This window comes from Silene latifolia, chromosome 1 (assembly GCF_048544455.1).
Source record: "Silene latifolia isolate original U9 population chromosome 1, ASM4854445v1, whole genome shotgun sequence".
Lineage (NCBI taxonomy): Eukaryota > Viridiplantae > Streptophyta > Magnoliopsida > Caryophyllales > Caryophyllaceae > Silene > Silene latifolia.
In genome coordinates this window covers 101,280,624-101,424,802 of record NC_133526.1, presented here as the reverse complement: position 1 = coordinate 101,424,802, position 144,179 = coordinate 101,280,624, and the positions used below count along the sequence as shown (strand labels likewise).

Here is a 144,179-nt window from a genome sequence, read left to right as displayed (position 1 = left end):
ATCAACTGATTAAATATACGAAGTATACCCTTGTGAACCTGTAAGAGATTTACAAATGTTATCACACTAATTTGTGGAGGACACCAGCTCCAACAGCTACAGCGGAAGACTTCTATCATCATATCGTGGCAATCCCAGCTATCCCAGTACTCATCTCATACCTGCTCAATATCTGCTCACCATCCCCGAATGGATCACCGCAGGTTTACAAAATAACAGCCGGGGTTAGTACTAATCACACAACTCAATATATATCAACAATAAGATAAACAGACAGCTTAACTGTCACACACAACCACACCAATTCCAACAATCTCAATCACCGACTGCCCACTGGACCAGTCCTGCCAGTGGGGGACCGCAGCCGTACCCACCAAATCCCCGCTCCTCATAACGAGCGATCACCCTGTCCATTAATGTGCACATCCCTTCTGTGGCGGGTTCCACAGAAGGAGAAACTAGGGCGTGAAGCCACTCCCGCAAGTGACCCCACTCAGCCGAGGACACGCCTCGAGAAACATAGACAACCAATCACAATCACAATCACAGCCGTCACAATACAATTACTATAGCAAACAATCAATCTCAACACATCAACAATCATCCCATTATGGGACTAATACTGAGTAGGAAATCCTACCTGGAAAGCACACTATCAGACGGTCTCTACAGCTGTATCAAAAAGCTTCCTCTACGAAACCTCCTCCTATCATACAACATACAAATGCTACCAAATCACATACTACTCAAAACCCCAAATTCCCTATATTAGGGTTTAACCAAAACAAAGGAAAGACAACAAAAAGGGTACATAGATCTTACCCTCGACGCAAGGATCTCAACGGTATAACCAACGATGAAAACCGACCTTCCAAACTCCGGGATTTGCTAACGATGCGATTAGGATTAAGAACGTACTTGCTTTCTCTCTTTAACAGTAAATTAGGTTTTGCAAAAGTGTTTAGAATAATGACGACGAAGGTTATATATCTTAATCGCATAATTAACAAAACCCGAGAAAAACTCCCCGTAAACCGGCTACTCGATCGAGTACCCAAGGTACTCGATCGAGTACCCCCTTACTCGATCAAGTATCCTAGTTACCCAATCGAGTACCTAACAGGTCATAAACTATTTTAAAACGTAACTTACCCTTACTCGACAGAGTAAGGCCTACTCGATAGAGTACCCGAAGACTCATAAATACGGAGTATTACAGGAGTGTCAGGTTCGGTGGTGATGAGGTTCATCGTGGGAGTGTTAGTGGTAATGGTATTGGTGTTGGACTGGTTGTAGTTGTGTGGAGTGTGGTGGTGGTAATATGGTAGTGTAATTGGTGGTAGTAGTGGTCTTGACGGCAGAAGTGGTGATGGTGATGACACCAACAGTGATAGTGAATGGTGGTGGGCTCGGTGGATCATAGTGGAGCGATAGATACACAAAATACTAGCCCGGATACATTTGGTATTAGTACGGGATACACATTTATCCCGTAGTAATACCAAATGTATCGTCGGCTTCAAGTGACGTTTCGGCAGTTGGCCTGGGGTTGTGTGTGGTAGGTTTGGGATATTTTGTGGGACAGTTGGTTGTGCTGGTGCGCACAAGAATATGGGACCTTCTCGATTATAACAGTTACTGTATGATGCTATTGATAACATTCAGGGATTACTCGATCAAAAGTGATACCCATTGAGGTGATGTTAGTCAAAAGGGTTCGCGAATTTGAGGGTACATTGAGGTGTATAGAAGAACTAATTGACCCGAACAAGGACGGGCAGTATGACTTAAAACAGTTTGTTAGACTGGTAATGCTGGGACTGGCTTGTACACATTCTGACCCTTTGTTAAGACCAAGTATGAGACAGATTGCCAGCATTTTAGACGGAAACAGTTTGCGCCTTGTAGAAAGCAGTAAAGAAGGGGTAGAAGAATGGAAGCAAAGAAATGCTCTTTCTTTGTCGTATATTCGAAGAATTCGGGCATTAGGACTTAAGTAACTCTTGTACTTTTATTCCTTCTGTTGAATTTTTTGTCATTATCATATGTGATGGGGCATCTTCTGCACCCGCTGACCGAGTCAACATATTGAGCAAGGTCAAAGATATCCACAGCAAGTCAACACCTTGGACAGCCTAACCGACGCAGCCAGTCGGCCTGTCACTTGGGTCTCGGCTAGGCAACTAGCCAGCCGGGATACACATCCGCGTACTCACATCCAAGACCCCTCGGCATGGAGTCAACAGGGCCCGCCGGCCTGCCATCGGTCCCCCGGCCGAGGGTAGAACAGTCTTTCCACCTGCTAGCCACTTGGCCACTTGGCCACTACGTGACAAAAGGTGAAAGTCTATAAATACTCCTCAACCCTCATTGAGGAAAGGATCCGAAAATAATCAGTAAAACACACTAATCTGGTATAAACTACCTTATCTCTCTACAATATACTTAGTACCAAGTAACACACAACTTAATCCTTTTAAGTTTACTGACTTGAGCGTCGGAGTGAGTTCGCTCGGTGCCAAGCCGAGCCCTCAGTTTGTTCATTGTTTCAGGAGAGGCCGAGAGGAAGAGTCAAGCAAAGCCATCATTCTACAAGCTTACGTGGTAACAAATCTGCTCTGAAATTACACCCGGAACAATTGGCGCCGTCTGTGGGGACTCTTACTAGAAGCTAGTCAAACCCTTACAAAAAAAAAACACAAAACAAAACCCACCCAACAAGCTAAGAAAATGTTAAAACAGCCAGAACTTATAAGTGTAGAAACTGAATTCTACCAGGACGACACAGTCCATAATTCTGAAATTGGGTAGTCCCCAACCGGCCGAGTAATTCAACCGGCATACGGGATGCCTATAATACCAGAGACACCGCTGCCTGCCGGCCACGTCACTGTCATGGGACATGTGGTCGATGCAGCCAAACTGAAACTATTCCTGGACCTGATGGGTAATACGCCGATCACCCCCGCCGCAACGACGGTGATACAGCAGCACACCCGCAGGTGACCAGGGCCCATAAAGTGACTCCGATCAACTTGACCGGAGCAATACAAGGAGCTGGACATGCGAAGACGCCGGCGGTGCCCGTGGTGTCAGTGGCAGACCAAAGTCTTTCCCCACCTCGCGGGAGGACAACGTCGCCGCGGCGCCAACGAGGCCACCCCCGGAGAAGTGAAGAAAGAAGCCCGACTCTCCAAAGTCGGGCAACAAGAAGCCCTTTCCGCCACGGGGAGAGAAGCTTGACTAGGAATGCGAGGAGCCGATCGCCACGTGTCATTCGGCACGTGGTCAGACAGCCCCTCAGTGCCTACGTCCTCGGAGTCTCCGTGCCAACCAAACTGAAGCTGCCGTCCCTATCATACAAAGGGGATAGTGACCCAACCGACCACGCCGAGGCTTTCGAGTCTTACATGTCGGTATGGGAGCAGCCTGACGAGGTATGGTGCCGAGTCTTCCCAAAGAACCCGCATGGGATGGCCCGAGTTGGTACAAGGGGCGCCTAATGGTTCGGTATATCGCTACGCCGACCTAAGGGATAACTTCATAGCCCGAGACGCCGCAAGAGGAGAAGGGCCGTGGAGACATCGGATCTCCTCACTATCCGACGGGGGAGGACGAGTCTCTACGAAGCTATGTGAAGAGGTTCGACGCAAAAGCTCGGCAGACTCGTGAGTGAACACCGAACCGGCGGCCTTCGCAGCGATGAAAGGCCTCCCGAAAGGCGACCTCAAAAATGAGCTGATCAAGTGCGAGGTCCTCAACCTGGAATCCGCCAGAAGGATGGCGGACTAAGCCGTAAAGGTGGAGGATTACCACAAGACCTGGGTAGGCCACAGTGAAGCTGGGCACCAAGAAAGGAGGAGCCGCCGGGAGAATACGGATGAAGGTCGCCGTGACGATGTCGGTCACGGTCACGCCTGAAAAATCTAACAGAAACGAGCTCGGCGGGTGCGGGGAGTTCGGGACCATACACCCGAAGCGGTACCACGGTCTCACCCCCCTGGTCAAATCACCGGCCGAGGTCTTTGCCCTGAGCAAGGGTGAAGGGCAGAAATGGCCAAGACCCCCCAAGACGAGGGCGGAGGGCGACGCAAGCCAATTCTGCGATTACCACGGCCAGCCCGGCCATAAGACCGACGACCGTCGGCATCTGAAGAACGCCATCGAGGAGCTGATCCGGAAGGGAGCCCTCAACAAGTACGTGGCTGGGAACCCAGAATCCAGCTCCGACGGGGCGAACAGGAAATCAGTATTCCAGAGAATGGGAGTGATCCAGGTGGTTATCGGAGGAAACGAGAACGGAGGGTCGGCTAATGGGCACAAACGGCACCTAAATGAGCTTTACCAAGCCATCAACTTTGTGCCCACCACAGCGATCCCCGCTTCCACCGTCCCCGATTTAACCATCGGAAAGAAGGACTACGAAGGAGTCGTAGCCCCACACAGCGACCCGTTGGTGGTCCACCTGGACATATCCAACCACTTGGTTAAGAGGTACCTAATTGATACAGGCGCCTACACAAACATCATGTTCAGGGAATGCTTCCTCAATCTCGGTCTGAAGATTGAGGACCTGAGCCCCTGCACTAACCCGCTATACAGCTTCTCTGGAGCCGGCCTAGTCCCCCTGGGGTCAATCAAACTGCCGGTGATGTTTGGCCAAGCCGATGCGGCCAAGAAGGTTTGGTCCGAGTTCGTGGTCATTGATGGTACGTCTGCCTACAATGTTCTAATAGGCCGGGTTACTTTGAGCGAGGCCGATGCTGTAATGTCCATCCGGGCCTTGACATTGATGTATGTCTTGGACCGGGGGGAGACACAAAAGCTCGTCTCAAAGGACGAGAGGGACGAAATTGTCAACGTCCAAATATCTGCCAGAGGGTGTAACATGCAATCCCTCAAAGTGGCGAAGAAATCAGAGAAGGGGAAGAGCCCATCCTTACGACAGGAGGGTGAGCCGGTGAGCACCAACAACGTCAGCATGGTCGAGGGGGTCGAGACAGAACAAATAGAAATTGACCCAGGATGCACCGTAACTGTCGGTGTCGGCCTGGAGCCAAAGTTCAGAGCCGACCTCTTGGACCTGCTGAGAAAGAACAAAGACGTCTTCGCGTACTCAGCCGCCGAGATGCCAGGCGTGAGCCGAGAGGTGATCGTTCACAAGCTGAACGTACTCTCCAACGCTTGCCCTGTCAAGCAGAAGATGAGGAACTCCTCGACCGAGAAAGATGAGGCCATCAAGGCCGAGGTAGACAAACTATTAGAGGCGGGTTTTATCATGCCTTGTACTTACCCTGAGTGGCTAGCAAATGTTGTAATGGTAAAGAAGTCATCAGGGGGGTGGAGGATGTGTGTTGATTTTACAAATATTAATAAAGCATGCCCTAAAGATTTCTATCTCTTGCCTCGAATAGATAGCTTAATAGACGCAACGGCAGGCTACACTATCTTGAGCCGAGCCTTTCGACGCCTTTTCAGGGTACCATCGGTATTCATGGTCGAAGAAGACATGCCTAAGTGCGCATTCATCACCATACACGGCACATACATGTATAAAATGATGCCGTTCGGTTTGAAAAACGCTGGCGCAACTTACACTAGGCTGGTGGACAAAGTGTTTCAAGATCAAAAAGGGCGAAACATCGAGGCTTACCTCGACGATGCTATTGTAAAAAGCAAGTATGACAGCGAGCACTTGGCCGACTTGAGCGAAACATTTTGTTCACTAAGGAAATACAAGATGAAACTTAACCCAATGAAATGCAACTTCGGTGTCCGGGCAGGTAAGTTCCTCGGCGTGCTTGTCAGTGCCAGGGGAATTGATGCCAATCCAGAGAAAGTCCAAGCAATCTGGACCTACGGAGCCGAGGAATCGAAAAGAGGTTATGATCGACCGGGAGGATGGCGGCTCTTGCCCGTTTTATTTCTCGGTCAGCCGACAAAAGCACCTCATTCTTCAAAGTATTGAAGGGGAATAAAGACTTCAGCTGGGGGAGGAACAGAGCACGCCTTTCAGCAATCGAAAGCTCATCTTCAAACTCTCCCAACCCCTGTCCAGGCCGATCTTTGGGGAGACGCTATATCTATACATAGCGATTACCTCGGCCACGGTCGGCCCGTAATCGTCGAGAAGAAGACAAAGCAACACCCAATCTACTTTGTCGACCCATACATTGTTGCCCGCCGAAAGAAATTACCCACCGATTGAAAAAGCAGCCTTTTGCCGTCGTTGCCGCAAGGAAAGCGAAACCTTACTTCGACGCACATCCCGTGACGGTCTTAACCGACCAACCATTGGAGAAAGCATTGGAAAAATTTGAACAATCCGGCAGGCTCATCAAATGGGCAATAGAGCTATCCGCTTCGCATTCAATACAAGCCGAGGCCCTCGATAAAGGGGGGGCACTTGCGGACTTCCCGGCCGAGTGCACATATCAAGAAGAACCAAACCCCGGAGTTTGGGAAGTATACACTGACGGGTCCTCCACGGCGAACAGCTCTCAGAGCCGGCATCCTTATCATCAGCCCAAACGGGGACGAGTTTGAGTACGCGTTGAAATTTACCTTCTCGGCCTCAAACAACGAATCCGAATACGAGGCGGTGATAAGCGGAGTCGAGCTAGCTAGAGTGCCGGAGCGAGAACACATTGTGTTGAAGACGGACTCACTATTGGTTACTAACCAAATCAGAGGAGAGTATGAGGCTCGGGACGACGGGATGGTAAGATACCCGAAAAAGAGTAAAAGCGACACAAAGAAAATTGAAATCTTTCCAAATCCAATGCATCCCCAGGTCTGAGAACAACCGAGCCGACGCTCTCTCAAAACTTGCCAGTTCAAGCATCAAGAATGTCAGCCGGACCGTGCTAGTGGATATCAGGAATGCTAAAAGCATCACTGAGACCGTCGGCATGGTGGGCGACATAGAAGCCAAGACGACGTGGATGACTCCGATAATGAAATTCAAACTCACAAATGAGTTACCGGAGGACCGCTGTCTCTCCCAGAAGATAAGAAGGATTGCCGCAAGGTACTTGGTGTTTGAAGGAGAATTGTATAGAAGGTCCGTAATAAGGCCACTTCTAAAATGTGTCGGCCCAGCCGACGCAGAGCTCATACTGACAGAGATTCACGAAGGCATCTGTGGACATCACATGGGGGCAAGAACACTAGCCCACAAAGCTCTCCGAGCCGGTTACTTCTGGCCTACCATGCTTGAGGATTCCAGAGCTAAGACCAAGAAGTGCAAGAATTGTCAGATGCATGCTCCGGTGATACATGCACCTTCCCGAGACTTGCAGCCAGTACTTAGCCCCCTACCATTTGCACAGTGGGGGATGGATTTATTAGGGCCATTTCCGACGGCCTCCGGAGGAAGGAAGTACCTGATCGTCGCCGTTGATTACTTCACCAAATGGGTCGAAGTTGTCGCAGTACCTGGCAAAACCACGGCGGCCGTAAGAAAAGTGATTTGGGAGAACATCATAACTCGTTTTGGGTTACCCCAAGTCATGGTATTTGACCACGGCCGAGAGTTTTGGAGCGATATGATAATGAACTGGCTAGAAGAGCTCGGTATCAAGTTTGCATACTCCTCCGTCTGCCACCCTCAGAGCAATGGCCAGGCGGAGGCAGCTAATAAAACAATCCTAAACGGGCTAAAAAAGAAGGTTGAAGATCTAAAGGGAAGGTGGGCTGATGAACTACCCGGCGTCCTGTGGTCCCTTAGAACCACGGAGAAAGAAGCAACGGGGTACAGTCCATTCCACCTTGTCTATGGGTCTGAAGCCGTCCTACCAATTGAAGCATCGGTGCCGACATTCAGAAGGCAAACCTTTGAACCAGTCGAGAATGAGGAAGGCCTGAGAGTCTCCCTAGACTTGGTCGAAGAAAGCCGAGACACGGCACGGCTCAACTTAGCCGTTTACCAAAACAGAATGAGAAGAGCCTACAACCGAAGGGTCCACAAAAGGGACCTAAGAGTGGGAGATCTAGTCCTAAGAAAGTTGGCCGCCACCAACAAAGGAAACATCCATGGCAAAATGACGGCCAACTGGGAAGGACCCTACAAAGTGGTTGAAGAAATGAGGCCGGGTACATACCGGCTGACAGACATGGAGGGAGTGCCTCTAATGAGCCACTGGAACACCGACAATCTTAGAAAATACTTCGTATAGCGGCAGAGGTGTCCGAGACCGTTGTGGGCACCCCAACGCTTGATTATATCTAATGAAGAATGTTCCAAGTTTTCTATCAAAATGAAGTGTCCCTCCAATGGTCATACCAAGATATTTACAACAGCAGTCAAAACGTAAACTCGATCACCTCGGCCAAAGCCGGGGGTGACGAGGGAAACGCGACTTACCCCACAGCAGTTGATCCAACATGCTTAGGAACGTATAAGTACGGTTGAGAAACGCAAATCGGACGCCTCGGCATGGCCGGGAGTGAAAGAGGAAGCGATCAACACGTCTACAGATACGAACGCTGTCGCGCCGTAACCCCGATTGCCTCGGCCAGACCGAGAGTGACGGGGACACAACGACCGATACGCTAACATGTTCACAACCGCGGTTGGGAAACGCAAATCTGACCGCCTCGGGCGGTGGAGGAAGCGACCGACACGCCAACATGTTTAAAAACGTTAAGTACAGTTGAGATACGCACTCTAACTGCCTCGGCCAAGCCGAAGGCAGAAACGGGAAAAAGCGCTCAATTAATAACGAAAGAAGACAGCTCAGACAAAAATGACAAAAAGACCTCGGCCAAGCCAGAGGCAAAATAAACAAACTCTTATTAAAAATGTTTACAGGTAATACAAGAAAGAAGTCGACGGCCGTTCCCATAGGGATAGCCTAAACACTACCTACCAAAGTTTACAAAAAAGAAGGAACAGCAAAAGGGTACGGACATAAAGACATGAAGTGCCAAAAGATGGCAGGGAGGAAAGGCTTAATAATTGGCCCCCAAACAGCTGAAGCTATCCGAGATGCCGGGTGAACCTGGTGACGACCGCCCGTCTCCCTATGCCTGTTGCTGCTCGCCACCGGCGACATCAGCAGCATCATCTTGGTTGGGCGACCCAGAATCCGACTTGGCAGCTTCAACTTCAGCTGCCTTTGCCCTCTCAGCCTCCTCCCTGGCCGCCTTTGCAATTTCAGCACGGGCCGCCTTCTCCGCAGCCTCCTCAGTGGCCCTCTTCGCCTCTATCTCCTCCGCCATCTTAGCTTCCGCAGCAGCCACCTTATCATCAAACAGCTGATCAAATTTTTGCCACGGGAAAGAGCCGTCAGGAAAGAGCTCTCTGATCACATCCCTGGCAGCTTCTTTGGCCTGGTCCCGGTATTGGGCGCACATGTTAGGGATAACATCAGTTTGAAGCGTCTCAATGTCCTCCTCCCTCTGGGCGAGGATAGCCTTTGTATTCCTGTGTGACTTCGACTGAAGCCGATACAGAGACTTTCATTCTTCCCTCTTCTTAACAGCAAAGTCGAAAGCAGGCTGAATCTTGGCCAGCACCTCCCGCAGCTTAGCGGCGTCCGCCTCTGCAGCCTCAACCTTGGCCCTCTCGGCTAGGACCGCCTTTTCAGCATCCTCCCTGAGCTTTCGCTCGTCGAGGAAATCCTTTTCGGCGGCCTGGAAGTTCTTCTTCGCCTTCTCGGCCTCTTGCCTAAGCCGTTCAAGCGCAGGAGCCGCCTCAGCCATGACCTTCTCTTGCTCCATAATGTGAGCACCGCCACGTCACCCACTTCGCCAAACATCTTCCTAATCGGGCGGGGAAGGCTTCGGGGAGGAGGAGACGACACGGCAAAGATTCTTATCACCCGTCTTATCGGCCGCTTCTCTAATAGCCATTCGAGAGGGACCGGTAGACGGCGGCGGTTGATCTACAAAAATGCGGACAAAGCATCCATGTCAACATTTACCGACATACTGAGAGCTGTCATCGTAAACGCCTAATGAACCGGCTAAATCTGAGCCACAGGTTAGATCTGTACCAGGCTTGGCCTTCTTGGCTGGAGGATCCATTTCTTTGCCGGCCTCGGTAGCAGTAGCAGCGGCAGCAGCAGTAGCTGTCGCTTTTCTCTTACGTAAGAGAGGAGATTCCTCTGCCACGGTGACCTCCTCGTCGGTAATATCGACGACCACCACCGTCTCCTTTTGGACTGCAGGGATTGAAGGTCGAACTGAAGTTGACGCCGTCGCCGCCGAAGACGTCGCTTTTCGCTTTCGGCGCGGCACGTTACCGGCAATCTTCCTCTGAGCCGCCCCCGCGTCCAAAACCTTCAACTGCTGATCCATCAGGTCGTTTGGGGCCGGTCTGCGATCACGTGTCTCGACCTTAGGATGCAACTCAACAACTTTATTGTCCTTGTCAAGTCCCATCCTCTTGAGGATATCCCACGGCATCAGGGCCAAAACGGTGCCGTAAAAAGAAACGAGGCAAAAGTTAAACGAAAGAAAATCAAAGTTCAAAAACAGAAACATTAAAAGCAGAGATGGGCCTCACACCAACCCCACTCACCCTGTTCGAGGGCCGGTATGAGGCCGACGTGGCAGAGCAGCTCATCCTGAAGAATGATCTGCGTCGGGGGCATCCATCCCTTCGGCGTCCCATCCTTCTCAACCTCAAACAGCTGCATTGCCCGCTTCTCATCCTCATTAAGATGGACCCTGCTAGCGTCCATCTTAAGCTTACTCCGGGAGACGTATTTCTCACGCTCCCCCCGACTCTCACACCGCAAATTAACGCGGCTTTGGAAGGACCGGGGCAGTGGATAATCCCCTGGAACCTCAACGTATACCCACCGCGCCTTCCGGTCCTTGCAGGAAGTAAGCTTAGAAACGGTGATATAGCCCGGCTCGGTCTGTATGCTATACCACCCCTTGCCACCTTGGACATTCAGTCGAAGGTGATGAAGCCGGCGGAAGAGGTTCACCGTTGGGGCCTCCTTCTTAAAGAGACAGAGCCACACGAAGCCAACCATAGTCCTAATGGCCAACGGATGCAGTTGAGCCACGGCGACATTCATGGCTTTAATGATGGCCATAACGTATGCATTCAGAGGAAACCGGAGCCCATACTCCAGGTGTCTGATGTATACGTCGATACAACCCGGGGGAGGGCAACAGATGGCCTGACCCTCTTTAGGAATAACAATCCTATACTCCCTGCCGAAGGAGAAATGATGTTCGAAAAATTCAGAACCAGAACAACTAACGAACTTGTTGGTCCAAGCACGATCAGGGCCGATCTTACAGGCGTCGCCGTGATCCAAGAGATGCGGCCTCTCCTCATCGGAATGAGTCCTTTCCTCATCATCACCATCATCATCAACATCATCACCGTCATCATCACCATCATCATCATCCGAGAAATCCTCCAAATACTGATCGTCAACCTCGGGAGAAGGAGACCTAGGGCCCCCGGACCTTATCGGGATGGCGCGCGTGCCTCCTCTTCATCAAGGCGCGACGGGGAACCCCCCGGCGCAGGATTACTAGGTCCGGCATCAGCAGAAGACATGATAACGAATTTTTAACAAGAAAAAGATTGAAGAATTTGTTTGATTACCTTGGAAGGAAATGTTACACCGAGTAAACGCTTCGAGAAATTAGAAAAAGAAAGGAACTCTGCGAAAGAAAAGCGAAACGAGAGGAAATTTTTGAGAAAATGAAATTTGGAAGGCCAAAATGAGGGGGTAACTGCCCTATTTATAGAGCAAAGCCCACTCAATCCGACCAATCAGGGCAAAGCCCATGAAGCGTCAACCAATCAACGCCGAGCCACGTGTCAAGCATGCAGCCATGGAATGTCAATCGACGAACAGTTACTAAACTTCTTCAATACGCTCCTTGACAGAATGCCAATCGACGTATCTTCTTCAACACGATCCTTGGTATCTACTTTCCAAACGGGCCGCTGTTCAACCAAGCTAGGCAGCACCGGCTGGGGGCAATCAAAAGCACACGGCACTCACAACCTCGGTCCCGGCCAGCGCCATTTTCTTTTCCACATTTGATGCCCTATACACATCCATGTGGAGGGGGGATACGGTACGGCCAGAGCAGAACCAAGCCGAGGAGGAAGAAGCCGGGGAAGAAATTTCAACTTGCGCAGAATACGCTCAACACTCATCGAAGGTCCATACCACGGCATAGACTACGCTGGGGGCAAATTGATGGGGCATATTCTGCACCCGCTGACCGAGTCAACATATTGAGCAAGGTCAAAGATATCCACAGCAAGTCAACACCTTGGACAGCCTAACCGACGCAGCCAGTCGGCCTGTCACTTGGGTCTCGGCTAGGCAACTAGCCAGCCGGGATACACATCCGCGTACTCACATCCAAGACCCCTCGGCATGGAGTCAACAGGGCCCGCCGGCCTGCCATCGGTCCCCCGGCCGAGGGTAGAACAGTCTTTCCACCTGCTAGCCACTTGGCCACTACGTGACAAAAGGTGAAAGTCTATAAATACTCCTCAACCCTCATTGAGGAAAGGATCCGAAAATAATCAGTAAAACACACTAATCTGGTATAAACTCCCTTATCTCTCTACAATATACTTAGTGCCAAGTAACACACAACTTAATCCTTTTAAGTTTACTGACTTGAGCGTCGGAGTGAGTTCGCTCGGTGCCAAGCCGAGCCCTCAGTTTGTTCATTGTTTCAGGAGAGGCCGAGAGGAAGAGTCAAGCAAAGCCATCATTCTACAAGCTTACGTGGTAACAAATCTGCTCTGGAATTACACCCGGAACAATATGTATATACGAGTAATAATAAGAAGAATGGGTTGGATTAGTTTTGTTTGTTTGTTGATTATCCAAGAACAGCATGTTATTTCTGTGTTGTATGTTTCATTGAATTTTACGAGTTATACACCAGAAAATCCGAAAAAAGTGGAAAATCATACAGCTGTTTGTCCTGAAAATCATGAACATTCAAGTGTCAAACGCTCGGGCTCAGCTATTATCTGAAAATCTTCGTGTTTGGTTTAAAATGAAGTATTTTCTGGGAGTGAAGAACAAGAACAAGAGCAGATTGGAAAAGAAATTGTTCGCAGGTGCGAAAAATTTCCGTTGATTTTAAGACTGGCAGCAAATCAGTTCAGCCAGAACAACAATTGGCATCAGTTTAGAGATGAAAACTTGGACATCATGGACATGTTTACCCGTCATCAAAAGAGGCATCTTCTGAATGTGTTGAGGCCCAGCTACGATCAACTAAGCCCACATCTGAAACATTGTGTGCCTACTGTTCCTTGTTTCCAAGAGATTATGAATTCGATATCTTGAATTAGCTGAATATACACAATGTGTACGGATGCGATATCTTGAATTAATTGAATATACACAATATCTACGGATGTAAAATAAAGACCAATTCTAATTGAGTAAAATTCTCAATAATGAAACGCCCATTCATAGGATAGGTAAATAAATGTCCGAGATGGAGGGACTACTACTCAAAAGGGTTTTTTATGACTCGCCCGGAAATTACTCGATCAAAAGTGATACCCATCCGAAATAACCCAACCCAAAATAATCCGAATCCAAAAATGTGTCGACAATAGCACATCCGAAATTTACCCAAAACGAAATATATAACTTGCCCAAGATGGACCGATCTAGAATTGACCCAATTGTGAATTGACCATTTACCTTGCTAGATACACATCTTTGGCAAGCTAAATACACTTCTTTACCTTGACAAATACACTCCTTTACCTTACTAGATATTAGATACACATCTCTAACAAACTAGATACACTTCTTTATCAAACTATATACACTCCTTTACATTGCTAGATACACCCCTTTACCTTGCTAGATACACATCTCTACTAAGCTAAATACACTCTTTTACCTTACTAGATACACATCTCTATCATGTTACAAGTAAAAAATAAAGAATTATTGGCAAGTTTCTTTGCTGAAAATGCCAGTGTTGGTCAATTCATCCATCATGTTTCCTGCGCTAGAATTCTTGGCTACTCCAGGTAAGCACTTGGTCGCGTAATGCATAACTGAAGCACCAATTAAATCAAACCTCATCCCCTTTACTCTAATGGCAGTTATAACATGAACAAAATGATCAATCCTTAGGATCGATACATCTTCAAACAACCAATCAGGAGGCATGTGGACAGCTCTACTTGGGCTCATTTCCTTCATCTCATTCCATATGGGGCTCGCAACCTATGCATACAAAGACTTTATATTAGATAAATGCAATGCTTCATTAACCTGGTTTTTAGAATTTCAGTTCTCACTAACCTTTACAGGCCTGCCAGTATAATTCCACTTGATGCCTTTAGGATTCGCGCAGGCTTTCCAAGCAATGGACTCGCTACACCTCCGAACAATCTGGAGGTTTTTGGCCCATGGGGAAAGGTCCTCACAGCTCTTAAGCACGATAACTGAGTCTCTCCAAGATGAGAGGACAACATAGCTTACAAAAGCTTCAGTTTTGAATGAGGTTGCCTTATTCTAAGTCTTCTGTCATCTCTAGATACTCTGCTACACATCTTAGACCTGAGATGATTGCTGCTGTTAGATCGACAGTGATCCCATAGTAGAATTTCGATGCTAGCTCGAATGATTCGGCTCCACCAGGGAGATCATCGAAGGATATCTTGTTTAAATCCCCATCATAGGTGTCATCGATGATTCTGCTCAGTTTCCCACATCTAGAAATTAAAGGATACTGTGTTGTATGCATCAAAAGGAGTAAATTAGTCAAGACTCCCAAAAGAGATCCATAGATGATTGCAAATGATTCAAAAACTGATCTATATAAACCATTGACAACTCACATATTAAAAATAATACCTAGACAAATTAGATGCATAAATATCGAAAGAAACATATTCCCACAATCCAAATCATTTGCTTACCTTTAAATTAAAATATACCTCACACTCTCGCAGTCAATAAAGAAGGTAAACAAGTAATTAAGACGGAGGTAGTATAACTAAATCCATCAGCGTAATTCCCACATTAATCAAATGTCCAACAACAAAAACAGCAGAATGCCTCTAGGACGCATACAAATTGGAGGGTTAAAGGAAGTCAAATGATTGCTAGATACACAACTCAATTTGTGTATCTGACAATATTCATATGTGTACTCGGAGCCATATTTAGTGTATCCAGTTATCCACCCCAAAACCTGAAGCATTACACCACTCTAACCTCCTCCAACAACCGGTGAGGCTCAACGGTGCACCACCTTGTCAGCCCCACAATCGCTCTTATCTCTCCTTCCTCGCCCCACCAAACACTCCCCAATACCATTCTCAATCAGTACCTGCCTTCGCCATACCCACCGATCAGTGGGTAATATATATGCAATATCATTTTGAGACGTTCAACTCGCCAACAAACTCGCTACATCTTTTTCACTCGTCCCTTTCAAGGGAGCAACCCTTACTTCCCATAGGTAAAATAAAATAATTAAATCACAGTACAGAAACAAAACAAGGTTTCATCCTAATAAGAAAGCTTGTCCATAGAAAAAATCAGCAGGCAAAGTTTGTAGAAAAATGGGAGTTATTTGTATGGCCCTTCAGCTCAAACAAGGTTCCATCCGAAACTGTAAAGGCGAAGCCGATCCTTACTTAAACTTAGTCCCATTATGAAATATGGAGTACTTGTATGATCTCATTTAGTTGCTAGATATAAACTTTTAACTTGCTAGATACACTACTTCAAGTTGCTAGATACATACCTTTAACTAACTAGATAGATACACTCTTTTAAGTTGATAGATACATACCTTTAGCTAGCTAGATACACACCTTTAACTTGTTAGATCCATACCTCTACCTAGCTAGATACACTCATTTAAATTGCTAGCTTACTTTTAGATAGCTAGCTACACTTTTTTAAGTTGCTAGATACAAACCTTTAGTTAGTTAGATATACTTCTTTAAGTTGCTAGATACTTATATTTAGCTAGCTGGATACACTCCTTTAATTTCCTACCTACATACATTTAGCTAGTTAGATACACTTTTAAATTCCTAGATACATTTAATGCTTGCTTGCTACTTCATTTTAGCACCTAGTGATTATGACAGGTTTGTATTAGTGCATTTAAAAGATAACTAACAAACGAGAATTGCGATCCTAGAATGCCGTAATTCAACTAGTTCCTCAGAATTTTCAACTCGGGATATATCAGAATCATGTTATTGCTGTTGCAATAAGAGGGAGCAAAATGCAATGATTCAGCTGGAGGAGCTTGAGGCCAATTAATTTGTAGTGGCAGGGCAAGGGGAGCTTAGCTAGGGCTGTTGCCTCTTCTTCTGATCAAATTACGAGTTTATTCGTTACTAATCTGCACCCTAAAATTTCCCATCTAGTAACTACTCCCTATCGAGTCAGGGTCCGTCAGTGCTAATTTGGATGCGAAATTGCAACATATTTAACAAAAACGTAAGTGAAGTAGAAAAAAGAGGGAGTACCGAGCAATAAGAGCTTGTGAATATGCTTATCAGCATTAGATTCTTGTTGAAGCCGTCTATCAATTTCAGCAGCCTGGAATTAATAAATGGAGCGGGTTAATAATTCGAAACAATTCCAATTGAAATTGCGATTAAAAGAAGAGCGGACATGTGTATCATCGGCATCGGGTTTATGAGAATGTTGATACCTGCTGCATAGAACTCTCATCTTGCATCCAAACCAAAACAATATCTGTATTTGAATTGCAACAAAGTTGTTAAAGGAGACAGAGATGGAGTTAGTTACTTACCCCTTAAAAGTGGAGACTTAGTCGTCAAATCTCTGGCATGCTAGATACACTCCTATAGATTGTTAGATACACTCTTTTAAGTTGTTAGATACACATCTCTGCCAAGATAGATACACTCATTTACCTTACTAGATACACATCTATGGCATGCTAATACACTTCTTTAGATTTCTAGATACACTCTTTTACCTTACTAGATACACGTCTCTCGCATGCTAGATACACTTCATTACCTTACCAGATACACATCTTTGACATGTTATATACACATCTACAAAAGTTTAAATCCACAACTTAGCGACGTCTCTTGCAGGCACATACATGATAAACATCCATACTGGTTACATCCAATGAGTATCATTTTACCACTTTGGTTATCACTATCCATATACTTAGCGACGTGACACGCCTCAAAGCGCAACTGTCGGAATACACAAAACCAACCGGAAATACTTTTTTGCAAACTTCAATCAAAATGCGTCGGAAAATTTAGAGCCAAAAACTGCAGTTCATGGGAGTTGTCGGAAAATCAGTAACTTGTATGACCAATTTTTATAAACCCTAATTTTTAATTAGAATTCATACCTAAAGATCAAATTTTTTGATTATAATCTTATGTTTTCTCATAAAACTACTTGAATCTTTACATTTGAATAGATTCAAAATACTAAACAATTCAAAGATTAAAATAAGAATTGAAGCTAACCTTTTTCTCTATAATAGACTGAAATCCGTTCCGGGAAGGGTGGTAGAAGCGGCGGTGGAAGTGGTGGCCGGCGGTAAAAGAGGCGCCATCGATGGATGTGTGAGAGGTGATGGAGGTTGAGTGTTTATGGTGGGAGGGTGTCGAATTGTTTCATCAGTTGGGTAGAAAAATAAGAAGCGCGATTGAGAATGGCTTTACTTGGTTAGTTCGTACGGTTCGCACCGTACTTTAGTTCGCACCTGACCCCGACCATATATATATATATATATATATATATATATATATATATATATATATATATATATATATATATAGAGTTATTTGTCAGAAACTACCTTTTATTTAGGACCATTTGTGAACAACTACCTTTCATTTTATTTTTGGCTTTCAACTATCTTTTATTTCTTCATTTTGCGAAAGACTATCAAAAAACCACTTCCGAACACAAGTCAACTTTCCGGCGTTGACTTGCTCTTTTCTCCCTTTTTCACACATATAACCCATATTTCTCCCTTAGTTCACCCAACAAAATCCGAAAAAGCTCTTCTCCACGCATCAACCATCTCAATCTCCATCTCCGTCTCCGTCATCGCCTTTACTACCACTTTCACCTTCACCCTTACATTTCAACAACCTTATAGACTACTCACGATTCATCAACCTACTGTCCATCTAAGTTATATTAAAGTACCTTCTTTCTCTCTTCATAGTAAGATGGTGGGTATACGAAAACTAATGAGATAGTCGCACACAAGTGATCCTACTAGTGAATCCATGATTATTTTCAAATAATTAACACTAGGAGTTAATTTTGCCAATAAGGCCATAATAGATCATTATTATTGAAGAATTATTTAGCATGTTAAGATTAATATCAATGATGATTTTGTTTCGGTGATTAGGACTTTGATTCGGGTATGAGATAGACAAATTAAGGTGATTAATGTCGGGTTTAATCAATCTTTATCATCGATTATTAGGGTTATGAAGTAAAGAGTTAGATTCAACATGAAATGGTAAGTCAATGTCGGAAAGTTGACTTTTTTTTGTCGGAAGTAGATTTTTGGTAGTCTTTCGCAAAATGAAGAAATGAAAGGTAGTTGAAAGCCAAAAATAAAATCAAAGGTAGTTGTTCACAAACGACCCTAAATAAAAGGTAGTTTCTGACAAACAAACCCTATATATATATATATATATATATATATATATATATATATATATATATATATATATATATATATATATATATGTGTGTAGATTTAGGATCCGGTGAGAACGATCACTCGGTGAAAATGGTGAGAACGACCTTTAATTATAACTTTCACGCGCCCCTGCTACAACAAACTTCATTTCTCTCAAAGTCACGTGTGACAGCCATGTCACCTCAACATATTTATTATCAAAAAACACATACCAAACTCATGGTCGTCAACCATCACACATTTATTAACCACCACGATCAGCAGCCACCATCACCACCAAACAACGCCGACGAACACCACAACCACCACCAGACACCGATGACCTCTCATATCCCTGTCTCTATCGCTGCTATGAAGGTTATCGTCACTCTGCGATTGTTCTCACTGTCGCTCTGCCGCTGCTCCCACGTCAATATCCATATCCATTAGTACCATCTACCGGCGATGGTGATAAACTTATGTCGATAATCTAGATGACGCCGACGAACCACAGGCTACTTTAAGACTCCTCGTCGACGGTGCTCTTGTCTCGCCAATATTCCAGATGACGGCAATCACTGGTCGAATTGGTGAACAACAGTTGACAATTCGCCGGCGACACCTACCTCACCTCCTAGCCTTCATTGATTTCCCTCTATTTTCAATGCATCTACACTATTTTTTTATGTATCTAGCCATTGTTTTAATGTATCTAACATAGATACACAAAATTAATTACTAGGTACATAAAAAGTGGTTTGAGATACATCAATATAAAACCCAGATACATTAATTTTGTGTAGCACAAATTGATTTTTTTACTAATTCCAACTAACAAAAATGAATGATCGGTAGCACAAATTGATTTTTTGAGTTGTTCTTGGCAATGACACCATATATCAACATATGAGCGGTTTCACCGTTGCTGCCGCTGTGATGAATGTAATTAGAAGAGAGGTCGCAGTTGGAGCTCCGGTGATGCAAAAGAGTATCGGGATCTGAGGTTCACCAGTTCGACCAAAGATTCGACTGTGGGTGAAAATGAATACAAATAGAAATCGGTCGGACCTCAATCGACAGTAGATGCCGGCAGTGACTCGATTGATATCCTCTGGCCTCCTTTGAGTTGCTATTTTTGTTGGTGTGACGCGAATTCAGGCAGCGAGAGAAAGATTTGGAGATGTAAAATGGGACGATGATGGTTGTTTGGCACCTCGACGGCGTCGTGAGGTGGCTGGGGACGTCGGAGGTGGGATGGGATGACTGTCGGCGGTAGGAGGTGTTTGTCAGAGGTGGTGCGGTGGATGTACCTATGGTGTTGAATTGTTGATTCTGATTTATTGATGATAAGGTGATATGTTTGGGATTGGCAGTTACATGTGTGTTTTAGTTAAGTTTGTTTGTTTAATTCGTTCTCACCGGATGTGTGAGAGGTGATGGAGGTTGAGTGTTTATGGTGGGAGGGTGTCGAATTGTTTCATCAGTTGGGTAGAAAAATAAGAAGCGCGATTGCGAATGGCTTTACTTGGTTAGTTCGTACGGTTCGCACCGTACTTTAGTTCGCACCTGACCCCGACCCTCTCTCTCTCTCTCTCTCTCTCTCTCTCTCTATATATATATATATATATATATATATATATATATATATATATATATATATATATATATATATATATATATATATATATATATATATATATATATATATATATTAAATCCGAAACCAACGGACTTTAATGTAATTAAAGAAAGTTATTCAAATTAATTATACCATATAGTTTTAAATCACTAGCACCGTGTGATGGACCCGATTAAAGGATCTCAATGCAAATATTATATAGTTTAGGTTAAAATTAAATTATATAAAAGCTTGGTAGTTTTCCTAAACATTTATAATAGACTAAAACATGGTAAATTTCCTTCAAATAAAATAATTAATTAAGATGGTCAATTTTCTTAAAATCAATCATATATATTAATTCCAGAAACCAAGGGATTTCAATGTAATTAAAGAAATCTATACAAATTAATTATACTATATAGTTTTAAATCGATAGCACCGTGTGATGAACCTGATAAAGGGATCTCAATGTAAATATTATATAGTTTTGGTTAAAAGTATAATATAAAGATGCCTTGATGAAGAATATTTATGGAAATTACATTAAATTAAAGTAATTAAATTTAGAAAACACAAGAATATAGTGATTTTCCTTAAAATTAACATGCATCACTTATGGAATTAATTAGTATCATCATGGAGTTATACATTACATTAAATGTAGTAAAAGTAATAGTAGCAGCAACGAGATTAATAAAATTAACGGTATTAATGTGGGAGTAGTGACAGTTATAATAATGATAGTGGGAGTAGTGAAAGTAACTACGAATGTAGTGAAAGTAACAATGGTAACAATGAGAAAAAGTATGAACAATTAAATAACCAATCGACTCAAGGAAATATTTTATTTATTTAAATACAGGCCGGATAAAATTAACGAGAATAATGAATTTACCGGAAAAAAATTGAGGAATTAGTAAAAGAAACAATAGTAACCACGGGAGTAGTGAACGTAATAAGAAAAAATGTCGTGAAAGTAATAATATTAGGGTTTTTCTAACCTATGTCCACTAGGCATAGGATAAGAAAACAAAAACGGAAATAAATAAATGTATTTATTGTAAAGAAGAGTAAAAGTAATAGGATATTCCAATTTCCCATAAAAACATCAATTAATTCTTTCCATTTTGTTTTCTTATCCTATGCCTAGTGGGCATAGGTTAGAAAAACCGATAATATTAATAGCGAGGTAGTAAACATGTCTCATAATTTGAAAATAAATTTTACATTTCATCATAATTACAAGATATGCCGTAGAAAAATATATTACAAATAGTAAACGTGTGAGTTAGACAACTCCAACATATTTTATTTCATTGAAAATAAAATTTAACGGTAAATAGAGGTAGCCCAAGCGAAGCCGGGCACCAAACCTAGTACTATATATTAATTCCAGAAACCAAAGGACTTTAATGTAATTAAAGAAAGTTATACAAATTAATTATACTATATAATTTTAAATCATTAGCACCGTGTGATGGACCCGATTAAGGGATCTCAATGCAAATACTATATCGTTTGAGTTAAAATTAAATTATATGGAAGCTTGGTAATTTTCCTAAACATTAGTAAGAAACTAAAATATGGTCAATTTCTTTAAAATAAAATAACTAATTAACATGGTCAATTTCCTTAAAATAAAATAATTAATTAAGATGGACAATTTCTAAAAGAAAGAAGATGCTTGGTAATTTTCCTAAATATTTATAGAAGACTAAAAGATGGTCAATTTCCTTAAAATAAAATAATTAATTAGTATAAACATGCACACTTATGGTATTAATTATTATCATCATAAAATTATATATTAAATTTAAAATTTATGCAATTTTATTAAACTTTATAGATTATTAGATGTATAGAAATGTTAATTATTTAACATACACAAATATAATATAAGTAGGTTATAAATAATTCAAGTTAGATTTCATAATATATAATATTGCATAATTCTTTCGATTTGATTTAATGCATATATGAAATATATTTATATAAATATATAATTCTCTTAAAATTGCATGCCTAAGTAGTAAAAGTAATTTTATTAGTAAAGAAAAGAATTGTAGTAACATTGAATATAGTTATATGATAGTAATCACTCATTTGAATAGCAAAAGTAACAATATTATCAGCGAGATTAGTGAAAATGGTAGAAACAATAACGGGAGTAGTGAAATAATCAATATTAATACGGTAATAGTGAAAGTAACAATAATTACGACTGAAGTAGTGAAATTATCAATATTAATGCGGCAGTAGTGACAGTAACAATAATTACGGCGGGAGTAGTGAAAGTAACAATGATTACGGGTAAATAGTGAAATGTTATTACTATTGTTTCATTAGTAAGTGTAAAATATTAATGGCGGGAGTAGTGAAATGGTCTCAAAATTTATTTCATCGTAATTTTAGGATATGTCAAAGAAAAATATATTAATGATAAATTTATGGGTTATGCAATTTTAAATAATTTTATTTAATGAAAAAAAATTAATGGTAAGTAAAGGTAGCCCGGCCGAGACCGGGCACCAATACTAGTATATATATATATAGAGAGAGAGAGAGAGAGAGAGAGAGAGAGAGAGAGGCGGGATCTCGTGAGTTTGGTTCTTATGGTGAGTTGTGAGTTTGGAAATCTGGACCATTAGATCTTACCCAATCTACGGACAAGATTGCTACAAACACAAATAGATGACCCCACTCTGAGTCTCTAACTCTTATTTTTTAGTCGCTCCTATTCTCTACTCTTTCATTTTAATTTCTTCATCCTTTTTCTTACCATCTTCCAAATCAATTTATTTTCTTATCATCGATTCATCATTACACTCAATCCAAATCAATTATTTTTCACCTAGATTTTTCCCCAAATTTGAAACCCTAATTTCGCTAATAATCAAAATTTTATCCCCGTAAATTTGATTATTAAATCAACTCGAATGGATTGATCGTGCATTATTGTTTTCTCAGTATTTAGGCTTGATTTTGGTTCCGATGTCGGTGTGCTTGGTGGTGTTGGGGCTGGCTGTTCAATGGTGCTCGAAACCGACATCAAACGCGGCTGGAATGAGGAATCGAGATGAGTTATGTGGTCGTATTGGTTGTTGGTGCTAGTCAAAGAGGACTCAAAATCTCACATTCAGCTTCTAAACGCAAGATCAAACTCCTCTGATTCCGATGTGGTAGATAATTCTTCAGTGTTCGCATTACAGCTACCCTTGGATTTCCCTGAAAACAACGACACGAGCTTCCTGGAAAAGGACATCGATGATTACTTGGTCTATCCTTCTGATTTGAGCAATGGTGATGGGTTAATTGTCGGGTTTTGAGCGAAGAGCAGAATTTTAAATTTTAGGTTTTGAATTGGGGATTTGGGAATCGATGATGAAGAATTTGTGATTTGAGTAGTAAAATTGCGAGAAATTGAAATTGAAGAAGTTGTAATTTTGGATGATGAGATTAATTTGGCCGAGCCATGGCTGTGCTCGGTTCATGCTGTTGGTCTGAGGCTCGAATGTCGAGGTATGGAGGAAGGAATTGCTGCTGATGTATGTTTGTGGTTAATGGTGAAGGAGTTGGGGTTGGTGCGTGAATGGAGGACGAAATCAGGTGAAGAAGGTTGGTGGTTTAATGGAGGTGAGCAAAGTGATGGTGAAAGAGGAGAGGCAGGGATCGGTTTGTGGTGTTATTCTTTGGTCTTTGTGGTTGTCGATGATTGAGGTTGTTGATACTTGGCAGCGGCAGTGGAGGTGTCTGATGGGTTGCGGCAGGAGAAGCAATCAGATCAAGATGGTGTGAAGGGCATATACAGAGTGGATGTTGATACTCCTGCAAATGAATGGGTTCACCTTACCAAATTCTATGACGTCCTTCTCTTTAACACTGGCCATTGGTATTTTACTATACTTGTATAACAGTTAACTAGGTTTCACGCTAAATGATCTCATGTATTGATGGTGATTAAAAGAGGTTACTAGCTTTTTGATAAGAGAAAGAGGTTACTAACTAATATGGATCACTATCAGTGGTAAAATAATCACTGAGAATAGAAAGATCACTACCGCAGATGGTTATTGCTTTACTAGCGATACTAAAAGGGTCACTAATAATATGTTTTTTTTTTAAAATGATGTTTTTGAGTAAAGTGGTTTTACACACAGTAACGGCCTTACACAAGTGTTTGTTGTCTCAGTAATTTGAATTTCGATTTGCTTAGGTGGGGTCCTCACAAATTTCCAAAAGAGACGCCTCTTGTATTCTATCAGAAAGGACGACCCATTTCACCGGCCCTTGATTTTATGGACGACCTTAAAGTTGTATTAAAGAGTATGATCTCATACATTGATAAAGAAGTTCCTAGTAGCACACTCAAGCTATGGCGCCAATAAATTAGAATAACACCGCCAAAACAACACAATAACACCGGTGTAACAGTACAATAACACCAGAATAACATCGGAAAAACACCAGAATAACAGCACAATAACACGTGGTAAAAAAGAGTAAAAAAATCAAAGTCGTAAAAAATACTCAAAGTGGCACCGGAATAACATCACAATAACACCAGAATAATAGCACAATAACATGCGGTTAAAAAAAAGTAAAAAAATCAAAGTGACACCGGAATAACATCACAATAACAGCAGAATAACAGTAGAATAACGGCACAATAACACGTGGTAAAAAAAAAGAAAAAAAAATCAAAGACGTAAAAAAAATCAAAGCAGCGCCGGAATAACATCACAATAACATCAAAGTAGTAAAAAAAATCAAAGTAGTAAAAGAAGTGACAGCGGAATGACATCACAATAATAGCAGAATAACAGTAGAATAACAGCACAATAACACGTGGTAAAAAGAAAAAAGAAAAAAAATCAAAGTCGTAAAAAAATTCACAGTAACAGCAGAATAACATCACAATAACAACGGAATAACAATAACAGCACAATAACATATGGTAAAAAAAAGAGAAAAAAAAAAAACAAAATCGTAAAAAAATCAAAGTAACAGCAGAATAACATCACAATAACAGCGGAATAACAATAACAGCACAATAACATGTGGTAAAAAAACAAGAGAGAAAAAAATCAAAGTCGTAAAAAAAATCCAGGTAAAAAAAACACAATAATAGCATAATAACACGAGGTAAAAAAAATAAGAGTAAAAAAAATTTCAAGTAAAAAAAATCCGGTACAAAAAGAAAAAGAAAAAAGGTAACATAATGAGTAAATTAAAGAAAAACATAAGAGAAAACAAAAATCAAAGTGGTAAAAAAAAGCATAATAACACGAGGTCAAAAAAAGATAAAAAAATTAAAGTAAAAAAAAAAGTAACATTAGAAAAAAGAGAAAATAAGTAAATGACAATGGTTTTATATGACATGTAAGATTTGATCTTGGCCACTCATCTCTAATATAATCTAGTGGCTGAGATTCCCCCAACTCACAACTCACCATAAGAACCAAAATCACCAAATCCAATCTCTCTCTCTCTCTATATATATATAGTATAAGGATCAAGCAAGTCCTCCTATTCATATTGAGTCCATAAGTCCTCTTAGAGGCCCTTAGATCTTGAGAAATGAAGGGTTTAGATTGAAAGGCAAAATGATGATTATGAGGGGTGATTAAGACTCTCCCCCATCTACTCCCTAATTAAACACTAATCCCACTACATATATCCTCCCCTCTCTCTTTCTTACCTTATTCTTTTCAAGCTTACTTCTCTCTCATCCTAACAAAAAAATACTTTCCACTCTTCTCTCATTTCTCTACCATCCTAACAAAAACCCCTATAAATAAAAAACCCAAAAAATTCATCCACTTTTCTCTTCTTCATTCACCACCAACCACCACCACCACCTAAAAAATCAAAAACCCAAATAATTCATCTACTCTTCTCTTCTTCATTTACCACCAACCACCACCACCACCCAAAACAAAATCCAAAAAATCAAAACCCCAAATAATTCATATACTCTTCTCTTCTTCATTCACCACCAACCACCACCCACCCGACACCACCACCGCCGCCGCCAACTCAACCACCACAAAATTACCATGGTCTCTTTTTTTTTTGTGTTAACTTTGATATTTGGTGTCGTTTTTTTCTATTTGTTTATTTTTGTTGGTTTTAGTTTATTTATATATGTACTATACTTTTTTTCCCTCAAATATCGTCTTGTTATTCATTTTTATCTTTTTCAAATTTCGTGTTTTAAAATCTCACTATTGTTTTGTGAGATCCTTTTATTTTAATTTTAGATCTCATATAATTTGTTGATTTTAATGTTAGATCTACTAGATAAAAAATAAATTTATGAACAAAATAATCGCATTACCTCCTTGGTGGTGGTAATTGGTAGTGGTAGTTGGTGGTGATTGTTGTCGATGGTTAAGATTAAAGTTACACACATTCTCTATTAAAGTTACACACCGTCTATATTAAAGTTACACACACGATATATTATTATGGACTAAAGTTTTATTAAATTGCTCTAAAATTAAATAAATTTCAATTAATTAATCAAAATCAATTAAAGTTACACTATTATGGACTAAAGTTACACTGTCAGTGAACTAAAGTTACAATCAGAAAAAGCTAGATTTACATAAAATCAAAATAATGTATAAAACAGACTATACAGTTGAAGTTATAGTATCAAGGACTAAAGTTACACCCTTAAAGAATTAAAGTTACATGATTTTGAATATATAAATTCATACAATTTATATATTAATTTGAAATTAGACATCTTGTAAGAGACTAAAGTTACACTTTCAAGTTTTAATGGACTAAAGTTACACTTTAATAGACTAAAATTACACTTATAAGAGACTAAAGTTACACTTTCAAGTTTCAATGGACTAAAGTTATACTTTAATAGACTAAAATTACACTTATAAGAGACTAAAGTTACACTCATAAAAGACTTCTTGTAGACTAAACACTTATGAAATTTTGGTAATTTTAATCCAACTTATTGTAGATTAATTGACTTATAAGTGTAACTTTATTCTTTTAGAAATATAACTTTAATGTTTTGAGAGTGTAATTTTAGTCTTTTGAGAGTTAATTTTAGTCCACTGAAAGTGTAATCTTTAGTCCATATTAAGTGTAATCTTAGTCCATTAAGAGGAGACTATAACTTTTGTACATATTAAAATTATAGCTTTAGTCCATTGAGAGTATAACTTTAGCCATTGAGAGTGTAACTTTAATATAGATAAGTGTAACTTTAATAGAGAAAAGTATAACTTTAAGAAACTGTAACTTTAATAGAAATATTTGTAACTTTAATAGACAATATGTATAACTTTAGTCTCAACCAAGATCTAAAGTTAAAAAAAATAGATTTACAAAAAAAAACACAGATTTGAAAAATTAACCCAATAAAAAACAAGACCTAAAAGAAAAAAGTACCATAATAGAGCAAAATGTAATTTTAATAGAATAACGTGTATCCTTAATAGAAAATGAGTGTAACTTTAATACAATACGAGTGTAACTTTAAAAGAACTAAAAAAAACGAACTAAAAAAAACTTGATCTGAAACCAACAAATTTGAATACAAAATCTGAAAAAAAAAAAATATAACAAGACCATTTTCTACAATGCAAGATTTGAATACATATAAAACAAGATGATATTTTAAAAAAAGAAAAAAATTAAATTAAGAAATGCAGAAACGCACCACAGCAAAAGTTAGAACATTTGTTAAGAGTATTCAAAAAGATGTCAGACCATTAGATCTTTTACAAACACCAACATTCAAAAAATGTCGGACCATTTAAAAAGAAATTCAAAAATAAAAATAAAAATAAATGTAACCAACATTCAGATCTGAGACAATCAAGGCTTCTGAGACGGTCGTGCCATCAATTCATATCTGAGACGAGAGGAGGTAGGAACGCAAGGCGGCAGCAGCGTTGGGGTGTTGTGGTGCCGACGGAGGAGATGCGTGAGGTTGAGGAGGGAGAGGTTGTATGATGTTGTTGTGGGTGGTGGCAGGAGAGCGGAAGCCGGATAACGACGGGAAGGGGGGTGGCTGCTGTGGTGTGTCGAGGGCGGCCGGAGGAAGGATGGGCTGCGGTGATGAATTTGGTGCGGTGGTTTGGGGTCGTGGTGGGTGGTTGTTTGTATCGGGTTTTGAGAAATCTGGGTTTTGAGGCTTGTGGTTTTTTTTTATTGTGATTTAATTGGGTTTTGAGAAATCTGGGGGATGAATGTGGAAGAGTAATGAGATAGAGAGAGGGGTGAGAAATATAGAGAGATGATGAGGGTGTGATAATGAAAGGAGGGGATGATTAAGTGAAAGTGATTGAGTTAAGGAAATAATTAGAGGAAACTCATTTGTGACCCTCCATTTAGATCAAATCTCAGCCCTTTATCCACTCCATCCAAAGATCCTATGAGAACTCTCTTCCCATGAGAACCCGTGAGAACCTCTGGTTCAGATCCTTTATACTAAAGGTTCAGAACCTTTATATTAGAAGTTCAAAACCCTTGTACCAAAAGGGACTGTATTCAGGAAGAATTTTATGGTCATGTGTACAGCTATAATATTAATTTTGGTGATACATACACTAGTATTGCTTAATCAACTTATGCTAATCTTACGACACCAAGTTGGGTTATGAAGTTTAATGTTTTATCCTACCGTTAGATTGCATATTGCTGATGACTTTAGTGTAATCGCTATTGTCTTGTGCAGATAGTACTCGAGTAGTGTATTTACTGATTATGAGTTGTTCATTACTTATCCCCTTCTTCCACTGATAGTTTGCATTTTATTACTCAGAAAACGAATTTGGATGTGATTTTATTCCAAAAATTTAACGTGGCGGGAGTTAGTCGGGTGTAGATTCTGGGAAAAGGTGAAGACTTTCTCCTCATTTGGCTCTAATTGAGCTATTTAAACTTGATTAGTTTTTGACTTTCTTATTGCTTGATGTCAGTTTTTGGTTAGTTTGTCTGTGGGTGCTAAATCGGTTGGTTAGGGGTATTTCCCATTTGTACTACTCATTTTAATTTGTAAGAGGGACACTATCCGTCTATAGCTATAGACGGATAATGTCCGTCTATAATGAGACAGACTGATTAAAGTATTGGATATGGCTCTCCTTTTATTTTTTGAACATGGTTTCGTCTTCTGTTGTTTAATCACAAGATTCACACCTTGCTTGCTATTTTTGTTTCAGCCTCCCGTGTTTCATTTTGCCCTTCAACAAACATGTTATTTAAGTTCCATGTCATCTTTATGAGTGTTTATATTGTAGTTTATTTTAAGTCGGACGGTTGAAGGATAGGTCTGTGTGGAGCATTAAGTCTATAACATTACTTATTTGAGATTGTTTCATCAGATGTCCCGGGTTCCTTTAGTACAAAAGTTCTGAACTTTTGGTTTAATATTTTTGTACTTTTGGTACAAAGGTTTTGAACCCGAGGTTCTCACAATTCTTATAGGAAGGAGGTTCTCATAGGATCTCAACCTATATATATATATATATATATATATATATATATATATATATATATATATATATATATATATATATATATATATGAATGATAAACATATAAATATCAATTAATATCATGAAGTCAAGTTTACAACAAATCTCACCTTGATGAAAATTTAATCACCAATTTATGTTTCAAAACTTCATTAAAAATACAAATACTTTGACTTAAATGGCAAGACATTATTTATAAAATTGAATATTTTACATGAAATGTATTAGAAAATTAAAAACCAAGTTAAAAGAATAGGAAACCATAAAGTTATATTAAACCAAATGTGTTAGATTGGAAGTCATGAATAAGGGAATGAAAGTTACAAGAGCATAAACCACCAGTTCATAGACTATACATCTGAGGTAGTACCTCTTATTCACTACTACAAATCCAGGCAACTACAACGCCCCTTTAACAACGATTATTCACGAAAATCACAATAGACGTTGTAGAATGTATGTGTGGACAGCGGGCCGCCCACGGGGGCGCTTGGTGAGAAACGAAACAAGCGTTTGCAATTTGTATGGAGTCGCCACCAATTTTTATGGGAAATTGGAACCGTTCGAATACCTCGTGTCATGTCAAGACACAAAGTAGTGACATGAACACTAAGCAATCGTTACCCTTAGCATTCTATGTCTAGAATGACTCTCGTGGATGCCAATGAACACGGGTGCTCACGGAGATCTGGAGTAAGGGGTGAGGGTACGTATTAGGAAGCTCTTTTGATCGAACACCTAATCCCGCCCGCCTCGATAGCGGCCTCTACTAATGATTAGGGAAGTTATTCGTACTTGATATATCGTCGATTATATGCATGCAATGCAACATCCAACGTTTTAATCCTAGCATGTGAAGATTAATACTAAGTCGGTTGACACACGTAATTAGCATACAATTGGGTCGAAGCAGGATTTAATGTTGATTTACATGTGAGAACATACAAATGATAAAAGAAATACAATAATTATAAATTACAATAATGAAAATTACATTAATTACAATGGAATAGACGATTTATGTTGAAAATACCTTTAAAACGGATAATTTGGGAAAAAGAGACAAAAGAAAGAATCAAAATTAACGAACAGAATTAGCGTGATATTACGGTTAATAGTTAGTTAAAATGTAGTCTAAACAAACTAGGTCAAGGCAGAAACGGAGTTCAGGGACAGAACTCAGCCAGGAACAGGCGCAGCAGAGCTGCGTCTTTTGGAATAGGCGCAGCAGACGCTGCGTCTGTTCCTTGGCTCAGTTCTGGCTGTGAAGCCGTATTTGCAAGCCGTTAATGTCGATTGGTGATTTAAAGGATTAATTTAATTATTTACTCGGATGGAAGTGATTAATAGGTTATTACATATGAATGATGGTCATGAAAACAGTAAAACATGAATGAGACGGATGCAAACGGATTAATTACATGACGGAATAATGATACAAGTGATAAATATTAATGAGTCCTCTATTAAAATCAATTAACTAACATTAGATGCAACGGATTAATGACGAATATGCGATGAACATGACAAAAGACAGATTAAACTATGTCAAGGACGAATTCCAGAGACCCAATATGAATAAATTGAATCTCTACAATCCGGAATTGAATTCAATGACGAAAACCCGCAAATATGGATTAAAAGGGATTTAAGTCGGATTTATGACAATTAAAACATGTGAATGAATGATGATTATAACATATATGGAATTATTATGACATCATGACGAAGGATAGACAAACGAGCAAGCAAAAGAAAGATTTTGAATACGAATTACAGAGGACAAGCGAAGAAGAAAGGAAGCAGGAACTGCGGCAGCCTCACGAAGAGGTGCAGCAGGAACTGCGCTCCTTCGAAGAGGCGCAGCAGTTGCTGCGTCCTTTCTCGATGGTTATCTACTGGAAATCCGCAAAACAGGTTTTAACAAAGGGTTTTAGAAATCGATTTTAACGGTATTTTCGACGTAAACCTTACAATTGGTGATACGAAAAGATAAAATACAATAAATAAATAAGGATTATACACCTCAGACTTACATGTTGACGAAACGAGAAGAACTAAGATATCGATTAGTGATGCTCGACGCGAATGCAAGGAAAGTGCCCTCGTAAGAGGAAAACGATTGAAACAAATTGATTAATTAGATTGATTATTGTGTAGTTGGTCAAATTGGTCCGTCATGCAACGGAGAGGCTGGTACCCGGAAAGATCCGAGCTTACGTGGTCGAAAGTTCAAGCACGTAGGCGCCAATAAGTAAGAACAAAGTCTAGAATGCAAAGGGAGAAGAGAAGGGCGGACACTCGCGTGAGAAATATGAGGAGCGAAGGCTCCTATTTATACTAATCACACGACGGAATTATGGTAAGACTAGGACACGGAAAGAAAGATCCGGAAATAACCGACTTAGGTTAAACGCGGAAACTTGGACAAAAAGAAAGCCCTGAGGAAGAGGCGCAGCAGAGCTGCGTCCCTTGGAAGAGGCGCATCACCTGCTGCGTCCTTTCCTCAGCGGGTTCCTCCTGCGCAAGAAAGCGCGTTTAACAACCTGTCGTATTTTAGGCATAACTTTCTCTACAAGACTCGGATTAAGGTGATTTCGGTGGCGTTGGAAAGCTAAAAGAAAGATCTAGAACTTTATGTGGAATAGGCCTGACCCATAAAACTCGTTATGACCTCGTAAAATAGGCCTAAAGTTTGGGTTGTCATTTTAGCTAAATGAAATGCACATTTTGTAATGTAAACTTTTAGTTTAGCCTAATGAAGTGACATGAGACTCAAAATGAGATATAATCTCAACATTTTATGACATCCTAACCTTAGGTAGACAAGCCCATTACTTTGACTCGGGATTTGACGGTTTTAAGAAATGAAGACGGTTTTTGACCCGGACTCCAAATGTACTCTAATTACTGCCAAAACGACCATATCGGCACGTAGATGACAACTAAGAGGTCGACATTAATATTTGAGCAATCACTTGACGATAATCTTACGAACCATCACAAATCGTTCCGCGTACCAAACATGCGGCCCAATCATCACCGGGTGGTTTGCGGGAGGTGCAGAAATGAGGTATCTACAGAGCCCCCACTTTGACTGAGGCTTGGACAAGGCGAAAGTCAAAGTATTGCCATCAGGTCAATCGAAGATTACAACCTGACGACTATGGCGACGCGAGGCGGCTCAAGGGGTCTGAACCAAGGACCTGTCGTCGGGAACATTTTAGAGTCTGTCGACTATCGGGGAGGGTCGTTTAAAGTCCATTAGACTACGTAAGGAGGCTCGCCAGCCATAAGAAGAGACCATACCTGAGATACCCCTGGGTGAAACGGAACTGAAGACGCTTCGGCAAAACTCTTTGGTCTGAAGATAACTCGGTGTCTGAAGGCATTAGGGGGTCACAATGATCCTGAAGGAATCTCTTAACACTTCTGAAGGCTAACTCTGAAGGCTATCTCTCACTAAAGGGAAGGCTGAAGGACTGAAAGGGGACTTAACTGAAAAGGGGTTATTTGAAGGTTATTGAAAGGATAAATATATGAAGGATTATCTTGAAGGGATAAAGCTGAAGGAAGGACTATCATGAAAGGTTATCTAAGGAATTATCTGAAGGATTAAGGTAAGTTTCTGAAAGATCTGAAGGGTTTATCCTGAAAAGGGTTACCTAAAGAGTTGGGTGTATGAACCTGGGTATATGAAAGGCTTGTATGAGAACTTAAAGGATTGTGAACCTAAGAGGATTTGGGATCCTAGGGTTAAGTTTAGGAACTTACTGGGTTACTAATTCTTGTTTTGAATGCATGCACTTAAGCTTTCTGAGGCATGGGAACTCTAAAAGGATTTATGGGTTTATGAACCTAAGGACGTTGGGAATGGGAGCTTAAAGGTTTACGAACCTAAAGGAGGCGCTGGGAACTAAGAATCTAGGGGGTAAGAATCCTAACTTTGGGTTTACGAACCTAAGGAAGGAGGCGCTGGTTTGGGAACTTCTGGAGAACAACACCTTTGCCGAACTCCGTGAGGAAACAATAATATTGAGGGTAGCAGGACGTCGGTAGAAACTGCTGGAGAATCTGCTTGCGTCGGTCACAAGCAAACTCTGGCAAAAATTTGAGGTTGAATCTGCTTGCGTCGGTCTCAAGCGAACTCTTGTTGGGGAATATATTGACGATTAGGAACATCTTGATCGCCATGGAAGAAATCTTGAGTGAGCAATCGCAAAAATCTTTGCTTATTTGGGACGAATATTTTGACGACTAGGAACATCTTGATCGTCATGGAAGAAATCTTGAGTGAGCAATATCGCAAAATATCGCTTCTTATTTGGGAGAATGAAGACTTGGGTGAAGCCCCCAGTCGGAGCGAGCACTGCTTCTGATACTTACCTGCATGGATATTAGCCACACAAGAATGCAATCTAATATACAAATAGAACATAAACACATATGCACGTAAGCAATTATCACATGGACCTCGAATGAGGAAACACATAGGCTTTGCAAAAGGCGTTTCTTTATAAAAGTTGTTTAAAACTTGTGTAAAGGAAATTTGTCATTTGTAATACGTTATGCATATTCAATGGGCTTTAGACATAGGGCTTGTCATGACACAGACCTTATATGGACGCAAAATATAGACTTAGGTTTGACGCGACACAGGGATGACTTTGACAGACTTCGTTTAAGTATGCGCAACCCCTAGCCAAGTGTGGGTGACAATGCGTATCAGTTCCAAAGGTATAATAATTGCAAGAATGATGAAGGCATATAAAGGCAAGGCATGAGCCATAGATCATCTGTCTACTAGGACTTCTTTCACCACCATTTGCTGTAAAAGAGACCCCTCTTGAGGCACGATGACTTGGAGAATTGATCTAAGATCTTTGTCATTGTCCGGACCGAGCACTAGCTAGACTCAAAGGAATAAAGGAAGGGTGGCATCTTGGAAGAGAAGCCCCCAGGATGAGAAGATGACTCTGGACTTTGGTAAAAAGAGACTGGGCGACAATAAGGAGCCCCCGGCATAGAGGTGTTGTTTGTGGAAGGGATGTTAATTGAGGTCGGAAGGTTGAAAATTGTGATAGTTGAGAATTGAAAGTTGAACGTTGATGGTATGATAATTGAGATTGAAAGTTGGGATGGTTGTGTCCTTGAGGATTGCCTACGTATTCACGTGGAGTGAAATCAAACCAGATCGTAGTTCTGAGGTTTGGTTAATTTTGTTTGGGTGTTGTGGTTGTATCCTTCTTGTGTAAGAAAGGACTGCCTACGTATCCACCTGAAAAAGTGAAATCAAACCATGCTCGTAGTTCAAGTGTGTGCCTAAGCTTATGTTGTTAGGGCCTTAAAGTGCATGGGTCACAAGGGTATTTTCCTTTGGTGACTCGAAGAATCGATTTGAGATAACTCCCTCTGATCATAGACCAAAGAGGTATAATTAATTTTGTAAAAAATTTCCTTGTCGTGTGAGCACACTTAGAGTGGACCCTAAGGATGATATGGGTATGTCCTGTTCTAGGTAGCAAAGTATTTGAAGACTCCGTGTCTGGGTCAAGGTGAAACTGGATTGGATATTTGGAATGTGGAGCTCGGTAATAATAGGCTTTGATGAACAAATCTCTGGAGCTTGATTTTGTGGAGTTAAGGCTTGATGGGATTATGGCTTGTAATGTGGCTTGGAAATGGAGTCTCTTGGCTTGACGTAGCCTGAGCACATAAAGGTGGGTTAAAATGACGTGGGATCAAGCTTCCATGTCTTGGCCCTAAAGGATGGGTATGTTTGACGAGCTTGTGAGGATTCTCAAAATTCCTAACTATCTCCCTGGTAACGGTCTCGGAAAGGACTTAGGGTGTGCGATGCTAAGTGAGGGTGCTAGATAACCATCTTTATTGATGTCTTGATTCTATACTGTAACTTGATTCTATATAGACTTCAGGAGTATTCTGTATAACATTTGATTCCAGGCTTGTTCTTGATTCAGACTCGGATTCTCGGTCTGGAATATATCTCGGCTTTTGCTCAGATTCTTGATTCAAGTTTTTTTTTTTTTTGAAGATAACATTGACTTTGGATATTGACTTGACTTGCTTGATTGAGCCTTCTTCTTTTGACTCTTTTGTCTTGGGCTATAGGCATAACTACGGCCTTGAATATTGACCTCAGTTTCTCTTGATTGACCTTTTTGTCTTTCATCATGGCTCGTATCGTCTTGGATGGATTTGGGTCAGACTAGCACCTTTGGTGTGAAACGGGTTGGTCTTTTAGTAACACGGGTTGTTTATTGTGGGGAATGGGCTTGCCTTCCGTCATGGATCGTTAATAAGGGAGATGGTCTGGATTCGTCCTAGAATCTCTTGAGATATGCTCGTCCTAGACTAGGGTTATATTGTGGTTTCTATTGCCAGACATGGAATAGGTAAGAAAAGAACACGGAGTTTCAGGTCCTCTACAACTTAGAATGGAACATCATTTAAGTGTACTCACATCGACTTGGAACGTGTGGTTGTTGTCATTTTAAAAAATGTCTCAAACCAATTCTTGTTGTCACAGGAAAAGGGTAGAGGAAGAGATATGATAGAATATGTGGATTGAAAATTGTGCTTTTATTGAAATGAATATATTTAACATAGACTCGAGAAGACATGTGACTCGTGGGACAGCCCCCAGGTTGTCACTAGGAATGAAAATGGACACGAAGAAAGATACTAGAACAAAATTATGGGATAGAAAGCCTAAGACTCGGACTCGGACTCGGACTTTGACTCGATTTCAGATCTAGACTCGTAATCATCGGCCCCTGCTTGAACATTTTCTCTTCCAGCAGCTGGCTTTGACATCTGACTTTGAGCATTCACCCATTTGAACACCTTGTCCTCATCATTGGGAATACTAGAAGGGTAAAGACCCAAGAGACCTTCCTGTCTTTGAAGAGTAAGACACCCATGAGGGTCATTCTTTTCTCTTAACGGATCGAGGGTCGATAAAGATATCTTGCCGTGATCGAGCATATAGTGGATGGTATATTTGAGTTTGGAGCATTCTTCAGTGTCGTGTCCATTACCCCTATGGAATAAGCAATATTGAGAACCGTCCCAGAAGCGACCTCTCCTCTCGTATCTAGGGTCTGGGGTTGGACCGATTGGTTGGATCAGTCCTTTGGCAAAGAGTCTTTTAAAGGCTACCGTATAAGGCATGCCTAAATTGGAGTATGACCTTGAATGCCGAGTTCCTCTTTCTGGTGAAGGTTCTATAATCTTTACGTCGGTAATGTAGATTGTTTGATTGTTGGGTACCTGTGAGTCTGTTTTCCTTCTTTTCACCAAATGATTGGTGGATCGCTCATCTTCTTGATCATCTGCGATGTTGAACTCCCTATAAGACCGCTTAACTTCTGTACCCAAACATTTTAGGAGTGAGACAGGAATCCTACCATCCTCAATCTCATCTTTTATGACATTCTTGAGCTTATAGCAATCTTCGGTATCATGCCCCCTACCCCTATGGTATTGACAATACGAGTTGCCATCCCAAAACCTAGACCTCCTCTCCGGGTCTGGAGTAGGCCCTATTGGTTGAAGAAGACCTAGAGAGGATAATTTGTTTAAGGCTAGGGCATAAGGTATGCCTAGACTCGTGAATGACCCGGGGAGAGTTGTTAGATTTCTTTGTGAAGGCTCCATGAGGTTGCCTATTTTGACTCCTGGATGAGAAGAACTAGGAATAGATCGCTCACTTTTTGTTTTCTCCTCGAGCCCATGAGGTTGAGGGTTTGTCTGGACATTCTTCATCTTGAAAGATTGGGTCTCAAGCTTCTTATCCATTTCAGCAAATTGATTCCCCATGTTGGAAAGCCGGGAGTTTAGAGTATCAATGGCTCCCTCTATCTTGGAAAGCATGAGCATTCCACTTTGGACATCGTCCTGCTTTGGTGCTTTGACTTCTTTGTCATCACGAGGTTTGAGAAGATGAGAAATATCTAGGAACGATCCTTCATCGTATTTAGTGCTATTAGACCCAGGAGGGTCGGTCCCATCGAATTGCTCCACAAATGGTGGCATTGGAAGCTTGCCATCCTCGATCATATCCTGAATGGTGTGTTTCAAGAGAAAACACTCTTCAATACCATGGCCTCTACCTTGGTGATATAAGCGATTTGTTGCCCTTCCGAGGTTCACTTGTTTCTCTAAAGGTGGATCCGGAGTCGGACCTATCGGATGTAGCTTACCTTGGGCAGAAAGTCTCTTCAAAGCATCGGCATAAGACATGCCTAAATCGGTAAGCACCCTTTGATGCCTCCCAGGTTTCCTTTCAGCTGTTTTCGGCTTTCTAGGACGATGGTTATTGCAAGAGGTAAGCTTTGGATGACCTAGACTAGAGGTTTCTCCAGGTGGTGTGTTCTTTTCCACCATTCCGTTTTCAAGGGTGAGGACGCGAATGCTCAAATTTTCCACTGTAGCTTGAACTCGTAGGACCATGGCATAAATGTCTTGGAGAGACATGGTGATTGTGGCTTGAACCGCTTCGTGACCTTTGATTGATTGAGAACTTGATGGATTCCTACTCGACAGAAATGACACGCATCACAACTCGATTCGACATGGGATCACGCATACTAAGGCAACAAATAAAGGAAGGGATAAGATGACACATCTAGACTTGACTTGTGAACTCGTGAAATGTCGTGAGCGACTTCTCGTGTTTGAATTCATGGTGCTTGACTTTAATTTTAGACTCGAGTGTTGACTTTGATGGAGCGACATTTATATAGTTGACCTTATTGACGGGATTGAAGACACGTGTTGATTCTGGACTCGAGGTTTGCTTATAGGTGTTAAGAAGACTGTTGTAGTTTAGACTCAAATATGAGGCCCATTGAGACTCGTGTGTTGAGCGTGTGACTCGAGTGTTTAGATCCTAACTGAATTGGGGTAGGGGGTCCAAAATGACGGCGTGACGCCTTAGGACTTGACTCGAAGACCCAAAAATGTAAAGGAAAGCGGGTTTATGACTTGACAGAGTTCGGACTAGGACACAGTCCGTTTGAACTTTGACTCTAACTTAGCCCAATTGAATTTACACATTTACATTTACAAGGGTTGAAATTTTTTTGAATAAAACGTTTTTTGTTTTTTTTTTGGATTTTTTTTTTTTCAGACCTTTTTTTTTTTCGGACTTTTTTTTTTTTTTTCGTTTTTTTATTTTTTGGGTTTTTTTTGTTTTTGACGGGGTTTTTTTTTTTTTTTTGCACGGATTTTGAAATGGGTTTTAGGCCCGAAGTTTGACTCGACATACGGACAGAGTTTGGACTTTGTTTTGCCTTTTCTCGAAAATATTTACGTTTTAAAAAGAGGTTTTAATTTTACGGAAATCGTCATGGTTTCGTTTAGAAAATGGTGATCACATATGATACAAACATTATACAAGCATTATAACGGGATGCTGAGTGCATTTAAAAGGGTTTTGGTTTAAAGGGTGGGTTGCCATACCGAACAATCAAACCCGAAGTCTGTGGAGAGGCTCGTGCCAAACAAGAGTAAGGCCGATTCCTAGTCCATTTCCTCAAGTAGTGAAGGCCCTTGATACAAACAAGAGTAAGCATCATGGTATGGATGACGTCAATCGCTATCCATCCTTAGGCCCAAATAAAAATTAGGACCGTTTAGACGGGACGATTGGTCGAATGGGTTGGGTTGGGCCTAGGAAGGCCGAATAAAAACGGTCTAGGAAGACCGAGTTATGAAAACCGACAATTGTCTTGTACAAATTATTCCCTAACCTTGTTCAAGTTTCACCCTTGGCTACACGTAAGTGTATAATCCCCAGCAGAGTCGCCAAACTGTAGACAGCGGGCCGCCCACGGGGGCGCTTGGTGAGAAACGAAACAAGCGTTTGCATTTTGTATGGAGTCGCCACCAATTTTTATGGGAAATTGGAACCGTTCGAATACCTCGTGTCATGTCAAGACACAAAGTAGTGACATGAACACTAAGCAATCGTTACCCTTAGCATTCTATGTCTAGAATGACTCTCGTGGATGCCAATGAACACGGGTGCTCACGGAGATCTGGAGTAAGGGGTGAGGGTACGTATTAGGAAGCTCTTTTGATCGAACACCTAATCCCGCCCGCCTCGATAGCGGCCTCTACTAATGATTAGGGAAGTTATTCGTACTTGATATATCGTCGATTATATGCATGCAATGCAACATCCAACGTTTTAATCCTAGCATGTGAAGATTAATACTAAGTCGGTTGACACACATAATTAGCATACAATTGGGTCGAAGCAGGATTTAATGTTGATTTACATGTGAGAACATACAAATGATAAAAGAAATACAATAATTATAAATTACAATAATGAAAATTACATTAATTACAATGGAATAGACGATTTATGTTGAAAATACCTTTAAAACGGATAATTTGGGAAAAAGAGACAAAAGAAAGAATCAAAATTAACGAACAGAATTAGCGTGATATTACGGTTAATAGTTAGTTAAAATGTAGTCTAAACAAACTAGGTCAAGGCAGAAACGGAGTTCAGGGACAGAACTCAGCCAGGAACAGGCGCAGCAGAGCTGCGTCTTTTGGGAATAGGCGCAGCAGACGCTGCGTCTGTTCCTTGGCTCAGTTCTGGCTGTGAAGCCGTATTTGCAAGCCGTTAATGTCGATTGGTGATTTAAAGGATTAATTTAATTATTTACTCGGATGGAAGTGATTAATAGGTTATTACATATGAATGATGGTCATGAAAACAGTAAAACATGAATGAGACGGATGCAAACGGATTAATTACATGACGGAATAATGATACAAGTGATAAATATTAATGAGTCCTCTATTGAAATCAATTAACTAACATTAGATGCAACGGATTAATGACGAATATGCGATGAACATGACAAAAGGCAGATTAAACTATGTCAAGGACGAATTCCAGAGACCCAATATGAATAAATTGAATCTCTACAATCCGGAATTGAATTCAATGACGAAAACCCGCAAATATGGATTAAAAGGGATTTAAGTCGGATTTATGACAATTAAAACATGTGAATGAATGATGATTATAACATATATGGAATTATTATGACATCATGACGAAGGATAGACAAACGAGCAAGCAAAAGAAAGATTTTGAATACGAATTACAGAGGACAAGCGAAGAAGAAAGGAAGCAGGAACTGCGGCAGCCTCACGAAGAGGTGCGGCAGAATCGCGCTCCTTCGAAGAGCGCGAGCGATTGCTTTGCGTCCTTTCTCGATGGTTATCTACTGGAAATCCGCAAAACAGGTTTTAACAAAGGGTTTTAGAAATCGATTTTAACGGTATTTTCGACGTAAACCTTACAATTGATGATACGAAAAGATAAAATACAATAAATAAATAAGGATTATACACCCTCAGACTTACATGTTGACGAAACGAGAAGAACTAAGATATCGATTAGTGATGCTCGACGCGAATGCAAGGAAAGTGCCCTCGTAAGAGGAAAACGATTGAAACAAATTGATTAATTAGATTGATTATTGTGTAGTTGGTCAAATTGGTCGGTCATGCATCGGAGAGGCTGGTACCCGGAAAGATCCGAGCTTACGTGGTCGAAAGTTCAAGCACGTAGGCGCCAATAAGTAAGAACAAAGTCTAGAATGCAAAGGGAGAAGAGAAGGGCGGACACTCGCGTGAGAAATATGAGGAGCGAAGGCTCCTATTTATAGTAATCACACGACGGAATTATGGTAAGACTAGGACACGGAAAGAAAGATCCGGAAATAACCGACTTAGGTTAAACGCGGAAACTTGGACAAAAAGAAAGCCCTGAGGAAGAGGCGCAGCAGAGCTGCGTCCCTTGGAAGAGGCGCATCACCTGCTGCGTCCTTTCCTCAGCGGGTTCCTCCTGCGCAAAAAAGCGCGTTTAACAGCCTGTCGTATTTTAGGCATAACTTTCTCTACAAGACTCGGATTAAGGTGATTTCGGTGGCGTTGGAAAGCTAAAAGAAAGATCTAGAACTTTATGTGGAATAGGCCTGACCCATAAAACTCGTTATGACCTCGTAAAATAGGCCTAAAGTTTGGGTTGTCATTTTAGCTAAATGAAATGCACTTTTAGTTTAGCCTAATGAAGTGACATGAGACTCAAAATGAGATATAATCTCAACATTTTATGACATCCTAACCTTAGGTTGACAAGCCCATTACTTTGACTCGGGATTTGACGGTTTTAAGAAATGAAGACGGTTTTTGACCCGGACTCCAAATGTACTCTAATTACTGCCAAAACGGCCGCATCGGCACGTAGATGACAACTAAGAGGTCGACATTAATATTTGAGCAATCACTTGACGATAATATTACGAACTGTCACAAATCGTTCCGCGTACCAAACATGCGGCCCAATCATCACCGGGTGGTTTGCGGGAGGTGCAGAAATGAGGTATCTACAGTATGGCGCGAATTTTACTAAAATCAATTACAACGGGTATGGTTATAAAAACCGTTGTTATTCGTTTTAACAACGGGTCACACATGAACAACCGTTGTTAATAATTTGGCGCAAAATTGGCGCAAAGTTAGTGAAAAGTAATCACAACGGTTATTTTTGAAACCCGTTGTTAAAACTTATTTAACAACGGGTGTTTTTTACAACCGTTGTTAAAACATATTTCACAACGGTTGTTGTTTAATAACCGTTGTCAATACCTTCCATACTATAAACCACACAAACACAAGTCTGCTGCAGCCACAAAACACAAACCTTAATACACAAACACAAACCCAAAGAAAGGCCAAACACAAACACAAAAGACACACTTTCTCATCGTCTCTTTCTCTCTTTCTCATCGTCGCTTTATCTTCTCGCCGTCACTGTTGATTTCATCGTCTCTTTACGTACGTTCTGTAATTATCAGGTTTGTTTCATCGTCATTATTTTATTTTTCTAATTATTTCATTTCCATGTATGTGTTTTTATCGACCATTAGGTTCCGTTCAAAGATCTGCTATATCGTCATATATATTGCATTGCTGCTTTGTCTCCGTCAAGCCATCTTCTTTGGCGTCCTTCAGTACGGATCGAGCATAATAAGAGTCTTAAGGATGATATCATTCATTTTGTTGGAGTTTGGAGTTTGTTTTGAAAGATTAAGGAGAGGGTTAATTTATTTGGAGTTTGTTTTAGCAGTTAGGATTTGGAGAATATATTGAGATAATGGAAATGCATGTTAGTTGAGATAATGCAATGTATTTATACTAAGTAATGTGTGGGTTGAGTTGTTTTTTAATTAATATATATGTTAGGAAGTTGTGCCATAATCAGCATCATCATATCTCTCAATCTTCGCTTCAAATCTTATTACTAACTCTTCTCATTCCATATTGTCCGTTCATATGCACAAAGTGATGGCGTAATAATCTGGATCTTGATGATGATCGATCTATGGAGTTCAAAAAATGGAAGCAAATCAAACAAGCATAACTCAACACTTTCAAAATGATCATTTCATTTAATTTTAAACCAAATACATTACAAAGCAATTATCGAAATCAAAAGATGTATAATAAGTTTAGGAACAACCCCGGTTAAGCGTAAAAAGCGCTTCTCAACCCGCCACCAATCACGCCACTCTGGTATACCGCTAACTTCCGGGTCATTGGCTTCATATTTTGCAATAACAGATTGAATATATGCAAGGACACGACTTGCATGTGGAGATAAGGTTGGAAGAGTACAACTCAACATATCTCTCGGGTTTGCACCAAGTTAAAGTAACAGCCGATGACGGTATGAAGATGATGATGATGATGAGGCTTTGTTGACAAGCGGATCGCTTCACGCCTCTTAATCCAATAATTCCGTTGATGTTCAAGGGATGCTTTGATTAATGGGTGTTGATCGGCGGAAGCTTGGCGAGAACCTTCCCATCATCTTCAATCGTTTGTGTAAGCCATTCTTCGTTGTTGATAAAATTAGGGTTCATTGCCATGTTTTTTCAATTAATGAATGTTAGTAAAGGATGCTTTAATATTTATAGCTAGTCACATTTATAAGTTTTTTCAAAACCGTTGGTAATTAATTTAAGGGATATTCTGCATGCATCGGAATTCTAACGGGCCGTAATTATACATGCATCTAGTAATATTTAATTTAATTTTTTTTTATTTTTTAAGAACAAACAACAACGGTTATTTACAAACAACCCGGTTGTTATAACTTTCCCCCCAAAATTGAGTCACACTTTCCACAACGGGTTTTTATACTTAAAACCGTTGTTAATATTTTTCACAACGGTTTCCTTAAGAAAACCAACCGTTGTTAAAACCTTTTACAACGGACGCTTTAACAACGTCCGCTTTTTTATATAACAACGGTTTTTGACCGTTGTTATAGCCTGTATCTGTAGTAGTGATTGTTTATTTTCTGAGTTTTATTTTAAAGTTTTTGAGTTCTGCTTTAGTATAAAGTTTTTGAGCACATTTACTAAAACATTATACTAAAAAAATATAATATTGCTCAAAAACCATATTTATAAATATGGTAATATGCTCAGAAAAAATCTGTATATGCTCAAAAACTACAAGGTCTGAGGTACTACCTCAGATGCGTAATCCTTTTTCTCATAAACCATCACCTAAATTAATTTCTCACATATATAATAAGAAAATACCCTTAGTTGATGTAGTCATTTGTTATCATAGTTTGAGAATTGTTACACTTTCGCATTGTTACAATGGAATTTTAAGTAGAACCTTAACATGAATGTATGCACATGTTTCTACTTAAACGAAACTCACAAAATTTAGCATTTGTTAGTGGCAATCAAATTAATCAAACCAAAAATATTAACCTAATTGAGGGCCAAATGGATCAAATGCTTAGTTGCAAGTGTCGAAACTCTCGAGGCAAGTAAACCTGAAAATCCAAACACTTTTATTAGTAACTTAAAATCTCATATCTACAATACACCAATTTAAAAAAAAACTAATTAATACAAAAAAATTATATATTGAACTGTAAAATCATACTATATTGAAATTAAAACATTTTAAATGATAAATATAACTTCGCCAACCTAAATTAGCATATGGAAATATAAACATATTAATTAAAAAAAAACTAATAAACGAAAATATTGGCAAAGAGAATATGATATTGAAAGAGGGAGAAAACTTGTATATTTATAAAAATTTTAAGACATTAAAGTTTGGGTACGCCTCTTCCTCTTCCCCAATATTAAAACATAAAAATGAGTAAATTAATTATATGAATTTATGAGATTAAAATTTGTCAAATTAATATAAAGATTCTTATGTGATTAATGAGTTCTTAATTAGTTTTCCATTCTCTTGAACTTCTACTAATGTAAATACATAATTAAACAATAGGTAAAGATGGAAGATGAAAGTTTATGTAGGCATAAGTAAAAAGAGTTTAGTGCTAGCATGAGATGATGTCACATGTCCTTTAGTTAGATGCTCTACATACTTTTTTTTTATATTATTGTATGTATAGATGAGTGAATTAAATTAATGTTGTGTCACAATAAATTATTTTAATGTCACATTGTGGCTGAATAGAATCCTAAACCAACGGCTGCGTCGAGGAGACTCTCTGAGCTGGCTATCTTCGACAACTGTGTGAAGGTCAAATTGGGGGAAGATGATATTTTGGAGGTTGTGTAGGTAGTAAATCCACATGGGTTGGCTAAAAGAAGCTAGATTAGAGGGGATTAAGAAAGTAAGAAATGGGGTGTTAAGAAATGACGGGCAAACATGGTATATGTCGATTGTGGGTAGGCAACGATAGCTAGGTCCACTGTATGTGAAGGTGGTGACGTGAGATTTTTGTAATGCAAGGTGACATTTAGTCAATGTCTACGTGGCTTTTAAGGTGGTGACGTGGGATTTTCGTAATCCAAGGGGACATTTAGTCCAGGTCTACGTGGCCTTTAATGGTTACCCTTTTAATAATATTTATAGATGATAGAGGATGGTGTGAGTGGAAAACATGTCTGCGTGTCAATAGTTAGAGGTTGACGTTTACATAGAATGTCCTACGTGGCTTTATCTAGGTGGAGTTTATTACTCATTTTAGGGGAGGTTTTTAATTTTATTTTATAGATGTCATGTAATAATAAATTGATAATCCATTTCACATTAAAAATATGCAACATTACATTTAAATATGCCACGTCACATTAAATTTTAATCTAGGTGGCTTTTTGGATCCTACGTGGCTTTGTCTGGGTGGCATTTATTTGTCATTTTAGGGTAGCTTTTTAATTATATTTTATAGATACTATTTTGCCTATTTATTAGAGATTGTTATAACCAATGAATCTTTATTTTGATATATATAATATTAATATGACTTAATATTAGTCGTTTCGGGTCATTTAGGTCACTTAAAGTCATTTGGGATCAGGTCAATTATGAGTCGGGTCTTTTCGGGTTGGGTCACTTCGGGTCGGGTCAACATTGGGTCTGACAATGTTCGGGCCGGGTTGGGTTGGGTCAATTCGTATTCCGGGTCGTATTCGGGTCAAGCAAGTTCGGGTCATTTTCGGGTTTCGGGTCAGCCTTTTCGGGTCAGGTCATTCGGGTGTGACCCATTTTGCCAGGTCAGTGACTGTCCCGTGCATTGCACGAGCACAAAAACTAGTTTTTATTTATTATAAATCATCAACCAATCGATATAATTCTATGAACAAAAAAAAGATTACATATTAGGAAAACAATAGGATGAAGATGAATAGTTATGTGGTAAGAGCGTTGAGTATATATATAAAACATTGAAGATATGTGTTATATTTGAGTCATATTAAACCTCTTTTTCTAGCATAAATATATCAAGAGTTCTTTAACGCACAAATGATTCTACCTATTGTCAAATTTGATGTTTATTATTTTTTTACAAATTGTAACTAAAAATCTTTTAGTTTTATGTGAGTTTTTTTTTTTTATATTCTAGGTAGTTTGTAAAAGGTGGAGACTCTAATATTGCTCGAAAAAAGTTTTCTTTAATAATATAGATAGATAGATATTGATTAATTGATATTGATAGTTGTGGACCATGGAAAAACGCTCCACTCAAATGCTTTTTCAAAACATTTTTAATTTTAAAAGAGTCGCCAATAAATTTTTAAATGGAATTTAGAAACCAATTTTAGAGATTTGAATTCGTGTGACTTTACGTGTTAGGAAGTTAATTTAATTTCATTAAAACAACACTCAACCCCGCCTGTTGCAACAACGGTCTCTACTAGGTGAAAGATGGCTATTTCGGAAAGATATCACATGCGTATGCAACCATTGAATTTAAATCCTATCATGTGAATTTCATTCTAAGTCGTTTAAAATGCATTTAACTTCGTCGAAGTGGTTTAGCATGTGAGGTTCATTGATTAAACTAGAAAAACACATCTAAAGAGAGGGATAGGAAGGCTTACGCTTAGCATAAGATGTATTAACAAACATTAGTCGTTAGCTCATACATACAATATAAATTATAAATAAAGTAAATTAAAATCTAAAATATAAACTAATTAAACTAAGGATTAATCAAACAGAGTCAAACAAGGAACCAAATTAAAACACAAAACCTGGACAAACCCGTGCACTGCACGGATCTGAAATTTTCGAAATATGTCAGAATTGACCCGTGCACTGCGCGGGTTTTGAATTAATACATTGCTAATTACAAAATAAATACTAAATCAATGCAATAAATTACGAAAATCTACCTAAATTAAAATTACAAATTATAGGTCTGGAAAATCATAAAAAATCAATTTTTATATGGTTAAAAATAAATACACGTAAATTAAATAAACTCGATTTATTAAATTGCCCTATTCCAACACGAGGATATGTAAATGAGACGGGGTGTACGACCGACCGATATGGCGGATTTCTTTCCCATCTCAAGTCAACGCGGGTGCCGGAATGGTACTTTAACTCATACTCAAACTATTCTTGTTTCGATATTAGTTAGACGATGTTAGACAATGGTTAGTAAATAAACAATAAAAAAAACGAAATAAAAAGGAGAGAAGGGAGTTTTAATGCACCCTCAACCTACATGTATCGTTGACACCGTCTTGGGTCGTAATCGATCGTATATTTTATCTCGAGGGGCCGTCGTCGACGAAGACAATTGAAATTGAATTTTGAAATCATGAAACAAACACGTTCAAAAGGCAGACTTGAGCAGCGATTTTCAATCGCTCACCACGACTTCGTTTCTCAACGATTTTTCAAACCGAAAGATGTTTTGGAAACTAGAAAGACTGAATTTTGTGAATATGGAAACAAACCAGAAGCTTTAATGGGATTTGCGCACGAGAATCATGGCCAAAGACCACGACAGAAACTCAAAAACACGATTTGTGTCCCTGTTTTCGAGCGGCTGTCACGGCTTTAGTTTAGGGTTTTTTTGGACGATTGATGGTTGTTATTTGCAGTATTTTGTGGGGAGAACTTAGAGGAATGAATGTATGGTGAAGGGGGGGGGTATTTATAAGGAGTTTCGAAGGGTAGAAGTAGGGCAACAAGCGATCGGGCTGTTTCGCATAGCCGCTGTCCATCAGCTAATTCGTGGGGTTTTTAGGGTTTGTATGGGGGTTTTCTTGGTGGTTAAGCTAAGGTAATATGGGTAGGATACTAGGGTATGGTGTAGGGTTAATGGGCACGGGTTTGGTAGCTGTTTGGAGCGGGTTTTGGGCTCGGGATTGAGCGCGCAAAATAGGGGGGGCTGCTTGTGTTGCGGGCTGTTTGTGGAGTATTTGGGACGGGAATTGGATGGGTTTTGTGGTGTTCTAGGTGCTGGGTTGTTGTGGGTAATGTGGAGCACGGGTTGGTGGTGATGGGTTGCAGGTTTGGACCAAGTTTGAGTCGGTTTAGAAGGGCTTTCGATGGGCTATACAAACACGGGTAAAGGAAGGAATTGGGCTGTGTTGGGGAGTGTTTAGGACGAGATTTGGGTTTGGATATGGGGGTTCGAACTGGGGTTGAATGGGTAGAGGCCTAGGTTGGTTAGTGTACTCGAGATTCGTGCCAACTCGTAAAGAAAACGGGCTCAAAAACCGAGCTAAAATCGAGCTCCAAAACGCGTGGTTGAAAAGAGTTTTAAATTTTCAAATTCGATTTTTCAAATCAAATAGCACATTTAAAATGAATGATTTTTCAAATCAAAAAAATATATTTTATTTTCAATAAAATAAATTTAAGGAAATAAATTCAAATTAAAACAATAAAATGAATTCACTTAAAAAAGCTTTAATTTAAATATCATTTAAATTAATAAAATACTCCGTCGACAACGCTCATTCCACATCGTAAAACGAGCCCAAATAATGACAATGACAACTAATAAATACATGCGTCCTATCATCATCGGGTGTTTTTCGGGTTTTCTATAAATTCCAATATCGACAGATATGGGTATCTACAGAGCCCCCACTTTGACTGAGGCTTGGACAGGGCGAAAGTCAAAGTATACTCCAGGTCCCTCTCGACCTGAGGATTCTGCGGGTCGTTTAGAGTCTATTAGACTTGCGTATGTAAGCTCGCCAGCCATAAGAAGAGATCATACTTGAAACTTCGTCGGGGATTGACTCTTGCTTCTGTTGTGTCAAATTATCATCGTTAGTCATCGACCCATAAATTGCATATATGGTGGGTTGAGCCTTATCCTCGGGCGCCTACGTATCCATTTCTGACGGAATCAAACCCGCGTCGTAGTTCGGCTCGATGGCCCGTAGCTTTCACGCCGGCTCGGATGCCAATATCCCATTGTTCATGTGAGTAAAGACAAAACTTGCGCTTTGCTTATCAATTTTATTTGTTCGCTAGGGAGAACGATTCACCTGAAACCAGCGTTTTTGTTGGGGAAATGTCATTTCCGTAGCATTCTGTTGTTGATCTTTGTTAGGAGGATGCCATCCTGTCTGTTTTGTGGTGGTCTCTGGAGACGACGGCGACAGAGCCCCCAGTTGGAGCATATTCTGCAAATTTAATCATAATATATAGCACGCGATTCACGTAGCGACATTTTGATACTTGAAATGGTCATCGACCGAATTTTGATGGGTCTCTGGAGCCGACGGCGACAGAGCCCCGATTGAAAGAAAAGGAAAATGGGTTATCGACCCATGAGACATGAACATTGCTTAGAAAAGGTGGGTCATTGACCCGAACTTTGAATATCTCGAAAATGATTGGCCTCTTCGAGGCGAGAATTTATTTCAGTTTTCTGGATCCAAATGATTTTTCGAATCAACACATAATTTTATTTTCAATTAATTGCGAAAAATTATTTCAAATTTCTGGAGTTAAATGATTTTTCAAATCAAAACACAATTTTATTTTCAAAAAAATAATCGCAGAAGTTTATTTCAAATTTCCAGAGTGAAAGCGACGGGTAGACACGACCTTTTGACGAAAAGACTCGGACTTTCTGACCCGTAACCAATGTGGGCGTAACCCAATAAAATCCGTAAGTGTGTACAGGATGTTAATTCAACATGGGACGCGCAGGGGATGAAATTGTAAATTAGTCACTTCGGTGCACGAACTATGACAAATTCCGCAAGAGAAATGAGCGAACCAAACCCGGGACGGATGGGGCCCACTTGGCGCGCCACACAGGCCTTACACGGCCGAAATAGAGAAGGTATGGGACTTGCCTTCTTATTTCAAAAAACTACCAAATTTCCTAAAGCTAGCAGGCTTCCAAGTTTCCAAATTTCCTAGAAGATTTAGGTTTCCAAAACCTAAAGGAATTATACTTCCAAAATTCCTCATCTCTTTTCATATATAAGGAAGGGCTAAGGGTTGAGATTTCCCACAATTTCTCAAACAAGTAAATCTCTCTCGCTTAAAAGAATATCTTTCTTAGAAAAAAAACTAGTCATGAATTCCTTGTTTGGGACCATGAAGGGATGGGCGACAGAATTCAGGGGTTTAGAAATCCAAAATCTGAATGCGGGAATTCAACAAATTATTTTCCTGAGGCAAGTCATGATTCAACCCGCATTTCTTAAAGAGTGCCTGAGAGTGTGGGATCCCGAGCATCATGTCTTTGCTTTTTCGGAGGGAGAAATCTGTCCCCTTCCTGAAGAATTTACCGTCTTAGGAGGATGGAGGACCACGCAAGAGCCTGTGGTTCCCGACTTTGTATCCAACTGGACCCAAAAAAACCGCGAATATCTAAACTTGTCGCGTGATGAAGCCCGTACCATCGTCGATGGTGGAAAGTTGGACCTGCTTGCGCTAGTGCATAAATTCCGGCGTGCGAATGACCCAGATATACCGATCATTTATCGACGCCGCGCCTTTGGCCTCATTCTATTGCATCTTTATTGTTTCGAGGGGGCGATAGAAATTCCATCTTATCGCGGCCAAGCTAGACTAATCCGAGTCGTGGAGCAAATGGAGAATGGTGCTAATCCTGCATGGATTATACTAGCTGAGACTATTAAAAGCTTGGATGCACAAAAAGCCAATCTGGATGCTGTATTCATGGGATCAACCCGCCTACTGTAAGTTTGTCTTTCTTCTCTTTTTTCCTTTTTTTCTCTTTTCTTCGTCTCTTTTTCTTTTTTTTTTCGTCTCTTTTTTTCTTGGTTTTTTTCGTTTTTTTTTTCCTCCCTTTTTCTGACTGTCTAACAGGTATGGCTCAGCGAGCGTCTTGGTTTGATTGATCCGCCATTGAAACCAGAAGATTATCATGTCAGAAGTCTCACTAATCGGCGACGACGCTACAGTTCTGAGCAAGGATCCAATTACTGGCGAAATATACTGATTAGCGGAACAGGGTCTCACATTCGCTGGTCCTTACCATGGCTTCATTTGAGCTCACTCACCGGGCTCGCAGATATTGATCATACACGGTATGTCACTTTGTTGGGCTTGGATCACCCTGTCTATTTTTACCCGGACCGAGTGTTTCGCCAATTCGGTCGTCAACAAATTGTCTCTGCGACGGAGGCTTCGCGAGGTCCTGCTTTTGTTATTTCTCAGGGTAGATGTCATACTTGGCTCCATGCATGGCGCCGAAGGACCGTGTGGCGCATTCCCGAGCCACGCGAGTCTACTTGGGTTTCTCCTTCATATCTCAAATGGACTACAGAACCGGGCCTTAAAGCAAGGAAGAAACTACAGAAAGATGATGCCATTGATCGGGAGAAGCATGACAGGGGGTTAAAAATCGACAATTCTTTCTTGGGCCGATTCCGGGCCCGACTGAGACCGAGACTAGGCCTGACGAGAACCCTAGGGCTAAACCTGGTGCTCCTAGCGTGTGGGACCGACTGGGTACTACAAGTGGTGACGCTCCGACACTTGCAGAGAGACTTGGCCCTCGACCAAGCGTAAAAGAGAGATTGGGCCCGCGAGAAGACAGCGTGGTCCCCCCGAAGAAACGGGCAAGAATGATGATGGGTGAGACATCGTCTCGTAGTGACGGGACACGCGACCCAACTAAAGATAGGCGGTAGTTACGGCTCTATTATTTAGTATTACTATTATGCTTTTATTTGCTTTCCTGTTAGTTTGATTTGTAATGGGCGTCGCCCGGATTTATCAAAATAAAAGACACGTATTATTTATTAGAAATCCTCAGTTTCTGCATTGAATATTTCATTTTTATTGTGGTTGTACCCTTTTCAGGGGTTGCCTACGTATCGCTTTTCAAATGAGAATCAAACCGAGGTCGTAGTTCTCTCATAAAACATTTCAGGCAGTGGCAACAAATGCCAAACTTAAAACTTATTCAAATACATCACAATTCAAGTATTATTTCATAACTTTGAGAGTGAGGTCTTAAGGATAGTACTTCTTCAACTGATCCAGATTTGTTGGATTCGAGAAATCATTTCCATCCAAATCTGTCAAACGTACCGCGCCTCCTGTGAGTATCTTCTTCACGAGATAAGGACCGGCCCAATTAGGCTTAAACTTCCCTCTTGGATCGACTGGTAATAGAGCCCTTACTGATTTGAGAACTAAATCGCCTTCATTAATTCCCCTGGGCTTCACCTTCTTGTTAAAAGCCCGCTCTATCCTTTTCTGATAGAGCTGAACATGATACAACGCATTCAAACGACGCTTATTGAGCAACACCAACGAATCATATCTGGCTTGGACCCAATCCGCTTCCGGGACCTGGCTTTCGAGCAAGATGCGCAGGGAGGGTACTTCCAGTTCGACTGGTTGTACTGCTTCCATCCCGTAAACTAGATAGTACGGGGTTGCCCTTGTGGCTGTTCTGATGGATGTTCTATATCCCCACAACGCGAAGGGTATCTTCTCCGGCCACTCCTTGTAATTGTCAGACATCTTTCTCAATATAGTAGCCACCGTTTTGTTAGCGGCCTCCACTTTGCTCCATTTGTCCGAGGTCGATATGGAGATGACTTATGGTGCTTGATTCTATACTTTTCAAGTATAACTACTGTCTCGGCTTGAAAGTGAGTTCCATGATCATCGATGAACTCGTGCGGCACTCCGTCATCGAAGCGGATGATGTCATTCGAATAAACTTGGCTACTTGCTTCACATTTAGCACTTTGTAAGACTTGGCCTCTACCCACTTGGTAAAGTAATCAATAGCGACTAGGATATAACAATGCCCTCCTGTTCCAGAAGGGTTTACTTTTCCGATGATGTCGATTCCCCAGGTTGAGAAAGGCCAAGGTGACGTCATGGTGTATAGCATAGAAGGTGGTATATGTTGAATATTCGCAAATATTTGGCAATTATGACAATGCCGGACATATCTGCGACAATCTGTTTCCATTGTTGTCCAATAGTATCCTAACCTCATGATCTTCCGAAATAGCATGTGGGAGTTCATATGCTGCCCACATTCCCCGTCGTGGACTTCTTCCATGACCTTTTCGACGCGTTGTCTTGTCGACGCATCGCAACAGGACACCCCTGTCTTTGTCTTGTTATACAATTGTCCATCGTTAGTTTTAACGAATTGGGCGGATAACATTCGCAATGCACGCTTTCCACGTGTATCGAGGTGCGGGTATTCTCTGCTTCTTTGAATCTCACAATGGATGCATACCAAGGTTCGGCTTTGCTTTCCTCTCCATCATCGACAGCATTTATATAAGCTGGTGAAGACCTTCGTTTGACACACAATGGCATGCTATCCATATGATCAGGGATGTTTATCAACGCCGCCGGTTTTGTGATGCGTCGTGAATCGATTTTCCTCCCTTGGGAGGTACACGTATTGCACCTCTTCGAAGAGTTTTTCTAGCTCTTCTATCTTAGCCTGGTAGGGTGCCAGGCTGCTACTTTTGATCTTCCATGACCCCGTCACTTGATTAATGACCAAGGAGGAATCCCCGTGTCTTCGTCAACTTCATGACTCCTAACTTGTTAGCGCTCCGCAAACCAAGTAGGCATGCTTCGTATTCGCGGCGTTATTTGTGACGGCGAAGTCCAATTTGATCGAAACGGGTACGTGCTCTCCTCTCGGTGAAATGATAAGGACACCTATTCCGCATCCCATGTTATTCAAAGCCCCATCGAAATATAGATCCCATACATCATCTTCGACATGGACAATATCCTCATCTGGGAACGACCAAGTGTCAACAATGTCGTTTCTTCGATGGATTATCGGCCAGAAATCGGCAACGACCTTTCCTTTTATCGCTTTCAGCGGCACATATTTGAGATCGAATTCCGATAGCATGAGGGTCCATCTTGACATTCTGCCGTTTAGCTTAGGGTTTTCAAACAAGTACTTGATGGGGTCCATTCTCGGAATATATACTCACACCGTAGCCGAGCATATAATGACGTAGCTTCTTCGTTGCCCAGACTAAAGCTAGGCATGTCTTTTCTAATGCTGTATACTTTGATTCATACTCCAAGACCTTTTTCCTCGGGTAGTAAATTGCTCTTTCTTCTTTGTCAACGGTTTGTGCAAAGCATTGCTCCCATCGCAGAATCAGAATCGTTAAATACAAAGTGATAGAGGCAAGCGGCTACAAAGCGGATCGAGAATCGGCGGAGAAGATAACACTTCCTTTATCTTATCAAACGTGGCTTGGCATTGGTCATCCCACATAATATGCTCCCCAACTTTCAATTTCTTAAAAATTGGTTCACAGATCATAGTTAATTTTGAGACGAAACGGCTTATGTATTGCACTCGGCCTAAGAAACCTCGAATTTCTTTCTCGGTTTTAGGATGGGGCATTTCCATAATGGCTTTAATCTTTGATGGGTCGATTTCGATGCCACGGTGGCTAACGATATGACCCAAAAGCTTGCCGAGGTGACCCGAACGCGCACTTCGTGGGTTTAATCTCATATTATACTTTCTCAACCTCTCGAAGAATTTTCGTAATGCTATCAAATGGTTATTACGTTCCTTCGATTTTACGATCATGTCATCGACGTAGACCTCTACTTCCTTATGAATCATATCATGCAACAACGTCGTTCTTTTTTCTGGTAAGTCGCACCTGCATTTATTAATCCAAACGGCATCACTGTGTAGCAATAAGTGCCCCATGGTGTTGTGAAAGCGATCTTGTGCATATCTTCCTCGGCCATTTTTATCTGGTTGTAACCGGCGTACCCATCCATAAAGGATAATAATGCATGGTTAGCGGTATTGTCAACCAAGATGTCAATGTGAGGTAACGGAAAGTCGTCCTTTGGACTAGCCTTATTTAGATCACGAAAATCAACACGGACCGAACCTTTCCGTCTTTCTTTGGGACCGGCACTACATTAGCTATCCAATCTGAGTATTCCGATACTTTGATGAACCCGCCTTGAATCTGTTTATCAATCTCTTCTTTGACTTTCAAAGACCACTCGATACGCATTCTACGTGGCTTCGCTTTCTTGGTTTGAACCCGGCTTGATCGGAATCTTGTGCTCGCAATTTCCCTATCAATACCCGGCATATCTTTGTAGGACCAAGCAAATACATCTTTGAATTCATTCAACAATTCAACAAACCCTTTCCTTTCTGCGGGATCTAAGGTTGTTCCTATCTTAAGCTCCTGAGGCTCTAAGGTAGTCCCCACATTAACAACTTCGGTATCTTCGACACGAGCTTCTTTGGTCGTATTCTTCCAACCCTTTTACTAATCGGGAGGCGGTTCCACCTCCTCCTCTTCTTCTTCTACCTGTCTATCCTCGACCTCATTCTCAACGTTATTAAAACAATCAATTGAATTGCAATATAAATGAGACAAGTCGTAAGCAAACTGATTCATCTTATTATTGATTTGAAACTGCGCAAATTGCGTTAACATTTGGGCCAACTGATCAGAGGTCAGTGGCGAGATAGGAGCGATGATTTGGGACAGCCCCGGAATACCAAAGCACTAGGGGAGGTACGGGAAAAGGAAAGAGGGGGAAGGGGTATCTTCGACACCTAAAACCCTAGACTTAGCCTTAGGACTTATGTCAGACTCAGACTCGAACTCAGACTCAGACTCAGAATCGTCATCAGGTTTGAACATTTGCCCTTCTCCAATGGTCATCTTGAAAAGCGAACCCTTGTTGTCGGTCCATTTCATGGTTTTCCGCCATCCAGATGTATTCCTTTGAGGATCTACATCAGTAATGAGGGTAGATGGATCGAAACGATCACTCCTTACGATCATGTTTACCAAGACTTCGTTTGGTATTTCCGGCTTCTTTTCCTCTCCAAAGAGGAGACCCATAGCTTTCCCATCTTCGATCGGAACAGACTCCTTCTTTATTGTAGCTAGTGCCATAATGTCTTCGGGAATATAGAAACAATCACAGAATACTTCGATTAGGGGACCGACTTGTTGGCCTTTGAGTTGAACAGTGGTTCGGGGAAGTCTAAACTCGCCATTTCCTCCCCGGCTTTCACAAAGTGGTCGTTTAGAGTTAGAAAGTACGGCCCCATCTTGATGTCTCGGTCTTCGATCGAGACTCTCTTTCTCAGGGAGTCTTCTTCAGTTGGCTCATACCCAAGCCCGTATCTTGTCCCCTTAGGCACTGGCGACTTCAATTGGAATGCGTTTTCCCTTTGGGGGTACATGGAGTACCCGAAGTACTTTTCGGTCTTGAAGATTGTTTTACAAACACGGCTTCCCGTATATAAGTCCATATTCGGTGCCTCGAAAGTGGACTCAATTGCGTTTACTACCTCGAAACCACAAGACTCCAAGGCGGTATTATCAGTTTGCACTTCGGAAGTAACATCTCCTCCCGTCACAATTATAGGAGTAGCATCGATGGTCACTACCTCTCCCTTGAGAGGGATTTTAATCTTGCGATGGAGGGTAGAAGACACGGCTCCAGCTGTGTGAATCCATGGTCTCCCGAGCAAAATGTTGAAAGATGAGGCAACATCTATCACTTGGAAATTGACCTTGCGCTCCACCTTTCCCACATTCACGCTTAAAGTGACGAGTCCGGACACTCGACGCACTGTGCCATCGAAAGCCCGAACCGTTTGCGTAGTGGGTGCGAAGTCGCTTTTCTCGAGTCCCAAAATGAAAGCGGTCCGTAGTGGGACAACATTAACTGCAGACCCGTCGTCGACAAGGGTCATTGGGAGTCGCTTATGACGGCATTCTACCGTGATGTACATAGCGAGACAATGTTGTGGCCCAAATGAGGGCAGGTCTTCATCAGAAAAAGTTACGGCATTAGTGAGCCGAGGTTGGTTTTGAGCAACAAATGAGATCACGACATCTGGAGTAGTGTGCGGTGACACGGTCATATTCATTAAGGCTTGAAGCAGAGCTTGTCGGTGTTCAAACGAGCTCAACATTAACTCCCAGATGGAGACATCTGCCTTAGTCTTTTGTAACTGCTTGATGAGGGAGGCCTCTGAGGTCGACCCTTCACCAAGAGCCCAGACTGAGGTGGCCTCCTTGGTGGGTGTCTTACTTAGACTGTCTCCAAAGATAGAGACATGGTTTGCCTTCTCAACACGATAGGGACGTCCCGATCGAGTCAAATGATTAGATTCGAGGACATCTTTCCTCAATTTAGAAATTTCTTCCGAGTTCGGGAATAATCGCACCTTCGGTGAGATAGATATCGTCTTCATCGTCAGCCCTGGACCCCATTAATTTCATTCTCGCCGGAGAATGTATGGTGTGCAATCGATAGCAAAATCCCCAATTCGAACTTCGTTCTTAGCTTGAGGGATATACTCGAGCGACTTACATAGACCTTCCCACGAAAAACCCGGTGAGACGACGGATGGGTTGGATTAAGTGAGATACATCGGTATTGTCTTCGACGAATACTGCATTGGCATGGTCGCCAAAAGGATTGTTCAGGTTGTTAGGTCGGACAGTGGGGATGGGGAGCGACCCATTCTCGATCATGTCTTGGATTTCATGTTTAAGACGGTAACAATTTTCGGTATCATGACCTTTTCCTTGATGATAAGCACGAGAGGCGTTGGGCTTATACCATTTACCCTGTCGATCCGCAGGCGGGTCCGGAGTTGGACCAATTGGGTTCGATTTCCCTTGGGCCGAGAGCCTTTGGAGGGCGTATGCATAGGTACACCCGATGTCAGTGAACGCTCTTGGCCCATGGCATTGCGATCCCTTAGGAGCTCCTCCCAAAAGACCGATGGCTTGGATATGATTGGCGTAACCGGATGCCTTAGCTTTGGAAGAGGAGGCACCACGATACCCTTTTGGCTTTTCGGCCTCGGCAGAAACGAACGTCGTCCTTAATTTTTCTTCCGACTCGAATAAGGTCCTTGAATGAGCCGAAATGTTGATATTTGATAGCGTCACGGTAGACATGTCGAAATTTTTTGATGAACTTATCTACCATTTCAGTCTCCTCTGGCCTTTTGGCCAACTTCACGCTTTCAGCGCGCACAAATGTTGAGGAATTCAAGAAATCCCTCCTTATCTTTCTCGTGTCATCACCTCGAGTGTGCGCACGATGTAGTCCGAATCTCGCATTATCGCAAAGTGTTTGAGAACCCCACCGCTATATCTTCGAAAATGGGGAAATTCTTAAGCTCAAGGCTGTAGAACCACGCCTTCGGGTGTTCTCCTAGGGATTGAGCAAAAATGTGGGGCAACATCTCAGCAGGTACCCCTTTCAGCGCAAGGTACTCCTTGTAGGAACGGATATGTTGCAATGGATCTTCCGTCCCTTTGAACTTTGGGATATCAGTTAGGACAAAATTGGTTGGTAGTTTATCCTGGACCGGCATGTACCCTCTGGCATTCTCATAATGCACATTTTCCCCTCGGGATAGCTTCAACTGTTCCTCTATTAGTCGGAACCTCTTTTCGAATTCAGTTTCTGGGGGCGGTGGTATGGGAGCTTCCACCGCGATCTTGGCTTCCACAGCCGTCAAGCGTTCCATCATTGCGACCAAAGTGTCGTTAATCTGCTTCAGTGCCTCTGCGGTAGTCATACTTCTTGTTTGTAGCGGCCTTTCTACAATAAAATCCCGAGCGAGTATCAGTTATCGAATCAAAATCCCCTGCACAAACAGGACTCGACTCATAACAACATGACGGACTCCATGCGACTCGATATTGGGCTTAGACCGGGAGAGCGAGCAATTGGGCCCCCTCGGTTTGGGTCATACACGACTAGGGACGGTTTTTCAAACCTAAAAACTGGCTATAACTTGACATGGATCCTACGAACGAACTATTTCGGCTCGTTGAACGGGTCCTAACCGTGATACACACGTGGCTTGGGTTTTAGACTCAACGTGATCATAAATCCGACATGACAAACCCGTGTTCAAACCAGACATGGCTCCTGGGCTTTGTGACAAACGCCCTAGGTGGCCTAGTGGGGACGTTTTGGTGGACTAACTTGGACCAAATGGTCGACTTTCATGACTCAGACCCAAATATCGGTTTAGGTGACTCACTTGACAAGTGTTCTAACCAAACAAAGGCTCACTCGAGCCTAAGGGTGGACTAGCTCGCCTATATCGAGCAAGCAAAAGCCCAACTCGACTAACCCGACCCCACTGACTCAAACTCTATTCTAGGTTTGGGTTGGACCGGGATCTGATTCATCGAAATTTGAAATCGAGAAGGATTGAATTGACTTTTAAAATGGGCAGCACTTCGGCTTGAAAGAGGGTTCAAAATTTCGAAATAGAGGGCCGAAATTTTCGAAAAGAAATGGACTTGAAAAAGAATCAAATTTTCGAAAGAAAAAGAAGATGGATTTGAAAATGCTATTTTGAAAACATGACCCGGGATTCACATAGCATGTAATCATTCGCATTTTAGGGATGCAATGCATGAACTAGACTCTTCTAAGTCTCGGTCAGTCCTCTAAAATGGGTCTATGCCATTGAAACCGCTTTGTTGGGAGTCCACATACCGTCATATGCCCGTAGCAATATGCCTCGTATGCAGCTGCCTACCTCCACGGAATCACCTTGATACTTAAATCGGACATAGTGGACATCAATATCCTCCCTTGGAATTAACCCAAGAGATTCTTTGGCCCGCCTAAAGTCTCGGGGGTTATGCATGATTAACATAAAAAAATGTGACAACAATCCTAATAGCCATCTTAAACTTTTCAAGTTTCACTATCCCAATGAGTCGCCAAATTGTGGACCATGGAAAAACGCTCCACTCAAATGCTTTTTCAAAACATTTTTAATTTTAAAAGAGTCGCCACTAAATTTTTAAATGAAATTTAGAAACCAATTTTAGAGATTTGAATTCGTGTGACTTTACGTGTTAGGAAGTTAATTTAATTTCACTAAAACAACACCCAACCCCGCCCGTTGCAACAACGGTCTCTACTAGGTGAAAGATGGCTATTTCGGAAAGATATCACATGCGTATGCAACCATTGAATTTAAATCCTATCATGCGAATTTCATTCTAAGTCGTTTAAAATGCATTTAACTTCGTCGAAGTGGTTTAGCATGTGAGGTTCATTGATTAAACTAGAAAAACACATCCAAAGAGAGGGATAGGAAGGCTTACGCTTAGCATAAGATGTATTAACAAACATTAGTGGTTAGCTCATACATACAATATAAATTATAAATAAAGTAAATTAAAATCTAAAATATAAACTAATTAAACTAAGGATTAATCAAACAGAGTCAAACAAGGAAGCAAATTAAAACACAAAACCTGGACAAACCCGTGCACTGCACGGATCTGAAATTTTCGAAATATGTCAGAATTGACCCATGCACTGCGCGGGTTTTGAATTAATACATTGCTAATTACAAAATAAATACTAAATCAATGCAATAAATTACGAAAATCTACCTAAATTAAAATTACAAATTATAGGTCTGGAAAATCATAAAAAATCAATTTTTATATGGTTAAAAATAAATACACGTAAATTAAATAAACTCGATTTATTAAATTGCCCTATTCCAACACGAGGATATGTAAATGAGACGGGGTGTACGACCGACCGATATGGCGGATTTCTTTCCCATCTCAAGTCAACGCGGGTGCCGGAATGGTACTTTAACTCATACTCAAACTATTCTTGTTTCGATATTAGTTAGACGATGTTAGACAATGGTTAGTAAATAAACAATAAAAAAACGAAATAAAAAGGAGAGAAGGGAGTTTTAATGCACCCTCAACCTACATGTATCGTTGACACCGTCTTGGGTCGTAATCGATTGTAGATTTTATCTCGAGGGGCCGTCGTCGACGAAGACAATTGAAATTGAATTTTGAAATCACGAAACAAACACGTTCAAAAGGCAGACTTGAGCAGCGATTTTCAATCGCTCACCACGACTTCGTTTCTCAACGATTTTTCAAACCGAAAGATGTTTTGGAAACTAGAAAGACTGAATTTTGTGAATATGGAAACAAACCAGAAGCTTTAATGGGATTTGTGCACGAGAATCAAGGCCAAAGACCACGACGTAAAACTCAAAAACACGATTTGTGTCCCTGTTTTGAGCGGTCATCACGGCTTTAGTTTAGGGTTTTTTGGACGATTGATGGTTGTTATTTGCAGTATGTTGTGGGGAGAACTTAGAGGAATGAATTTATGGTGAAGGGGGGGGTATTTATAAGGAGTTTCGAAGGGTAGAAGTAGGGCAACAAGCGATCGGGCTGTTTCGCATAATCGCTGTCCATCGCTAATTCGTGGGGTTTTTAGGGTTTGTATGGGGGTTTTCTTGGTGGTTAAGCTAAGGTAATATGGGTAGGATACTAGGGTATGGTGTAGGGTTAATGGGCACGGGTTTGGTAGCTGTTTGGAGCGGGTTTTGGGCTCGGGATTGAGCGCGCAAAACAGGGGGGGCTGCTTGTGTTGCTGGCTGTTTGTGGAGTATTTGGGACGGGAATTGGATGGATTTTGTGGTGTTCTAGGTGCTGGGTTGTTGTGGGTAATGTGGAGCACGGGTTGGTGGTGATGGGTTGCAGGTTTGGACCAAGTTTGAGTCGGTTTAGAAGGGCTTTCGATGGGCTATACAAACACGGGTAAAGGAAGGAATTGGGCTGTGTTGGGGAGTGTTTAGGACGAGATTTGGGTATGGATATGGGGGTTCGAACTGGGGTTGAATGGGTAGAGGCCTAGGTTGGTTAGTGTACTCGAGATTCGTGCCAACTCGTAAAGAAAACGGGATCAAAAACCGAGCTAAAATCGAGCTCCAAAACGCGTGGTTGAAACGAGTTTTAAATTTTCAAATTCGATTTTTCAAATCAAATAGCACATTTAAAATGAATGATTTTTCAAATCAAAAAAATATATTTTATTTTCAATAAAATAAATTTAAGGAAATAAATTCAAATTAAAACAATAAAATGAATTCACTTAAAAAAGCTTTAATTTAAATATCATTTAAATTAATAAAATACTCCGTCGACAACGCTCATTCCACATCGTAAAACGAGCCCAAATAATGACAATGACAACTAATAAATACATGCGTCCTATCATCATCGGGTGTTTTTCGGGTTTTCTATAAATTCCAATATCGACAGATATGGGTATCTACAATAGTACTTCAAATTTTTTGCTAATTTTTATGCATTATACTTTTGTCTTATTTATATGCTATTTGATCCGTTTTAACTTTTAAGTTTAAGATGAATACCCGTTACTGTTTGAACAGTTTAAACCATTATTATTATTATTTATTTATTTATGGAACGGGGCCATAACAAAGTAGGTCAATTATTTTTATAGAATAAATGAATCAATACATATATATAAAGCAGGAACTTTTCGAGCGATATTAGAGAGTCCAACTTTTTTAGAAATCCTAACAAGAGTAGATTTCGAAAAAAATTTGATAGTCCAACTTTATTAGAAATCCTAATAAGAGTAGATTTCAAAAAAAAAAATTGATAAATAAAATAACAAATTTAATAAATTGAAATCCTAACAAGTGTAGATTTCGAAAAAAAAATAATAAATAAAATTATCCGAAGAAAAGTAGAATTCTTAATATTGAAAACAAATCTTAATAAAATTATCTTAATATAAGTAGAATAAAATTATCAAATAAATAGTGGACATTCGTAATGGTTCAAGTTATCATTTTTATTTTTGCCCCACTTATGGGATCATACATTTGTAGTTTGTATTCTAGCATTAAAATAAGTTTAAGAAGCTGACGGATAAATAATGAATTTATTTGATTAAAGTGTCATGTTAATATGATGTAATGTAATCTTACGTAGTTACACGGAGTATTAACTACGGTTCCATAAAAATATAGTCACTAAATGATCATTGGGGTGTGTATATAAATCGTAAATGTCTCCATATACATTCAAGTGATCAATGCATATAGAACAATACATCGATCTATATGTGTTATTATTTTTGTTTCATCAATTTACTCTCTATAAGAATGTTGAGATCATTAGGTGGAGAAATGAAACCGAAAAGAATTGAAGTAGAATTTGACAGTTTAGACAACTCAAAGCTTTTTGTAACAATGAAGCAACTCATAGTATTATTCATATGATAAATTGCTGATCATTTCTAAACTCACGCATTAGCCTAGATTTCAAATAAGAGTGAGTGTGAAAGAGTCTTAATAATGTAGATTACTAATTAGTAAAGGCCTCAAGAGTGTACATATATTATGGTCATTAGTTAATTAAATCAAAAGAACGCGCATTATGTTTTAATTTAACCAAATCTTGCTTGTGCACTATGTAGTATTTACTCAACCATGTATCTTTGTGTTTTAGTATTGGTTTTACATACTAAGTAAAACTCTATTTTATACATTAAATTTATATTTACTTATATATCCTAAGTTCATTATTATTCATTGGTGAGGATCTTCTGTCCCATTTTGGTGTCACATCTCCTATCCCATACTCTCTCCTTTTGACACATAGACATAAAACCACATATATGATATATTTATTATTTCCTATGTTGATGTGTCAAGCAAATAGTAGCATGGGACAGAAGTATATTGATTTTTTGAATTTTTGATGTAAGTATATATTTTACTAATTAACCAAAAGATAGCTGATATTTTGGTAAAAATGACATAATAAGTACTCCATATTTAATATTATAAATAGAAAGGTTAAAAAATTGGTAGCTTTCTCGTATGTTACTCTTATTTTGGTAAATAATTTACCTATCAAATACTTACAAAAAACAAAGATAAATGAAATTTTTGTCAAATAAGCTTAAGCTTATTTCTTGGAAACATGACCTAAATATGAGATCTTTCATGATCTCCGAACCATCCTCATGTCAAATTAATTTGTTTTTGATGTTTTATCCTGACAATCTTTACTTGCTTTTGAGCCTATTGTTAGGAGTTGATCTCAAGTTCCTTTTTAAAAAAAAAATTATAAACTTGATTAATAGAATAAATATTAGCAATCCCCTATCTACTAAATGAATAGGTGATTTATATCATTTTTCCGCCAAAAAGCATATTCTCAAAAAAGGAATAATGATAATTATGTTCATTCACTAAATAAGGAAAGTAACAATTACAATTTAATTCATCTATTATATTTTCATTAAAATTAATCTTTTCATCAAATTAAATTATTTTCACTAACTCTAAATTATAATATTTTAATTAAAATAAAATAAAATTGCTATAAAATTATAAATTGTTAAATCTTTTATTAATCCTATTATTAGATGATGGGTTGACCCATATTCTATATAAAACCAAAACTAGAAATCGTTGTTATTACTTTTGTGATAAAACAAAATTATTTGAAAAAAAATATATAAATTGAAACTCATTAGCATTATGCTATAAAAATATTTTCATTAAAATATATTTCAACTCATTACTCAATTCTCTTAACTAATTTAATTCTAGCTTTTACTTATCAAAGCAAAATACAATGAATTTTCAATTCTAGCTTTTATTTATCAAAGCAAAATACAATGATGAGAAATATAAACAATTATAAAGTACCAATATTATATAAGTAATTTTATAAAAATATTAAATTTTAAGTACCGTGCATATAATGCACGGGGTCTAAACTAGTAATTTATAAAAGGATAACAAAGTGCCGCGACATTACAAAATCAATACTATATATTAAATCCAGAAACCAAGGGACTTTAATGTAATTAAAGAAAGTTATACAAATTAATTATACTATATAGTTTTAAATTACTAGCACCGTGTGATGGACTCGATTAAGGGATCTCAATGCAAATATTATACAGTCTTGGGTTAAAATTAAATTATATAGAAGCTTGGTAATTTTCCTAAACATTTGTAAGAGACTAAAACATGGTCAATTTCCTTAAAATAAAATAATTAATTAAGATGATCAATTTCCTTAAAATAAATAATTAATTAAGATGGTCAATTTCAAGGAGACTAAAAAAAGAAGATGCTTGGTAATTTTCCTAAATATTTATAGAAGACTAGAAGATGGTAAATTTCCTTAAAATAATTAATTAGTATAAACATGCACACTTATGGTATTAATTATTATCATCATAAAATTATATATTAAATTTAAAATTTATGCAATTTTATTAAACTTTATAGTTTATTAGATGTATAGAGATGTTAATTATTTAACATACAAAAATATAATATAAGTAGGTTATAAATAATTCAAGTTAGATTCCATAATATATAATACTGCATAATTCTTTCGATTTGATTTAATGCTTATATTTAATATATTTATATATAAATATATAATCCTCTTAAAATTGCATGCCTAAGTAGTAAAAGTAATTTCGTCAGTAAAGAAAAGAATGGTAGTAACATTGGATATAGTTATATGATCGTAATCACTCATTTGAATAGTAATAGTAACAATATTACCAACGAGATTAGTGAAAGTGGAAGAAACAACAACGGGAGTAGTGAAATAATCAATATTAATGCGGCAATAGTGAAAGTACCAATAATTACGGCGGGAGTAGTGAAATTATCAATATTAATGCGGCGTGATGAGTGTGATAACAATAATTACGGCGGGAGTAGTGAAAGTAACAATGATTACGGTCAAGTAGTGAAATGTTATTACTATTGTTTCATTAATAAGAGTAAAATATTAATAGCAGGAGTAGTGAATTTGTCTCAAAATTTATTTCATCGTAATTATAGGATATGTCATAGAAAAATATATTAATAATAAATTTATGGGTTATGCAACTTTAAGTAATTTTATTTAATGAAAAAAAAATTAATTGTAAGTAGAGCCGTAGAGGTAGTCCGGGCGAAGCCGGGCACCAATACTAGTAACAATATCAATATATCATACAACTTATTTTTTGAATTAAAAAGTACTCCATATAAAGTTGATATGATTTAAGGTATGGAGGGAGTTGCAGGATATGCAAATTGCAAAACACCCTGACCCTTCACAAACACAAAGATGAGTATACTCGCAAATCGCAATAATAAAAAGAACCCAAAAGAACTAAGACGACACCCGTGATCTCCGCCTTTTCCCCCTTTCTTCCTTCATCTTCTTCTTCTTTTCAAATCCCTCCCTTTTCTTTTCTTCTTTATAAATAAAACCCACCCCCAAATCAAAAACCCTAACTTACCATGGACACTACTACTATCACCGCCCCCGCTACCACCGTCGACACCGCACCAGCCGTTTCCATCGCCGCGCAGCCGACGCCGATGACGAACGTCAACGGGCCGCCGCCCTTTCTGTGTAAGACGTACGACATGGTGGATGATCCTGCTACTGATGCGGTTGTTTCTTGGAGCTCCACGAATAATAGTTTCATTGTTTGGAATCAGACTCAATTTGGTCAGGATTTATTGCCCAAGTATTTCAAGCACAATAATTTCTCCAGCTTTGTTCGTCAGCTTAATACTTATGTAAGATTATTAACCTTTGCTTTGCTTTATTTTCTTTTTTAAGTTTCGGTCTGCGTTTTGACTTGTTTTGCTTGCTCAAATGTGTGTCTTTATTTGCGGTTTTCGCTTGTTTCGATTCGATTGCGTACTACTAGTAGTAAGATAAGGAAGATATTCAATTGCCTTTGATCATATTTAGTTTTAGTATTTCTTCTGATTTGGCTGATATGTAGTCGTTTGGTTAATGTTTTGCTTGTTATGATTGAGCTCAGTTGCTTATGTCGTAATGTCGTTGTTTGATTGTGATTTTGCTGCCTACGATTAGATTGAATTAGTTGTAGTAGTATGATGAGAAGGAGCAGGAGAAGGAGGAGGGGAGGGCAAATGGGATGTGGGTGTTTGGATACAATTTCCCTCCAAATCTTGACTATTGTGGAGAGATTTTGATTTGCCTTGGAGGAGAGAAAATGGATCCCTCCAAATCTCCCCCCTCCATTTCTCTCTACCCTTATTTGCTATCCAAACAAGGGATTTTAAATCCCTTACTCTCCCTCCCTTTCTTTTCCCTCCAAACCCCCCAATCCAAACACACCCTTAGTCTGCCTATCCAAAGGGAGAACGATAATGTGTCGTTTTGATTGCATTTTAATCGTTGATTGATTTAGAGTAATAGGATACTTATCCATTGTTTTGATCTTGAGGTTTAAGGAAAAACTACTTTGCTGCAATAGACACATGTAGTTTGCCCAATTTGATTGAAACAAATATATGATTTCGTGTTATGTAGCATTTAACTATTTATTAGTATACATTAGTTAGTCATTCTTTGGTTTGATGTTCATTTGAAAGAATAACTCTGTTGTGATGTCTTGTTTAGTAAGCACAGCAAGTCTGCCTATGCTACATTTTGTAGGTCAAGGTGGTAGTGTGCTATATGTGCTGTTGTCTGGGGATGTGAGTGTTCGTTAGTGTTTGGATGGCAGTTGTGGAGCTTAATGTTGTCTTTGTGGCAGGAATTTACAGTTTGTTGATGATTTAATTAAGTTATTCTGAAGTGTCAATGAAGGTTTTACAATGGATTAGTTGACTGGTTTGATAGGTTCAGTGTGGGGAGGGATTCTATTGTGTACATGAGAGCATTCGCATTATCGCATATGATAAAGTTTGTGTGAAGTTAGTGTAGTGATGCATTAGGGTAGCTTACATTGTATATGAGTGCCACACTCAACAATCGGACATGGTTATGATAATGACACTTTATTTTAAGCTAAAACATGATACTTTTCATAAAGCAACCGAGTCCGACACATGCCACTCCTTTAAGGGCTTGGGCAATTTCATCTTTTTGAATTTGGGTTGGAGGAACTAAACTGTTACTATGCCAAATTCAGGAATAATTCATTTCTTGAAGTAGTTTTGATAAGAATATCTTTTCAAATAATATCATATTATCTTGTAATTATATTATTCCATATTTTATGTTATATATTATATTGTAATCTTTGTAGTTGACTAAATCTCTTGATCCTTTGTAATATATTACGGCAAGATTATAGGGCTAGGGTAGTTGTTCCTCTTGTATAAATACTCTACACTGTAATTGATAATTCTTATGCAATTCTTAATATTATGAAACCTTTCCCACAACTCTCTCTATTCTATCATGGTATCAGAGCCTCGTGCTCTTGATAGAGGTTAACCCCTCAGAGTAGATCCATTTTCGGGAGCAAGCAACCACCCACCTACTCAAAACCCGATTTTGCTCCACTGAAAATTTACCCTCTTCCGCTGCCATCACCCGAGAATTGCATCAAACAAACACCATAATATGGTGATCACAACCGTCTCAATCACTTTCAAAACTCGGCCAATACCATCTTGGCCGTCACAAGAAATTTGGCCACCACCGTACTGCCACAACAAAACCTGTACCACACTCGAACACCTTACAAAAAAAAAAAAAAAAAAATCTTGCTAAACCTCATTAATGGCCAATCAACCCCTTATTAATAATACATACATACATCACACGTTTACCCAAATACATAGCCAATTATCATACCACCAATTAACCTTGTATTGTGTTCAATACAATCAACACCACCGCCACCACCTTCAAGTGAACCATCCAATCCCACATCAGTCACCTTCGCTAAAACAGAAGCAAGTGCTTCTTCCCTTGCTCTCCTGCGTCGGCAACCATACATACAAAAACAACCACCCTCCACTTGCACAACGTTGTAGCGACATTGAGATTGAACCACCACTGTCCTTTACAACCCAACCGCCTTGATGCCCTTCATCATCACCGCACTACATACCAAATTAATGAATGTAAACCATCAATTAGCATTTACGTTCCATCCCCACACTAACACAACTACGTCGACCCACCTGTGCACATCGTCGCATCACACTGCCAGACCTGGTGATTCGCCCATCAGTGAATCCTTCATAGCCACCTTGCCCTTAAAAGTACAAGAAAACCCCTGCCACAACTTTGGCTTCCCATGGCTTACAAACCTTCAGTCCTTCATGTTGGACCAACCCTATGGAATTCCCTAAAGACTAAGAATGATTAACACCTGCTTTCCAAACCTGTAATAGCGCACCCACCCACAAGCTCTAGCACACCATGTTGTTATATCTTGTGGTACGACCACCAGTGAACCCTATGCTTCACCACCCTGCCCACTGCTACTGCCAGCTTCGGATCATCCAGTTACTCCGAGCATCCCCGAAACCTCCGTCTACACAACAAATTTCACCCACCATCTCAGCAACGGTTGGATCACCCTACCACCTTGCTACAACCCACATCGACACCTCCCATTATCACCCGAGCTTAAAACCCTCAAAAATCGTACCCAAAGTCCTGGCCAAAACGAACAGAAACTGCTCTGTTTTCTCGAAAACAGAGTTTCTGACCAGGCCTGTTATCGCCCTTTTTCGCACCATTTAAGACTATCAAAGACCCCGACTCTTCCCATATTCACAAAATTCGCAATCTCACGATTCCAAAACGTCCAAAACCTCGGTTTTCGTTACCGTTTGACCCTCCAACGACCTCAGCAAAGACCGTCGCAAAACACACTTTATTTTTCGAAAAACCGTCTAACTTAAGCATATTTCGACACCTCCTCCTCCGACTGTCTACACGATCAACACGACACCTCCGGCTACCTGGCATCACCGACTTGGCCAACCCTATCAAACTTTGTGCCCTTGTGGCCACCCCTTCCAAATCCGGTCAACTCCTTGACCACCTCTCTTAAACTTTGTGCCCTTGTGGCCACCCCTTCAAATTTGGTCAATCATGCAACCACCCCTTTATCCTTTGTTACCTATGTAACACCCCTTTAAAACTTGGCTACAACCCACTCGGCCGTCATACTCAAAATTTTGACAATGTCCCTCTACTGCTGCCCACAACTCACCTGAGTTTGTGCTCTTTCCCCACGTTGATGAACCACACCCATCCTTAAATTTGGTATTAAGGTCTTGCCTTTGTATTTCTATTACCATGTATCCCTATTATCATAATAAACTCTACCCTTTGTCACTACCCACCATACATCACCTAAACCTTGTGCTACTGCCTCCTCTTGCACCTCTATTTACTTTGCTCAGATATTAATGTTTCTTACAACAACTCTCCTACTCCTACTATTCTCGTCACTGCTGCTATTGTCCAAGATCGGACTTTCGCCTTGCCCGTCCGTCTTGCGGGGGCATGATAAGAATATCTTTTCAAATAATATCATATTATCTTGTAATTATATTATTCCATATTTTATGTTATATATTATATTGTAATCTTTGTAGTTGACTAAATCTCTTGATCCTTTGTAATATATTACGGCAAGATTATAGGGCTAGGGTAGTTGTTCCTCTTGTATAAATACTCTACACTGTAATTGATAATTCTTATGCAATTCTTAATATTATGAAACCTTTCCCACAACTCTCTCTATTCTATCAGTTTGGTGGATGGCATTGCGTTTGCCTTACGCTAAACGTTGTATGTACAGTGTACTGCCATTTCATCTGTATGCGTTGTCAAGTTACCTAGCTGTAGATAGGACCATGGAGGCAGTGGCTGCTCTTATGATTGCTGTAGGATTTTTGCGAGATTCTTATGTTCCATTGCTATCTTGTCAAATCCTTGGTATTGAGTAAATGCTAAGGTGGCATAATACATCATTTTGCTGTCTTGAAAATGAGATTTAGAATGGTGTTCACAAATCACAAGTCCTTGGCCTTATCTCTGAAACAATTTATGTGTCGGTACTAAGAGGGGTGACGAGGCGGTGCTACTTGTGACAATATTTGGATACTGATTGCACAATTTTTGGTATGCCAGTTGATTGGTGGGGTTGCAAGGCACCGTGGTGCTACAATAGTTGATTATTGTCAAAAATATTATTTTGTAGCTCTAGAATATATTTTTGTCTTACTCTCGGAGTCAACCTAGGACATAAATTGACGGCACCCTCTCCAGGATTGTAATTTGTTTGGTGCAATAAGCTGCAAATGATTTCATATTGTCCTCGATGCGAAATTTTAGGGGAGATTAAACAAGCCACAAACTAGGCCTTACCTCTTACCGTGGGATCAAGTCCCCTGTAGGTTTCCTGTGTGCTGTAAACAAATATAAAACTCAAAATCCCTTATGAGGGATGCAGGCTCCTGAAAGTTATGAGTCATCTCCAAGCAATGTGCTACTGATAAATAAGCATTTCTTATATTTTCTCGCCTCTGAGATTTATAACGCAAATTGATTTTCGTGGTCAACACAGTGGCATATGTTCGTCATTCCCAAAAACTGAAATGAGAAAGCTTATTACATCTTATTTCTGGTTTCTCATTTTGTGAAATTTTGCTCCCTAACCTTTGATGTAGCGATTTTACTTCTCAAGTTTTACATTTTTACCACATGTGCCAGTCGCCTCCAATCTACATTTTCAGTTAATTTACAAATCACACTCATAGTTCTACAAAAATACTCTGTATAATTTGTTGCAAATCCAAATACATCACACATAACACAAAAGTAAACTTTGTGTGTGTATTTTTAGTCCCTCCTTGATCTATTAGTTAGTTTATATCCTCACTTGTTTCTTGTCTGGTAGTTTGATACCGATGAATAATCTTTGTTTTTCTCTCTTACTTCTCCTTCCTTCTGGAGTTTGATATAATTTCCCCTGCATCGTCCTAATTTCTCTTAGGTGTCAGCTGTCAAGCATTTTCAAGGTGGTTGTCTTTCATCAAAAAATCCCAAATTCATATTTCTGGTGAGAAGGGTGATTAGGCGGCCATTTTCCCCAATTCAAATTACCTGTAATGGTCAATATGATAACATAATATAACAGACGCAGTGAACTATATTTATGCAAGATGTATGTTTCTTAAATATTACTTGAAAAGCTTATGTCAGTTTTTGCATAATATGTTCGGTAGAAAAGTTCGATGAAAATTGATTATGAATTCCATGGGCCAAGTTGATCATATTTCATTTCTATTTTACTTATTTGAGGATTGTCCTTCTGTGGGTTGTTTTATACTTTTATGCGTGGTTACATTGAAACATTGTCCTTTCTGTAGTATGTAAATTTGTCCAATGCTACTGACTTTTTATAGATGGAAGAATGAAGATCTGGTCTCTTTCTTCAAAAGGTTTCTCATCTATTGCTGTTGTTTTGTGGGAGAGGATATATTGTACCTTTCTGTTTTTTGGGTTTTTATCCTTTATTCCGGAATATTGTGGTGGTCAACTTCTATTCTCATATGAAAGTGCTTGAGCTTGTGTATGGAAACTGGATTGTTTCGATGGTTTAGGGTAGAATGGGTGGATGACAGAGGACTCTAGAATGAGTAGAGAGAGTACTAGATGATCTACTGTATGATTATTTAACTTTCACCAAACATTATGAGAGTGCACTTTGTGTAGTTGCTGTGGGGACATTTCATTCATAGTAACTTTTTTTTTTTGCTTCTAATTTTTTGACAAAGGCGAGTGAAGTTGTCTGTAGATGCTCTAAAATAGTAGTGTCCTGTGAACTTTTGCTTTGAAATGCAGCATATTGAAGGTTGACTGTGATGCGTGCGCAATCAGATTTAATTTTGGGTTCTCTTATCCCACAATATTGTGATGGAAGTTAAGTGCAACCAGTTTGGTTTTAGTGGCCTGTAGAGTAAAGTGGGTGTTTATTGTTGCTTTCAGCACAATACTAGTGTTTGACATTGAGTATTATTGATTTCTTGGTTGTCTATTGATTTTCAATCCAATTTCTTTTTGTAAGTAGTTTGGGTAGTTCCTGTTATGGGTGACTAACCAAATTGAAGCTCGCTATGTCTAGAACGGACATGAATTACTCCTTGCATCCACACTAAAGTCCCCGTAATTCAAAATTTGCGTCTCATATTATGAATTATGGGAGTTTTGGTGCGGAAAAAGTATATGTTATATTGTCATGTTCATGACCTTTTAAATGTGGCATAAATTTAACAACTACTGTTGCTTCCTACATATATCGCCCAACTGTGGTGAAACATTAACTCTTATTTTTTGAGGGAGTTGGGGAATCTTTTGTTAGCAGATTTATACCCATGCCCTTAGCTCTTGAACTTGACCTTTTGAATCACCTGATACTTGTTTTCCTTCTCTTTTGTTCGATAAATAGCCTCATACACCGTTATAATCACTGCTGAAATCTCTTCTCTGACTTTTGCACCATGTTTCTCATGGGAAATCTATGTTTGTTCATAAGATCATGTTTGATTCAGCCTTTCTGACTTTCTAGACTGCGTGCTTGATGACGAGACAGCAAAAAGTAGGTCATAGTTTGAAGCTTTAATTTGTGAATCGGTGTTATATGATTATGATCCTCATATACTTTTGTTGCCACCTATTGATATTTGTAGGTGGTATTTGGTGAGAAATGTTAAGAACTCTTCAATAAATTAGCGGCAAAGCCTTTCTATCTGGAGAGGCTTCTGTTTTTCTTCTATAGGATCTGGGCTTCTTTAGGAAAGCAGTCATTTTCCTCAACCGATCAGCAATGACATGATTATCAGGCCATCCTAACTCAAAATAATGAGGGGGAGTTTGGTTGGGGATCTTTAGTAAAGGGAAAGAGAATGGAATCCCATTCCCTTTGTTGTTGTTTGTTCAACAACTTTTCCCTTACCCTTTACCCAAAATCCAGAAAGAGAGTATCCCAAATCCCTCCAAATTGATTCCCCCACCCACCCAAGGGTTCAACTACCACCTCATCAACTCCAACATCAACCATCATCGAAACCAACTACCTCCCGCCTCACCGTCACCACCACCGCCAGGGGCGCCGGCGCCCCTATCCAGCCGTCACACCGACTTCCTCACTCCGGCGTCGCACGACTCAACCCCACAACCGATTCAAAAGACACCACTCGAACCCCTAAACACCGCACAAACAACTAGAAATCCCCTCATTCACCACTGAAACCCCCTCCCCCACCCACAAAATCATCAGATCTGATGTTTTCGTGGGTGGGGAAGGGGGTTTCAGTGGTGGATGAGGGGTTTTTAGTTGTGGTGTTGAGAGTGGTGGGTTCCAACGTGGGTGTAGGCGGCGTATCGAGGTCGTCGTGGGCGAAGTGGAGCGCCGGTGAGGAGCTGACTGATCTAGTGGTTAGGGGCGGCAGTGGGGGAGTTGGTGGTGGTTAGAATTTGGGTTTTATTTTTTGATTCCCTTTAACCAAACAAGTGACTATTTCAAAGGGAATCCTTTTCCTTACCTTTCCTTTCCCTTTCTTATTCCCTTTCCCTCGTTCTAACCATACGCCCCCTAGTGTAATTTGCTCCATGTAATTGAAGTTCTGCTGAGTAATTTGATCAAAATAAATTTTGTGAGAAATTCAGTGAATCCTGGCTTAGATATTAATGATCATTTCTAAAGGATTGATCAAGAATTGGTCAGTTTTGTCAGTTTTCTTTTCTTTTCAAAATTTATTGACTGGAGGCAAATAATCTTGTGAGAAAAGCTATAACAAAGATCCAAATGATTTGGCTGGTTAGCTGAGTTTTTAATTGTAGCAGTCTAAATTCTAATTAATGCTTCTCCAATTGTAAGCCAAATAATTTAGCCATTCAAGACGATGATTTTAAGTAACGATAGGATGTTGAAACTTCGGTTTTGTCTTGGTAAGAATGAGCTTCTTCGTCATTCGTATCAGTCTGTAGGGAATCTGTCTGCAGTTTTGTTATAAATTGAATATTTTGTGTTTCTGTTTCATTCAGGGTTTTAGAAAGGTGGATCCAGATCGTTGGGAGTTTGCTAATGAGGGATTCTTAAGGGGTCAGAAACACCTTCTTAAGAGTATCAGTCGCCGAAAGCCTGGACATGCGCATGGTCCTCAAAATCAACCGCAAACACATGCTCAGACTCCTGTTGGAGCTTGTGTCGAGGTTGGTAAATTTGGGTTGGAGGAAGAGGTGGAGAGGCTTAAAAGGGACAAAAATGTGCTCATGCAAGAACTTGTTCGATTAAGACAACAGCAACAAACAACTGATACTCAGTTACAAACCATGGTACAGCGACTTCAGGGCATGGAGCAACGTCAGCAGCAAATGATGTCATTTTTAGCAAAAGCCGTTCAAAGTCCTGGATTCTTAGCTCAGTTTGTTCAGCAGCAGTCTGAGAGCAACAGGCGCATTTCCGAAGTCAACAAAAAGCGAAGGCTTAAGCAAGATGGTGATTCCGAGAGTGAAACCTCGTCACTTACGGATGGACAAATAGTGAAATACCAGCCCTTAGGCAGGAATTTCAGTGCCAGCTCTGATAATTTTTACATTGGTAATTCAGCATCAACTAGTGTAATGGAAAGTGGTTTTGAAACTGGGACTACACCTGAGTTCCCGAAAATATGTGTGGCAAGTCCGGAGGCATCTCCTTCAGAAACTAGGCCTCATATAGATGCCATCGCGCCTGACCTTCCATCCATTTCTGAAGTTGTAGAGAAGTCTGATGACATTCACAGGGAGGTAAATTACTTGGTAACTGAAACGGGAGATGAAGAATTTATGGATCTATCATCCATAGAGCTTAATGGCACAATGCCTGTTGACTTTGATTTTGATGTTGACTTCGACATTGACAAGCTGTCTGGCCTGTCTCCTGATCCTGATATTGAATCATTTCTTAATGATTCCGATTGGGGACAGTATCTCAGTCAAAATATGAATCTACCTGGCAGTAACGAAGCAGTTCCACCTGCACCTGAAAGTCTTCCCAGTGGAGCAGAACGACAAGAACGGCAACCTTCAGCAATTGGATGGGACAAACGCCAACATGTGGATCAACTTACAGAGCAAATGCATCTCCTCAATTCAGACAAACAAATTTAGGTTGGCTACAATCAGCTGTACATTTCGGGTTTAATCATCCAAGGTAGTGTCTTCTTGCTCAAAAAATTAGTATCTACTCTTTTAGTCCTTTTATAGATCTTGACTAATAATTCAATTTAATTTGCATTTTAAACTGCGGCTACTACGTCTGTCTGATTCTTGTGGAAACATTCTACATTCTGAATCCAAAAATATTGATATACGATGTTATTGGCAAGGGTAAATTGTTAAAAACTACGGAGTACCTTATAAATATTATTTTTTCAAATTTATGACCTTTTAGAAGTTTCTTAAAAAGTACTACCTTTTGAAGATTTTAGTGCAGTATTAATTTGCTACCTTAGTTAACTTCCATCCAAAAGGAGGGACTATTTTGACAACTTTGGAATATTCCTTCCAAAATTGTAAGTCGATACCCATTTTACCCCTTCCTTCTTCCCCCTTCTACTACTCCTCTTCCTCATTTCCTGCTCTTAGTAAAAATGGTAACTTACCACCATGTCCAACCACCATCACTCCTCATCCACTCATAAACTAGCACCACCCAGATCTTTCATCACCAGCATTATCAAATCTCTTTTCAATACTCTAAACTACCTTTCACGCCCAAATGATTAACTATCATTGATCTCTACTTCTTTACTCTTATTGGTTACAAATATGAGGTATTTATACCTCTGATTACAACAAATTCCCTTATTATTTTTCTTAAGTGGACATTGAAAGCAAATGAAGATAAACCCATCCTTCTAAGGTCAGGGATATATGAATAGGAATCCTACAAGAATTTCTACAAGAAGAATGGAAACAAAGCCTATATGTGGGTGTCAGAGCGGGATACATAACCAAGTGTTAGGATCATCTTGACTAAAATTTTGAGACACAAGTACTCCGTAAATGAGGATATGGGTATGGGCGACTGGGCGTATGAGACATGTCTTCTATAAACATCAGTGCTCAGAAATTTCACTAATGTCACTTTCACGTCCCATAGCCTTATGTTTTGCTTTCTTTGTTGATCTGATATTTGAAATTCTCTCATTAATGTATAATGTCAAATCTCATCTACATTAATGGCATTTTTTCAACATAATAAATAGCGAAAACAATTATTGAAGGCAAAATCATGTAATTTTTCAAAAATTTACTGTGTAGGCATCAAAGTGAACTTGGTATATATAGTTAAAACCTCATTTCACCAAAGTGGGAACTGGTGAAACCTCAGGGTACAAAAAAGAAATTAGTTTTTAAAGTGAAAGTAGTGAGATGTCTTAAGACACAAGGTTTAAAATCGTCAGACATCATACTATGATTTATGTGTCCTCTCGTCTTCTTGGCCTCCCTTTGAAGTGTGGCTTGCAAGTCGCATATATCCTTGAGTGTCGTGTTGCTTATGGATGTCCCCAAAAGTGATGAAACTTTATATTTTCAGGCTACTTATTTTTAACATTCCACTGCTTATAATTCTGCTGCAGGTTTTAACACATGAGAATGATCAACATCATTAGTCGCTGGTCTCATATTCCTCCGAAAACAAGGGGAAGCTTTCTCTGGCTCAAACAGTTTTTTTTGCTAGTCCTTGGAATTATACGTGCATTTTAGCTAGTAGTTAGCCAACTTGTGAGAATGTTGTTATCCATATGTAATGACTGTGATAGGGTTTTGTGCAGTCGACAACGAACTCTCTAGGTTTTATGGAATTTGTCCAACCTTTTGCCAATTTACTGTAAATTTTCCAACTTTTTCGCATTAACTAAACTGGTTAAGATTTAACACCCTATTCCAGGAGGCAGTAGCATCTGTCTATCCGGATTTCAAGGAATAGTTGGTATCTGTTGTCACTTGTCGCTAATTGAGATTATTGGGAATGGTGAACAGGTGAACCGGTTTATCAACGTTGTAATGAATGATTCAACGAGTAAGTCTCGTGATTTGTTTTTTCCTGCTATGAAAATTGAAATGAGATTCATTTAATGGGATGGGCCGAGTAAAAAAGTTGTGGGTCGATCAATATTGTTGGTTTCTTACTTTCGCATCCTTGAATGCACTTCTGCATGAAAGGTATGTCAACTTGAGAAGCAACGATAGGATGACGATTTGTTCATTTATTTGGCTTGTACTATATCGACAAATGCAGTGTTGTAGATGAGTTATATACTTCTATATGTAATAACATAGTCGAAAGTAGCATCATCCACATCCACATCCACATCCACATCCGTGTGCTTGAACATTTTTATGGTTCTTTAAGATTTTAGACTTGAGAGCACGTTTAAGATGGTACACTTGTACGGAGGAGTTGACATCAAGAACAAGTTTGAAAGTCCTGCAAATTCAAAATAAGTCCAATCCTTCTTTAACAAGGATGGCTCTAAATTGGGTAAGAATATGAATCTAATGTTGTATATTATTTCTCTTTTACATCATCATCTATTACTTTGATTTGTGACTGTTAGATCTTTCCAGAAAATAAAGTCGTTGAAAAGAAATTGAAGGGAGGTAAAAGAGAGGGGATCTAAATTGTGTACTTTGATAAATACGAGTACTTTTACACTAATACGACCATGATTTTCTTATAATTTTGATTCGCTTTACTTAATTTCTGTGTAAAAAATTGTCTTGCACAAGGTTAACTATTTATTAAAACGCGCTTACGAAAGAAATATACCAAAGAAAAAAATTATATTCATACCGCCCTCGCTATTCACAGCTTAACATTTGTTGCTTCATCCACCTGCTATCCATGTAGGCAATTCCTTGTCCGACCTTGAAAACTCAAGGTTGTAGGCCATGGGAGCAGCAGTACCGTGTACAAGGTGCGCCACCAAAGAGGTGGCTCAATTTATGCACTTAAGGAGACCTGGCAAAACGGGTCAACGGGTCGGGTTAGGAGGTTGGGTCAAGTAGGGTCGAATCAGTTCGGGTTTCTCACTGATTTCTGGTTAACTCGGGTCGGGATGGGTCATTTCGGGTTCCGGGTTTGTTGGTCGGGTCTGTTTCGGGTCAAACGAGCCGGGTTGTTTCGAGTCGTGTCATTTTCGGGTCAATGAATAATAGAGATATAGCCATTTCAAGTCTTTTCGGTTCAAGTAGAGTTATATTTTGTCGGGTCATTTTCGGGTTTGGTGAATTCATATTGGGTCATTTTTCAGGTCGAGTCAAGAAAGCTCGGGTCATCTTCGGGTCGGGTCGGGTCAATTCGGATTTTCGGGTCAAATTGATGTAGTTCGGGTCTCGAGTCAACCTTTTCGGGTCAGGTCAATTAAGTTGGGTTGCTTTTGCTACGTCTACTTAATGTCCTTAGGTCTGATGATGGCCTTGTTGGTGAATCAAACCTATGAAGCTGAGATCCTCACTAATGTGGATTCTGAATTTTTACAATAATGCAGGTCATCTCACATTTTATATGCTCATGAATTAATCGGCATTGTATCGAAAGAATATTAAGTCTCTTGTAAAACGATGTAACCAATAACTAATAATCGAACCAACAAATATGACTTCTGTTATGGTAGATTGGAAATATTCCATATTCGTGTTATATTATTATATTATTGCCTTGGGCAATAAGTTAATTCCGAGTGTACTATAAATACTTCTATTTTGAAGAATGAAGGAATAAGATTGATTTTACCTAAATACATATTTCTAGCATGGTATCAAGAAAACCTAAAATTACAAAATAAAAATCATCAAAACCTACCCACCCCTCCTCTGCCGTCATGAGCGGTGATGACCCACCACCACCGCCGCCTAAAATCGAACCTACCTCTCCGTATTACATAAGTTATCATGATCGGCCTGGCGATCATATCACTGGCACTCGCCTGAATATGCATAATTTCGCGGAATGGAAGAACGATGTTCGGATGCTCTAAAAGCTCGTCGCAAATTTGTCTTTCTCGATGGGTCGATTACGGCGCCTCAATCTCCGTGCACGAAGATTGCTTGGCTCATGATTCTCATTGAGCCCGAGGTAAAACGTATGCTTTCTAATTATGATAATGCAAAATGCTTGTGGGACTATCTTCATGATCGTTTTGATGTTGTTGACGGTTCTAAAATTCAGCATATTAAAAGTGGCCTTCGTGACTGTAAGCAAACCGAAAACATGTCTATCGCGGTTTATTACGGTATTTTAAATCAATTATGGGACGAACTAGATACATATGAACCTATTATCACTTGTACTTGTTCCACTGATGTCGGACAGAAGCACATTGACCGACGGGAGAGTGACCGTTTGCATCAGTTTTTACTTGGCTTAATTAAGCCTATCACTACAACGAAAACGCGGGAAATTGACGGACAAATCCGTCAGTAAAGGGCTAAATCCGTCAGTAAAAGTCATTTCCTGACGGAATTTCCGTCGGGATGTGGCGTCACCGTTTTTCGTCACTAAAATACGTCTCCTGACGGAATTTTCGTCAGTAAACAGAAATACTGACGGATAACTAACGGAATAACCGTCGTCTAATACCAGCATATAACTGACTGCATTTCCGTCAGTATTAGTATTTCCTGACGGAATTTCCGTCACAGGCTTGACACGCGGCATATTTGGCGGTTTTTTTTTGAAATTCAAAAAAAATAGGCCCTAACGGAAATTGTAGCAGTATTTTGGGCATTACTGACGGAATTTCCGTCAGCATTTTGGGCATTACTGACGGAATTTCCGTCAGCATTTTGGGCATTACTGACGGAATTTCGGTCAGTACTCAGGAAACTGTTAGTTATTTAGACCAAATTAATACTCATCTTATGATATCAAAATTACAAATTAATTTTAGGTGGTCTAAATCTACATGCATGCAAAGCAAAATATAAAAGAGATGGTATTAAACCATCTTAAGACAAAAATTCTTTACATTGTTATAAGGCAAAATGGGCACAACTCAAGGACTTCTTCCTTAATGTTGTTCTTGTGCTAATGCAATAAGGATGATCCTCCAACACCTTAATTACCAAAGTAGGTAATCTCCTAATTAGGTGGCACCCAAGATAAACCCAAATACTACTAAAATACTAACTAGGCAAATGTAGTAGTAACCTTGTTTATTTGTATATTTGATGTACTAATTAATATTATTACCTTGATAATATTATTAGTTTACTTTTATATGTGTTTATTGTAAAAGGATGAACAAAATAAGAAGAAAAATATAGTCTATTGATGGTGTATATGAACCATCCACAACAAGCACACAAAGACCAATTTTTCTTCAAATTTTCAACCTTAGAAATGATGGAAGGACTTAGGTATATATAGGCATGCAAATGTATACAATTCACATACAAATGCTAGTGGAAAATGTCTACCTTTTCCACTCACAATGAGTGTATTAGTAGTGAATAAAAATCTGTCCAAATGGTCCCCTCCGGGTCCATTTCGATTTTCGACATTTGCCCCACAAATGCTTATAAGTCTTATATTTAATTATCCGACATAATTAAATATTAATTTGATTATTTAACACTTAAATAATATAAATTAACTACCAATGACTACTTAACTATTAAGTAATCATAAGACCATTTTATCAACATACAATGTGTCAATATTATCCCAATTAGCTAATTTTACAACCTCTTGTAAAATATAAATAGCTAATTAATTCTACCTCAAAACATATACACATATCGCATAAAATTAATTAATTAACAATTAACTAATAAATTCTAAATTATTAATTTATTACTTAAATATCACATAATTAAATAATAAATCTTCTCTGCCCGAGTTCGTAACCCGTCATCAAATAATACTTTTACGTGACTAATTAAAAGTCAAATAAGACAAGGAATTAATTATCTCGTATCTCATACAAACAATTAATTCATTCTATTTGGGCGTCATCCTATAGGTGTGGCCTAAAGGGATCAACTGATCACCGCCGTCACACGACAGTAATGTCAAACTCTAGTCAGCCAATCATTACCGATTAACGATGATCAGCTGACAAATAAAAAGATAAATCCCTGATATTCCTTTTACGAGATTTAATATGTAAATGCACTTATTGTGGAGGACACTACTCCAACAATCTCCCACTTGTCCGACACAAGTGTGCGTTACCAATTCTCTTGTCCAATAATATCTCTCACTCAATGCAAGATGTCTTTCAGGTTGTTCTTGCACGTGATCATAGCATAAAGTGGTTTCCCCGATCAGGATAATGACTATCTGACCGGATAATCTACTATAGATCTCATCCGAGCATGGCCACGCATTTCCAGTCACCTCTCCTCGAGTGGCCTTGAGATAAAATATGACATAAATGGACAATCCCGTTGACTTATCTTCTTCGTTCGATACAGATCACAATGACCCGGTAAATGCTCATCGGCCTCCTTTTACGGTGCGACCTAGAACAAAAACCAAAGCCACCGAAAAACCGCACCAACTCAGACAAATAGTCACCAGTTTAAAGAATTGACTAGTAGGAATATATAGAAATCCTCGCTATGACCCAGCAACAAAAGGACTCTATAAACGGTCACTGTCCGACAAATCGTCTCACAATCTGCCTATGTAACCGACCAGTCATCATTATGACCATATGACAGTCGAACCTGTCATCTATCGCCTTGCAATCTAGTCACTCTGAGACGTCACCTCATTAAGTAACTAGGGACAAAATACAATGTTAATCCAGTTCACTTTAATAGAGTTCGACTTTGTCACTACAATCTATTTGGATAAAACAAAGTATATAAAAATTCAGATATAAAACTGAATGCAACGATAAATGTAATTATCATATATGAAATAAAAAATACAATATCTTAATTATTACATATCATATAATTTACAACAGTTCTGGCATTCGTCTCAATTCCATCGAAACTACATGACTATCATGTTTGGCTTGAGACAAAGGTTTGGTTAAAGGATCAGCGATGTTGTCAGGTGTCCCAACCTTACAAACTGTAATTTATTTCCTTTCGATTAAATCTCTAATTACATGAAATTTCCTAAGTACGTGTCTAGACTTGTTACTAGACTTGGACTCTTTTGCTTGAAAAATAGCCCCACTGTTATCACAATACAAAGTGATAGGATCCTCAACGGTAGGAACTACTTTCAGTCCCTCTAAAAATTGCCTAATCCAAACATCCTCCTTTGCAGTTTCAGAGGCTGCAATGTACTCAGCTTCCGTTGTATAATCAGCAGTCACAGACTCTTTAAAACTTCTCCAGCAAACCGCCCCTCCGTTCAACAAAAAGACAAAACCAGCCTGAGATTTCAAATCATCCCTATCGGTTTGGAAACTGGCATCCGTATAACCTCTTATACATAATTCAGATTCTCCTCCAAACACTAAGAATGAATCTTTAGTCCTTCTCAAGTACTTTAGAATATTCTTGACGGCTATCCAGTGACTCTCACCTGGAGTTTTCTGAAAACGACTCGTCATACTCAAAGCATGCGAGACGTCGGGACGAGAACACATCATAGCATACATGATCGATCCAACAGCGATTTCATGCGTTCAATATCCTTAGGCTCAGTAGGACACTGTGACTTACTCAAAGTGATCCCACTGCCCATAGGTAGAAAACCTCTCTTGTACTTTTTCATATTGAATCGGTCAAGAATCTTATCGATATAGGCTTCTTGACTCAATGCTAATATCCTTTTGGATCTATCCCTATAGATCCGGATACCCAAGATGCGCTGAGCTTCGCCCAAATCTTTCATTTGGAAGTGATTTACTAACCACTTCTTAATAGAAGCAAGCATATCTTCGTCATTCCCAATGAGTAATATGCCGTCCACATAAAGAAGTAAGAAAACAACTTTACTCCCACTAAACTTCATGTATAAATATGGTTCCTTAACATTTCGAGAAAAACCATTCTGTTTAACAATATGATCAAAACGATGATTCCAACTCCTTGACGTTTGCTTAAGACCATAAATGCATCTCTTAAGTTTTCATACTTTGTTCGGATTTTTAGGATCCACAAAACCCTCAGGTTGTGTCATGAACACTTCCTCTTCCAGAAACCCGTTCAAGAAAGCGGTTTTGACATCCATTTGCCATATCTCATAATCATGAAATGCAGCAATCGCTAACATTATCCGAACAGATCTAAGCATAGAAACTGGTGCAAAAGTTTCATCATAGTGTAAACCATGAACCTGGGTGAAACCTTTTGCCACCAATCTAGCTTTGTAGACATCTTTATGTCCATCCATGCCGATTTTAATCTTGAATATCCACTTACACTGAAGAGGTCGAACATCTTTAGGTAAGTCAACCAGGTCCCATACCTGATTATCGTACATGAAATCCATTTCGGATTGCATGGCCTCGAGCCATAGCTTAGAGTCAGAACTCATAATAGCTGCTTTGTAGGTCTTGGGTTCATCACCATCTTCCTCGATGACACCAAGGTATCTATCAGGCTGGCGACTAACCCTCTCTGACCTCCTAGGTTCAGAAGGAATAATAACCGATTCAGACGTAGAAGGAACATCTTCCTGTATTGTCATATCAGTTTGTGGCTCTTGAACTTCTGTTAGGACCTATTTGTTGATGATGACATGCCCAATCTAATCGTGTTTCTAAGTGTACCATTTTAGGAATAATGCACCATCCTCAAGCAAGAATTAATCAATGTCAAAGTCAAAAATGGTTGATAATTTGCTACCCAAGATTTAGAGTCAATTGTGTCATCTAATGTACAAGTTAGGGAGTAGAGTATTTAAAAGCAATAACAGAAACAGTCAAGACGACTGTTACTTTTACAAAGTAACAGCTGCCTGGACTGTTGCCTAAATTCGTAACACTTGAATTCTTTTTATCCTTTTATCTTTCAAAAGCCTTTTCGTGTCTCTTATTTTTGAAAGATAAACTTCAGATTTTTATAAGGATTTGGCTTCAATAAAAAGTGGTTTGAATAATTATCATTTTCAAAATGTTTCCTCTTTGTGCAAATTTGACCCTTTGGTCTTTTATAAAACAAGAAATGTTTTTTGCCATATTTGTGTAAACTTGTCATCATGTGACTTGTCTTTTTTTTTTTTTTTTTTTTTCTGAATTTGCATGAGCTTTTATGGATAATTTTCAAACACTCTTTCTCTCTTTTTGCCTTTGCATAAGAACCCTCTTTGGTGCAAGTTTGGGAGATTGTTGAGACTCATCACATGTGAGGTCTTTGACCCTTCAAAACCCTAGCAACTCCCTTGCTCATCCTCTCTATAAAAGGAGTGCCTCATCCTCTCATTTCTTCAAGACTTTTCAGAGAAATCAAAGTATTTTTGCAAAATTAGTTTTTAAAGAACACGAAATTTTCTTTGCAAAAAATCTTCTAAGTCTTCAATTGCGACAGTCGAAATCACTGTTACTTCACAGTGTTCTACCTCTCATCTAGAAATCGTTTGTACCAATAAGTTGTCCTTCTCAATTCGTTTTAAGAATCAGTCTAAGGAAACTTGGTTTGAAAACATTCTAGTTAGAGTGTAGAGTTTGCAAAATTGTTCTCAAGTTTTCAAATCCTTTTGATATTTTGCAAAGCTTTCAAAGTCGATTTTCAAGTGTTACAATCACAGTGACTGTTGCTTTAAGTATTAAACTCTCTCACTTATGAACCGTTTGATCTTGTAAGTTGTCCATATCAATTCTTGTTAAAGAATCAGTCCGTGGAAACTTGATCCTTGTAAACGTTCTAAGTTAGAGTGTTGAGTTCTAGGACGGAGTAGTCCTTTAACTCTTGTGGCAACCGGAGTAGGTTGTGAGTTGTTGAGTTCTAGGACGGAGTAGTCCTCTAACTCGTGTGATAACCGGAGTAGGTTGTTGGTAGTTCATAGACGGAGTAGTCTTAGAACTTGTGCCGCAACCGGAGTAGGTTGTTGGTCCTTTTGTTGTTAGTGTTTCAAAGTAGTCGGAGTAGATTACATCACTTATCAATAAAAGAAGATTGGACGTAGGCCTTTAGAGTGTCGGCCGAACCAATTCAAAATCGTTGTGTTGTTTATCTCTTCGCTTTTTATTCCGCTGCTCTTTATTTTGTTTGCTTTGCTTTGCTTAACCTTCGAAGTAACAGATTCCATATCTTTGTCACATTTGGTCTGCGATCTGTACTCCATAAATCGAGACAAATAGTTACTGATAAACATTGTTACTTTCATACTTCAAACAAACATTCATTTTAATACTCGTTTAATCTTGCAATATTATTCGAAGTATTCTCTCATCTCTTTTGTTCATATAACTCACTTTAAATCAATAAAGTTGAAGTTAAAATTTTTAAATAGTACCTAATTCACCCCCTCCCCCTCTTAGGTACTTGAATCCATAAACTCAACAATTGGTATCAGAGCCTCGTGCTCTTGATCGAGGCTAATCGCCTTAGAGTTTGATTCGTGGGTAATGGATTCCGAGAAACACTCCAAGATCCCGGTCTTTACCGGTGCAAATTTTGGATGGTGGAAACTCAAAATGGAACATTACATCAAAAGTATAGACTATCAATGTTGGAACATCATCCAAAATGGACCTCTTGTTATTGAGGAAACCGATATACTAACCGGTTTCACCAAAACTAAGGAGGAAAGAAATTACAATGAAAATGATTTCAAACTTGCCGAAAAGAACTCCAAAGCAATGTCGATTCTTCAACGTTGTGTTGGTGAGGGGGAAGTTAGTCGAATCTCTGGATGTCCTACGGCAAAATCTATTTGGGACTCTCTTGTACTTGCATATGAGGGGACTTCCCAAGTTAGAAAACACCGTATTGACCTTCTCATGCAACAATATGAGATGTTTAGAATGTCAAAGGACGAGTCCATAAATAGCTTTTCTTCACGTTTTTCTTGTATTATTAATGAGCTAAAAAGTCTAGGAAGGGATTTCGAGTCCGAGGACATCATTCGGAAAATCCTTCGTAGTCTAACCTCTAAGTGGCAACCCAAAGTTACCGCTATAGAGGAAGCCAAAGATTTGTCAACCCTATCTCCTCATGAACTAATGGGATCACTAATGGCTCACGAGTTCAATCTCGATAAGCATTCTAGTGAGTCTTCAAAGGGAAGGAGTCTCGCTCTCACGTCCTCTCCAAGCGATGGAGAAGACGAGGAGGAAGACGAGTTTGCTATGTTCTCAAGGAATCTAGTTGGGTTGGTCAATGATCTAGAAAATAGAAAGTTCAATAATAATTACTTGAAAAAATGTTTTCCTAGGAAACGACCTAGTTCCACCGTGGGATGCTTTAAGTGTGGTGATAAAACTCACCAAGTTAAAGAATGTCCCAAGTGGGATGAAATCGAATCAAAGGAAAAACGAGATAAAGTTAAAAGGGACTACAAACATAGAGTCATGACCGTAATTTGAGGAATGTCCGACTCCGAGGAAGATGAGGAACTCATCGAGGAGCAACTAGAGTCTAAAATGTGTCTTACAAGTCATCTCAAGGACAAAGTCTAAAAAAATTCTAAAATTGAACATCTTAGATGTCTCATGGCTCACCCCGATGATTCCGACTCGGACTCCGACAATGAGGTAAAGCATCTAAAAGCCAAGGTTAGATCTTACTCCAAAGAAAAGGTATGTAAGCTTCTTGACAAACTCTTTGATAAGTGTCGTTCACAAAATGATAAGCTTGATGTCATGCAAGACGAAATTGAAGAAATTGCTCAAGAAAACTTTAACCTTAGAAATGAACTGAAAGCAACAGACAGTGTCACTGTCACCTCTGAGGCTTATGATGAAGTAAAAAGAGTCAACAAATTGAACAAACAATTGACTAAAGAACTTGAGTGTCTTAAAATGATCCCCACGGATGTCTTTGACCTTGAAAATATCAACACCACTTTGGTGATGCAAGTTTCCTTGCTAACCAAGGAACGTGATGATATTTTGAAGGACAAAAATGCTCTTAAAGATGAATTGGATGACCTAGTGGTTGAGATAATTGACTTAAAAGAAACAGTATCTGAGACTGTTGCTTCCAACAAAGATCTAGCCAAGTCAAATGAACATGTCAAACATTTTGTCAATGAAAACGAGTGTCTTAAAATTGAATTATGCGATCACAAGAAAGAAATAGGAGTTCTTCATGAAAAGCTTGCCTTTTTCAAAAAGGGTATATGCTCACGAAAGATCCGAAGAATTCGTTGATCTAAACAACCGTCTTGATAAAATGACATCTAAGTATGAGGATTCTAAAGAAAGAATTGGATATCTTGTGTCGAAACTCAATGCTCACACTCATGACTTCATAGTGAAAAAAAGGTTGTCCATAGAAGTTGAAAAGAATGATGAACTTTTAAAAGAAAAATCTGTTTTCAAAGGCGTCATTAATGACCTAGTTGATGAGGTAGAAGAACCTAAAAAAATGTGTGTCTCGATTGTCACCCTCGACAATAGCAATGAAGTGTCGAATGAACTTGTCACTAACTTATCCAAGGAGAATGAATGTCTTAAGGTTAACATAGATGCCTACAAGAGGGAGATTAGAATGCTTCACGAAAAATTTGTCAAATTTCAACATGAATCTCCCGAATGTAGTTCATCTAGATCTAAAATCGTTCACCTAGATAAATGCATCTCGAGTCTTAAGCTTAATGTTCAACAAAAATCTGAAACTTTCATGGAGCTTAAATCCGAGTATGACATAATGAAAAGGGAGCTTGAAAGCTCTAAAGAAAGAAACAAGTATCTCACCTTTAAAGTCGAGGAACTAAACAAGGAACTTGTTGAGGCTAAGAATGTTTCGAAAAATTGGGAAGGCAGCCAAAACGTCTTAAAATTTCTCACGAATCAGTCTAAAAGATGTGATAAAGTTGCCGGTCTCGGTTTTAAATGGAACAGTCAGTCTGACTGTTACATCCAGAAGCCTAAACCTGATTTTAGGAGAAGGAAATATGTTCGTCTTCCCGAATACACTATTTGCAATTATTGTGGTAAGAATGGTCATGTCTTTAATGCTTGCAAGAAAAGACATAATGACATTAACAAGAACATTAAAGTTGTAAAGCAAATGTGGATTAGGAAAGACATTGTGAGATATGTTGATCATAAAAGGGGACCCAAGTTTGTTTGGGTTCCTAAACTCAAAGTCTAATCTTGTGTAGGGCTTGGTGAGAGGCGGCCGCAATTGGTACTTGGATAGTGGATGCTCTCGTCACATGACGGGTGATAGAACCCAATTCCTCTCACTCAAAGCTTATGATGGTGGCACGGTAACGTTTGGTGACAACAAAAAGGTGAAGTAATAGGCATTGGAAAGGTTGGTAAGTCATCGTTACTTTGTGTCGACAACGTGCGGCTTATCAAAGGTTTGAAGCATAATCTCCTTAGTATTTCTCAACTTCGTGATAAGGGTAATATTATTGAATTTAGTGCTAATTTGTGTCGTATTGTTGATACTACAACCCATGAGTTGATTCTTGAAGGTAGACATGTCAAAGATGTTTACTTAACATTTGAACATGCTGTCCGGTCATACTATGTCTTGCATAAGTGTAATAAAAAATGACTCTTGGTTGTGGCATAAATGATTTGGACATGTTAGTACTAAAACTCTTAATACCCTTAGAAGACTTGACCTAGTTGAAAGTTTTCCTAACATGAAGTTTGAATTTGATAAGTTATGTGATGAATATGCTAGATACAAACATGTTACAAGCTCATTTAAATCCAAAAAGTGTACATGTCATATTTGATGAATCTATCATTCTTGGACAGGTACAAAATAAGGATGAAGATGAGGAAGATGATAAGGATGAATTTGAGATTGGTCTTGTTCGAAAGGATTTCATGTTCGAGGATGAAGAAGCTCCCAGCACTGATTTGCAACAGACACAGGGACTGTTACCTTCAAGGGAAGTCAGCAACTCAGGGGGAACACGTAGCACACCTACCATCTGTTTTTCCTCTCTGGAAGCAAAGACCCAACGATCGTTGCCTCCACCTCCGTAATCGAATCAACCCAAAATAAAGGTCTGATGAAGATCACTCCAGGCCAAAAGAAGAAAGATCATGTGGATCGATCTTTTGAGGGGGAACAAGAAACCGTTGTTCCAAAGAAGTGGAAACATCAAAGCTCTCATCCACTCTCTAATATCACAAGCGATCTTAACTTGGGAATTTGAACAAGATCATCCCTCAACAATCTCGCTCATCTCAATGAATTCCGTGCCCACAATGCCTTCCTTTCTCAAATTGAACCTTCAAATGTAACAGTCGCTCTGACTGATGCAGACTGGTTGCTTGCCATGCAAGAAGAACTCAATCAATTCAAGAGAAACAAGGTATGGCACTTAGTCCCTAGACCGCCTAATCGTACCGTCATTGGTACTAGGTGGGTCTTTCGCAATAAGCTTGATGACTCGGGAGAAATTGTAAGGAACAAGGTTAGGCTAGTGGTGCAAGGTTATAACCAACAAGAGGGTATTGATTACGATGAAACCTATGCACCGGTAGCTAGACTTGAGGCCATACGATTGCTTATAGCTTTTGCGGCTCACAAAGGCATTAAACTCTTCCAAATGGATGTTAAAACCGCTTTCTTAAATGGATATTTGGAAGAAGATGTCTTTGTAGAGCAACCACCGGGTTTTGAGAACAATGATTTGCCTAACCATGTTTTAAAATTAGACAAAGCTCTTTATGGTTTAAAACAAGCACCTTGATGTTGGTACGATAGATTGTCTAAATTTCTTATTGAAAATGGTTTTAAAAGAGGCTCCGTTGACAAGACATTGTTCTTAAAGCAACAGTCCAGTGAACTGTTGGTTGTACAAGTATATGTTGATGACATTATATTTGGTGCAACAAATGGGCTCCTTTACTTATACTTTTCGGAACTAATGAAATCGGAGTTTGAAATGAGCATGATGGGTGAGCTAGGATTTTTCCTTGGGCTCCAAATCAAGCATTCAAAGGATGGAATCATGATCCATCAACAAAAGTACATTAAGGAAATGCTTAAGAAATTTGGGATGACTAATGGTAAGTCTCATGATACACCTATGGTAGCCGGGTCCAAATTGGACAAAGATGAACTCGGTAAGAATGTTAGTGAAAATGTGTATAGAGGTATGATAGGCTTACTTCTTTACTTGACTGCAAGTCGTCCCGACATTCTCTTTAGTGTTTTTTTATGTGCTAGGTTCCAAGCAAATCCGAAAGAATCCCATTTTAAAACCATCAAACAAATTCTTCGGTATTTGATTGGAACACAAGATCTCTACTTGTGGTACCCCTTATATTGTCCATTTGATCTTATAGATTTTTCCGATGCGGATTATACGGGTTGCACGGTAGAATCGAAAGAGTACATCCGGGATTGCAACATTCTTGGGTCCTTGTCTCATCTCACGGGGCTCAAAGAAACAAAATACGGTGGCTCTTTCAACGGCCTAAAGTGAGTATGTTAGTGCCGCACATTGTTGTTCTCAACTTCTTTGGGTAAGACAACAACTTCTTGACTTTGGAATTATTTTTGACTCCGTTCCCATAATGTGTGATAATACGAGTGCAATAAATATTTCCAAAAATCCAATTTAACATTCTAAGACTAAGCATATTGAGATTCGTCACCATTTTATTCGTGATCACGTAGAAAAAGGGCATATTAAACTTATTTCTTGCAAAACCGAAGATCAAATTGCCGACATATTTTATAAACCACTTGCAAGAGAAAAATTTGAAAAACTTAGGTTACAAATTGGTTTAATTAATTGCATGTAGTCTTTGTGTGAATTCAACTAATCTCTCATATGATTGACTAGAACGGGTTTGGTATCTTTTATTCTAGTCTATTCATTCCATGTTATGTCCATAATCGATAAACCGTGTTTGTGCTTAATAATCACTCAACCGCATGTCTAGTCTTGTGTTTAATGGTACATACCCTATTGAATGAGGACACCTCCCCTCTCAAATCAATCCAAATACCAACCCTTTCAACCACCTTCAAATGGATGTCTCATATACTCTTCAAATAGCTCAAAATCCTTCATTTTCAATACCCAAAGACCCCACCTCTTCACATTCAATTCACTTATGTTGCAAAGGTCTATGTGAAATAAAGAACCAAACAACTACATGTTCTACATATGCATCAAGAGATGATTGGGAAGTTGGTTAGAAAAACGGAGATAGATGAAATTGAAAATTGAAGTTGGTTAGAAAAAAAAAAATGGAAAGAAATGGGAAGGCAATATGCGAAATGTCAAAGTGATTGTAATTATTGGAAAACATATAGAAGCATTGAGGATGAATTACTTGAAGAAAGTAGTAAGGCGAAAATTGGGGGAAGTAGAAAGGAAAGCAACAGTGTATGCGACTGTTGCTATGCTCAAAGGTCAAAGTAGAAAGGAAGTCACAATGTATGCCACTGTTTCTATGCTCAAAGGTCAAAGTAGAAAGAAAGTCACAGTGTATGCCACTGTTGCTATGCTCAAAGGTCAAGATCAAATTTGTCAAGAATTTTCATAAAATGAGAGCAACATATAAGAAGTTGATGATTCCCCATCACATGTTGTGTACTAAGGAAAATATGAGAAGTTGATGTTCTTTCATCATATGTTCAGAAGTTATATCGATGCATACCTCGGTGGTTTCAATATACAAAGTCCAATGCAACAGTAGAGATGACTCAGACCTTCATTGTCAAACTTCAACCATTTTGAAATCCTTTTCATTAACCTCAAAAACGATGACCAAACTTCCGCACCCTGAATTTACCCATAATCAAACTTGTCTTTTGCCTTACACCTCTTGTCCCTCTCTCATTATCATTCGGTGGTGTACTCATTAAACTATGGTTTAGCCTTGTTGAACTTTGTGTTTGAACTCATGTTTAAACCTTTGCTTTGTGTTGACCTTGTTATTATGATGCAACCATGGTTGTCTTTCATGTGACGTCTCATGCATGATTATTCTGTGTCCGGGGGTAGCCTCTTACCCTTTCGATGATGTCAAGAGGGGGAAAAGGGATAATTCATGTTCTTTCTACTAGCTTATTGATTAAACTCTTGCTATGTGGTGGACTATATATGTTAGTAATCTTGTTCTAGGCTTTGTGTGTTTCTTAAGTCTACATTGCTCTTAATTCCACTCTCATGATTTATCTTGGACTGACCACTTAAGAAGGAACTCAATGGGAACATTAATTTTATGGGGCTTGTCATCATCAAAGGGGGAATTTGTTAGGACCTATTTGTTGATGATGACATGCCCAATCTAATCGTGTTTCTAAGTGTACCATTTCAGGAATAATGCACCCTCCTCAAGCAAGAATTAATCAATGTCAAAGTCAAGAATGGTTGATAATTTGCTACCCAATATTTAGAGTCAATTGTGTCATCTAATGTACAAGTTAGGGAGTAGAGTATTTAAAAGCAATAACAGAAACAGTCAAGACGACTGTTACTTTTACAAAGTAACAGCTGCCTGGACTGTTGCCTAAATTCGTAACACTTGAATTCTTTTTATCCTTTTATCTTTCAAAAGCCTTTTCGTGTCTCTTATTTTTGAAAGATAAACTTCAGATTTTTATAAGGATTTGGCCTTCAATAAAAAGTGGTTTGAATAATTATCATTTTCAAAATGTTTCCTCTTTGTGCAAATTTGACCCTTTGGTCTTTTATAAAACAAGAAATGCTTTTTGCCATATTTGTGTAAACTTGTCATCATGTGACTTGTCTTTTTTTTTTTTTTTTTCTGAATTTGCATGAGCTTTTATGGATAATTTTCAAACACTCTTTCTCTCTTTTTGCCTTTGCATAAGAACCCTCTTTGGTGCAAGTTTGGGAGATTGTTGAGACTCATCACATGTGAGGTCTTTGACCCTTCAAAACCCTAGCAACTCCCTTGCTCATCCTCTCTATAAAAGGAGTGCCTCATCCTCTCATTTCTTCAAGACTTTTCAGAGAAATCAAAGTATTTTTGCAAAATTAGTTTTTAAAGAACACAAAATTTTCTTTGCAAAAAATCTTCTAAGTCTTCAATTGCGACAGTCGAAATCACTGTTACTTCACAGTGTTCTACCTCTCATCTAGAAATCGTTTGTACCAATAAGTTGTCCTTCTCAATTCTTTTTAAGAATCAGTCTAAGGAAACTTGGTTTGAAAACATTCTAGTTAGAGTGTAGAGTTTGCAAAATTGTTCTCAAGTTTTCAAATCCTTATGATATTTTGCAAAGCTTTCAAAGTCGATTTTCAAGTGTTACAATCACAGTGACTGTTGCTTTAAGTATTAAACTCTCTCACTTATGAACCGTTTGATCTTGTAAGTTGTCCATATCAATTCTTGTTAAAGAATCAGTCCGTGGAAACTTGATCCTTGTAAACGTTCTAAGTTAGAGTGTTGAGTTCTAGGACGGAGTAGTCCTTTAACTCTTGTGGCAACCGGAGTAGGTTGTGAGTTGTTGAGTTCTAGGACGGAGTAGTCCTCTAACTCGTGTGATAACCGGAGTAGGTTGTTGGTAGTTCATAGACGGAGTAGTCTTAGAACTTGTGTCGCAACCGGAGTAGGTTGTTGGTCCTTTTGTTGTTAGTGTTTCAAAGTAGTCGGAGTAGATTACATCACTTATCAATAAAAGAAGATTGGACGTAGGCCTTTAGAGTGTCGGCCGAACCAATTCAAAATCGTTGTGTTGTTTATCTCTTCGCTTTTTATTCCATTTGCTCTTTATTTTGTTTGCTTTGCTTTGCTTAACCTTGAAATAACAGTTTCCATATCTTTGTCACATTTGGTCTGCAGATCTGTACTCCATAAATCGAGACAAATAGTTACTGATCGAAGCGATTGTTACTTTCATACTTCAGCAAACATTCATTTTAATACTCGTTTAATCTTGCAATATTATTCGAAGTATTCTCTCATCTCTTTTGTTCATATAACTCACTTTAAATCAATAAAGTTGAAGTTAAATTTTTTAAATAGTACCTAATTCACCCCCTCCCCCTCTTAGGTACTTGAATCCATAAACTCAACAACTTCATCAAGTTCAAATTTTCTCCCACTCTGTCTTCTAGAAATAAACTCTTTTTCTAGAAAGACGGCTTCACGAGCCACAAACACTTTGTTCTCGATACTATTGTAGAAGTAATATCCACAAGTTTCCTTAGGGTAGCCTACAAAAATACATTTTTTCAGAACGAGGTGCAAGCTTATCGTCAGACTTGCTCTTAACATAAGCATCACAAACGCATACTTTCATGTATCGCAGATTCGGGATTTTCCTTTTCCATATCTCATATGGAGTTTTGTCAGTTGCTTTAGTGGGACTTTGATTAAGTGAGCATGCAGCAGATAAAATGGCAAAACCCCAGAATGACTTAGGTAACTCTGTTTGATTCATCATTGATCGGACCATATCTAATAAAGTTCGATTCCTCCTTTCAGCCACACCATTTAATTTTGGTGTGCCAGGAGGAGTTAACTGCGATACAATACCACAGTTTGTAAGGTGATCTCTAAAGTCATTGCTTAAATACTCCCCACCACGATCTGATCGTAATGCTTTAATCTTCTTATTTAATTGGTTTTCTACTTCATTCTGAAACTCTTTGAACTTATCAAAAGCTTCACTTTTATACCTCATTAAGTAAATATACCCATATCTACTCATGTCATCGGTAAAAGTAATGAAATAATCATAATTACCTCTAGCAGTGACTGTCATTGGACCACATACATCAGTGTGTATTAAACCCAACAACTCACTAGCTCGATATCCTTTTCCTAGAAAAGGTGAACGAGTCATCTTGCCAAGAAGACAAGATTCGCATGTACAAAATGATTCGAAATCAAAAGGTTTAATTATACCAGTCGACACTAGTCTTTTAATGCGTTTCTCGTTAATATGTCCTAATCGACAATGCCATAAATAAGATTGATCGGGATTACCTGTTTTGAGTCTTTTATTATCTAAATGATAAACATCGTTGCAAGTATCTAGAATATAAATACCATTAATTGAAATAGCTTCGCTACATATAATCCCATTAAGGGAAAAAGTACAACGTTTGTCTTTAATTGTAACACCCCCATACTCCAAGTGCCTTACCAGGACCACCTAAAACATGGAAGTGCTACCATCTCGGTTACCCGAGGCAATGATAATCAAATAGACAATAACGAAACGTACTTTATTAAATAGTTTAACGTGATACAAGTCCAACCAAAACTGATAAAGTAAAAAGTACATCTGTCCTCAAAATGTTAAACCAACTAAACAACGAAAGAGTGTTCGACACAGCGGAAGACTTCTAAGACAGCTCGTGATGACTCGACCCAGCTATCCCATGCGCATCAACTCATACCTACTCAATAACTGCTCACCATCCCCGAATGAATCACCACAGTTTTTAAAACATTTAAATTGGGTCAGTACTGATTACATACAACAACAGCTGCAATAAAACAATATTACAAACAACACATCTCAGTCTCCACAACTCCACCCTATCTCCACATATCTGACTACACACCGAAGTGTGTAGCCCTGCCAGAGTACCCATCGTAACAGATATTCCTCGCCGCCAGCGGGGGACCGCAGCCGTTCCCACCTAAGCCCCGCTCATCTCCATCGAGCGATAAACCCATGTTCATTAATGTGCACATCCCTTCTGTGGCGAGTTCCACAGAAGGCGAATCAAGGGTGTGAAGCCACTCCCGCAAGTGACTCCACTCAGCCAGGGACGCACCCCGAAGATCACAGACAGTTACACAGCCAATCAACATTATACTATCAAAAATCACCAAAACCAATCCAACAACGATATGAGATACAACAACAACAACAACAACAACAACATCAACATTATGTAACCAATACTGAGTAGAGAAACCCTACCTGAAATAAGCCATCACAAGACCGTCACAAGCAGCTAATCAAAATGCTCTTCTACGAAATCTCCTCCTATAATCACATATACAGTTATGCAATTACTACTAAGCCAATCAAACACCAAAAACCCCAAATCTACCCAATTAGGGTTTAACCAAAATTGACGAAACAACATAAAAACTATACAAGGATCTTACCCTCGACACGACGAACTCAACGGCGAAAAGAACGTGACGATCCGACAACCATAGCCCTTGGAATTTGATGGTAACACGACGAACGTAGACAATGTAACTTCTTTTCTCTCTTGAAAGATTTTTATAAAATATACAAATGATGAAGAAAGTGACGGAAAACTTAATATATCAATCACGCGTTACTCAAAAAATCTGACTAAAACAACCCGCAAAAGTAACTTACTCGATCGAGTAAGTAACTTACTCGATCGAGTGACCCTTACTCGATCGAGTGACCCTTACTCAATCGAGTGCCACACTTACTCGATCGAGTACCCATCAGACATGACACTGTTTCTTAAAATAACTTACTTACTCGACAGAGTAAGTCCCACTCGATAGAGTACCCAAAGACATAGAAAACCGTAGTATTACATTAATTACAAAAGAAAAACCTTCTGTGTCTAACACAGATAGTGATATTATATTTCTAGACAACGTTGGTAAAAAATAACAATTATTAAGAAACAACTGCAACCCTAAAGCTAAGTTAAGTACATAAGTTCCTACTGAGACGGCGTCTACTTTAGACCCGTTACCCATTCGGAGATCAACATCGCCCTTGTTTAGCTTTCTTATGCTTTTTAGGCCCTGCAAATGATTGCACAAGTGAGAACCACAACCAGTATCTAATACCCAAGTTGTAATTGAAGCATAATTTATGTCTATCATAAAAGATTCGGTTGAGAAATTACATGTTGGCTTCACAATGCCAGCTTTGATGTCATCCAAGTATTTCGTGCAATTACGCCTCCAATGTCCCTTGTTATTATAGTAATTACAAGTATCTTTAAGAGGATTACCCTTTATAGGTTTAGGCTTGGTAGAGCAATTCGCAATTGCTTTACCTTTGCCCTCCACCTGTATGGGCTCTTAAACTACTTCTTCCCCTTCACGTTTATCGCAAGCACATCTTTCCTTGTACTCCCACTCAATCCCATGTCCTTCTCTGCTTGCACAAGTATAGAATGGAGCTCATGTAAACTCTTTCTCATGTTCGTCATATTATACTTTTACCCTAAATTGGGTAAATCCTTTGACGTGCGAGAGAGAGTGGAGCACTCGGTCCACCACAAGTTCGTCGGGGATCTTGCATCCCAACCCCTCTAAAGTTTCCACGTACTCAATCATTTTAAGTACATGTGAACTTACAGGTTGACCATCTTTGAGGTTAGCCTCAAAGAAACGAACTGCGGTGTCATATTGAATTATTCTCGGGGCTTGAGAAAACATAGTTGAAAGCCTCGAGAATACTTCATGTGCATCACGAAACTTGACACATTGCCTTTGTAAAGCAGGATCCATTGAAAAAAATCAAAACATTTTTAATTGCAGCGGATTCCTTTTGATAATTTGAAAAAGCCTCCCTTACATCGGCAGTGGCCCTAGTACTAGACGAAGGGGAAGAGGGATCGACAAGGTAACGTAATTTGCCATCACTTGCGGCAGCTAAACGGAGTTGTTCCTCTCAATCTTTAAAATTACTACCGTCGGCTTTTAAAACATATTTGTCCATAAAAGAACGTAGCCATGAATCTCTAGCTATGGTGACGGTTTCACTAGTAGAAGTCATCGTGATTACTACAAAGGAAATGAAAGGAAAGATTAACATTTATCGTATAAAAAACTTTTTTTTTTTTAACTTGTGAAACTATTTTAACAAGTTCCCATTTATATAATGATCTCCCACTGAATTATATAAATGATTCCAAGATCCAATTTTATATAAATACGGGCACAGTGGACCGATTCAACCCATATTTATATAAATTTGGTGAGTCAACATTTTGACTGATTCTACTACTAGAACTCTTGGTTGACGGATTTTCTTAAAATCTATCTTTTAGCCCCAGAACAAATACGGGCACGGTGGACCGATTCAACCCATATTTATCCCGTTGAGTCCAACCAATTTTCACGCGTAATAACTTTTATTACCCTACTTACCCAACGTAAAAAGAGTGTACCTCGGTGATCTGAACCTACCTCTAATGAAGAAGGGATTCATAGGTGCTATTATTTGGTAAGGCTTAATCTCAATTTTAAACAATTGTGAGAGATCTTATCAATTTAATTGTCTATCACTTTTAAGTGAACAAAATTGGTGAATGCTAGACGATTAAATCGATAACAACAAAAATTAAAACATGTAGTGACGATTTGGCATGAATGCATAAATAAACAAACAAGTCCGAATATGGCCACCTAGTTAATCTAATTAACTAAAATTATTACATATCGGAAACCAACTCCTTGGTCCCTTGAGTCTTCATAAATTGGCCTCCTTCTTTAGGATTTCGGAACGCCTTTCCGAAAATACCGTCTTCATGAAAACTCCGTCTTTAGATGCTTCATTTAATTACTAATAATTAAATTACATAACAATATCCTATTATACAATTTGTAATTAAAATTAAAATAAAACTATTAATTAATTACAAATTAGGTGATATGAAATCGCAATTAATTATAAAACAAATCGATATTCCCTTACATTACGGGAAATGCCAATTTTTACTTATGGCCATATTAGGAAAAATTACATAATTATAATGCTAAAAAAAATATTCATCCAAATGAATAATAAAATGCATTATGGAAAATGACATGCCAAATCGTCTAACTTACCAACAACGATCATTTGAGCTTTCTTTAACGGAATTTTTACCAATAAAAATTCATAATCAATTCTTAAAATAATTTTAAGATATGGTAATGATACTAATCTGGTCTAATTTCAAAATGATTATTTTCACTAATTATCTTGAATTAATATGGGATTAAAACACAAATTATGACAAAAAGACATAATAATTCACAATTATTATGGAAAAATTTCATTTAATTATAAAATTTATGGAAAAAAATTTTCAAGGCCATGAACATTCTGGTCTTACACCAAAAATGACATGAAAGTGAAAATTTTTGTTTTAAAATTTATTTAAAACGATTTTACAATTTAATCGGTAAAACGGCAATTTTTACGATTTAATTCTAAACCAAACCATAAAAATTGAATTAAATTAAAATAAAATTTTGTACATTTTGGAACAATTTCCAGGAGCTAAAAATTTAAAAATTTCGAGCCCAAAAATTAAATCAATATTTATTTGCAAAATAACCATTATTTACCAATTTTTATCAAATAAAAATCAATAAACTATCTAAATTAATCACATTAACTTAAAGTAACTATTATCTCATAAATAGAACATGCATGTGGTTATTTCTAAATAAATATGCATAAAATTAACATGCAACCCAATTTAATTAACTCTTAATTAATTTTAATGCATTTTTATTCAATTTTATGTCATTTTAAGTTATAAAAAATCGAAAAATATAACAAAAATTAAATTTTCATCCCATATCATCCTAAGACCAGATTATTTACATGCAAGACCATATTATGTGATAAAACTAATTTTAGTAACATAATATCAATTTTATTAATTTATCTCATAAACTACTAAAATCGTCTTAAGACAACATGCATGTATATAACAATGCTCTGATACCACTTGTTAGTTATTTAGACCAAATTAATACTCATCTTATGATATCAAAATTACAAATTAATTTTAGGTGGTCTAAATCTACATGCATGCAAAACAAAATATAAAAGAGATGGTATTAAACCATCTTAAGAAAAAAATTCCTTCACATTGTTATAAGGCAAAATGGGCACAACTCAAGGACTCCTTCCTTGATGTTGTTCTTGTGCTAATTCAATAAGGATGATTCTCGTACCAAAAAAAAAAAATAAGGATGATTCTCCAACACCTTAATTACCAAAGTAGGTAATCTCCTAAGGTGGCACCCAAGATAAACCCAAATACTACTAAAATACTAACTAGGTAAATGTAGTAGTAACCTTGTTTATTTATATATTTGATGTACTAATTAATATTATTACCTTGATAATATTATTATTTTACTTTTATATGTGTTTATTGTAAAAGGATGAACAAAATAAGAAGAAAAATATGGTCTATTGATGGTGTATATGAACCATCCACAACAAGCACACAAATACCAATTTTTCTTCAAATTTTCAACCTTAGAAATGATGGAAGGACTTAGGTATATATAGGCATGCAAATGTATACAATTCACATACAAATGCTAATGGGAAATGCCTACCTTTTCCACTCACAATGAGTGTATTAGTAGTGAATAAAAATCTGTCCAAATGGTCCCCTCCGGGTCCATTTCAATTTTCGACATTTGCCCCACAAATGCTTATAAGTCTTATATTTAATTATCTGACATAATTAAATATTAATTTGATTATTTAACACTTAAATAATATAAATTAACTACCAATGACTACTTAACTATTAAGTAATCATAAGACCATTTTACCAACATACAATGTGTCAATATTATCTCAATTAGCTAATTTTACAACCTCTTGTAAAATATAAATAGCTAATTAATTCCACCTCAAAACATATACACATATCGCATAAAATTAATTAATTAACAATTAATTAATTAATTCTAAATTATTAATTTATTACTTAAATATCACATAATTAAATAATAAATCTTCTCTGCCCGAGTTCGTAACCCGTCATCAAATAATACTTTTACGTGACTAATTAAAAGTCAAATAATACAAGGAATTAATTATCTCATATCTCATACAAACAATTAATTCATTCTATTTGGGCGTCATCCTATAGGTGTGAGCTAAAGGGATTAGCTGATCACCGCCGTCACACGACAGTAATGTCAAACTCTAGTCGGCCAATCATTACCGATTAACGATCACCAGCTGACAAATAAAAAGATAAATCCCTGATATTCCTTTTACGAGATTTAATATGTAAACGCACTTATTGTGGAGGACACTACTCCAACAGACACGTGGCAGAAAACTGGAATTTATGGAAAATCTGGAAAAACTGCCATGACGGAAATCCCACTTACTCAGAATAATAATGCATCAATAGTACACGTCACAATAATTTACCCTCTGACGGAAATTCCGTCAGTAATTTCAAAATACTGACCGAATTTCCGTCACAGGGTCAATTATTGTGACAGCTGTTGTGCACAATGATTTAAAATATCTAATACATCTGACGGACATTCCGTCAGTATTACGCTTTTACTGACGGATATTCCATCAGATGTCCCAATTATTTAACAGCTGGCATGCACTGCTGTGTGTGAGAACCATCTGAAGGAATGTCCGTCAGTATTTTGAAAAGACTGACGGAAATTCCGTCAGATGTTTTTTAGCGCCATTGACTTAGTCAACGCGCCAATTATAGCTGACGGGAAATTCGTCAGGAATGTGTACCGGCGGAAATTCCGTCAGAAAGCCGTCAGTTTCGCGTGTTTTCGGACGGCTTCTTTTTTCCGTCAGTGTGCCCGTGACTATGCTGCCTTTTCGTTGTAGTGTATGAAACTTTACGTTCTGTTATTTTAGAACAATCTCCCTTGCCAACGATCAGTCGTGCGTTTCAAATGGTTAATCAGGAGGAACGGGTCAAAGTAATTTATTTACCTGCGGAATCGGCTCCCTTATCCGAGCTCTTTACCTTCTCTGTTCGTCCGTTTGGTCCACGCCCTTCCCAGGCTCCCCGAGCTTCCGCACAACTGTCTCGGTCTGAAAACAAAAATTAGTATGCAGTAAATGTAATAGGTCCGATCATGACCGAAGTATGTGCTTTCGATTAATGGAGGAAATATCGAGGCCTCAAAAATCCGAGGGGAAGCTCTAGTGGTGGCTCTTCCAGCAAAGGCCGCGGGGGTGGTCGTTCCGGTTCTCAGGCCAGCCAGAATGACATGGCTTCCTCTTCCAAGCCCGATAGCAGTAATGCGGTTCGTACTGAGGCAGAAACATCAGAACCTGCTATTTCGATTTATGGCACTCCGTCACATAATTTTTGTGGTAAGTGGCTTATTGATATGGGTTGTTCGTATCATGTTACTGGAGACTTGACGGCCTTGCATAATATTCGGGTTATACCAAGCCGAGTTGTAGGGCTCCCTGATGGACTCATGTGCACGCTTCACGAATTGGGAGCGTGAAGTTATCGTCGTCCATATTTCTTGATCCTGTTCTTTATGTTCCTCAATTACGTTGTAATTTAATTTCTGCTTCTCAATTAAGCGATGCCTTAAGTTGTGAATTCATTACTAATGCTACTAATTGTATTATTCAGGACCGTCTTACGAGGATGGTGATTGGACGGGTGATCTTTTGGATGGACTATACTACCTTCGTCTGGAACCGCAGGTTGTCACCAGTGTTGTGGATCTTGATGAAGGCGTTAATTTATGGCATAGACGGCTAGGACATCCGTATGAAAAAGTAGTTAAATTGCTTCCCTTTATTAGTAATAAAAGTACTTTGATAAGCCCTTGTGATATCTGTCATCGTGCTAAACAAATTCGTAACTCTTTTCCATTAAGTGATAATAAAAGTCCTGGAATTTTTCATCTTGTGCATTGTGATTTATGGGGACCTTATGAGTCTCCGTTTACTAATGGTGCGCGTTATTTTCTTACCATTGTTGATGATTATTCATGTGGGGTGTGGATTTATTTATTTAATGCAATCTAAAACGGAGGTACCTGATAAATTCTTAATTTTCATTGCTATGATTGCTCGACAATTTTCATCGACTATTAAAATTGTACGGAGTGATAGCGGAACTGAGTTGCATCCTCTCCAACCGTACTTTGCATCACAAGGCATCATATTTCAAAGCTCATGTGTTGGCACACCGCAACAAAATGAGAGAGTTGAACGCAAGCATCAACATCTTCTTAACGTTGCTCGTGCGTTAAGATTTCAGGCCGACTTGCCAATTAAATTTTGAGGCGAGTGTGCCCTTGGGACAACTTACCTTATTAACCGGACCCCTTCCGTCTTACTTGGTGGCATTACTCCCTATGAGGTTTTATTTAGTAAGCCTCCACCATTTACCCATTTGCGCGTGTTTGGGTCTTTGTGCTACGCTCACAACCAACGAGCAAAGGGTGATAAGTTTTCTAGCAAAAGTCAGAAATTCATTTTTTTAGGATTATCCATCCGGGCAAAAAGGATGGTATCTCTATGATTTGGAGCGCGGGGATTATTTTGTTTCTCGTGATGTCGTCTTCTACGAAACCCACTTTCCTTACTTGGAAGCTGCTACCCAACGTCCTGTCCACCCCGCCAAAAACTCAACCCATGATGTATCCCCTGCCACCGAGTCCCCTCCGTCTTCTGAAGTCCCTGTTACGGGACATAGTACTAATGTCGAGCAGCAAAACTCAATGGAACAGGCTGCTGACCAAGCAAACCCTCAAATGGGGCGTGGTTATCGTCCAAAATATCTAAATTCTACACTCCGTGATTACGTTCTTGAAAAAACCGTGAAAGGTAGTAGTCCATCCAACGCATCCTTCATTGTCGTGCGGTCATCCTCCTCAGGTACCTTGTATCCCCTTATTAATTATGTTAGTAGTGATAAATTTACTGTAGAACATCGCAATTTTTTAGCTGCTATTATGACTCATAAAGAGCCGAGTTCGTTTAAAGAAGCGGTAAAAGATGAAGGTTGGCGTAAGGGCATGGGCGCCGAGATGAAAGCCCTCCATGACAATGGCACATGGAATTTAGTCCCGCTTCCAGACGGAAAGCGTCCTTTGGGGAGTAAGTGGTTATATAAAATAAAGTACAAATCCGATGGTTTTATCGAACGCTTGAAAGCACGTTTGGTAATATTCGGCAATCATCAAACTCACGGGATCGACTACGAAGAGACCTTTGCTCCCATAGCAAAGATGACTACCGTTCAGACTTTTCTTGCCGTTGCTGCAACTAAGAAATAGATTTTACATCAAATGGATGTGCATAATGCCTTTTTACATGGTGACTTGAATAAGGAGGTTTATATGAAGTTGCCTCCTGGCTTCCACTCCGATAAACCCGGTATGGTTTGTCTATTAAGAAAGTCGTTGTATGGGCTCAAGCAAGCCCATCGTTGTTGGTTTGCCAAGTTTGGTTCCGCACTCAAAGATTATGGCTTTATGCAAAGTCAAGCGGACTACTCCCTCTTTACTTATACAGGGGGCACGGTCCAATTACACGTGCTCTTGTATGTCGACGATTTGCTCATTTTTTCTAATGATTCCGCTGCCATTACTATTTTCAAGGATTATCTTCATTCCCGTTTTCATATGAAGGACTTCGGTGTTTTGAAATACTTGTTGGGCCTCGAGATTGCTCATAACTCTGACGGGATTTTTTTTTTGTTGAAATGTGAGATATATATATATATATATATATATATATATATATATATATATATATATATATATATATATATATATATATATATATATTAGAAATGAGTAATTACAATGAAAGTTCAGACCAGCCTCAACACCTATGCCAAAGCATTCATGCTACAACCATATCACTGCAGCCACAAAACCAAAACAGTATAACACTAAACTAGACCAGACACAAAGCCTCAGTCCACTGCTATGCCCCATTTCCTTAGCCATACTCTCTCATTCTGTGTAGGCTCCTTGCCTCTGACGGAATTTTTGTCTGTCAACGGAAATATGTGCTTGATATTGTTGCCGAATATAGTTTGTTAGGCTGTAAGCCATCCCCCACACCGCTTGAACAAAACCACCAAATTGGTCGGTCCACCCGTCCTTTGCTTTCTGATCCCGAGTGATATCGTCGTCTTGTCGGGCGCCTTGTATATCTTGCTGTGACTCGGCCTGATTTGGCTTATACTACTCACATTCTTTCTCAATTTATGCATGCTCCGCGTGATGATCTTTGGGAGGCGGCCCTTCGTACAGTGTGTTATTTGAAAGGCACGCCTGTCCAAGGCATTCTTTTGCGCTCCGATGCTTCTTTATCCCTCGTCGGTTGATGTGATTCTGATTACGCGGCGTGTCCTCTTACTCGTCGTTCCCTCACCAGTTGGATAGTATTTTTGGGGACATCTCATGTTTCCTGGAAGACTAAAAAACAGGCCACGGCTCCTCCGAAGCGGATTATCGGTCCCTCACTGCTGCCACTTGCGAATTAAAATGACTCACAAGCCTCTTGCCGTGTTTGGGTGTCACTACCTCCACGGCTATCCCCGTGTATTGCGATAACAAGTCTGCCTTACATATTGCTAATAATCTCGTCTTCCATGAGCGAACTAAGCATATCGAAGTTGATTTACATTTCATTCGTGATGCTATTCTTGATGGACTTATTGCTCTGTCTCATGTTTCTACTACGATTCAGCTTGCCGATGTTTTCACCAAGGTTCTTGGCTCACCTCGTTTCTCGACTTTGGTTGGCAAGCTGGGCATTCTCAATCCGTATGCTCCATCTTGAGGGGGTGTTAAGTTACGGTAGATTGGAAATATTCCATATTCGTGTTATATTATTATATTATGGGTTTTTCTAACCTATGCCCACTAGGCATAGGATAAGAAACCCAAAATAGAAAGTAATAAATGTATTTTCTTGTAAATCAAAGTAAAAGTAGTTGATATTGCAATTTCCCATACAAATATCATTTATTTTTTTTTCTATTTTGGGTTTCTTATCCTATGCCTAGTGGGCATAGGTTAGAAAAACCGTTATATTATTACCTTGGGCAATAAGTTAATTCCGATTGTACTATAAATACTTCTATTTTGATGAATGAAGGAATAAGATTGATTTTACCTAAATACATATTTCTAGCAACTTCATACATATATAATCTTAAACAGAATGCCTTAATTTCATTTACATTCTCTATGTGACTTTGATATAATCAATAAATGTCAATTTCGATTATTATTAACGCACAATTTTTAAAAGTTGTGCCATTCTAGAGTAAACTATATCATTGCAATTGTGCCTTGTGTATTGTGAGAAAATCGCGGTAAAGTTTGAGATCGAGTAATAATTCGATTTAACTAATCATCACTAAAGTTTAATTATCTGTTCTTTATTGACGGTATCTCATCATTTTTTTTTTTTGACATAGGTAAGCTTTGCTTCATCATGGAGTAGATCGTTGCACAGTGTGTTGCAAGACTACAAAAGACTGCCGGAGGCGGTAATATCTACGGTGGCTCGTCGAGTGGTTGAAGGGCTGAAATATTTGCAGGGCATGAACATAGTACATAGAGACATCAAGCCTTCCAATTTAGTGATAAATAGCAAAGGAGAGGTGAAGATTGCTGATTTTGGTGTGAGCATTAAAGTTCTGACGGGCTGGTCTGAGCCACTCGGAACAGGCCAAGGCACATTCGCTTACATGAACCTGAAAAATGGGACAGTGCTGATGGTGGTAATAACGGTTTAAAGGATTTTGCTGGGGATGTGTGGTACCTCGGAGTGGTGTTGCTGGAGTGTTTTCTAGGGCAGTTTCCATTCGTCGACTGTGGGCAGAAAGCTGACTGGACGTCACTTACCTGCGCCATTTGCTTCGGTAGTACAGTTCAGCTGCCGGAGACAATATCCACAGAGTTTCAGAGTTTCCTTGGAAGGTGCTTGGAGAAAGATTGGAAGAAGAGAGGTATAGTGTCAGAGCTTCTCGATCATCTGTTTGTGAATAAAGGGAGGTGTGATTCTAACCAAGGGATGGATGTTAAAGATTTTGCTCAATACTAACTGATTAAAGATGATTACTGGCTTTATTTTGTGAATGAACTGTGTTGCTGAAGAGTAGCATTATGCCATTATTGATGATTCAGTTCATCTTATAAACGGCCTAAAATTCGAGACTAGTCTAATAAACAATTGATATGCCTCAATTGTTGATGCACTGCAATCTCATGGTAACCGTGTAAAGCAAGTCTTTCATGGAAGTCGCACACGATTGGGAATTGGAATCACAAATTAGAAGCGAACAAGAAAAATCAGCCAGAAAGCTGACTACTTGTACTCTTAGAAGGGGTAAGGATACATATCATCACTTCAACAGTTCATTCTGATCACAATTCACAACCACTCATATGAGATGCTCATTGTGAAATCAATCCAATTAGCCATATAATTAAATGAAGATTGAGGAATACATGAGTTGGTTTGGTATCACAGTGAAACAGTTTCGTACAAAATTTACTAGAACCGACTATTAACTACAAGGAAAAAGGCCGCATAAGAAAAAAAAAAAAAAAGACTTAATTTGAGGAGTATCTAAAAGCAAGCCACCCAGGGAAAGAATCTCATCTTTAGGCTTCAAAATATCATCTTCACGCTTCAAGGCAGTCTGGTATTCCGCTTGTTCGAAGGTAAGCTGTTCTTGGATAGAAAGGAATTACCTGGTTTTTCCCAATCCAAGGAAGCGAAAGATTCAGTAAAACAGAATAGTGAACAGCACAACTGGTTTCAAATCAAATAATATAGATATATATATATATATATATATATATATATATATATATATATATATATATATATATATATATGTACGATATGATTGAATAATAAATTACTGCCAAAGTAAAGAAAAAGGAATTGAAGCAATGTGGGCATGAAATCTTGTGTTTTAGTGAAATAGGAACATGGTGATGCCTTTGATAATCAAACAGCAAATAATACCTGGCTTGGAAATGAGGTTGATCCTAGATCTAGGACCTTCAAACATCCAGCTATCTTCATCTAACGACTTAACTTCCTTGTTTAGTTCGTCCAACAACTCCGATTTCAGCACTGAAGTATATCAAATTCCAAGTAAGATATCAAACATCAAATGCATCCACATATGTCTTGCTTTACAAATGATTAAACAAACAGTCACAATTTATAATCATAACAGATAGCTTGTACAAATAAAGAGAGAGAGAGAGAGAGGAAAGACCAAGCATTGCATCGGGTTTAGAATCATGGAGAGCGAGGAGTTGTGAAGATGACAATTGGAAATCTTCCAGTGGCGCCATACCCGATGCGCCGCCACTATTGCTACTGCCTCCGCTAGCACTTCCGGTGCCTTGCAACGCCGCCGTCGTCGATGTTGACATTCTCTTCCTCTTAAACCCCCTTTTTTTTTTTTCAAAATGATCATAGAATATACTACCTCTCATCCAAATCAAAGCTAACACTTATTTTTTTGGCACTATTTATAAGAAATCTTTGAAATTATTATCATTATCATTATATATATATATATATATATATATATATATATAGAAATAGGATCCTATACGAACTAATAGTTCGGTGCGAACTTACGAACTGAATAAGGACCATCAGATAAAACAAACCAACAAATGAGATCAACTATTTATTCCTTACACGCACAAAACCAAACCCCTAAATCACTCCCCCCACATTCTCTCTCCTCCCTCTCTTACCCAGCTCCCATTCACCCCTACCGCCTTCCGACAATATCATCGGCGGCCACCGCCATCGGCGGCTATTACCCACTATGCCAACGACCTCTAATCCATCGACTATATCGGCCTCCCACATAACCCACGCTTTTGTTTCGCCTCCCATTATAGTTCATCTTATCGGAGGCATATCACCGCCGACCACCCTGGAGCACGCCGGCAAACGAACTCACTTTAAACCAATTGCAAATTCATAAAAAATACTCACAACAATGATTTAGTTGGGTGATTTCGAGTAAGCAATGCCCTCGTCGACTGGAAATGACTTCTTTGGCTGTTGAGGTGGTGGCGGCATGCGAGTTTGTAGTCCTGGGTTTAATGGCTAATGGCGGTGGAAGGTAGGATGTATAATGAGAAAGATTAAATTAGGGTGTTGTGTCCGTCCTCAGAGTCGTTTAGGGTGACCGAGTTGTGGCGACATTGGTTTGGTTGCGTGTTTAGGTTTTAGTTTGTGGTCGTAGACTGGAGGTGGTGTTGGTTTGGGTCTGGTGGACTTACGTTGGTCGTAGTTGTGTGGTGGTGGTGGCGGGTTGTGTGGTGGTGGGTTTGGTGGATCATGGCGGTGCGATGGATACACAAAATACCAGTCCAGATACACCTGGTATTACTACTGGATACACAAATCGATTTGTGTATCCAGTAGCAATACCATGTGTATCTGAGTAGTTTGTACGGTTCATACTAGTGGTAGGGGCTGTATGAGTTTTTGTGGTTTTTCGTTGGGTCCAGTAGCCTGCTCTTGTTAACTTCTCCTCTCTTACCACCTGACGCCGGCGCCAGAGCCCGGAGCTATGATAGCGGCCACTAACATACACTATGACAACCCCTCGCCGCTCTTCACACTCTGATATTACCCTGTCCATCTACACTACATTACCGCTTGTCTTAGGCGAATAATCACCGTTGTCGATGTCGACGACATAATTATGTAGGTTGGATTCGTAATCTCATGTAATAGATATCTGTATCAACGTTGCTGAAATGTATTGATCACTACTGCTCTTTGACGTGCCGGATTTTATTTGGATTAATACGATCTCATTTGGAGCTCTAACATAATTCACATCAGCGTCCTCGTAATTTTGCTAATCTAACATTCGTAGTTTGAGGCATGGAATAGAGTAATTAGAAAACTTAATGAAATTAGATTATAATAAAAAAGAGATTTTGTGATTTAGCCCTATAGGAGTACATAATACGAAGCACTCCGAAATATTGAAGCTGTCAACTCTTGTTGGCATGCTTAATCATTACAAAAATCCCGGTCTTCGTTAATACATATGTATGTATGTATAATACACCTTAGCTTGGCCTTGATTTCAGCATCTTGTGATCAAGGAGATCTTCTTCCTTTACACCTTAACACATTCTTATCAATTTTCGAGTAGCCTGCTCGTGGTCTTGGAGATGTTTGTCGTGGTGTATGGTGGTAACCCTTTCCCGTCCAACTTTCTCCTTCATTTGATCCCATTAAGTTTCTAAATACACTCGTTTAAGTTACTAATTACATACCCGTAGCTTGCTAGATACACTCCTACAAGTTCCTAGATACATACATTTAGTTAGCTAGATACGCTTCTTTAAGTTATAGGATACATAACTAATAAATTCATACCTTTAGCTAACTAGATACACTGCTTTAGCTTCCTAGATACACATCTTTGACATGCTAGATATACTTCTTTAGATTGCTAGATACACATCTGTGCCAAGATAGATACACACTACTTTAAATTATCTATTAACTTAAATAAGTGTATCTACCTAGGTAAAGGTATGTATCTAATAATTTAAAGGAATGTATCAAACGTAAGTATAACATTAATTGGCCAACATAGGTATTCCTTTCGGTGAAAGCATAATTAAATAACAAAAAATCTTATTGCAATGTAAGGCCCCTGGATCTCAACTTGAAAATTGGATCAAAACAAACAATAAAGTTGGAGGATAAAGGAAGTAAGGAACCACACTTATACTTGACTAATAATTACACTCATCGTACTAAACAATGCTTTGTAAACAGCTACACATGACAAGGATTTGGCACTGCTTCTTTTTCATTTACTGAGTATATTGCAGGTGTAAGGTGTTGAGACAAGGAAAATTACTATAAGTGTGTAACGATCAAACTAATAGGCACAAATGAATAAGTTAACCATTGTGTGATAAAGCTAGTTCAACAAGGCTTCATTTCCAGAGTGTATTTCAATGAGCAAGTCAACGCATCAAACAAGTGTCCATCTTACATTCACCACCTGCTTCTCCTCCATCACACCAGACCACTCGATTCTGATGCCCAATTCGAGCAGCTTTGTTAACCCGCCACAAGAGCAATACTCATTAAATTGGGGTTGAAATATGGGAAAGGTAGTATGCTCCATAGAGGAAAAGCATGAGCTCAAAGACCGACATGGCGGGTCAATGTTAGTGCTAATTAGAGCTGCGTCAATGGCTTTGGAGAATGAGAGACCGAGCATTCAGAAAACTGGTGAATGAGCCTTGAATTGGAGATGCGGATTCGGATCACCCAGTAAATTAGGGAGTGACTCCTCTATATTTTACAGTACTTCGATGTCATTTTTTTCGGCGTAAAGGAAACTACAATGACGATTTTGATGCTGAAATTAACACAACTATAAAGTGAGAGAACATAATGTTCACCAAAATCAATATAGATGGAGCAGTTTAGAGTGGCACTTACTTCCAGTTCAGTTCCCGCTTTGCTTTGTCGGTTGAGGCATATACAATCTCACCATCACTAGGATGTCGCACAACCATCACAAGAGGAATTTTATGTGATTATGACTTAATCAAAAACCGTCAAAGTCAATAATGGAAAAACAACGAAAATTTTTAACTACACACTGTATGTAAAGCTGTAGAGTCACAACTCACAAATGCTCATATGTAACAAAAAAGTGAAACATGCCTTCAAGACTTAAAATGAGCAAATGAGTCATAGTTTTATGGATGGACAAAGGCAGCTCATAGCGCCTGAGAAAATTAAGAAACGTCTGCTCTCTTTTTTAATAATACACAGAAAGAAAGATGGCACCTAAAATAAAACAGAACAAAACGCTTGAGCTGTTAGTACCTCTTCAGAAGCTTTCTCAAATGCAGTGACCATATCAAGGACTGTTGTATCCCTTGCCAGTTCCCAAGTTATAAACTTCAAAGCCTAAATATATATGTCCATGTTAGTAGCACGATTGGCTATTGCTCAAAAGATACACATAGTATTATTACCGGATACACATGATATTACTAATAGATACACAAATCGATTTGTGTATCCAGTAGTAATACTACATGTCATCAATCAAAACCGTGACTGTAACACCCCCATACTCCAAGTGCCTTACCAGGACCACTCAGGTATGACGGCATTACCATCTCGGTTACCCGAGGCAATGATAATCAAACAACAATGAAGAAACAACGTTTATTATAAATGATTAACGTATAGTTACAATCCTTAAAACCAAACCAAAAGTACGATACATGTTCTCAAACTGACTGTTCTAACTGAAATGTAAATAAACTAAAGGCTACAGCGGAAGACTCCTATCATCATGTCGTGGCATCCCAGCTATCCCAGTACTCATCTCAATACCTGCTCAATATCTGCTCACCATCCCCGAATGGATCACCGCAGTTTACAAAACAACACCGGGTCGTACTAATCACACAATCAATATAAACAACAATGATAAGATAAACAAACAAACTTAACCGTCACACACACACACAACCAACCAATTCCCATCATCTCAATCGACCGTCCCTTTGGACCGCCCGCCGATGGGGGACCGCAGCCGTACCCACCAAATCCCCGCTCCACATAGTGAGCGATAAACCCTGTCCATTAATGTGCACATCCCTTCTGTGGCGGGTTCCACAGAAGGCGAAACTAGGGCGTGAGGCCACTCCCGCAAGTGACCCCACTCAGCCGAGGCCACGCCTCGCGAACCATCAACAACGATCACAACCACAATCACAATACAATTATTATATCAAACAACCAAATACAATACATCTACCAATATCCCATTATGGGACTAATACTGAGTAGGAAATCCTACCTGGTATGCACACAATCAGACGGTCTCTCTTCTTTGAGTCAAAAAGCCTCTTCTATAAACCCTCCTCCTATCATACAACACATAGAGACTACCACATCACATACTACACATAAAACCCCCAATCTCTAAATTAGGGTTTAACCAAATCGAAGGAAATACAATAAAAAGGGTACATAGATCTTACCCTCGACGCAAGGAACTCAACGGTACGAACAACGACAAGAACTGACCGTCTGAACTCCGGGAATTGCTAAGAATGCGATTAAGAAGATGAACTTGTTTGCTTTCTCTCTTAAACAGGAATTTAGGTTTTGTAAAAGTGATTTAGAATAATGACGATGAAGCTTAAATACCTTAATCGCATAATTAACAAAACCCGAGAAAACTCCCCGTAAATCGGACACTCGATCGAGTACCCAAGGTACTCGATCGAGTACCCCCTACTCGATCGAGTGCCCTGACTACTCGATCGAGTACCCAACAGTCGAAACTATTTTATTTCGCAACTTACCCTTACTCGACGAGTAAGGCCTACTCGATAGAGTACCCCAAGACTTATAAATACGGAGTATTACAGTCTTCCCTCCTTAAAAGGAACTTCGTCCCCGAAGTTCAAACCACTACTAAACAAAGGTACTCCCACAACATTCCCGACTCAAAAGCCAAACAAAATTCAACATAAAACATGATACTAACCCAACTCATCCCGACAAACATACCGACACAACATATAAAAGGGGTATAAAACTCTTAAAAACTGCTCGCGATCATCTCCTACCCCCCTAAAAGAAACAAGGTTACGTCCCCGTAACCATACATACCTGATCAAAAAGGAAAGGGTAACGCTCTTTCATAGCTTCCTCTGGCTCCCATGTAGCTTCCTCGGTCTCGTGGTTAGACCAGAGGATCTTAAGCAAAACTGTCTCACCTCCCCAAGTCTTTCTAACCTTTCGGTCTAGAATCTGCTTAGGCACCTCAAGATATGATAAGGACTCATCTAGCTCTAAACTCTCTGCCTCCAACACATGTGACGGGTCACTCACATACTTCCGCAGCTGCGATACATGAAACACATTATGCACTCTCTCTAACGCAATTTGGTAAAGCCGGACGATAAGCAACTTCCCCAACTCGCTCTAAGATCTCATAAGGCCCTATAAACTTCTGACTTAGTTTGCCTTTCTTCCCAAATCTCATAACCCCGCGCATAGGAGACACTTTCAAAAGAACCTTGTCCCTAACTTGAAACTCTATGTCCCGACGATGTAGATCTGCATAACTCTTTTGTCGATCCCGTTTGCTCTCATCCGTTCCCGATCATCTTAAACTGTTCCACCATCTCATGCACCATCTCTGGTCCTAAAACCACTTGCCTCAAAGACTATCGTCCCAACAGATTGGACTCCTACATCTCCTCCCATACAAAGCCTCAAACGGTGCCATACCTATCTTTGGTGTGATAATGTTATTTTAAGAAAATTCTATCAAGTCCAACCTCTGCTCCCAGCTACCACCAAAATCCATCACACAAGCTCGCAACATATCCTCAAGAGTCTTGATTGTTCTCTCAGTCTGCCCGTCTGTCGCATGATGAAATGTTGTACTCATCTTCAAAGTTGTTCCCAACGATTCCTGCAATTCCTTCCAAAACCTCGATATAAACCTCGCATCTCTGTCAGACACTATGTCCTTAGGGACTCCATGTAACTTAATCACGTTCTTTCGATAGGCCATAGCCAATTGTGCCTTAGTCCATGTATCTTTCATTGGAACAAAGTGAGCTGACTTGGTCATACGATCCACTATCACCCAAATCATGTTGTTACCTTGTTGACTCTTTGGCAAACCCACAATGAAATCCATGGAAATGGATTCCCACTTCCACTCAGGTACCTCTAAAGACTGAATCTTACCTTGTGGTCGTCGCTGTTCCCCTTTAACTCTCTGGCATGTCAAACAACGGGATACAAACTCAGCTGTCTCTTTCTTCATCCCAGGCCACCAAAACGTTTTCTTCAAATCCTTGTATAGTTTGTCCCCTCCTGGATGAACTGAATATGGTGTGCAATGTGCCTCTGTCATGATAGTCCTTTTCAGCTCCTCATCATTAGGAACACACCACCTACCATCAAACCTCAAACTACCGTCTGTATGAATAGAAAACCGGATCTTGTCCCTTTCTCTACCCCAACTCTCCACTCCACTATCTTAGGATCCAAAGCCTGCTTACCTCGAATATCATCATAAAACTCAAGATGTACTGTCATATCACCCATGGCATCTCCTTTCTGCATCATATGTATCCCAAAACTCGCTACCTCATCCCTCAGCCTCATCAAGGATAGAGCTGCACACGAGAGAATGTACACTCTTCCTACTCAAAGCATCAAGCAACAACATTGGCCTTCCCTTCATGGTAGATGATTTCCATGTCATAATCGCCAATCGGCTCCATCCACCTCCTCTGTCTCATGTTCAACTCCTTCTGCGTGAAGATGTACTTGAGACTCTTGTGATCAGAAAATACCTTAAAGATTGCTCCATAAAGGTAATGTCTCCAAATCTTGAGAGCAAACACCACTGCACCCAACTCCAGATCATGAGTAGGGTAGTTCTCCTCATAAGGGTTCAATTGCCTAGAAGCATAGGCAATCACTTTACCATTCTGCATCAACACACATCCCAGCCCATTCTTCGAGGCATCTGTATAAACCTCAAAGTTCTCGCTCCCTTCAGGCAATGCTAAGACAGGAGCTGTGGTCAAACGCTCCTTTAATGTTTAGAACGCCGTCTCACAACTCTCATCCCAACGAAACTCGTTGCTCTGTTTCCTCATCAACGCTGTCATCGGTCTAGCTATCTTGGAGAAATCTTTCACGAACCGTCTGTAGTATCCAGCTAAACCCAAGAAACTCCTAACCTCGCCAACATTCTTCGGTGCTTCCCACTTTGTCACTGCCTCAATCTTCGCCGGATCCACAGCTACCCCGTCTTTAGAGATCACGTGCCCCAGAAAAGCAACTTTCTCTAACCAGAACTCACACTTGGACAGCTTAGCATATAACTCATGATCCCTCAAAGTCTGCAACACGATTCTCAGATGCTCCTCATGCTCCTCCTTAGTCTTAGAGTAGACTAAGATATCATCGATAAACACCACTACAAACTGGTCCAAGAACTGTCTGAAGATTCTATTCATCAAATCCATAAACACTGCCGGCGCATTAGACAACCCAAACGGCATCACCACATACTCATAATGGCCACACCTCGACGTGAAAGCTGTCTTTGGTATGTCCACCTCTCTAATCTTCACCTGATGGTACCCCGACCTCAAATCAATCTTAGAAAAGACTGTTGCACCACTCAACTGATCAAACAGGTCATCTATCCTTGGCAAAGGATACTTGTTCTTTATCGTCACTCGGTTAAGCTCCCTGTAATCTATGCACAACCTCAAACTCCCATCTTTCTTCTTCACGAAAAGAACTGGTGCTCCCCACGGCGATACACTTGGTCTAATATATCCCTTCTCTATCAAATCATCCAACTGCTTCCTAAGCTCCTCTATCTCCTTAGGACCCATACGGTACGGTGCCTTAGAGATCGGCCCCGTCCCTGGCTTAACTCAACAGTGAAATCTATCTTCCTCTTCGGTGGCAACCCCGGAATCTCCTCTGGAAAAACATCTGCAAACTCTCCCACCACTGGTATCTCATCAACTGTCGGACTCTCTATCCGGTCATCTCTCACATGGCACAAGATCAAAGAACATCCCTTCCTCAGATAAGACTTCAATGTAACAGCTGCAATCAACTTAACTTTGGGTTTGACTAGAAACCCACGATAAGACACACTAACGCCCTTAGGACCTCTTAAAGACACTTTCTTTTGATGACAGTCTATCTTAGCTTTATACTTTCCTAACCAATCCATCCCGACTATCATCTCAAAACCGTTAAAAGGAAACTCTAGCAAGTCTACAGGGAAATCAACTTGCCCAACTATCAAAGATACATCTCTGAACAATCTCCCACACGATACAGACTCACCCGAAGGTATGAAAACTTACTCACTAACAGACTCATATACTCTCAAACCCAACTGTTTGACATGACTCGAAGACACAAACGACTGAGAAGCCCCCGAATCAAACAAAACAAAGGTAGGAATACCATTAACAAGGAATGTACCGGTGATAACGTGCGCATCTTCCTCGGCTGCTTTCTTCTCCATCATAAATAACTTGCCACTGGTCTTCTGCCCACCTCCCTGGACAGTACTGGCTGAGGTGGTCGGCTTAGCACCCGACCCTTGATTGTTGTTGTTGTTCGCTGGTGGTTTCTAATAAGAATTAGCGTCGTTGCGGTTGCCTCCACTCTGGTAACTCTGACTTCCCTGGTTTGGCCATGATCCAGCCGGTCTGTTGCTCGCGAAGCTCTACGCAGGTCTCTGGAAAGATCCTGGTGCACTTGTGCACTCATGTCTCTTGTGGCCTACACCACCACAACTATAGCAGGTCACTCCCCAACTATTACTCACACTTCCATGGCCACGCCCAAAGGAAGCCCCAACACTGAACCCAGACCCAGAAGAAAATCCCTTAGACTGATTGTGGTTGCCTTTCTTGTGATTCGATTGGCCACCACCCTCACTCTCAGACTTCCTCTTCTCACCACCTAACCTCTCCTGAGCCATCTCCACCAACCTCTCAGCTCTCCCAGCCCTCTCATAAGCTTCCTTAACATCAGTAAGGACTCCCACGGGTAACTTATCCATAATCTTAGGGGTCAACCCCCTCTCGAACCTCAATGCCAGATTCTCCTCACTCAAACCCATGTCCTCAGCATACCTAGACTTCTCATTGAACAGCCTGTAGTACTCAGCCACAGACATCTCAGCGGTCATCTTAAAACCATCAAACTCTTCTCTCAACTTACTCCTCACATGTTCCGGTACAAAATCCTTCCTCACAGCCCTACGAAACTCCTCCCAAGGTATAGCAGGTAAGCCTTGGTTTGTGTATATCTCCTTAGCACTCACTTTCACTGAATCCCACCACTTGCCTGCTGCCTCCCTTAGATAGAACGCAGCCTGTTCCACTCTCATCTCATCAGGACAGTGAACCAAGTCCAATATGTTCTCCATCTCTCTCAGCCAACTATCAAGAAGATTAGGCTCCCCAACTCCCTTGTACTCTTTCGGGTTAAACCTCGCAATGTAGAGGCTGATTTTTGAATGGTCAACCTCCTTCTCCTTATCCTTATTCTTATCCTCATTCACTTTCTTTAGGGTCTCAGTAAGAGCATCCTGGTGCTCTAACATCTTAACGATGTCATCCACGGTCATAAGCTAAGCTCTCGCCGCATACAAAGCGGTCCTCTTGGGCGGCATCTTGAAACTATACATATATAAGAAAGGGTAGATATGAACACACGTACTAAACTTCAAAACACGAAAACACGCCACCCAGAACCTACTCGATCGAGTTCCCAAACCCACTCGATCGAGTAACGGGCTACTCGATCGAGTGCCCAACATACTCGATCGAGTACCCAATCATCGACCCTAACGGACCTTCCGATCTCTTACCTACTCGATCGAGTAGCTAGGCTACTCGATCGAGTGACCCCCTACTCGATCGAGTACCCCTAGTTACTCGATCGAGTACCCAAAAACACGATTCTGGACTCAAAATCGTCAAAAACCCACCCGATCGAGTCAGTCCCACTCGATCGAGTCATGCTAATACATAAAAGCTACCCGCATGTTACGTCATATGCTAACATGCTAAACTTATAAACCACATTATATCATAATAAACATGCTACGCATCTTTTCTACTATCTACGAGATCATTTCATCATGTTATTAAATGCCACATTGTAAATCATCCAACATGTTATCATCTCATCAACAAATTCCCACCTATCACTATTTTCTTTCACATGTTCATCTTTCTACTTCAACACCCAAAAATTAACACATTTCATCACATTCTTACACAAGTTAACCAAACACACATACGACTCGACAAACACTTCCCCCATGTGATCGGTTCAAAGTTGTAGGGCGACCCCTGCGACTTTAGGACGTCTCCCAAGCCTTTGCACTAGCTCCTACAACTTTTACCCCGGGTTCATTTTAATTGACTCCCTATGTTCATTAGGTTCATTGGTTACAGGTTTCAGGATCGTCGCTTTGATACCATTTGTAACACCCCCATACTCCAAGTGCCTTACCAGGACCACTCAGGTATGACGACATTACCATCTCGGTTACCCGAGGCAATGATAATCAAACAACAATGAAGAAACAACGTTTATTATAAATGATTAACGTATAGTTACAATCCTTAAAACCAAACCAAAAGTACGATACATGTTCTCAAACCGACTGTTCTAATCGAAATGTAAATAAACTAAAGGCTACAACGGAAGACTCCTATCATCATGTCGTGGCATCCGGCCTATCCCAAGATACTCATCTCAATACCGCTCAATATCTCGCTCACCATCCCCGAATGGATCACCGCAGTTTACAAAACAACACGGGGTCGATACTAATCACACAATCAATATAAACAACAATGATAAGATAAACAAACAGCTTAAATCACACACACACACACAACCAACCAATTCCCATCATCTCAATCTTCGATCGTCCACTTTGGACTACCGCCGATGGGGGACCGCAGCCGTACCCACCAAATCCCCGCTCCACATAGTGAGCGATAAACCCTGTCCATTAATGTGCACATCCCTTCTGTGGCGGGTTCCACAGAAGGCGAAACTAGGGCGTGAAGCCACTCCCGCAAGTGACCCCACTCAGCCGAGGCCACGCCTCGCGAACCATCAACAACGATCACAACCACAATCACAATACAATTATTATATCAAACAACCAAATACAATACATCTACCAATATCCCATTATGGGACTAATACTGAGTAGGAAATCCTACCTGGTATGCACACAATCGACGGTCTCTCTCCGAGTCAAAAAGCCTCTTCTATGAACCCTCCTCCTATCATACAACACATAGAGACTACCACATCACATACTACACATAAAACCCCCAATCTCTAAATTAGGGTTTAACCAAATCGAAGGAAATACAATAAAAAGGGTACATAGATCTTACCCTCGACGCAAGGAACTCAACAGTACGAACAACGACAAGAACCGACCGTCGAACTCCGGAATTGCTAAGAATGCGATTAAGAAGATGAACTTGTTTGCTTTCTCTCTTAAACAGGAATTTAGGTTTTGTAAAAGTGATTTAGAATAATGACGATGAAGCTTAAATACCTTAATCGCATAATTAACAAAACCCGAGAAAACTCCCCGTAAAACCGGACACTCGATCGAGTACCCAAGGTACTCGATCGAGTACCCCCTTACTCGATCGAGTGCCCCAGCTACTCGATCGAGTACCCAACAGGTCAGAAACTATTTTATTTCGCAACTTACCCTTACTCGACAGAGTAAGGCCTACTCGATAGAGTACCCCAAGACTTATAAATACGGAGTATTACAGATTTTCAACCACAAAGTACAAATTAATAAACATCTATTCTCATATAAAAAACACATTAATAGACTTCAACAGCAAATGATAAAAGCTCACAAAGTTTAGTCAAAGCTATTAATTGAACAGAAGGATCCGCGTCATTACTCAAACTACGTTGATACTCTCGAAGACTGCTATATCGATGATCAACATCATTCATATCATTAGAATAGATGGGACGGATGGAGTACTGGTTAACACGGTACTAGATTTAGAATTCAAAAGCAGAATTTAGACAATGCAAATCCAAAAATACCCAACTTGAAACCCAATTCAAACCAAGTGCTCAGAAAACATGTCAATCTTTAATGGCATTACTGCATTAAACATAAGAACCCCAAAAAATTTAAGATCAAATTCTTCAAACTCTTGATTCATCGGGTCTAATTACAACAATTAAGCATATACGTACAATCCAGAAAACCAACTGAAATCAACGATCCAATCCCAACCAAATTACAAGCTCGCTTATCGACACGTAATTCATCAGAGGTTTCGGGTCTTTTCTCACCCCTACTTACTCTCCATTTATGCGGTCCATATTCAATACCAACATTTCCAAACACCAAATTATAACTCTAAAACAATTGAAAATACGAAATTTGTAATAACCAATTTTTAACCCTGATTTTTCTAATTTTATACGAAAATAGAAAAATTGATGATGAAGTATTGCAGTGTGTGGCAATGACTGTTATAACATTAACTAAGAAACAAAATCCAAGCATTTTGGATAAAAATGACACGATTACATTAACAGAGAACAAGAACAAACAATATCATATTAGATATATAGCTTGATTGAATCAATAAAAACAAACAAAGAAAACCCCCAATTCTTATCAAGTTAACAAAATAATGCAAGAAATTACAATTAATCCCAAACATAAGATCTTACTTGAAACGAAAATCCAGCCATGTTTTTCGTCATCGCCCCTTTCCTTTTTGTACCAATCCATCCAATGGCTAATTTAGAGCCGAAAACTGCAATTAATAGAAGTCGTCAGAAAATCAATAACTTGGTTGCTTGAAATATAAGCGACAAAAGAAGAGCGGCGGCTTGCTGGTTTGGTCAGCGTGGCCGGCAAAGGATAACACCATCTACGGATGTTGTCTAGAAAGCTACACGCGCGGTGGTGGTATATGAGGGAGATGGAAAGTTAGAGGGAGATGGGAAGTTAGCCGGGGTGTGAATAAAACAAAAAGAATAAGGGAGAGGGAAGTTACGCGATGAGTTTGATTTTGCCTTTTTTAAATTAGTTCGTACGGTTCGTATCGTACTTTAGTTCGCACCTGACCCCGACCCTATATATATATATATATATATAATTCTATATAGGGGCGGGTTCAGGTACGAACTAGCTTATCGTACGAACCGTACGAACCATCTAAAAAGGAAAGTTCAAGCGATGTAATAAAACTCACACTCACCTAAAAACTCATCCCAACAAAAAAAAAATTGATCGAAGAAACGCGATCTCCATTGCTGCAAATCATCCTACTTTCCGCCATTATTGTTCCTGTCCCATGCGAATCTAAGAGGTAAGCTTTTACTCAGATTAGGGTCTACAAAATTTAAATCGTAAATTAGGGTTTGAACAAATTGAAATTCTTAAAATTAGGGTTTACCAATTTTAATCGTATTTTGAGATTTTGATGGTAATTTAGTTTGTGTTTTGATACTATTTTTAGGATGGTTATAATTTCATCATCTTCTACTGATTCAGGTATGAATTATTGTTGTAAATACATTTTTGGGAACTATTTTTTCAATTAAATTTGGGATCCATTTCTGAAATTGCTTAAGGTGTTGTAGGTGATAACGGAAAAGAGGATACATCAATGACAGAAGAAGTTATAGGTACACATTACTGTTTTTTCTTATTGCGGGATGTCAGATACATGTATCTACTAAACTGAAGTAGTGTATCTAGGATCACAAAGATGTGTACCTCTGTATAATTTTTCTAGCTGTGGATAATTTTTCTGACTGTTTTTGTATTTTTTTGGGTGGTTTAATGAGGGTCACAAGATATATCTCTGACAGAATAAAATTCTTAGCCAAAGATACATCTCTGGCTGTTAGATACATCATTCCAGCTATTTTGAAAAAAAAAATGTATCTGGCTAGCTAAAACAGTGTATCTAGCTAAGCTAAAACAATGTACCTAATGTGGCTTGGGTGGGAAAATTTGTGCTCCGTATGTGATAAATACTCGTACTGATTATGATTTTGTGCACCGTAGAGCAGTCTTTCAAAAAATTAAGCTAGTATAGCATTTGAAAATTTTTGGATGAATGTTTAGCAGTTTGAAAATCGAAAACTTCTTTCTCTCTGCACAAATTGTTGATGTATAGTGACATATGAATTATTGTATCTAATTTGAATGAGATGTGTACTGTGCGAGATAGTATACCCGCAACTAATGTCCATGCCTCGATATATCTTTGGTTGTACTTCCCTTGACAGATGCAACAGGTACGCAAAATGTAGCGAAAGCATGTATCTAATATCATAGTAATGTGTACCTATGGACTATATTTTTGCTGATTTTAGTACTGGAACATAATGCGTTTCCTACTGTGTGTCATTTCCTGTGCAGACAGTATAGTTGCTTCTAATGTTGATGCTCTAATGAACAATGATATACCTCCTATGATTCCATTGACTAATGCACCAGGTAAAAAAATTGTGGTTTGTTCAGTTACAAGGTTTGATTTCACTAATATAATGTACTTGCCTTAAAAATAACAACCTTTTGGTTAAATTGTCTTGTAGAAGCCCCACAAGTTGGTTCTGAAAACACAATTTTTGGATTCCCAAGCTGTCCAGAAGATCTAAAACCAATCAACGGTATGATGTTTTCAAATTTGGAAGATGGAATAGATTTTTACAACAAATATGCAAAAGTTTGTGGGTTTATTCCAAGGTTAGATTCAACAAAATTGGTTAATGGGATTGTTACACACAAGCGCTGTGTGTGTAATAAAGAAGGCAAAAGTAGGAACAAGGGGACTAAAAGAAAGAGGACTGTTACGAGAACTGGATGTGAAGTTAAGGTTAGTTTTAAGAGAATTGACACCGGTGAATACCAAATTTATGATTTTGTTGAGGTACACACACACGCAATGGTTACCCCAGCTACAATGGTTCATATGAAACCATCTAGGAATTTGAATCTCTTTCACAAGAAAATGATCATGGATAATTCAAGGGTAAATCATGGTCCAGTGGATTCCTTTAGAATGTTTAAGGAATATGTAAAAGGGTACAAAAATGTTGGGGCTTCTTTAGAAGATTTCAAAAACTTTTCAAGGGATGTTAAGAAATATATCAAGGAATATGATGCTCAGATGTTATTGGAAACTTTCATGCAAAAAAAGGCTATGTCTCCATCATTTTATTTCGACTTTGAGGTGGATGATGAAAAAAGACTAAGTAAGGTTTTTTGGGCATATCCAATCTCAATTAAAAACTATGCCCTTTTTGGGGAAGCCGTCTCTTTTGATGCTACTTATAACTTCAATGAGTATAAAATGGTGTTTTGTCCGTTCACTGGTGTGGACAACCATAAAAGATGCGTCACTTTTGCGGGTGGTTTATTAAGAAAGGAAGATGGAGAATCATTTACCTGGTTATTTGAGAATTTTGTGAAGGCTATGGGTGATTGCTATCCTACTACAATTATAACTGACCAATGCAAAGGCATCAATCAAGCTGTAAAAGATGTGTTTGGTGACAAAACACAACACCGATTATGCATGTGGCATATAATGAAAAAGTTTCCAGACAAAGTCAGGCCGACAATTTGCCAAAACACAAACTTTTTGAAGGAAATAAATTCTATTGTTTGGGATGGAGAGATTGATACACAAGAATTCGAATTGAGATGGAAATCAATCCTTTCTTCGTATGAGCTTTTTTATCATGAGTGGCTGAAGTCAATGTTTGACATTCGTTCAAGTTGGATTCCTGCCTATTTCAGAGACATATATCTTGGTGGGATTATGCGCACAACATCAAGGTCAGAATCTGAAAATAGCTTCTTTAGAAATTTCACAAACCCGCACCTCACTCTTGTTGAGTTTTGGATGCGTTTCCAATCGGCTATGGATGCGCAGCGTTGGAAATATGCTAAGGTGACTGCCGATGATAAGAACTCTTCTCCAAAATTATCAACACCTCTCCTTCTAGAAAAAAAAAACCTCTGAATTTTACACCACCACTGTTTTTTATCAATTTCAAGAAGAACTCCAAGCTGCGTGTTTTACTTGTGGTCTTTCACCGAGGACAACTGAAGACAACAATGAGCATATTTCAATAATGGACCGCGAGAAAGACAAGGTATACACAGTTGATTTAAGTGGTAATAAGTTTTCTTGTTCGTGTAAGATGTTTGAAAGAATTGGGTTACTTTGTAAGCATGTTCTGTGGGTGTTAAAAGATAGAGGGTTTGATGATATCCCTACGGAGTATCTATTAGACAGATGGGGCAAATATGCAACTTGTCGTCCCATTTTTAATGTTGTTGGGACAACCCTCCTAGCTGATTGTATGTCAATAGGAAACCAACAAAGTAAGATAAGTGAATTGTGGTCGGAAGTATTTACTTCAGTTTCGCTTGTTGAAGATAATGAGGAACTTGGTGATGAGCTGCTTGAACTTCTTCGTGGTTTCAACGAGAAATTGATGATTTCAGTTAAGCGTGGGAAGTCAAAAAAACAAGAAAGCTGAAATTGAGATGCTTATTGGCTCCAAAATACCGTCTGAAGCTAGTGTTCTACCACCAGAAAAGTGTAAGAATAAGGGATCAGGAAGACGGATTACTTCAAACAAGGAAAAGGCAGTACAAGAAAATGCAAAGCCCTTGAGGAAATGTCGTGCTTGCGGTGAAATGACTCATCATGATAGTAGGAATTGCCCAAGTCGAGTCACTCAAAAGTGAGTCCAGTTTGATTTCAGCTAGAAAAAAGTTTAAGTTGTATTAAGTATTCTAAAAACTTTCTAGTATGTAAAGACTTCTAAGAAGTATGTTGTATTTTACTTTAAATAGTCGTCTTACTAGTAAGTAAAGACTTCTAAGAAGTATGTTTAATTAACGCATCTTGGATCCATATAGACGCGATGGTTTGGTTGTCTAATGTCTCACGTTTACTGTTCAAACAATTTGCTTCTCTATTATTATACAAACTTTTATTGTGTACCCTCAAAAGTCGAGGTGTGACACACATAATTAAAAAAAATATATTAATACAAATTGAAGATTAAGTTCTTTATTTTATAAAAATTGATGAAAATATGGGAATAATGAATTGGTGTAGTTTTTCTCGTATCTTCAATGTTGCATGTGGTGTTAATCAGTATGAGCGAATGACGTTCCTTGAAGTAATCTCTTGCACAAGTGATATGATAGCGCTACTCATCAAAGCCCCCAATTCCTATGGCACCATAATCATAAATTGTGGGAGAACACCTTTGGGAACATCAATAAGTCCATTCCTACTTGCTACATGGACACTATGTCTCGATGAAGGCAGCAACAACAATTGTAATAATCGATAACCCTAACCCGATCCCGGTCCTTTGAAGGGTATTTATTCAGGAAGGGATTTTAGTGAGTTTTCTCATTGTAGGAACAAAGAGTTTATCATAAATGGGGACAAAAAATTAGGATTACAATCACCGGGATACCTTGTAAAGCGGCCGGAGGGGTCTTAAATTTAGGTCCAATTGAAAAGGGTAAGGGTAGAGGCTTGTTGGATGAAAAATATATGCACTTGTTGAAAGTTTGCTCCCCTAGAAATTAAATTTACTTTATTTGTTACAGGAATTTAATAAACTACTTGTTGGATATTATGTGTATCCCAAAAACCGGGGATGTGTATCCACAAAGCCGGGTATGTGTATCCACACATCCTTTTATTTTGAAGTGAAACTGTCCAATAAAACCGGGGATGTGTATCCACAAAGCCGGGGATGTGTATCCAGACAGCCGACAATGCGTATCCACACAGATTCAGGTGTGTATCCACACAGCCACGGGTGTGTATCCACACAAAGCATTGGGGTGTATCTCGTACCCAACAACAAGCGTGTACAACCAGTAATATGTACCCGCGCAACAACCGCAAGATGTATTAATAGGAATTTAATAACTGAATAGTATTAATAGTAGCCATACATTGAAAAAGGATTGAAACAAAATTACATTTGATGAACAAAAACAATTGAGTCAAAAATGTTCCTGGAATGTTTGAACACAACACCATTAAATTCAATTACATTTCACTACGCACAACACATCCTCAAAACACACTCCCATCTACGAACTCACCTGGTCATAAAACATGAAAAAAGTAACGTTAAATTAGTTTAAAATAATTTTATATGTAAAATAAAATTAACATCTCCGGCACATAAGTGCTTACAAAATAGTAGGGATGTGTATCTGCGAAACCGGGGCTGTGTATTCACACACCAGCGGGTGTGTATCCAAACAGCCAGAGATGTGTAACCAAACTAGTTGCAGGTGTGTATCCACGGAATATAACCACGAGGTTGTTAATAATCAATGGCAAGTGGGAGTTAGTCTTGTGTAAAATGATTTTACACTAATATAGTTGTAAAACCGATCTAAACACAAACTCTATTAGTAGCTAAACAAAAGTGATTTAAAGATTCCGTCTTACAATAAATTTGTGTAAAACCGCCGAACACGAATATTTGTGTTTGTTTTCCTCCCAACATATATGAAGGCACATAAAAAATGTAAACGTCTCAAGGATGAGAAGGTAAAATATGCCATTTATATATAATTGATGGCATATGCATAATCAGACTATCTTGTAGATCACCCAAATGATTTGTAAATTTGTACATGATTCAAAAACGACTGATTCCTACACTTCGGTCCACTTCAGTACACACTGAGACACTTTTCAATATAGTTAAATGGCTTGAACATATGAGCATATGTCAAGACAAAAATCAGGATGAAAATCGATCAAATGAGACATCAATCTAAGGACAAGAAAGGATGAAGGGAAAGGAACTCTAAAACTAGTGGAGAGACATTTGGTGACAGTGGAAATAAAAACTAAAGACGAACATGGATAACTAACTATAAACTACTACAGAAATTACTATCGTGTGTGTATGCGACAGAGATGTGTAACCGCACATTCGATATGTGTATCTAGACGGCCAATAATGCGTAACCGCACTACGTAAATTACTAACGTGTGTGTATGCGGCCAGAGATGTGTAACCGCACATTCGATATATGTATCTAGACGACCAACAATGCGTAACCGCACATTCTGCGGTGTGTATGCGCAGACAGTGCAGTGTGTATGCAGACAACTGCGCAGTGTGTATCCAAGCAAAGCGGTGGGATATATCTCGCACAGCCCCAAGAATCTGTAACCTCACAACCAGATAAGTGTATCCACACAGCGGGGGTGTGTATCTACACACCGAAAGAAGTCTATCCAAAGCAATTTAAGATTGTGTACCCTACTAATGTATTCTATCTCAGCTACATATATGTATCTATCAGTTCCACATATTCAAAAATTACCTTTGCAGTATTTTTCTCCCACTTGAGTAGTTTCAACATAATGTGTCGACGATAAGCAATCATATTCTGCAAATTAAATAAAGGATTTTTTAGAGAAATGAAAAACTGATAGAATACGATAAATAGAGAAATGAAAAACTAACATTTAGCTAATTTGGCAAGCTTAATTTGAAATAGTTTTGGTCCTCCCATAATTTCCTATCGTGTATTGCACCCTCCAGAAACTTTATAACAAATAGTCCGCAATCATAACTACACATACAGTTAAGATTATTAGACTAAAAAATTGAATCCATTTTCAGGCTAATAAATAAAGGATTTTTTAGAAAACTTACTTGTTTTCTTGCTGAGGTACATTGATAACAACAGTAGTAAACAAGATGATGCCCTTAAGATGATTGTAACCCTTGTGGTCCTCAAACTGACTTGCAACATGGAACACCTTTGAATGACAACAACTTATCAAAAATAGTAATAAAATAATTTCATCCTAACTGATAATAAAAATGCAAAAATATAACAAAAAAGGTAGGGGCCATACAATATCCTCCACATAAGAATTATACTCCTCAATATCATCTGCTTTTTCTAACTTTGGCTTGCATGAGTCCAAGATATAGTTTTCCTGTTTCTTGAGGTCCGACACACAAGCTAACCAATGATTACCATTTTTGCCAATTGTGAAAAACACCTACCAATGTCATAGCAGCAAAAGTCATACAATGAAATTCAACCCAACGCCAAAACAACTTTTCCAGTAGATTCCCAACAAATTTACCTTTTCAATAGTTGCTCCATTTTCAGGCTTGTAGTGCATCTTAAGATGAGGGCACAGACAATATTTCTTTTTCGAGGCCTTAATGCGGGCTTAGCAAACCGAAAATTATAAAATTGTTTAGATATTGAGGACTAATACATCTGAAAAACTGCATTTTCAAATCTGAATCAACATGTATAAAAATGCATTTTTGAATCGAAAAACGCATTTTCGAATCTGAATCTTAATTATCTACGGATTTGTTGATGGCAAGTAGAGAATATCGGTTCTATCATATGTGCACATCACACCATACATATCAAGCACCTACATATAAATGATCATGTTCTAAATATCACAAAAAGATTAGTATAAATAATAATAATAATACTAATAAAGGTCTAGGAAAACTTACCAAATCCATTATCCGGTCGATTTTGCAAACTTTGCATTCCTTTTCGACACACTCCCATCCACTCAGTATTCACAAGAGTCTCGTCTAAATCGTAAATGAATATAATTAGAACATAAAAGTGCATCAACAAAATTTAATTGTGCAAATATGTTATTGATTTCACAACTTACTCGATGCCTTTACCCCTTTTCATTACAATGAAGAAGTTCCGTGTCCGTGAGTTGACGTTGACATTGATGTTGTGACTGCCTTCTCATTTGGAACTCTTGGTCAACTGCTTCAAATCTAGAAAAAATAAGGGACAAAACAAAAAAATAAATTTATCAAGAACTTTACAACTTCATTAGAAAGTAATTTATGATTATATTTACTCAAAGGAATAGAGGGATACCTCGTATCAAAACTCAAAGATCCGGCTTTTGATAAGAGTTTATCCTTGATTTATTACAAATCGAAACAACAAATCGAGAGCAAACTCTTGCAGCAAAAAGCTTAACTTGGTTGTGCTACAAAACAAATTGGAATATATGTTAAGCATTACATGTGTCTAGAAACAAATTGGAATATATCTTAAACATTATAGACTAGCAAATTGATTGAATTGTATCTAGGTAGCTAGATGTATACTATATGAAGTCATAACTTACATCATTTAGACCCAAAGGGAAACCCTTTCTAGTGCCTCTGGACTTCTCCAACAAACGCATGAGATAAATCCAAGAATCAACTCCATCACCCATATTTGATTTCGGAATATACTCCTCTCTCACCAGATTCTTGACGTCTTGTATAGATGGAATCTTGTTTCGGACCAAGCAATTCGTAACAAATTGTACCTGCATTTGGCAAAATTGTTTAGCAAACCAAAATAAATATGACATTTAGAAAAGGGCTTTACAGGTCATACCGTAGACTCAATAATTGTTGTATAATTGACAGATTTTGGCTTCATCACATGCAGGATTTCCAACTTCATTGCTATGAAGTTAAAACAAAACACAAATGGCGTCTCAGAGATTATTGGAACAAAAATCTGCAATTTCATGTTAAAAAGTCAGAAAACTTGCAGTTTAAAAATAATAGTAAACTGGCACATTGAATAAAAAACTTGCGGTTTAAAACGCAAATATTTACTTACGAGATTTGCTCCCGCAAAATTGTGATTAATGCCGGTAGTATGAGTAGCAATAAGGGGATCCTGGTGATTAGAAAAAAAATTATAAGAAAATGTAATCCCAAGAATATCATCAGATTATTATACAAAACTTACTTCTTCATCGGTTTGCGGGAGATACACCCTATACGGTGAACTGGCTGCTCTACGTGTTTCACTTTCGTTCAAAATGAAACACCAAGCATGTATGACAGATTTAGGCACTATGTCACCTGTCACTACCGTCTTCAAATCTGCCCGACTAAGTTTATGGTTATCACATTGGAAGAGGATCTCACTGAATAAACATGTATCGATAAAAGTTAGTTACAACAATCATACTTTATAAACAAAAAAAGTATCTAACACAAATTCATACACAATGTTAGAAAAATCATACCTTTCATCAGATGTCTCTGAAAATACATATTCCAATACATCTTTTTCAACTTTATTCAAATTCCCAGCAACTATAATACTTCTCTGAAGGAAAGGAGATTTGAAAAATTGTGATTCAACTCTCTTTCTCTTAAGCATTGCTCTTGTAATGTGCACTGGTTCTTTTGGTGGCAATGAGGAAATCGGTTCAACAACAAGTGGTTCCACAACTTCAACTCCATCTCCAATATTTAGAGCAATATCACAGAACTTTTTTAACTCATCTTCTTGTGATTGTGATTCTGAACTTAGTAATCTAAATGAAGGTGGGGTAAAATCATTATCCGATGGGAGGGAAGGTGGTGTAAACTTTGGAGGGGAGGGGTGTATAAACCGTGGAGACCGTCGAACAAATGTAGAAGATTTTTGTTTCTTCTCAAAATTCAGTGGCTCAAACTCTTGAGACTCAGAGTCCAAAACAATAGGAGAAGCTGGCTTAGCTTTGGTGTTGTGAAACAGAACTGAAGCCGTTACACAAGTTGGTTTGTTGATAACATTACTTTTCTCCTTTGCTGGCCGTTTTCCCAAAGCAATTTCTAATTTAAGAAGAGCTGCCAACAACTCATCCTCATTATCAAATTTGAGTTTACCAAACTTAGTAAGTGGATCCTACTCCTCACTATCACCTTCATTACAAACAGCCCCATTATCTCCCACATTGTCAGCTCCTCTCTTGTTCACTTTTTCAGCTCCCTTCTCTTCCACTCGGACAGACTCATCAACTTTAATCCCAGGAATATTCAATCCCTCTATTGTAGGTTGTGATGAATAAGAGCAATCACTTAAAGCAGACGCGATTTGAGCCATCTGTTGTACAATCTTACTGTCAGGATAATTCATTCTAGCTTCTACCAAAGACTTTGAGAAGCTAGAATAAGCAAGAGCAAGATTGTTTGCATCTTCTGCCAATTTCTTGAAAGTAAACATACTGCTCCGGCTACTGTCCTCCTCCACTGTCTCAGTAGCCTTCGGGTCCTCAGTAGGCTTTGGGTCCTCAGGAACCTCAGTAGGCTTTGGGTGCTCAGTAGCCTCAGGTTCTCGAATAAAAGCCTCAGGCATATCCAATTGTATTGGGATAGTAAAAGTTACATGCTGAACCGTAGCCTTGACAATGCGACATAGAACACCTCCAGTACCAAACCCATCCTTCATCTCATCCTTAAGCCTAGATTTTATCCTTTCTTTCGTCCATGATGCTATTGTTGGGAATACTCGAGGGACTGAAAAATAACTAAAGGATACTCTATCAAGATAGATGAAAACGAACACCATGATAGGCCCAGCAAAATTATCATTTCCAGACATTCTCCAATCTTTAACAGCTTCAATAAACTGTTGTTTGGTAAATTTGCACCAGTTAAATGATGCAACAGCTGAAATATCTTCTAAACACTTCAACACTCGTAAGCTGGCACAAGTCCCTTTTACGCCCATCAAAAATGCTGACACAATGAATACAATAAAGTTTCTTTTAAACTCTTCCCCTCCGTCTCTTTGGCTAATTATCAGTTGTAATATATCCTTAACATCAACCTTTGTGGGATATTTTGTATTGAATTGTCTCAACCATCTACTCTTTAACTCAACAAAGTCAACACTCCTATCTGTTGAGGAAGCTATCGTGACATCATTTGCACCCATAGGAATACCAAGTGATAAATGAACATCTTCATCCGTTATTTGAAGTTGCCCTTTCATATAGGAGCATGACGATATGTTGAATTTGGTAACTAACCAATGCGCAAGAGCACCTGAAACCATATCTGTCAGGAGATTAAGAACCCCACCAAAGCCCATGTCCTTTACATCAGCTACTTGTTTTGCACTCAAATTACTGTTGATAAATGTCAACAACATTTTAGGTGACATACGTGTCCTCAAATAACACTGCCCCAAGCCATCATCATCTTTTAAATTCGTTTTAATGACTTTCTTGCATCGACTTCTCTTAGTAATAGCATTCTGGGTTTGCTTGCTTGTACTTGCACCATCATTATATAGCGTCAACTTATCCATGTGTGGTAATCTGAAAATATGATTAAAATGTGTGGTTAAAAACATGTGTATCTATAAACCAAAAAATACCATTGACAAAATACATTATTCACGAATGACAAGAATTTTACATTGTGAAGAAGATAAATGGAATAAGAAGCAAAAATAGGAAGCACAATCTGAAAGAAAGTGAGACAATGACATTTGACAGACACACCTACCAAACTTTAAATAGTGAATCTAGTGTGCTAGACGTAAGTATCTAACTACTGTAAAACATGTATCTACCTAAGAAATAAGAGCTATGTATCTATCAAACGGAAAAAGGATAAAAAACGGGACAGAAATCATAAAATTAAACTAAAAAAAGTAAAAAATTATACAAAAGAAGATGATGCTAATATTGGATACAAAAGTAAAAAATTATATTACAAATAGAGAGTACGCAAAATGTTAAACAACTTACTACAAATTATACAAAAGAAGTACATAATTATACAAAGGTTTATAACAACTACATAATTATACATAATAACTACTAAAAAAAAAAGAGAAAAATTACACATAAACTAGCTTGCGCTATATGTCAAGCGGGAAAGGGAAATCAAAAAAAGAGAAATTTTCACGAGTAATTAGCAAATCTGCTGCAATGAAAATTGTTGTGCTTCTTGTCTCAGATGGCAGAGCTCTAAGCAACAACAACACTTCGCCAATTGCAATATCATTAGGAATGTTAAGATGCATATTAGGACTTTCATTTTTTGCCTGGTGAAAATGGAGGATGAACTTTGCTATCATATTGTCCGTTAAAAAACATTTGCAGCTTTGATAAAGGATGTTAGGACCCCTACGAGCAATCCGTACCCCATTCAAATCATTTAGTACTAAAGACCCCAAGAATGCCATGTCAACACGAGGTGAATTTCGATGTATGAGAAAGAGTTGACACCAATTTCTACAAACCATTGCCATATTTGCCTTATCTTCGTACAAATCAAGTCGTGTGAAGATATCATTCATTAAATGTTGATTATTAAAAACATCATATTGTGCTTCAGAGCTTGTGCCATTGACGGTAACTTCCTTTAACGGATCAAATGAAAACTCCATTCCCGTTTGCTTTTCAGATACATAATTACTAATAAACTTTTCTTTATCTTCTGCTAGAATATTAACAACACACCCATTGCACCAATTTTCCATAGATGATTATGTAGACTTAATTAAGAATAAATTATTTGGACCTACATTTTTAGCAAGTTAGGAAAAAATGAAAATTAGTTACAAAAAAATAAACTGAAAATAACTAAGATGAAATTTAATTCTGTTTCGACACAACTCCCGCACATGTGTAACCTATAGAAGTAGCATGTGTATCCTATAGAAGTAGCATGTGTATGTTGTAGGCAAGAGATGTATACCTACAGGTAAAAGTACAAACTATGAACACAAAGAACACATGCTAATATTGGAAGACACACAAAGCTAATGCTACCGGATACATGAAACAAATTGTGCATCCAAAGAAGAGTATCGTGTGTATTCCGTAAGTGACAAATGTGTATCCAGAATACGAAAAGACCTAATATGGCATCCTAATTGTGGACTTAGCCCAAAAAACGTGAGACTCTTCTGAATTATGACCCGGCACAAAAAATCGCAAATATTAAAATAGTTCCATCCATTTTTAAAAGAGATATTGTCACTTTGTCAGTCACTGCCAGTAAGAGATCTATATCTAGAGGTAAGGTACAGCTATGAACACAACAACACATGCTAATATTAGAAGATACATAGGCTAATGCTACCGGATACATGAAGCAATTTGTGTATCCAGTAAAAGAAGCATGTGTATTCCGTAAGTGACAAATGTGAATCCAGAATACCAAAAGACCTAAGATGGCATACTAATTGTGGACTTAGCCCAAAAACGTGAGAGTGTTCTAAATTATGACCCAGCACAAAAAAAATCGCGAACTATTTTTGTAATACTCCGTATTTATGAGTCTTGGGGTACTCTATCGAGTAGGCCTTACTCTGTCGAGTAAGGGAGTTTTGCGAAATAAAATAGTTTCTGACCTGTTGGGCACTCGATCGAGTAGCTGGGGCACTCGATCGAGTAGGGGGGTACTCGATCGAGTACCTTGGGTACTCGATCGAGTGTCCGGTTTTACGGGGGAGTTTTCTCGGGTTTTGTTAATTACGCGATTAAGGTATTTAAACCAATTCGTCTTTGTTCTAAATCACTTTTTACAAAACCTAAAACCTGTTTAAGAGAGAAAGCAACTTGTCTTCTTCCTAATCGCGTTCTTGACAATTCCCGGAGTTCAGACGGTCGGATTGCATCGTAGTTTGTGTCGTTGGATTCCTTGCGTCGAGGGTAAGCTTTTAATATAATTTATATACCGTTTTGTTAAGATTGATGAAACCCTAATTTGGGATTTGGGGATTGTTATGAGTAGTATTTGAATAGTAGTCTTTATGTGTTATATGTTAGGAGGAGAATTCATAGAAGAGGCGTTCCGAGACATTTGTAGATACCGTCTGCGTGTTGTGCTTTTCGGGTAGGATTTTCTACTCGTATTAGTCCCATAATGGGATATTGGTGATGTCTTTGTAGTTAGTTGATTGATATGATGATTGTAAATGTAATTGTGATTGTGATTGTGGTTGTGTTTGTGATGGCTCTCGAGATGCGTTCTCGGCTGAGTGGGGTCACTTGCGGGAGTGATCTCACGCCCTAGTTTCGCCCTTCGTGGAACCCGCCACGGAAGGGGATGTGCACATTAATGGACGGGGTTATCGCTCGTACGATGAGCGGGGCTTAGGTGGGAACGGTTGCGGTCCCCCCTGTGGGTGGGTCCGGTGGACGATCGGTGATTGAGACGGTTGGTTGGATGTGGTTGTGTGTGTGTGAGTTCAAAATTTTGTCTGTTTGTCTTATTGTTGTTATTTATTTTGATTGTGTGATTAGTCCGACCCGGTGTTGTTTTGTAAAAACTGCGGTGATCCATTCGGGGATGGTGAGCAGATATTGAGCAGGTATAGAGATGATACGGGGATATTTGGGATGGCCACGACATGACGATAGAGTCTTATTTGTAGTTTAGCTTTTATTCCTATTTCAGTTGAGAACAGTTAGTTTGGAATAATGTATTGTACTTTCAGTTTGGGTTTCAAGGATTGTACTTATTCATTAAACTACTTATAATAAATGTTATTTCTGTTTTGTCTATTTGATTATCATACCTCGGGCAACCGAGATGGTGATGTCTTCATACCTGAGTGGTCCTGGTAAGGCACTCGGAGTATGGGGGTGTTACAAATGGTATCAGAGCGACGATCCTGAAACCTGTAACCAATAAATCCAATGAATATAGGGAGTCAATTAAAATGAACCCGGGGTAAAGGTTGTAGGAGCTAATGCAAAGACTTGGGAGACGTCCTAAAGTCGCGAACTCGCCCTACAATTTTGAACCGGTCACCATGGGATATGTGTCGGGATCGTTATGTGCATATTGTGTGCTGTGTGTATCTATGTAGTAGTATGTTGCATGAATTGATGATGATGACGTGAATTGTATGTTGGTTGATTGTAAAGCATGAAAGTATAATGATTGATACATGTAATTTGGCATGTTATAATTATGTATGGAAAAGTGTTTTGTCTATATATATATATATAAAGCGATGTGTAAGTATACATGTTGTTGTTGTCGTGTTGAGTAAAAGTACAGAAGGTTGGGAGTGTGAATTGAACATGTGTTGGGTGAATATGTTGAACGAATGTGGTGGATAAATATGTGGCATGATGGATGAATTAGTGGAAAAAGATGAATAATCGTTGTATGATAATATGATTTATGATTAAGCATGTTATATAATGAAAGTTATTTTATAATGTTATTATGCTAGTAACATGTGAATATGGGACTTGATGTCATGTATTTGTGATTTTGTTTACGAAAAGTGATAGAATAAAAGCATGTGGGAAGCCATGATTGGCAAGTTAAATGAATTATGTGCATGATAAATGTTATTGTTTGGCTTTTTGTAGGTCGTAACATGTGGTTAGGGATAGTGGTTTTACAAGTAGTGAGTCGCTTTTATTCGCTTTGTTGATGTTTAAGTTGTTTGAAAGAGAAAATCGAATAGTTATGTCGTCTGATTACAGCAAAGTTGTCTTTAAACTGTTATAACTTGAGATGCGTAAATGATTTTAATGTGATTCCAATTGGAGGTGATAGCTTGTTCTTTTACGATTCTAACGATAGGTCACACGCCCAAAGCGACCAAGAAATGAGTGAGTTATGGCTGTTTTTTAAAACTCGGACAAAGATCTTTGAGAAATGCGTAGGTACTCGATCGAGTAGCCTTGGTACTCGATCGAGTAGGGGGGTACTCGATCGAGTACGTCAGTTACTCGATCGAGTGTCCCTGGTAATTTGTTTTACGTGCTTCTGATCTTCACCTACTCGATCGAGTAAGTCCCTTACTCGATCGAGTGGCTCAGACTCGATCTAGTGACCCATATTTTGGGTCATATGCTTATCTTTTGACTTCGTTGCATATTATGTTTAATTCAAAGGCGTTATTTTGCTTCTTTATGCATTGTTTTACATGTATGTTGGTCTTGACGCGTAAGTTACCCAATTTTGTGGTGTAAAGAGTGGCACCTATGATGAGTATGAGTTCGGTGGGGAGGACATGATTTATATGTGTTGGGATTGGTAAGACTTAATTGAGGCATAGAGCATGTTTTGTGAGACGAGATGAGTGACATGTTTGTATGTTGAGTAATGAAAATGTAAGTGAATGTGGGCAAGGGATGATGCAAGTTTAAGGAACGTGAGAATGAAACTATTGAAAGAAAGGATGTGGATAGTAGCAACTTGTGATGTATAACGGATTATGGAGGGAGATGGTTAGAAATAGTGTTGAGTAAGAATATATGTAATGAAAGGTCGTTTTAGAGGAATTGAGACGAGTGGTATATAGTGAACTTAATGGGATATGTCGCGACGTGGATTTGCAGATAGCGACTGAGTTTGGAAATTTGTGTCACCGAGAGACGAAACTAATGTGTGATTTTCTTGGGCAATTAACGGTATAAAAAGAGAATTTTGATTTCTAGAGATGTAAAAAGGGAGATGCAATCGTTTAAACAGTGAACGTGGATTTTATGGATAGATTAGTGGCAAGTGTGAGTGATAGCATAATAAGAGAAGATCCATGGTAAGAAAGAGTGAGATGATGTCGGTAGAAAATAATGGAATTTGAGTTTTGGAGCAACGAAGGGGTAACTGGATTTCTAAAGAGTTAGCTAGAAGGAATAAGGAGTTGAACTATTAATTGGTATTATTGAGTGTAAAGAGAAAAGAAGGATAAAAGTAAGCTGAGGAAAATATTCACCGGAGTTATGTGATATAAAGGTAAGGAATCATTGAAATGTGTGATAGCGTCACGAGGATGTTAGCTAAAGGTTATATAGGAGTTTCTGGACAACATGATTGATAATGAGTTTCGAGGAATTAAGGGAGCGAGAAGTTGGTGGAGTATTGGCACGATACGAGGTATTTGGTGGAGAGTTGAATGACAACACAAATAAGATAGTATTGGGAATAATGTTGAGGTAATTTGGTGGATGGGTTTGATGTTCGTTATTTGGAATGATAACCAAAGATAGGAGAAAAACCGTGTTATTTTGATATGAGTGTAAGAGGTTTGATATACGAGCAGTGGTGGTATTGTGGTGTTGTCACTAGTGGTTAAGGGTGATGGTATATTACAAAGGTAGCAATTCTAAAGAGGTTGATTTGGTAGGGACCTGATTGTTGTGTATGATTGTGAGAGGGTATAAGATGTGGTTAGATGAGGCGGATGCTAATAGTTGAATAGTAAAGGTATGGTTATATTTGGCAGGAAGTGATAGTTGTGCGAATGGGGGAATATGTTATGAGGGGCATATGAGTTAAACTCGGGCGACAGGTAACCTTTATCGAGTGGTAACTTACGTGGTCAGGATTGACTAGTTGGTTGTGATTACGGGTCTATGATATGTGTAAATGTTTGTGTGAGGTTCTGACCTCATAAGAAGTGGTATGGTGTGATAATTATAAAGTTGTTTTATGAATGTTCTGTAATATATATGTTGGACATGGTAATTTAATTGAATGATATCCGAAAAGGTAATAATTTGATTAATTTGACATGGCTAGTTATAATTTTATGTGTATTAATAACACATGTGTATTCCGTGAAATGGTAGAGATGATGTTCATGAGATGCTTATCTGTTTATCCATATAAAATGTTGCGTGGTGATTTAATAAAGTGGATTTGAGTAAGTTTTTCTTGTCTGAGAAGTTATGCTCAGTCAGTGTTTATGGGAATCGTATGCAGTTGTGATGTCTATCGGTGTGGTTGTGGTGCCTCGGGTGGTGATCCGGGCACGGTACATAGTGTTGTGATGCGGGTATTTTCGCACTACGGTGTGGCTGTTGGTGGCGGTGTTGTGATGCCGTCACCGGTTGTGGTGGAGTAGGCGGGATGATTATGATACGAGTTTTCGAAAGTGCATACCAGTTATACATAGATTGTTGTTTTGTTTGCTGTTGTTCTTTGTGAGTTTTGGTTGAACATGTAGACAGTTGTCTTGCTTATTGATGTTTTCTTTACCAGGTTAAGTTGAGAATGAGGTAGAGTATGATATGAAATAGAGTTGAATATGTTTTCGTTGTTGTCATGGTATAATGATGTTCTATTGATGGGACACGGTTGTGAGAGGTTGTTCTGATAATTTTGATCTTGTTCTAAATAAGGCTTTAGTGGATATGATAATGGCAAGTGATTCGTAGAACATGTGTGGTAATGATCTGATATATGCAGGTGGTTCATAACCTTTTGTTGGGACAGTGAGTGTAGGGTGTTGAGGGAATTAGTGTCATATTAAGTTATGTATGAGTTTTGCGGTAATGAAGGAAAGAACTTGAGGATCTGGAATGAGTGCACGTAACAAGTGTGGATCGTGAGTTATGCTTTTGATGATGAGAGTTTCATATAGTTATATAGAGAGGTATGTCATGTTGCGGTAATGTGGAAAAGTTGAAATTTTGGGTTAAGATAAAGATTTTGAGGTATAGGTTAGGTGGTGTGACGAGTGAATTGAAGTACGAGAATTGTTTAAGTAAGAGAGCCTTGGATATATGCATGACGAGTGTTTGGAGTATAGGTGGTTATATATGACTTGTGATGATGATGAGAATAATGAGAAGATATAACTAAGGATATAGTATTAGTAGGTTACGAGGACGAAACATTTATCTTAAGAGGAGTAGGATGCGATAAAAGAAATTTTGATGATTGTTCATATGGTAGTATATTTGGAAGTAGAGTGTTGGTGTAGCATAAGATATGGATTTGTATATGTTGTGGTTGATAGTGTTAGAAGGTCACGGACGTGCTTGTAGTAGGTTGATGTTAGGAATGCGAGAATACTTCGATAGTGTTGACAGTTGGAGGATGAGATTATGAATGTGAGTAAACTTCGAGGACGAAGTTCCTTTTAAGGGTGGTAGAATGTAACATTCCGTTTGAGGTCGATGAGTGTCTTGATTTTGGATTTGATAGTGGATGATATTATGGAGCTAGCAGCGTTAGAGGATGGTAGTTGGTTATGTATGGAGTGGGTGTCGTGAGAGATATATATGTGGTGGATACGATATCGTGAGTCATGTTAGGGAAGTAAACATAGTTGGTGGAGTGGGTGTTAAAAGTTCATGTTGTATGTTTGGTCGAGTTCTTGTGTCTTGGTCGAGCTAGTATGGTTGTTTTTATGTATGGGTTGAACTTCGGGGACGAAGTTCTTTTTAAGGAGGGAAGACTGTAATACTCCGTATTTATGAGTCTTGGGGTACTCTATCGAGTAGGCCTTACTCTGTCGAGTAAGGGAGTTTTGCGAAATAAAATAGTTTCTGACCTGTTGGGCACTCGATCGAGTAGCTGGGGCACTCGATCGAGTAGGGGGGTACTCGATCGAGTACCTTGGGTACTCGATCGAGTGTCCGGTTTTACGGGGGAGTTTTCTCGGGTTTTGTTAATTACGCGATTAAGGTATTTAAACCAATTCGTCTTTGTTCTAAATCACTTTTTACAAAACCTAAAACCTGTTTAAGAGAGAAAGCAACTTGTCTTCTTCCTAATCGCGTTCTTGACAATTCCCGGAGTTCAGACGGTCGGATTGCATCGTAGTTTGTGTCGTTGGATTCCTTGCGTCGAGGGTAAGCTTTTAATATAATTTATATACCGTTTTGTTAAGATTGATGAAACCCTAATTTGGGATTTGGGGATTGTTATGAGTAGTATTTGAATAGTAGTCTTTATGTGTTATATGTTAGGAGGAGAATTCATAGAAGAGGCGTTCTGAGACAGCTGTAGATACCGTCTGCGTGTTGTGCTTTTCAGGTAGGATTTCCTACTCAGTATTAGTCCCATAATGGGATATTGGTGATGTGCTGTAGTTAGTTGATTGATATGATGATTGTAAATGTAATTGTGATTGTGATTGTGGTTGTGTTTGTGATGGCTCTCGAGATGCGTTCTCGGCTGAGTGGGGTCACTTGCGGGAGTGATCTCACGCCCTAGTTTCGCCCTTCGTGGAACCCGCCACGGAAGGGGATGTGCACATTAATGGACAGGGTTATCGCTCGTACGATGAGCGGGGCTTAGGTGGGAACGGCTGCGGTCCCCCAGCGGGGGTGGTCCAAAGTGGACGATCGGTGATTGAGACGGTTGGTTGGATGTGGTTGTGTGTGTGACGGTTCATTTGTCTGTTTGTCTTATTGTTGTTATTTATTTTGATTGTGTGATTAGTATCGACCCGGTGTTGTTTTGTAAAACTGCGGTGATCCATTCGGGGATGGTGAGCAGATATTGAGCAGGTATAGAGATGATACGGGGATATTTGGGATGGCCACGACATGACGATAGAGTCTTCATTTTCGTAGTTTAGCTTTTATTCCTATTTCGATTTGAGAACAGTTAGTTTGGAATAATGTATTGTACTTTCAGTTTGGGTTTCAAGGATTGTACTTATTCATTAAACTACTTATAATAAATGTTGTTTCTGTTTTGTCTATTTGATTATCATACCTCGGGCAACCGAGATGGTGATGTCTTCATACCTGAGTGGTCCTGGTAAGGCACTCGGAGTATGGGGGTGTTACAATTTTATATAAGAAGATACATAGGCTAATGCTACCGGATACATGAAGCAATTTGTGTATCCAGTAAAAGAAGCATGTGTATTCCGTAAGTGACAAATGTGTATCCAGAATAACAAAGACCTAAGATGGCATCCTAATTGTGGACTTTGCCCAAACCGTGAGACTCTTCTGAATTATGACCCATCACAAAAATCGCGAACATGAAAATAAAATGGAGGGACTTGCACAAGCTACTGCTACTGCATACAGGAAACAGTTGTGTGGATCCTATAGAAGGAGCATGCGTATCCTGTATGTAAGAGATGTGTATCTAGACTTAAAAATACACCAATAAAACACAAAGACAACCGAGCATACCACTTAACAGAACTCACACCAAGACGCCAACAGAAAAATCAATCGCATCCCCTCAAAACACATGACAACATAACACAACAGATAACCATAGCAATTAAAACAGTAATTATATACGTTTGAGCTTCAATAATCAACATGTGAAGCTTAATAAAGATCAAAAATCAAAAAATATAAATCAGCTGAAACATAAACAACATAAAAATGAAGAAATTAGGGTTACAGAAGGATAGAAAACGTCACCGTCGGAAGGCAATGGAAGATCAAGTCGCCACCGTCGCCGTCGCGAGCGGTCGTCGGTGATGTCGCCGTCGGGGGGCGGTGGTCGGTGTGTTGGGAAATGTGTCCTCAACAATAGTGCGATCGTATGATTTAAATATCATTATTAAATCTCATTTTAAAGAATACAATTGGGAAGTATTTATACTGTCAACTGGTCAACATATATCGGTAATGATTGGCTGACTAGAGTTTGACATTACTGTCGTATGACGGTGGTGATCAGTTGACCCCCTAGGTCATACCTATAGGGCAACACTCTTAATTGATCATTTAATTAATCGTATAATGTTACGAGTTAATTAAATTACTTGAAAAATTGACGGACGATTTTGGAAGTAAAATTTACGTATCAAATTGAAATGTGATTAAATGAGATACGGTCTGAGTAATCGAATTGTATCATTACTCGGATGAAATTATTGTTTAAAGAAACAATTGAATTTGAATGAATTATTATAAATACGATTTATAAACTGGTGAAATATTTTGGTACAAG

General features: G+C 39.1%; 6 protein-coding genes and 1 pseudogene across 6 annotated transcripts; 5 read left to right on the top strand and 2 right to left on the bottom strand.

The window, feature by feature from the left end:
- Positions 1–13,916: 13,916 nt before the first annotated feature.
- On the bottom strand, positions 13,917–15,299 carry LOC141651805 (root phototropism protein 3-like). Its single transcript, XM_074459501.1, has 4 exons — positions 15,198–15,299; positions 14,519–14,709; positions 14,280–14,430; positions 13,917–14,201 (listed from the first exon to the last, which is right to left on the bottom strand). The coding sequence occupies exons 1-4, from the start codon at positions 15,297–15,299 to the stop codon at positions 13,917–13,919; spliced, it is 729 nt and encodes a 242-aa protein (XP_074315602.1).
- A 37,303-nt stretch (positions 15,300–52,602) lies between these two features.
- LOC141651799 (uncharacterized) lies at positions 52,603–53,118 on the bottom strand. Its single transcript, XM_074459496.1, has one exon. It carries the CDS (start codon positions 53,116–53,118, stop codon positions 52,603–52,605), a length of 516 nt encoding a protein of 171 aa, XP_074315597.1.
- Positions 53,119–66,528: 13,410 nt separating this feature from the next.
- On the top strand, positions 66,529–78,404 carry LOC141608220 (heat shock factor protein HSF8-like). Its single transcript, XM_074427584.1, has 3 exons — positions 66,529–67,063; positions 75,324–76,473; positions 77,906–78,404. The coding sequence occupies exons 1-2, from the start codon at positions 66,779–66,781 to the stop codon at positions 76,428–76,430; spliced, it is 1,392 nt and encodes a 463-aa protein (XP_074283685.1). The 5' UTR covers positions 66,529–66,778; the 3' UTR covers positions 76,431–76,473; positions 77,906–78,404.
- Positions 78,405–103,276: 24,872 nt separating this feature from the next.
- On the top strand, positions 103,277–105,313 carry LOC141651795 (uncharacterized). Its single transcript, XM_074459492.1, has 3 exons — positions 103,277–103,382; positions 103,657–103,805; positions 104,519–105,313. Exons 1-3 carry the CDS (start codon positions 103,277–103,279, stop codon positions 105,311–105,313), a joined length of 1,050 nt encoding a protein of 349 aa, XP_074315593.1.
- Positions 105,314–105,325: 12 nt separating this feature from the next.
- LOC141651788 (mitogen-activated protein kinase kinase 10-like) lies at positions 105,326–108,142 on the top strand (annotated as a pseudogene).
- Positions 108,143–123,179: 15,037 nt separating this feature from the next.
- Positions 123,180–125,698, top strand: LOC141651783 (protein FAR1-RELATED SEQUENCE 5-like). The gene is made up of 3 exons (XM_074459483.1): positions 123,180–123,213; positions 124,090–124,167; positions 124,266–125,698. Exons 1-3 carry the CDS (start codon positions 123,180–123,182, stop codon positions 125,696–125,698), a joined length of 1,545 nt encoding a protein of 514 aa, XP_074315584.1.
- A 112-nt stretch (positions 125,699–125,810) lies between these two features.
- On the top strand, positions 125,811–126,221 carry LOC141651778 (uncharacterized). Its single transcript, XM_074459478.1, has one exon. The coding sequence runs from the start codon at positions 125,811–125,813 to the stop codon at positions 126,219–126,221; it is 411 nt and encodes a 136-aa protein (XP_074315579.1).
- Positions 126,222–144,179: the final 17,958 nt, after the last annotated feature.

Coding starts and splice junctions, on each gene's coding strand:
- LOC141651795 (XM_074459492.1), top strand. CDS start 103,277: ATGGCTTCCTCTTCCAAGCCCGATAGCAGTAATGCGGTTCGTACTGAG. Junction 103,383..103,656: donor TCCGTCACATAATTTTTGTG/GTAAGTGGCTTA, acceptor TGTATTATTCAG/GACCGTCTTACGAGGATGGT. Junction 103,806..104,518: donor TAGGACATCCGTATGAAAAA/GTAGTTAAATTG, acceptor TCATTTTTTTAG/GATTATCCATCCGGGCAAAA.
- LOC141651778 (XM_074459478.1), top strand. CDS start 125,811: ATGGACCGCGAGAAAGACAAGGTATACACAGTTGATTTAAGTGGTAAT.
- LOC141608220 (XM_074427584.1), top strand. CDS start 66,779: ATGGACACTACTACTATCACCGCCCCCGCTACCACCGTCGACACCGCA. Junction 67,064..75,323: donor TTCGTCAGCTTAATACTTAT/GTAAGATTATTA, acceptor TGTTTCATTCAG/GGTTTTAGAAAGGTGGATCC.
- LOC141651805 (XM_074459501.1), bottom strand. CDS start 15,299: ATGGTATTGGGGAGTGTTTGGTGGGGCGAGGAAGGAGAGATAAGAGCG. Junction 14,431..14,518: donor GGTCTAAGATGTGTAGCAGA/GTATCTAGAGAT, acceptor CTCATCTTGGAG/AGACTCAGTTATCGTGCTTA. Junction 14,202..14,279: donor ATACTGGCAGGCCTGTAAAG/GTTAGTGAGAAC, acceptor TTGTATGCATAG/GTTGCGAGCCCCATATGGAA.
- LOC141651783 (XM_074459483.1), top strand. CDS start 123,180: ATGGTTATAATTTCATCATCTTCTACTGATTCAG. Junction 123,214..124,089: donor ATCATCTTCTACTGATTCAG/GTATGAATTATT, acceptor TTTCCTGTGCAG/ACAGTATAGTTGCTTCTAAT. Junction 124,168..124,265: donor TCCATTGACTAATGCACCAG/GTAAAAAAATTG, acceptor ATTGTCTTGTAG/AAGCCCCACAAGTTGGTTCT.
- LOC141651799 (XM_074459496.1), bottom strand. CDS start 53,118: ATGTCTGACAATTACAAGGAGTGGCCGGAGAAGATACCCTTCGCGTTG.